Below are 121,896 nucleotides of genomic sequence, written 5' to 3' on the forward strand. Positions count from 1 at the left end.
CTGTGCTGGTAATTTAGAGGAGCAGTGCTGGTAGTAACTGATAGTAAGCTGTTAGTAAGCAATATGATAACTTTAGGACTGAGAAATAAAAGATGCCTTTCTCACTAAAACTGGACTAAATTCCATCTATAACACATGCGCCATGATATGATGCAACTTTTAAAATAGCAAAAGTATAAACATCGCACTCTGATTCACCAGAATATGCTGAATGCTGTATCACTTATGGCATTATTTTTGAATTTTTTCCACAGCACACACAGACACCACACCCACAAGTGACAGACATAGCATAACAAAGTCAGTCAATACAGCAGGCCATATATTCATTGACAAACAGACAGACTGATGTGCATGACACACATTCACAAACACACACACACACACACACACACACACACATTTATAAAAGTCAGCCTCCAAAAGCCTGCCAGAGCAAAAGCCAAGAATCCATGGGAAGAGTTAAGACAAAGCTTTCCACTCAGCAGCCAGATGGGATAAATTAATCCTCCATCTTAACACAACACTAAACGCTCAACTGAGTGTGTGTGTGTGTGTGTGTGTGTGTGTGAGTCAGAGAACGAGGGAAAGCAGAGCTCTGGGATATCCCACCACTTCTCCCCTCATGGATGAACTTGTCTATAAATCTCACATCCTCTCAGGCTCTTGTGGCCAAAGACAAAGAAGCATCCACAAACTTGTCCCTAAATCTCTCAATTTGTCTTTTCATCCATTCAACTGCACCACAGGCACCTCTAAACTTGCCTTGGACCCCCCTCCTTTTTGTATCTTAGGACCTCATTTCTAAAATTCCTTGCTCTTTTCCTTCAGACATTCCTCAGCGGTCCCCGGGAGCAGCCGTTTGGCACTGGACTCATTTTCCCAGAATCTCCAGCTGCAGTTTTGCCAATAGGCACTTGGTGTAGAATTGGGAACAGTGAGGGATCCCAGTATATGTATGGACACAGCTAAACTGGACTGGTAAAATACCGCCATAGCAGTGGTGGAGACTTTTAGAAGCGCATTATATTCAAAGAAACCTCAGCTTTACCTAACAATCTTCAAACACAAATGGGATCTAAAAATATATGTAAACTAAAGGGGCTTAGAAATCTGTATGCATACATTACTTCTATGGTTAAACTAAAGTTTTGTGAAGAAAACTAGCCTACACAAGTTTTTTTCTGGCATGTACGCATGACTCAGAGGATGAGCCATGGTTTAGTGGAAAACTCCATCCAGGAACTTTGTGTGGGCTATGTGGTGTGTGAAGAAAGGCATATACTGTATTAGTTTAAAACCTACACCTCTGCTGATTGCACACAGTGCTCTCCCACACATCCGTAATATTCACGTCTCTGTGCTATTTGTGAGCCTTGTCGTGACGTATGCCAGAACATCTTCCCTTACACACCAATAGAAGCCCACCGGGGGGCTGAGGAAGGCTGTGAATTGCAAACGTGACATTCCAGCAGGAAATTCCTTTCAACAAGGAGGCGAGGGTGGGCTGCATGTGTGAGTAAAGGGGGTGCAACTTTGGCTTCGAACACCATATCACTAATCTCTCACTCTCTTTCTCTCACTGTCTTGTTTTCCCGTAGTGGGACGTCCCGTTGTCATGAATGGCCTTGGTTACAAACACCTGGTCAGCACGTGAGCACCAGCTTTCTTTGCAACAAACACTCCCGGCAACATTCAGTACATCTCCCCAATCCACTGTATCTACAAGAGCATGCCTGCTGACCTCACAACAGAGCATGTGTTAAATGTTGCATTCATTTCCTGGTATCACTCATACAGTCCAGATAGAGCAGCTGCAGTGCTACAGTGACGGATATGAGGAAAAGAAACCAGAGTATTCTGCTGATTATGGACATTCTTCAATCATTCTTCCTACCTCTGTTTCTGAGCCAGTGAATTGATTATAATCTTCAGTGACTTTACTCCTCCTTTCTATGTATTGGTAATGCTTCTTATGCTACTTATATGCTAATTATATAAAATATACACTACCGGTCAAAAGTTTTAGAACACCCCAATTTTTCCAGTTTTTTATTGAAATTCAAGCAGTTCAAGTCAAATGAAGAGCTTGAAAGGGTACAAAGGTAAGTGGTGAACTGCCAGAGGTAAATAAAAAAAGGTAAGCTTAACCAAAACTGAAAGATAATGTACATTTCAGAATTATAAAAGTAGGCCTTTTTCAGGGAACAAGAAATGGGTTAACAACTTAACTCTATGGAGTCTTGGGCTATTTTGTCCATTTTTGAATTCTTTTCATGTCTTTGTAAGTCATTTTGTGTCTTTTTGTGTCTTTTTTGGTCATTTTGTGTCTTTTTTAAGTCATTTTGTGTCTTTTGGTGTCTTTTTTTGTCCTTTAGTCCAACATAAAATGTGATTTGGAATCTTTTTTTTTACTTTCAAAACACTATCACGCTCAATAAAGAAGTTTAAATGTTGCAAATGTGCATTAATTTCAGAGTACACTGAGACATTAAACTGCATAATTTTCAATGAAATTCTGGAAAACTTGGTGTGTTCTAAAACTTTTGACCAGTAGTGTATATTTCCAGATAAAGCTGGAAAACACTGTTAGAGAAAAGGATCTCTGGAATACCTTGCTGCCGCAGCAGATAAGCAGATAAAAACCAATGGATGGATGGATAAAACCTGTATAATTCAATATATACGATAGATCAGGAAAACTCAACAAGCCAGCCAGGAATGAACTTCAAGATAAATACATGTGTCGTCTTAATGTTACAAATGTTTCTTGTCCATAATGTGCCCCCAAAGCCAGGACTAACAGTCACAGGTGCTGTTATTCGTCATTATTTTCCCTGTGCGCACGTGTTCATCACTTGCACAAGCATGCATGGCATGCTCACAAAAAGAGTCATGAAAAATGTGCAAGCACAGGTCTGTAGTAATGACATCATTTGGAAAACAGTGAATGCCACTGCCAGTCAAACAAACTCAACATGGGAGAAACAATCCCAGACGTAATGGAGCACAGAGCTGAGCAAAGTGATCAAGCACTAACTAATGACTTTAGTCAGCAATGTTGACTTAATGGTAGTCCTTTAAATCTCTGGGAGGAGATAAGAGGGCAAAATTCTTCTTTCTGGCCTTGGCCCCACCTTTTACTGCTAAAGGGCTTGTTTCAGCTGCCAAGAGGGCAGACATGAATCACTTAAAAAAGACATGAAACAAATTAGAAAATGATTCTGTCTGCATTCCAGAGAGGAGAGAAAGAGGCCTCCTGTAGTCTGCCTAAAAAGTTCAACTATTTCATCACCACAGACCATCAATAGTGCCACCAAACAAAGACTTAGACAACTTGGCTGCACTTCTGATTAAACCACAGAAATACATAGACGCACAAAATAAATGTGTGAGAAGGATGACAAAGGGTGACAGTGTAGTCGTGTGAAATCAAAAACAAGTGGATTTATGTTGAGAACTGTGGGTGGGCAGCTCTGTTGTTCAGTGGGTTTTACAGCTGTGGCGTAATTGACAGAAGCCCCTTGTTGATGCTGGATAGTCTGAACTGTCTTACCAAAGTAGTCAGCCTTTGCATCCATCTCTTTTTCCAGTCGGTTGGTGAGGGCTTCTAACTTTATTTCGGCTGCAGAAGGCCCCTTTTCAGCAGGCTGCATGAGGACCGGCTGGCAGGGCAGTTGGACCGCCTTAGGGGAATGCAGGACCTCAGGTTCAGCACTGACCGCATGTCCACAGACAGGTTTCTGGCTCTGACCTTGACCTTGGCTGCTGCTTTTGGAGACGCTGCCAGGGATCATGGCAGCAGACGTCACCTGGGCTTTAGGTAGAGCTGTTTCAAGAGGTGCTGGTAGGAGCAATGAAGCTGCCACAGGACCATTATGGCTGGTAGAGGGTCTCGAAGGTGAAGAAGATGGTGCGTAATGGGTTGCAGAATATGTGGAGGGCTGCTGCTTGTGGAGGTCAGCTCCTGCTGTGAAGGCACTGAGTGGCAGGCCAGGGATGAGGTCCGGTTTGGGATCTCCAGCCCATCCCCTGGCCGGTCCAGCAGATGATGATGGACTCAGGTTAACAGGAGGGGGGGCAGCCTGATTCTGCTGGGGTGGAAGACTGTTGGAGGTGGGAGGTGCAGGCTGGCGCTGCTGGGGCTGCTGCTGGGATGGACTGCTGCCCCCAGAACCAGGCAAAGATGGAGAAACCTGGATCTCCCTGGATGGGGCCCAGGCAGCCGGCTGACTGACCGGGTGACGAGCATGTGTGGGCGCGCTGTAAGACGCGTTTCCTGGGCTAGGAGGAGTAGGGGTGTTGTTCTGGTATGGATGTGGTTCCTTATTATCGTAATTGTTTCCGTAGCCATATGCCCTGCCGGCTGGGAGTTCAGACTGAATGCCTGTGTTGAGTTTCTGACCGTCAAACTGTGCGTACTGAGTCCCGGCCGCGGTGCCCGGCACCGGGCCAGAGAGCATCGGGGGCTTCGCTGCTGCTTCACACGGCTGTCTGTAGCTGTTGATGGGCGGTCTGTCTTTGGTGTAATATGTGCTGTTGTGGCCCCCATTCATTTTCATAGCCTGGTTGTTTTTTGCCATCTCCTCTTGCTGTTTCTGCATGTGAATTTTAGTCATTTTCGAGGCAAAAACTTTCCTTGTCTCTTCAAAGTCGGGGTTATTTCCTGCATCCCTCCTGGTTCGAAATAAACCATCCCGGGATGCTTCATACATGTTTAAATCCTCGATAAACTTACTCGCCTCGAGTCCTAAATCCTCGTATTTATCCATTGTGAAGATACAGTGCGTATCTGCTTCAATAAAGTAAAGTAACAAGTAAAAACCAGAGCCTAACTGAATCACAAGTGAGTGATAAACGCGGGTTCGAATCCAGGGTGAAACTTTTCTCTTTATTCCAAACTTTACCGTCCCTTTTTTATCGTCCGGAGCAACGAATTAAAAGTTAAAAACCAAGAGTCCTCCTCGGTTAAAAGTGCAGGTCCGTTGAGCTCAGCTCTGTCCCGAACAAGCCGCCGTCTGTCTGGTTATAAATGGGAGCAGATCCCAGATCCGATAGCCTGGACGACCCCGCGATTTGCCCCCTCCTCCCGCTTTACAGTCCCAGCGGGGAACCTTCATTCAAAACTTTACCCTGCTCACCTCTGGCAATAAAAAACAACCCCAAAGAGCTTAAACAAGCTCCTATGTCGTATATGTATAAAAGTAGTCCTGGACCGGACCGTGGAGCTGAGAGCCGTACGTGGCCACCGGTCGCTCCTCAGTCGGGACTGAAAACAGGGAACAGTTTGTTTTAAAGGTGCAGCGCTCAGAAAGAGCCTCAAGTAACAGTTGAGTTGAGAGATCAGCGCATGTACTATTAATCACACAGTAACATTAGCTTATAATAACTAACAGTGTCTTAAAATAGCGGAACCATGGGGGCAGATCTTCATCCGCTCCCTTACATCCTGTGTTATTGATATAAATATCCAGCGCTAGTTGACTCAGTTGCTTCTCGTTGAGTCAGCAAAACCCTTCGGCATTCCCCTTTTGCTTCAGAAAAGGAAAGAAAGGGCTGAGCTGTGGACGCTGCTGGGATCTCACTAAGTTGGATACATTGATAAAGTACCAGGGCCGGTTCTAGGCTGCATATATGAGGGGGCAATCAGACATGTGAAGGGGGCACCCAGAGCCGGCCCAAGTCTCCATGGGGCCCTAAGCAAAATTCAATTTCGGGGCTTTCTATTTCTGCCAATAATATTAATTGTTGATCATTCACACACCTACTACAAACTCATTGCGGCTCTGGCAGTGTTGTTTACATTATGCTATTGTCAGCCTGATATGTCTTCACACATTTAAGGGGGTGTCCCAGTTAATTACATAAATAATACCAATGCAATAATGATACAAATAATACCAATGAATGAATGATGTCCAGGGTGTCACGTGTGTTTTTAATCTAAAAATGTATCACATTCAACTATAGAGTGACTTGGGGTTGATTTACACGACAATCTAAATGGTAAAGCATTCTTTTTACTGTAAAAGTGTCATCTGGTTTATTTTTTTTGAAAAAAATACATAAAATTGTATTTTTGTTCAATAATATATCTTTGATCATATAGAAAGTGTCACTCATGCATGCAAAATATTAAACAAAATATGTACATATTTTTTGTTAATTGCTCTTGGGGGCCCCCTAGTGGCCACGGGGCCCTAAGCAGTCGCTTAGTTCGCTTATGCCTTGGGCCGGCTCTGGGGGCACCATGTGGACACATGTTCCAGCACTGTTTTTTCTGTGTTTAAAGTAATGATGCTTTCTCCATTGAAAGGGCTCTATGTGTCCAACCTGGAGAAGTGGATTGCACTTTGTCAGGCCTCTACCTTCACACCTGTCCAGGTGTCCCACCTGAAGACTAAGCTGCTCCTGCTGGACATCAGCACATTAGTTGGTTTTCAATCTAAAATAAAATCATGGCTTAAATGCACTCAATCATGCACCCACCAACTATAAACTCAAACATTAGTTCACTATTTTGCACAGTGGCGGTTCTTCACAGGGGCCTCCAGGGGCCACTGCCCCTGTGAAGAAGCCTTTGGAGACTAAGCTCCTGCTGGACATCATAAAATCATGGCTTAAATGCAGTCAATGGGGCGTCCCAGTGGCTCACACTGGTAGAGCGTGTACCATTAAGGCTGAGTCCTTCCTGCGGCGGACCCGGGTTCGAATCTGGCCTGAGGTCCCTTTGCCGCATGTCCTCCCCTCTGTCTCCCCCTTTCTATCTATCGCTTTCAATATAAAAAAAAAGCATAAATGCCAAAAAAATAATCTTTAAAAAAAAAATGCACTCAATCATGCACCCACCAACTATAAACTCAAACATTAGTTCACTATTTTGCAATCTCTTAAGTGCTGTATTTTAACATTGTTTTGTGTTGTGTCTTAATACTGTGACTTTACTCTTGCTGTTGTCCTGTGTTGTATTCTGTTTTAAGAGTGTGAAACTTTGTTGTTGCTGTTTGAAGGCTTGTTTGTTTGTGTTAGATTTATGTTTTTCTTTTCCTGCCCAGGGACTACAGATGAAATTTAGCTCGTAGCTAATTCTGGTACGGCTGAGAGCCATGCACTGTCCCTGTTAAATAAACGAATAAATGTTCATGGTATTGAGTTTTTTCACATGTAGCCTAATTTTGGTGCTGCGAGTATCACAAGCCAAGTGTCATCTAGTTAGGAGAGAAAGCTAACACCTGTACAATCAATATCTCAGATACAAAACAAGTTAGACTGAATTGTACGACTACAGAATAACTTTTTTCATTGGGGTGGACTGTCCCTTTAAGTAAAAGGACCTGGATACTTCTTCTGGCTTTAGTTGTGGTGAGAGGGGAGGAAAAAATAAAGCAAAGCAAATGGGGGATGGGTAATTATTTTCGGATACATTCAGGAAAGCCTGCGGCAACTTTTTTTTAAGTTTCCCGCATCTCATAAACAATCTATGTAGTGGAGTAAACCCATAAAACTGCTGGCTGTGACTACTGTATGGGTGTGTTTTCTTGTGGTGGAGGGGGGCTATTTACAGTCCTGTGCCCCCTCTGTTTTGGTTGAATGACATCACACATTCCTGCTCATGAAATTCTCTCTCACACACACAGTGACCTCTCCGCATTGTGTCCTGACCCTGGCTGGAATATTTGACAGAGTTGGGGTACAATAGGATGAACTCATAATGTGTATGGGGGAAAAAAGACTCAATCTTCTACCAAAATAGGAACACATTTTATTTGTGTCCTGGATGGCGCCTGAGTGCACTGTAAAAAATGTTTGTAAAAATTACAGTAAAACACTGTCAAATTGCATCAGAAATAGGGCGTAAAATTAAAAATGTAATATCACCGTAGTAGATGCTTGTAATTACCGTAAATCAAGGAATAATGCAAAACTTTTAGACTATAGAAAACACACAGTTTTTTCATATAAAATGAATGGAGAAATACCATAATGTCACAAGGACACAATCACCCTAAAAATAAAGTCACTACTCAGTCTAAATGACAGTTTTTGCTGATTTTTACATTTAAATTTACAGTAGAAAACTCCCTGTATTTTTTACGGTGAAATTCTGGCAACCACAGCTGCCGGTATTTTACCGTAAATTAAACAGATTTTTTTTTACAGTGTGTGCATATATTTTCTGACAGACTCAGTTGATGTGAAAAGAATAAGGAGCCAGTATGTTGATGGAGCCTCTGGCTACAGCTGGCGGTGTAATTAAAACAGAAGGTTTATAAGGCTCGACCATCTGTGTGTTTGGGAAACAGTTCCATAATGCAGCATTCCCTTCAAGCAATGGGATTAACTTGCTTCAGTTCTCTCTCACTCATATTTACTAGTATTTGAGGGTATTATTGCAGGGAAAACCCCAGAGACCTAGTTCACATGTAAACTCTTGTTATTCTCATAGAAAGTGTAAGTCAGCATGTGAATGAATAGAGAAGGAGCCAGAAAAGCTGTGATATATTGGCATTAACCCATAAGAACCCAGACCTATTTATCCTTGAAGGATAGTGGACCAGTGGACCACAAAGCACACATTTCTGATGTTTTTTAAAATTTTTATTCTACCCCTAAATGTCAAAGATCTGTGATGTAACATATATGTCACATTGGGTGTTTATGGTGTTTATTTTTATTATATTTCTTATTTTTATATAAATAAACTCGACACCTTTTCTGCTTACAGAAACACAAATTTGTGTTTTTCTAAAATTGTGACATTAATAGTGTTGTTTCACAACAAATTATTTTTCAGATTTGTTTTTAAGTAAAAAAATAAAAAATCAATCAATAATAAAAATAAACAACAAACCCTAATAGGGTTAAATGCAATAAAGAACACCCTATTAACGAATTAGAATTGAATAGAATAGAAATCGGTTTAAACAAAAATCGTAACAAAAAATAAGCTTTTTGAAATTAGCTCCTTTTTTAGATTTCTGTTTCCAGTCACAGCCACATTTTGGAGAAGTCACTAAAGTGTTTGTTACACCCATGTCACCGTGGGTTCTTATGGGTTAAAAATCAAAAACAAATTTACACAAAAAGCTGGAGACATACATGACATTTATGATTATGACTGCAAAATACACTGAGCTAGTTTTCTGAATTATTCTGTTATATTTATGAGCTGAACAAATTAAATTGGACATTTTTCAGTGTTATCTTTAACATTAAAGTGCCCATGTTTATCGCAATTGCTTCCTGTAATATCTCCTGGTGTTAGCTAAAGGTTAATTCAAACATGTGGTAACAACAACAAAAGGAGTTTTGGAAAACTTGAGATCATTTGGTTTCACTTGCTTATGCTAATTGGCCTCAGTGGCAATTAGCGCCTCGTTAGAGGAGAAAAATACACAGATAGAGAGGAACTTAATTTACCAGCACTGAAAAACTGCACACGTTCATTTTCACCAACAGATCCAAGGATGTGTGCAATATAGGCAAAAACATTCACAATTGTTTTTCTGGTATTTTGATGTCAATTCAATAAATCCATTATTTAGAATAATATTTTTACTTCAGGCATGCAAAGCCTTATTTTAAGAGTTTCATACAGGCGGCAATCTCCGTGTTTGAGCATGGAGGCCAACCAGGAAGTGCCTTAAGCCTGCAATCCACCGAAAATTCCAGCAGGGGGCGCTAAGTTTGGCTGCAAAAAAAATCTGCCCATTCATTTCAGTGCAAAGTTTGAAAACTTCTCACTTGATTTATTACCTCAGACATTTTTTTCAGGATAACACTATGGTCTCAATCGGTAGTAAAAAATCATCTTCAAGACAATTTCATGTCAATAGTTCTAATAATGGCCCCATTTAGAAGAAAATAGAAGATAAAGAATCGTATGATTTGGGGCGGGGCTACCTTTGATTGACAGGTCACTGACAAGGCGAGCCGTCATCAGGAGAGAAGCAGAACAATGCGTATCCATGGCAACGTGTCAATAAAGTTATATATAACGTTATATAGATAGAAAAGAGGACGTTTACCGGTTTTGTCTCATAACTTTGACCCTTTCACTGTATTTTCACTTAATGACAATTTATTTGAACGTTTTGTTCAGTAAAAATGTCTTGTTCAGTGTTTGGTTGGACTAACAGACACTCCAAGGAGTCGCTGCTCAGTTTTCTGAGGTAAGAAAGATACATTTTGTTTTTGTTTTTTTGCTAGCCAAAACTAACATCCCAGTTAATGCTCCAGTTAATGCTAACATGAATTAGCAGCAGCTTCTCTCAGTCAGGTTGAGGTGTAGAGAGGCTGTAGTCAGTGATCAGATCCCTCTCCTCCTCCACAGTCCATATATGGTCTGCTTCCTGTATCGGAAACAAGATGGCGACGCAAGATGGCGACGAGTATAACGATGAACTTGATGCTTCCAACGGGCCACAAACCAATGGGTGACGTCACGGTGACTACGTCCATCATTTATATACAGTCTGTGATTTCATATTGGAAGGAAACAACTAATCACGTCAGTTCTATTTGCTAAATTGTATTTGCTGTATCTCAGATGGCTTGACGATCTGCACAACAACTGTTGATGAGGAGCTATAGTTTGTTATTCTGAACATTTGCATAAAAGCATATGCAAATGCACAACTGAGTCAAACACAAATAGGGCAGTAGTTGTTGACATTTACTTTCTAAAGCTTTTACTTTGAAGCAGGACTGAGTAGGATATAATCACTGTGTGCTAAATTACAACAGATGTTCTGGATGGACGGATTTAACAGCTATGGAGAGTGCATGAGATATTTTTACACACTATCGACTATATGCAGTGTGCAATAATCAGGCTTGGGTCAGATTACTTTGAAATGTATTTATTTAACGTGTACAAAATTATTTTTAATAATGATATTTAAAAAAGCCTATTATACAAACAATATTATTTTGTAATTGGAGTACAACATTTTTTTTGTCTGAATACTTTTGGATTACTTTAAAAACAAAGATTGAAAATGTTGCACCTTTTACACATTTTTCATTGTAAATAAAAATAAATAAATCCATTATTTAAAAAAAAAAAAATCAAAATATTTGATGAATCACCATTAACAAAACTGACAACCTAAAAGAGAACTGGACAAATCAAATTATCCTTAAAAATAGTGGCATCATTTAGAAAAAATATATAATCAAAGATATAATGCAGTAATCCTTGTACCGAAATTCTGGGCTAATTGTAGTTTCTTAATTTTGTAATCTGATTACATAATCCTGATTACATGCAATCTGTTATTACCCATGAATATCTACTGTACATAGATCCCTTTGATTACATAACATCACACCTGTGTGAGCGTTCTTGTGCACATCATTGGAGACATTTCACATTCAGAAAAGGCCCAAATTAACCAAAAGACTGTTACTGTGGAGACGTAAAGTAAATAAACAAAAAACTTTGGCAAGTGTGCCTTCACATACATGCCAAGAGTTAAGCTTTATCCCCAAAACAATAAAAGGACTAGTGAAAATCTGCTTATACAATGAGCTCTCTCTCACACACACACACACACACACACATTCTTGTACTTCTATCTTTGTGAGGACCCTCATTGGAACAGTTAATTCCCTTGCAAGGTTATAATAGTTTTGGATTTTTCATTAGTTTTAGTTTTAATTATGTTGTCAATTTTTGTTTTCAAATTCAGTTAGTTTCAATGAGTTTTTAGAGTGAGTTTGCTAGTTTTAGTTTAGTATTTATTTTTTTGAAATGCTTAAGTTTTAGTTTAGTTTTAATTAGTTTTAGTGTTTTGTTATGCGGTATTTGTTGGGTGGGAGATTAAAAGAGGTCACAGTAAATTTTGCCTTTATTGCCTTTGCCTTATCCATCTTCATTATGTATGAAGAAAGTTGACAAAGAAGAAAATGAAGGACATTTTTACCATAATTTTAGTTAGTTTTGTAACCACACAATACAGTTTCAGTTAATTATAATTATCATGTAACCTTTAACCCTTAAAACAAAGTCTGAAATCTCAAAAAAGCCTTTAAAGAAGTGAGGACCGGCCAAAATGTCCTCACTTTGCAAAAATGTCCTCACTCTGTTGGTGTTGTTGTGGTCCTCACTTTGTAGGAAGTACAAGAACACACACACAAAAATCCACGGATGACCAAATTACCAGCCGCGGGGTCAGCCTCGGAGATAATGAGCTGTGGCATTACTGCGTCCCCCTGTGAGAACACACAGCCCAGTCCAGGGACTCCACTGGTGCAGCAGAGGGTGACTGACTGGACTGCTGCGTGTACTCCACCCTTTCTTTTCCACCAGCTGAGTTTCTCAAGAGGGAGGGAAGTGATTTTCTTTTACTCATTAAAGAGGATTCATGCTGTACGTCTCATGTGTAAGAAAGAATAGCTCACGACTGTGGTCTGAAAAGAAAGCGAGTAATAGTTGAATACTATTCAATAATTCCAGTCGTCATGGAAACTGCAGAGCTGACGAAAAGTGTTAAATGACTCCAGGGACTGTTAGTGACGAAATTAATTATGAGATGAAATGCATGACTTCAGAGCAGACCTCATTTTGCAGAAAAACACTGTTGAGAAATATCCAACTTATCTATTTGTTCAAACATTTAGCCTGGAAAGTGTTTCCTGGGATTTCTAACCAGTCTAAAATGACTACAATGTCTCTCTTTTCAATGGCAATGCAACTTCAGCTTATTCTCCATGCCAGTTCAGGTTTAGACCGGTTCATTAGCTGGCGTTAGCAGTAAGGAGAGTGGAAGGGAAGGTGTGAAAAACTGCAGCAATAACACAAAAGCAGAAAGGGATCAGCAGTTCAAATTACCTCTCATGAATCAAAATTTTTTGATAGAAAAATACACAAAAAAGAGCTGCCCTCTGTCTTTGTCCACACACCCACTTTGTTTTGTATCTAGTTGAGATCAAATTCACAGAATCTGAGACAATACAGAGAATAACTAACAGTGTTGGCTCTCTGCTCCCCCTGCTCTTATTCCTGGTTTCTCTTCCTGTTATTCTGTGTCTCCTGTGAGGCTTTTCCTGTCACCTGATGGTCAGAGATAGAGCACAGAAATATAGGAAAAAGGTTAGGGGGATCGGTGAGGAATGTGCTGTTTTCTCTCTGTCTGCACCTTTTTTATCCATCATTTTTTACCAAAAAGAAAAACAACCCCCTTTATTATCTTACATAATGTGATACAGCATGACTTTATTAGTCACAAGCTGACCGTCTTATACTATAAAAATAAAAGCATTTCCTCAAATGGAAGCTGACCTTGCAGAACCAACACCTGCATCTCACTTTTCAAAGAGACCACATTCCTTTTTTGTTAATTCACACGCTGACGCAGACAAAATATGACACTTTTTGTTAAGCGGCTACTGAAAAATCTTGGTTTACATGCGACGTGGGCACCGCAAGTGCTTGTACGTATCAAATAAGTGCTTACTCACCAGGCCTTTAAAGATAGGGCCAGTGGGTGTACACATGGATACATTTCAGCGCTGCTGTTGCTGCTCTGCCAAGACAAGGCTGAGTCATGTTGTCCCAATGCTGAGACAGAGACACCAAGCTGATGAATAGGCACAGCGCAGCAACGGGCAAACATGATATGGTGGAAAGCTGAAAAATCCCCAACCGCAAAAGCATCTCAGTGGCCTCCAAAAGACCTTCTGATAGGGACATAAAGCTCAGTGGCACTTCCACAAGCCAAACGTTTATCCATGTATGGTGCTCAGAGGAGATCTGCGGCTAAAATCAGCAACAGAGGAAGAGAAAAACACTGATAAGGCAAATTTAGACTGTATGATTCAGCTGAGACGGCAAGCAGACAGGCATATGGCAAACGAAGAGGTGTGAAGTTGTGGTCCTTGGTGCTGAAAGTGGTGTTACGGTTGAAAGGGGGAATTTGAAGGATGACTGGAATCTAAAGTGGTGTTTAGGCTCAAGTGATTGTCAAGAGGGTCTGACTGAGGATGATCTGAAAGAGAAAGATGCTAAATCTCACATGGGGATTTGTTGAAAAAGGCTTGAAACCTCACCGCTTCTTGAATCTTTTTATTAAAAACAGGAAAATATAAATAAAATATACACTTATTTACAGTGAATAAAAAAAACTAATCCCTTCCCTTTGTTGTAATCTATGTAAAAGTCCACCTCTTTTGTTTCCCTCTCTGTGCTGAGTCACTGATTGACAGGCATTCAGAACCACGTAGCGGTTACAAAAGGAGCGGTGAATGCCCAAACATCACTCGTCAATGAGGAAGTTGATGAGGGCGGTCCTCGGGGAGAGGATGGCTCTCTTGATGCTGCGCTCGCCAAGAAGCTTCTGTCCCAGCGGGCTCGCCATGATGAGCTGCTGCACAACCTCCGGATCTTTGGACACCTGCAGAGGCACGGTCACTTTGCCACAAACCTTGTTGTTTATCTGAGGGGACAAAAATGGAGATAAATAAAAGATAAATATTTGGGATAATCTGTTCTGTTAAATGTTCCCAGTTCAACAAGCCTCCATCATTACCAAAAAAGACACAAAATTACCAAAAAAGACACAAAATTACCAAAAAAGGACACAAAATGACCCAAAAGAAAGAAACAAAATGACCACAAACCTTGTTGTTTATCTGAGAGTACAAAAATGGAGATAAATAAAAGATAAATATTTGGGATAATCTGTTCTGTTAAATGTTCCCAATTCAACAAGCCTCCATCATTACCAAAAAAAGACACAAAATTACCAAAAAAGACACAAAATTACCAAAAAAGACTACCAAAAAAGACACAAAATGACCAAAAAAAGACACAAAATGACCACAAACCTTGTTGTTTATCTGAGGGTACAAAAATGGAGATAAATAAAAGATAAATATTTGGGATAATCTGTTCTGTTAAATGTTCCCAATTCAACAAGCCTCCATCTGAAAGCAGTTCTGCCCAGCCAGACTGTATCCAAACTTTTCCTTCCTGGCATAAAGGGCCCAAAATAACAGACTCCACCTCTCCTTCCACATGTACAGTGAACCCTTAAAACACATCGTTAGTGGTAGGTATGGGGAGGGCACTCAGTCTTGTAATGTTGAGAAGCAAGTGCATGTGTGCTCATGGTGAATGTGAGCATGTCTCTGGAAGTGGTTGAAAATTAATGGTGTGGGTGTGTGTTCGTGTGTGTGTGTCTGAGGCCACTGAGCCTTGGCCTCCTTTCTGGGACAAACCCAAGTACGTGATTAGAGGACAGAGAGAGCGAGGTTGCCTCCACTGGGCTTAGGAAGGCCACAACAGAGAGCTCAGTCTAAAGTAAAAACCAACATCATCATCATCATCATCATCGAGCACTGGGAGCTCAAATATACGTACTGCATGTGTGTGTCTCTGTGTGTGTGTGTAAGAGGAGAGGGTGTCTATAGGATTCATGACTCGTGTATGAGAGACGAACAAGAATGCACGAATGAAAATGTGGAGAGGAGCGTAATTTTCACTCCCACAGAGCAAATATGATTATGGGGAGAGCACACACACACACACACACACACACACACACACACACACATACACATACACACACTTGTACTTCTATCTTTGTGGGGGCCTTCATTGGAATAGTGAATAGTGAAATTTTTCATTAGTTTTAGTTTTAAAGCTTTAAAGAAGTGAGGACCGAAATGTCCTCACTTTGCAAAAATGTCCTCACTCTGTTGGTTAAAAATGTGTTCCGGTCCTCACTACGTAGGAAGTACAAGAACACACACACACACACACACACACACACACACACACACACACACTCTTGTACTTCTATCTTTGTGAGGGCCCTCATTGGAATAGTGAATTCCCTTGCAAGGTTATAATAGTTTTGAATTTTTCATTTGTTTTAGTTTTAATTTTTATTAAATTTTAAATTTGCAAAGTGAGGACCGGGCGAAATGTCCTAACTTTGCAAAAATGCCCTCACTCTGTTGGTTAAAAACGTGTTCTGGTCCTCACTATGTTGGAAGTACACACACACACACACACACACAAACACACACACATTTTTCATTAGTTTTAGTTTTAATTTTTATTAGTTTTAGTTTTTTTGTAATGGGGTATTTGTTGGGTGGTAGATTAAAAGAGGTCACAGTGAATTTTGCCTTTATTTCCTTTGTCTTATCCATCGTCATTATGTATGAAAAAAGTTGACAAAGACGAAAACGAAGGACATTTTCACTATAATTTTAGTTCGTTTTGGAACCACACAATACAGTTTCAGTTAGTTAATTAATAATCTTTTTTTAAACATGAACCTAATTGTAACCTGAACCCCGAAAACAAAGGAAAAAAAAAACCTTTAAAGAAGTGAGGACCGGACGAAATGTCCTGACTTTGCAAAAATGTCCTCACTCTGTTGGTTAAAAACGTGTTCCGGTCCTCACTATGTAAGAAGTACAAGAACACACACACACACACAAACACAGACACACACACACACGTTTCTTTCTATTATTATTATTTCATTTCTATCTCGTGGCTTCATGTCTCTCTGTCAGAGTACAGAGGGAGAATCCAACAGGTGCCGTTAGTCAGCTGACGGTGTTTTGCTATCATCACATATGTGTGTGTGTGTGTGTGTGTGAGGGGATTAGTCGGTTCTTTCTGGGGATTCGACCCTCTAGAGAGAAAACAGTCAGATTAAAGCAGTTTCAGCTTTGATCTATTAACTGATTCGATATTAACTGTGAAGACTGACACACGTGTGTGTGTGTGTGTGTGTGTGTGTGTGTGTGTGTGTGCCAGTGTTAGCATGTGTGATGCTTGGATCTGATCCAAGTTGACGTTGTGAGCCGTCCCATCACAGCTGGATATTCTCTCTGATTGTGCTTATGCCTTTGAAATTCCCGGACATACGAACACGAAATCTCACTCACTCACACACTTTTATTCCTGATGATGTCATACGCCATCAAACCGAGGGGTTTCTCTGTTTGTGTGATTGAGCTCAGGAACAACACAGTGGCTTTGTTTTTAATCACTGATCTACTGTCTATTAAGCTTTTAGCACAACACTTGACATCCAGACACACAAACACATTTAGACACACACACACACACACACACACACACACACACAGACGGACACACACAAACACATTTAGACACACACACACACACACACACACAAACACACACACACAAACACACACACACACACACACACACACACACACACATTTAGACACACAGACACACACACAAACACATTTAGACACACAGACACACACACAGACACACACAAACACATTTAGACACAGAGACACACAGACACACACACAGACACACAAACACATATACGTGCGGACACACACAGACACACACAAACACACACAGACAAACGCATATACGTGCGGACACACACAGACAGAGACACACACACACACACACACACACACACACACACACACAGGGTAATCATAGACTCTTGAAAATTACAGACTATGAATGTAATCAAGACTTTTTAAGAGTGGAGTGTTTGAGTGAAAATGGTGTCAGAGTAAATGTGTGCATATATTGATTAATAAAGTTCTGTACAAATAATGTGTAAAAAACTGAAGAAAAGGATTAAAAAACCTTTAATGTTAAAAAGGTTTTTTTTTTTAACTTGACAACCATGTTTCTTTGATCTGGTTGAAATAGTTGCATGAGCAAAACTGTGGCAGCAACCAAAGAAAAAAGGAAATTCCTCCTTGTGGTTGTATTGCCAACCAGTCAAGTTCCAGTTCACATCCATGTCTTTTCAGACTCATAATACATTTAGTGGAGACTTCGAAGGAATTTAATAAAAGGTGTTAAGTGCATTAGTTTGCAAAATGGTACAGAGGACTGATAGAGAGGGTTTCTTGGGTTTCTTGCCGCTACCTTGCACCTTCATTTTGTTGTTATCTCATTATCCTTGTCTTTTGTCTTATTTGTGCAAAATAAAAAAACTTCAAACTTCACATGGCGTAACGACAATAACCTGAAGCTCAATATCAGCAAAACCAATGAGTCTCTGGTGGACTATGAGAGGAGTAGGACAAAACACAAAGGTGTTTTTGCAAAACATTATGTCACAGTGATGGTGACCTTTTGGATACGAAATGGTTTTATCCAATTAATCATTAGTCATAATTTGTATTCTGAATTCCTGAGGTCACAGAGACCTTTTACCACCAATGTCTAATCAGTCCAAGCTGAAGTCTGCGCCAAATAAAAATCTTGAGAAAAAAAATGTATACACTACTGGTCAAAAGTTTTAGAACACACCAACTTTTCCAGAATTTAATTGAAAATGATGCAGTTTAATGTCTCAGTGTACTCTGAAATAAATGCACATTTGCAACATTTAAAATTCTTTATTGAGCATGATAGTGTTTTGAAAGTAAAAAAAAGATTCAAAATCACATTTTATGGTGGACTAAAGGACTAAAAAAAGACACAAAATGACCAAAATAAGACACAAAATGACCAAAATAAGACACAAAGTGACAAAAAAGACACCTAAAGACACAAAATGACTAAAAAAAGACACAAAAAGACACAAAATGACTTACAAAGACATGAAAAGAATTTAAAAAATAGACAAAATAGCCCAAGACTCCATAGAGTTAAGTTGTTAACCCATTTCTTGTTCCCTGAAAAAAGGCCTACTTGTATAATTCTGAAATGTACATTATTTTTCAGTTTTGGTTAACCTTACCTTTTTTTATTTACCTCTGGCAGTTCACCACTTACCTTTGTACCCTTTCAAGCTGTTCATTTGACTTGAACTGCTTGAATTTCAATAAAAAACTGGAAAAATTGGGGTGTTCTAAAACTTTTGACCGGTAGTGTATATCATGTTCATGTGTGTGTGACTCCAAGAGATCTTACCCGTACAGAGAGCTCAACAAAGTCAGGGACCTCCAGGTACTCCGGGTCGACTGTCGGCCAGATCTGCTGCAGGACGTCTCCTCCCTGCTGGAGGACGGGGCTGAGGGGGTTTTTCACTTGGCAAAGACCTAAGAAAGACCCAGGAGAAACACAGGAGGACAACTTTAAAAACACCTGCTGCCACTGTAGAGATGGTTTATTGTGCTGATTTTCCTTCAAAGAGCCATTACACCAACTCGGCCAGGGGGTGGGAGAAAAACATTACGTAAAAATGGACCAAAGCAGAGTGAACACATTGTCTTTTATTGAGAATTTGCTGGGATTGATTTTTTTTTTTTACGAAGTTTGTTTCCCTAATGCAGTAGTTCTCAACCTTTTTGAGTCGCGACCCCCAATTTAACATGCATGTTGTCCGCGACCCCCGCTCACTGAATAGAATCTCACACGCACAGTTCAGATCACCCAAAAAAGAAACAAAATGACCACAAAAAGACACAAAATGACCAAAAAAAGACACAAATTGACCACAAAATGATAAAAAAAAAGACACAAAATGACCAGAAAAGACACAAAATTACCAAAAAAAGACACAAAATGACACAAAAAAGACACAAAATTACCAAAAAAAGACTACCAAAAAAGACACAAATTGACCAAAAAAGACAAAGAATGACCCAAAAAAGAAACAAAATGACCCAAAAAAACCCAAAATGACCAAATAAAGACACAAAATGACTAAAAAAGAAATCCCCAGAAATCATCTCGCGACCCCAATTACCAAAAAAAGACACAAAATTACCCAAAAATAAAAAAAGACTACCAAAAAAGACACAAAATTACCAAAAAAAGACACAATTGACCAAAAAATGAAACAAAATGACCAAAAAAAGACACAAAATGACCCAAAAAAGAAACAAAAGGACCAAATAAAGACACAAAATGACTAAAAAAGAAATCCCCAGAAATCATCTTGCGACCCCAATTGGGGTCGGGACCCCAAGGTTGAGAATAGCTGCCCTAATGCAGAGGAAAATCTTGATAAAGGGTCAAACAAACCCCACCCCCCCACCCCTGTCCTGAGTCTTATTTAAACCAGCAAGTGCACCTCCCCCCAGGAGGCACAAGGGAAGGATGTGGACTTCCCCAGTCCTTTACAAATAACGAGCAAGAGTGAAGAATACAACGTGAGCGAGTGCAGCGGAGGGTCACATGTTTCTCACTTGAATGTCCTGTGTCAAAAACCTTCATGTGTGAGCACAAACAAAATGCACACAGCCAGCAGTTAACAGCACACACGCCTCTTCCTCCCAGAGGTCATCGGTCAGGTTTTTCCTATCAGCTGGACAATATGTTTTTCCGGAACCCCTTTTCTCACAGCTGTGTGCAGAGAACTTGTGTACGTGTGTCATCGACAATAAGGGGATGTCCTCCAGGCCAGCGCGGGGGAAAGGTTTCAAAAAGTGACGCAAGTCTTCCCTTGTATTGCTTATCTACACTCGGGTCTCACCTCGCATCACTGCTTTCAGTTTAATTTGATGAACAGTCAATATATTTAACCCTCTATGGTACGGTGTTGCTCTCAGGCCTGTTAAATTTCTACAATGCATGTTTTTGAGTGATGCGATACTTTTAAAAAGAGGGAAGAGTATAGGGAACCAATAGCAATGCCTTAATTTGTCACATGACCTCCAGGAGGCCATATTGAAACCCTCTTTTGCAGACTTTTCCAAAGGAAACAGCTTTGCCATTTTGCACCACAAAAAATCACTCAAAACGTCATTTTCCTGGCCCTTTACAATCTGGAAACAAATATAGTCCTACTGATAGGTGAGTAATCCTTCATTTTTTATAGTTTCATACACTTAGACTGTTCAAGACATTCATTTCAATGGGTCGTTGGTTCAATGGTACAATGTTTCCTGTTGATGTTAAAATTAATTTAAAAACCTTCCTTTTTCCCTTGTGCACCGTTATGATGCTATGTTGCCTATGCACAACAAACCCCAAAAATTTCCAAAAGAAAAAGAATTATAACATTTCTTCAGATTATTTTTATTTAGTCTCATTAAGACAAAAAAACACTCCAAATTTTTTTTCCTAACTGGCATCATAATGGGTACCATAGAGGGTTAAGGTGAACTGTTGTAAGTCTGTCTGTAACGTTTATACAAAAAAAAACATGTCACTATCTCAGGGGCTGCTGATTACACTTCTGCTGGGCGTTCACTAGTATTAGATGACTTGCACGTTTATCCGAGGCAACTTCCTCTTACAGAAAAAACATAATTTTACCACATAACAACAACCTCACTTTGGTCTTTGTGCCAGTCTAAAATTTCATCCACCCTGACGTGACACCATTGATATTCATTCTAAAACAAATTAATAATTCCAATCAAATTAATGATGTAAATTAGTGCAAGATATACCACCAGGACTGAATAGTTTTTTATTTTGCAGGTATTGGATATCTCATCCTATATCTCAACAAATGCCGACTTTCAAGCATTTTAATGCCAGTAACCAAGTATGCGAGTACTGTTTTGAAGTCCTTTGGTATTGGTATATAGTGGTATTTTTTATCATTCATTTGAGATTTTTTTTCTCTTAAATTTGTAACTTTTTTCCCATTAATTTGATATTTTTTTGTCATAAATTTGTAACTTTTTTTTACCGTTAATTTGAGATTTTTTTTCTCTTAAATTTGTAACTTTTTGACCATTAATTTGAGAATTTTTTCTCTTAAATTTGTAACTTTTTTCCCATTAATTTGAGATTTTTTGTCATACATTTTTTACTCTTTTTACCGTTAATTTGAGATTTTTTTCTCTTAAATTTTTAATTTTTTTCCCATTAATTTGAGATTTCTTTGTCATAAATTTTTAACTTTTTTTACTGTTAATTTGAGATCTTTTTGTCATACATTTTTTACTTTTTTTACCGTTAATTTGAGATTTTTTTCTCATAAATATGTAACTTTTATCTCAAAATATTACCCCCCCTTCCCTGGGTCCGTATGGTTTTTTTTTTAACACATTCTGGCCGTATGTAATATCCTCCGATATTCTGTAGCGTTGAAATTTGGAATTTGCAAGTATTTCATTGAGTGTCCTATTAAGGGTTAAAGTGCACAATTGTAAACCAACCTGCCCAAAGTTCAGAAGCCAGGTGAGGGGCCATGGGCGCTGTCATCAAAACCAGCGCAGCAAGAGCTTCCTCAAACTCCACACTGTGCTGCATCATCCTGACTGTTGCACTCTAAACACACAAACACACACACACACACACACACACACATACACAGTAAGTGTTAAGTAAAAAACTTGACATTTTATATCAAGGTAGATGTGGGCACACTCACACTCAGTGTATTGGTAAGTCCCATCAGCCGAGAAATGGCAGCGTTGAAGAGGAAGTCCTCTGTGAAGTGAGATGACACCTACAAATAACAACAACAAATCAAAAAACAACAGGTGACAAAGTCAGTTAGTGAAAACGGTAACACTTTACTTGAAGGTATCGTCATAATAGTGACATGATACTGTCATAACTGTGACATGACACAGTCATAAACGTGTCATAAACATTATGTTGATGTCATAAACGTTTATGACTGCTGTCATTAAGTGTCATTCGGTTTTTGTCATGACAAGTTGACATTCCTTGGGTTGTCTTGATTATGACAACTTGTGTACTGGATTGAAGACAAGAAAAAACAGAAAACAGAAAAAAAGAAAACATTTTCATATGTAATTGTATCTGTCAGTTTATACTTCATGATATGTTAATGACGAATCAAAATGCTACCACTTTACTTGAGGTCAAAGAATATCTTCAATACACCGTCATAATGGTGTCATGACAGTCAGTTTGGGTATCTTGTCGGTATTCTGTCAAACATCTATGACCAAGTGCTAGAATTGGTCTGTAACCTTGCACATCTAATTATAATAATCATTATGCCAACTTGCCATAAACACAAATATAGAAACATATTTTGTTTATGTCAAGTTGCCATGACAAAGACATTTTGTGGTAATGTCACTTTGATTAAAGTCAAGTTGTCACAATAAGGACATCCCAAGGAATGTCAACTTGTCATGACAAAAACCGAATGACACTTAATGACAGCAGTCATAAACATTTATGACATTGACATAATGTTTATGACACGTTTATGACTGTGTCATGTCACAGTTATGAAAGTAATATGTCACTATTATGACGATACCTTCTAGTAAAGTGTTACCGTGAAAACTATAAAGTGTGAGGCTTTGTGTTCTGTTTCAGTTACTGGACACACGGATGTTTCCAGGTGGACTGGCTGCATCATGGGATATTTTTGCCTCTGAAGAATCATTAGAAAACAACGGCAGGCCCAAAAGTGAAGCCTCTTCCCGGGTATCACCATGTGAACCGACTGAAGGCACACAGCATGTTAACATTGCTCTGCTTAGCCTTCTGGGAAGAAGAGCCCATTTGGGAAGGGTCTTAGGGAGGAGGAGGTCGATCACCGAGGCTTTTTCTGAGGGACGGATCAAAGGACAGCCTTGGCTTTGGGGGCTTATGGCAAACAGCCTGAGGTCCTTTAAAAGCAGCAGCCCCGAGGGGTGGAGAGAGAGAATCAAACCTGGCAGCCAAAGGAGGCTATTTATAAAGTGTGAAAGGAGATGGAGTGGATTTAAAATCAATTTCCATCCCCTCCTTCTTTTACTCTTTACTCTGGGGGTTTCAGGTTGCACCGGATGTTCAAGATTCGATGGAAAGGCTGCAGCTCAGGACTATGTACTGTTGGTATTATATATACTGTATATGACTTTACTATATGGCATATTACCTTGCACCATGACATCATACAGCACAAACCTTTTGCTGTGTAAAACGACTAATAAAATGAATCACTTAATACTGCACATTAGAACAAAACAACCACAGATAACTGTTACTGAAAGAGAAATTAAATTAAAAACACACCAATGTGACAGAAGCAATGAGGTGATTCATCTTCCTTATGGAAAGAAGATGAACACTAACATGCTGACAAACATTGGGATGTTAAATGTGGGTCCATTACTGACTCCTACTGGTAATAATACGGTGGCCCTGAAGTGCAAAACACAACAGCAAATCAGAAAACACAACAACAAATATAAAAACACAACAACAAATCAAAAAACACAACAGTGTTTTTTGATTTTCTGTTGTGTTTTCTGATTTGTTGTTGTGTTTTCTGATTTGCTGTTGTGTTTTTTGATTTGTTGTTGTGTTTTCTGATTTGTTGTTGTGTTTTCTGATTTGTTGTTGTGTTTTTTGATTTGCTGTTGTGTTTTTTGATTTGCTGTTGTGTTTTCTGATTTGCTGTTGTGTTTTCTGATTTGTTGTTGTGTTTTTTGATTTGCTGTTGTGTTTTTTGATTTGCTGTTGTGTTTTCTGATTTGCTGTTGTGTTTTTTTATTTGCTGTTGTGTTTTTTGATTTGTTGTTGTGTTTTCTGATTTGTTGTGTTTTTTGATTTGTTGTTGTGTTTTCTGATTTGCTGTTGTGTTTTTTGATTTGCTGTTGTGTTTTTTGATTTGCTGTTGTGTTTTTTGATTTGTTGTTGTGTTTTCTGATTATTTGTTGTGTTTTCTGATTTGTTGTTGTGTTTTCTGATTTGCTGTTGTGTTTTTTGATTTGTTGTTGTGTTTTCTGATTTGCTCTTGTGTTTTTTTGATTTGCTGTTGTGTTTTTTGATTTGCTGTTGTGTTTTCTGATTTGTTGTTGTGTTTTCTGATTTGTTGTTGTGTTTTTTGATTTGTTATTGTGTTTTCTGATTTGTTGTTGTGTTTTTTGATTTGCTGTTGTGTTTTTTGATTTGCCGTTGTGATTTGCACTTAACCATCTGTTAAATCATTTCACCATGACACATTTTCAGCCATTTCTTCAACACATCAGCCAGTGTGGGGCTCTACCTCTTGAATAGCGTAGTTCTTGTTCCCCCAGAACTTCTTGGTCTCGGCCAGCTCTTTCTTCTTCAGCAGGGAGGGGTCGGGGACTTCTCCGAGATCCCGAGCCTCTCTCAGCTTGGTCACCAGCTGCCAGAGCCGAGACTGCCACCGCAGAACCCCAGGGATGGCATCCGCTGATGAACACACACAGACACACACAGAAGTAAAGCATATTGTAATATATGACATAATGTGGGAGAAACAGCCTTTACAAATTACTCCAGAATTCATTCATTTTACTTCATTTGAAAATAAATAGTTTCTTTGAGGAAACAATTCACGAAAAAATAGAGATAAATGTCACAAACTGAACATGCTCTGACATCATTCTTCATTTATAATGTGAGATAATGACTTAAAGGGACAGCTCTGATCTTTTTAAGTGGGGTTGTATTACTTACAGAGTACAGACATGAAAGCCAAGCAATGCATTGCTGTGGACAAGGGCAGCAGCTAGGGGTGTGCCATATCGTATCGTTCACGATAATATCGGTATATATTTTTTTATGGTTAAAAAAAAATGCATATCATGATATTGGCAACATTTCTACTTCTTGATGTAGTGGCGTAAGGTTGACACTTACACAGCTGAATATACCGAGCTGCCCTCCAAACACACAGCTTTCAAAATAAGAGCCCAGCGTGTTAAGAGAATCCACCACAGAACTTACAAGAAGACCATCAAAATAAGAGCCTTAAATAAAACATACAAGAACCTTTATTCTCCTTTACAAAATGTCATTAAAATATGCCCCCGGAACCCCTAAATGGTTAATTTTATTATATTAGTCAAGAGTACATTTTTTTGTATTTGGCAACTGTTGAGATTTGCACTTCACACTACATTTTAGATTTTTATTTATTTATACAGACTAAAAAAAAGTCATATTTTCTATATATTTTTAAGTATTTGGTAATATTGTCAAGAATATCGTTATCGCAAAAATAGCCTGAAATATCGTGATATTCTTTTTGGACCCCCAAAAAGAAGACCGATATTAGTTGAAGTGTACGCTGCAATTAAAATATTTTCACTGCTTTACCTTGTTGGCTGTCTGACTGCAAACAGGGTACACCATTAGCTGACAGTCTGACGGTAAAGTGAAAATATTGTGAATAAAGCATACACTTAAAGTGATATTGATTTTTTGGATGGGCTTTTATTTTGGTGGCTAAAATAAGTTTTGTTGCTGCCGTACACTGCTGTCTGTTTCTCCAAACTGGGGGCGTGACGCCATCTACACTGCAAAAAAAGGCCAACTTGTATTTTTTGCCTAAAACAGTGATTTAAGGTGGTAAAACTTGGAAATATAAATTATTGACATTTAGGGCAATAATGTAAATTAGCACAACAAAGGAAGCCAGTTGTCTGCTCAAAAACAAGTTGGTGAGTTGTTGTTACTTATATCTTTAAGTTGGGGTTCAAAACAAGGGACAATAGTTTTGCTAACTCTTATTTCTTTGTTGTGAAATGCGGGAAAGTGGTGAAATTCGGTCATAAGGCTAACTGTTGCTAGCGGCTAACTGTTGCTAGTGGCTAACTGATGCTAGCGGCTAACTGTTGCTAGCGGCTAACTGTTGCTAGCAGCTAACTGATGCTAGCAGCTAACTGTTGCTAGCGGCTAACTGATGCTAGTTACAGCTACAAGAGTAGCCATTAGCGTATCAATGCTAACTCAAAATTGAGGTCGCAACATTAGCTGACATTTCATAGCGACGTTACAATCGTGCCAATTCAGCACATTGCAGAAGTAAGAATTAAAAGTTATTACAATATAAAATTATAAGTTCAAAAATCTGAATTCAGACAACAAAACTTAAAATATTTAGTTTAATTGTCCAACTTCAAATTTTATCGAAGTTTGTTGCCTTGAAATTTTGAGTTCACCCAACTTTTCTTTTTTTGCAGTGTACTGTAAGTGATACACTGACTATGGATAAGTCCCTCATACGACTCTCTAAAGCTCTGAACCATCACTTTAAGGTTTCAGTATAATTTTTTCATCATGGCTCACTCTTGACATTCCAGAGGATGTCCTGTTCAGGTGGTGCGGCGTAAAGGATGTATAGTCGAACTGTGTCCAGTCCATACTGCTGCACCACCTCTTGGGGATCCAGACCGTTGTGTTTCGACTTGCTCATTTTCTCCCACGTCACTTCAACAGGGCCACCGCCACGCACCACCGGCTCCTCATCTAGAGGGAGGTTGTGAGTCAGAGGTCAGATTCACAATAAATAAAAGACAGAAAAATATGTAAGGCCTATTCAGTCTGAGGCTATAACACTAGTATCAGATCTCTCTTACAAATTTAAGAGAAAAAAATCTCAAATTAACGGTAAAAAAGTAAAAAATTTAAGAGAAAAAATTCTCAAATGAATGGGAAAAAAGTTACAAATTTAAGAGAAAAAAATCTCAAATTAATGGGAAAAAAGTTACAAATTTAAGAGAAAAAGATATCAAATTAACAGTAATAAAGGTAAAAAATTTATGACAAAAAAATCTCAAATTAATGGTAAAAAAGTAAAAAATTTAAGAGAAAAAAATCTCAAATTAACGGTAAAAAAAAGTAAAAAATTTATGACAAAAAAATCTCAAATTAATAGGAAAGAAGTTACAAATTTAAGAGAAAAAAATCTCAAATTAATGGTAAAAAAAAGTTACAAATTTAAGAGAAAAAAATCTCATATTAACGGTAAAAAAAGTAAAAAAAATTATGACAAAAAATTCTCAAATTAATGGGAAAAAAGTTACAAATTTAAGAGAAAAAAATCTCAAATTAAGGGTAAAAAAAGTTAAACATTTATGACAAAAAAATCTCAAATTAATGGGAAAGAAGTTACAAATTTAAGAGAAAAAAATCTCAAATTAACGGTAAAAAAGTAAAAAAAATATGAGAAAAAAATCTCAAATTAATGGGAAAGAAGTTACAAATTTAAGAGAAAAAAATCTCAAATTAACGGTAAAAAAGTAAAAAAAATATGAGAAAAAAAATCTCAAATTAATGGGAAAGAAGTTACAAATTTAAGAGAAAAAAATCTCAAATTAACGGTAAAAAAGTAAAAAATGTAAGAGAAAAAAATCTCAAATTAATGGGAAAAAAGTTACAAATTTAAGAGAAAAAAATCTCAAATTAACAGTAAAAAAAAGTAAAAAATGTATGACAAAAAAATCTCAAATTAATGGGAAAAAAGTTACAAATTTAAGAGAAAAAAATCTCAAATTAATGGTAAAAAAAGTTAAAAATTTATGACAAAAATTAATGGGAAAGAAGTTACAAATTTAAGAGAAAAAAAATCTCAAATTAATGGTAGAAAAGTAAAAAATGTAAGAGAAAAAAATCTCAAATTAATGGTAAAAAAAAGTAAAAAATGTATGACAAAAAAATCTCAAATTAATGGGAAAAAAGTTAAAAATTTAAGAGAAAAAAAATCTCAAATTAATGGTAAAAAAAGTTACAAATTTATGACAAAAAAATCTCAAATTAATGGGAAAAAAGTTACAAATTTATGAAAAAAAAAATAGCCTGAAATAACACGCCAGTATCTCCTCTTTATCCTGTTACCAAGCAGTAGAGAGAAGCTGAAGAACCTTGGACAGGAAGCCAGTTTAAGAGATTCTTACGTCTTTTCAAAAGTATTTTCTTGCTATTTGACTTTCGGCATTAGTGACTCACATAAGTAGCTGGTTAACTTGTCATTCAATAAAGAAAATACAATACAGCACAAAACAGAAAGGGCTGGCTAGTGTGTACCTGTGAAGTCTATTTCTTCTCTCTTTAGGTACTGGCCGCTGTCTGCTAGTTTGAAGGTCTGGCCTTTGATCAGACCCTGAACCAGCAGTTTCCTAAAAGGCTCCCTGAAAGAGAGAGAGAGCATTAATTAATATGCACAGCAAAAGCAGATAAAGAGCTGTATTTGCCGCACCTGTGAGCAACAAGACCCTGATCCCTGCAGAAGTGGCAGAGGAAGCGAGCGTAGTACAAGTGCATGACAGCGTGCTCCTTCCCTCCGATGTACACATCAACAGGAAGCCATTCATCCACTAGGTGGCGCTCAAACGGCCTGGAGAGGAAGAGTAAAGCAGAGTGAAGCTGTCTCGGAATTTAGGGTATTAAGAAATATGTTCATGACAAAGAAATTAAAAATACACTTAAAAGAGATGAGAAATGTTGGGTAAAAAGTACACTTTTCTTCCTAAAATTGTTATAATTTATTGTATTTTTTTTTCTTTTCCCTCTCTTTAATTTTTATTTAATTATTATAGTTCATTTTTTAACTTGCTTATTTGTTTATTTACAACAAGAAGTTGATTTTCTTGTGATGCATAATTCACTGCTTCCTGTTCTGGAGTCCCAATAAAAACAGCCCAGGATTTTAGAGACATTACATTTAAGAATTGTACTCCATTCCTTTGCTATACATGGCCAGATCTGAGCAATTTTAGAACAGTCATAAAAAACAATGCATATTAGAGGGGATCTGCTGGGGACAGATTTGTTCCAATATGAGGAATTCTAAGGAGGTTTTTACATTGTAAAGTTATCTGTAACTTATACAGGTACATCTCAAAAAATGAGAATATCATGAAAAAGTTCAATATTTATTGTCAATCATTTCAGAAAGTGAAGCTCATACATTATATAGATTCATTACACAGAGAGTGAATATTTCAAGCCTGTTTTTCTTGTCATTTTGATGATTCTGGCTTAGAGATAATGAAAACACAAAACTCAGTGTTTCAGAAAATTAGAATATTGTGAAAAAGTTCAATATTGGAGTCCACAGTAAGTGATGATTTGGGGCCATTTCCTCTGCTGGTGTTGGTTCACTGTGTTTCCTGAAGCCCACAGTCAACATAGCAGCTATCTACCAGGACATTTTAGAGCTCTTCATGCTTCCACAAGCTCTTTGGAGATGCTGATTTCATTTGGTACGACCTGGTACCTGCCCACACTGGCAAAGGTACCAAAAGCTGGTTCAATGACCATGGTGTTACTGGGCTTGACTGGCCAGAAAACTCAGCTGACCTGAACCCCATAGGAGTCTATGGGCTGTTGTCAAGAGGAAGGTGAGAGACACCAGACGCAGATAACCTGAAGGCCGATATCAGAGCAACATGGGCTTCCATTATGATCACCTCCATGCCACGCCGTATTATGCAGTAATTCATGCAAAAGGAGGCCCAAACAAGTATTGAGTGTATATACTGCAAAAAAGCCAACTTGTATTTTTTGGCCTAAAACAGTGATTTAATTTGGTAAAACTTGGAAATATAAATGATTGACATTTAGGGCAATAATGTAAGTTAGCACAACAAAGGAAGCCAGTTGCCTGCTCAAAAACAAGTTGTTGTTACTTATATCTTTAAGTTGGGGTTCAAAACAAGGGACAATAGTTCTGCTAACTCTTATTTCTTTGTTGTGAAATTCGGTCATTAGTGAAAGCTAGCAGCTAACTGATGCTAGTGGCTAACTGATGCTAGCGGCTAACTGATGCTAGCGGCGCTGCTTGTTACAGCTACAAAAGTAGCCATTAGCGTATCAATGCTAACTCAAAATTGTGGTCACAACATTAGCTGACATTTCATAGCAGCGTTACAATCGTGCCAGAGAAATTCAGAGTTGAGCAAACTCAAAAACAAAACTTAAAATATTTAATTTAATCGTCCAACTTAAAATTTTATCGAAGTTTGTTGCCTTGAAATTTTGAGTTCACCCAACTTTTCTTTTTTTTGCAGTGTAGAAATGAACATACTTTTCAGAAACCTGACATTTGTGTTGTAAATATCCTTTTTTTAAATTGATCTCATGTAATATTCTAATTTTCTGAGACACTGAGTTTTGTGTTTTCATTATCTCTAAGGCAGAATCATCAAAATTACAAGAAAAACAGGCTTGAAATATTTCACTCTGTGTAATGAATCTATATAATGAATGAGTTTCACTTTCTGAAATGATTGAAAAAAAAAATTGAACTTTTCAGCAATTGAGAGTACAGCAGTAAAGAAGCCAGAAGCCAGTAGGAGTAGTAGCCACCACAATAAGAAAAACATAAGGACTATTTAAAAACCCATACACCTCATATTTATTGTATATAAATTGTTCTTTTACTTTTTTTTACTTTGATACTGTGTGCTTTTTAACCTGTTTGCTGCTGGAAACTCAATTTCCCTGAGGGAGCCATCCCAAGGGATCAATAAAGTTTTATCTAATCTATCTAATCTAATCTAATCTCTAATTGTCTGTAAAAAAAATTACACAACATGTTCTTAGAAAACATGTTGTCACAGAGCACTAGTTGTTGTGTTTTATACACAAACACACAGACACGCCCTCTAGGGGGCAGGCTGCATCTGATACACAAGGATTCAGGGATGAAGCGAACAGCAGCATCACTAAGCCTCCTCTATCTCACTGGCTTCACACTTGCACAACAAAAACAAAAAAAAAGAAAAAATGGTCAAGTAATACATGTTTCAAATGTGTCTCTGAAGACTTCCTCTAAAGTCAGAGGTCATCTCCTGTTAACAGTTAAGTATTTGTGGAGAGAAATCTAACCAAGATGAACTGAGACTGGGCTGCTGCTTTCAGATTTGGAGCTGCATGTGGTTAGCCCGCCTGGCGTGACGGCCAGCTGAGGTAGGGATTCCACCTAATGATGCTTTTTAGGGCAGTCTGCTATCTCTGTGTGTCACCTTTCACACCAGTCATTACTCTCCTCCACTCTTCTCTGCCTCTCGCCGTCCCTCTATGGCTGATGGTGTCTCCGGATAATTGAACCAGGGAAAAAAGTTATGAACTCACAAGGCTGAAAATAATTTAGCTTGGTTTTTTGGCATCAGCCCAGGGAACTCTAATATACACACACACACACATACAAACACACACACACACACAAACACACACACACCACCCTCTTCCTATTTCCTTCCTACTTTCAACATCTCTTGCTTCTTATTTTCATCGTTTCCCCTTGTGCACATAAGGCTCAGCAGGCTAACTGAAATGCACAAATAGTGTAATTGCTTTTTCTGTTGTGCCATAATCTGTCCCGCTAAGGAAAGTGATGGGGAGAGCAGTCCCTCTCCTTTTAAAGCAGCTTTACAGCTAGGTCAGGGCACTGGGAAATTAATCTCTTTTGTTGAGCTCAGGGTATCGCCGCCATCCCAGCAGGTGACAGCCATAGCTTTATAATCTCTATTGGCAGCAACTTCTGGAGGCAAGTGTATGTGTGTCTGAGAGAGAGACTGTATGAGTGCATACAGGCTGTATATGCATGTTTGAAACGGGTAAGTGGAAGAGAGTGGGTGATCTTACAGTGAGCATAATTATGTGTTTGAGTACAACTCTCCATTAGTGCATGCAGACCAAAGTGTGGACGTGGATGTGCAATGTGTGTGGGTGAGGCAAGACAGAAAATTAAGTTTCTATTGACATAGCAGAGATTACATAGAGAAAAATGTATTTTTTCCAATATCTAAAAACAGACAGATATGCTTATCCGCCCACTGCTGGAGACTCAGCTTTCTCTTCTTTTCATTCGAACAAAGAGAGTGTAAATAAGACCTGTGCAATTTGTGCTAAAATCTGTCACAGTGGGAGAAAACGGATGCAGAAGGAGAGAAAAAAAGCGCTTGCATTGTGGTGGCTTCATTGAGTTCGGAAATGGTTGAAAAGCAGCAAAATGAAGTCTCAGGAGGAGGCTGTTCATACCTGTCTGGGTTATGAGGATCTGTGTATCTAAAGTAGTACCAGGCAGAGTCCACAAATGTGTCCATGGTGTCAGTCTCCCTCTTGGCTGGGCCCTTACATCTGACAGAGGAGAAAGAGAGACAAAGAGAGTTGGCAGAGGCAGCACAAAAATCAATATTAGGCTGACAAATTAGAACGCTAACAAATGAACGATCGCTGTTTGTATGCTTAGTGAAATGGCACATTATGTGATTTATGTGAGTGTGTGTTTGTGAGTGTAAAGCTGGCTCCATCTGGCTGTGGGGGTCATGTCCCTGCAGAGAAGCACAGCTGAAGCCAGACTGGCACCAGAGCTCTGTTCCTGCGCCCTGACTAACAGGCTGAGCTAACAGGGAACGAACTGGCAGGCCGAACACATGATCATGTGTTTGTGTTGGAAATGCCACCTCGTGCCCCGTTTCTATCCAAGCCAAACAGCACTTGGGTACGTGATGCGAATCTGCCAACATCACTTTCACAGAGGAGGAGAGGACATTTGCAAAGACATTGGAAAAGAGAGATTTTTTTTGTTCAGATTTAAAGCACTTAATGGAACAGTGAAGCGTCTGCCTTTTACTTTATAATGAGTCTCAAAAGAGTTAAAATCAGTGTCCCAGAAAGATAAACAGAAGCGAAGCTCTGAGCTTTACTATGTGCAACAGAGCAGGTAGCGTTTCCTGGACCTGATGGGATGTCTCTGTTAGTCGGCCTCTTCCTTTGCACAAAAATATATCTCACAGTCAATTTTTTTATTATTATTTTATTATCATGAAATTCGGTCATTAGCGAAAGCTAGCGGCTAACTGATGCTAGCGGCTAACTGATGCTAGCGGCACTGCTTGTTACAGCTACTAGAGTAGCCATTAGCATATTAATGCTAACTCAAAATTGTGGTCACAACATTAGCTGACATTTCATAGCGGCGTTACAATCGTGCCAGAGAAATTCAGAGTTGAGCAAACTCAAAAACAAAACTTAAAATATTTAGTTTAATTGTCCAACTTAAAATTTTATCGAAGTTTGTTGCCTTGCAATTTTGAGTTCACCCAACTTTTCTTTTTTTTTGCAGTGTAGAAATGAACATACATTCACAGAAGCCTGACATTTGTGTTTTCAATATCCTTTTTTTAAATTGATTTCATGTAATATTCCAATTTTTTTGAGACACTGAGTTTTGTGTTTTCATTATCTCTAAGGCAGAATCATCAAAATTACAAGAAAAACAGGCTTAAAATATTTCACTCTATGTGTAATGAATCTATATAATGAGCAGGTAGCGTTTCCTGGACCTGGTGGGATGTCTCTGTTAGTCGGCCTCTTCCTTTGCACAAAAGTGCATCTCACAGTCAATTTTTTTATTATCACACACATCGGGAGGCAAAACCCCTCGACCACCTACCACACTGGTCCATAATAAGGCAATGATGAGGTATGAGCTGAAGGTTGCCTAGCAACAAGGTGTAGCAAGGTTAATATTCGGAAGCCAGGTGTTATTTCATATGAGCAGCAATATATCGAACCATAACAAAAGAATGCAGAAAAAAAAACTTTACAAATTGACGAAAATTTCCATCAAATAATCTGCTCAAGCAAGCGAGCTTTGCCACCTCCTCTCTCACACCAGACTGACCAATCAGAGGCCAGATTGTGGTAATTTGACAGACAGCTGGTGGCAGGTACAGTCAGACAACTGTAGATGAGATTAGACAGCATTCTGTCTAGAGATGGCACTTCTCTAAGCCATGAAAGGAGCCTAGCAACAACAGCAGGTAGCTAAATCTGAAGCAACCTGTAAGCACGAGTGTGTACAGTGAGTGTGTGTTTGAAGGATGAGCCAGAAAGAGCCAAAAGGCTCTCAAACAGATGAGGCAAGAGAGGCAGCTGCCCACTCCACCAAGCCTCTCTTCCCTCCATCTGCTGAGCGTCTGTGAGTGTGTGTGCGCTGCGCTAACTCGGTGGTCTCTCTCTTCACCTGTGTATTCACGGAAAACAACACACTCTTGCATGAACACCTTTTCCAGCCAGGCTAAGCCGAGGCAGGGGTTCGCTTGGCAGGCCAATTTACAGTTTCTCCACCGAGGGTCGGAGACGAGATGAGCGCACAGGAAATGACTTCCTCAAGGACAAATAAAACTCCATTTCTGCCGCCAATCTCTCATCGCCCTGCTCAACTGTGTTCCACTCAAACTTTAATTGGACATGGTCGACGAGTGAAGAGAACAAATTTCCACAGACACTTTACAACGGAGGGGAGATGGGAAAAGAGGAGATAACGGTGTCTTGCCGATTATAGCCATCAATCTCCGCTGATGGGAGGAATTATAGTAGCTGTGTGGAAGTGACTGAACACAGTCTGATGACTTGTGCCATCTGCGACTGAGTGGGCCATTGTTTTAATCAACATGGTTGCCATGACGGTGATTAGTCTCATTCAGAGAGGAATTCCCATGTCAGCGAGGGACTCTGGAGACGCCTGCCGGCTGAGTAGGCATTCTCAAACAAGTTCACCACTGAGATGGCATGCTGGTGTGTGTGTAATTACCCCTATATACAAAAGGTTGGTGTATGTGATGTGCATGTACAGTGTGTGTATGTGCCTCTGGAGGCACAGCTGGCTTATGTAACCTCCATCATCATGTCATGCTGCTCTTGTCACAGATGCCACTCATTACATAACCCCCATCAGAGCAGAAGTATTAATCACACAATTTGCAGGCTCGCTCTCAGTGCTCTGTGTTCTTGTAAAGCTGTCAATCCTCTCAGCCTGCGCTGACAGCGGGCTCATTTAGTCGGGGCTGGTCTCCCGGGGAAATACAGGAAGTACGGAGGAGAGGCTCGTCACTAGAGAGGGTTTACTCATAATTCAATTCTCACTCCACAAACAACATAATGGACAGGATCATTTCCCCAATAGCTTGTGTCGCGTTAAAAAGAAACACATCCTCCACCCTTTTCTGCATCCTATTTACAACATCACAGCATGAATAGGGCCACTGATCTGTTAATCATACAGTGCTACAGGAGGTGGTTGAGGATGCTTCACTGGGGTCACTTGTTACTGTGTAAATGGTTATTATATAAGTAAGAGGGTGTGTTTCAGGGATTCCCACATTTACATGGACCAGACTTTTTTAAATCTACATCAATTGGTGTTCTGCCTTTAGAATCCAAAACTATGTACTTTGGGAATTTACCTAAGACCTGGATGAAAAAGGACAAATACTTATTGAACATTCTGTTGGTTGCAGCTAAAAAGGCTTTAACCAGGAAGTGGTTATCGCAGGAGAGCCCAACTCTAAATGGATGGATGGACATCACAATGGACATTTACAAAATGGAAAAGATAACAGCATTTGTCAATCATAAAACAGAGCAATTTACTTCATACTTTAAAAAGTGGATTCACTTTGTAATGCCCCAAAGGCCTGATTTTGTTTTCACTGATAGGTAATCATCTCACAAACAGACTACCCCCTAACTGTTTTACTGTTCTTTCTACTTTAATTTTATTTCTTTACTATATTGTGTCGATATGTGTGTATTCAAGTCATAGTGGTGAGCACACACACAGAAACTATGATGAATGATGTGGAAATGTTTGACACTAAAAACCAATAAAAAAAATAGATAAATAAAAAAAAATTAAAAATCTAGATCAATTTTGGAGAGCTTCTTGTGATGGGATCACACCAGCCAGGGGTGTATAATTTGGTAGGTCCAATGACTCTTTCCCTACTTCCTACCCCTCAACTTCTGGAGCTCTTGCTTGAACAAAACCCATCCTTAAACTTTTGACCTCAGCTACAGTACAGGCCAAAAGTTTGGACACACCTTCTCATTCAATGCGTTTTTCTTTATTTTCATGACTATTTACATTGTAGATTCTCACTGAAGGCATCAAAACTATGAATGAACACATATGGAATTATGTACTTAACAAAAAAAGTGTGAAATAACTGAAAACATGTCTTGTATTTTAGATTCCTCAAAGTAACCACCCTTTGCTTACTAGAATATAAGACATGTTTTCAGTTATTTCACACTTTTTTTGTTAAGTACATAATTCCACATGTGTTCATTAATAGTTTTGATGAATTTACAATGTCAATAGTCATGAAAATAAAGGAAACGCATTGAATGAGAAGGTGTGTCCAAACTTTTGTCCTGTACTTTACATACCTGTAAAGTTACATGGCACACACAAAAACTCAGGTAAAAACCTGTCGCGGCTAAATATGGATGTAAACTATGCAGGTTTCAAACTGTAAGACAAAGTGGCTTTGCAAATGCTTTATGAGGAATTAAATTTAGCATTTAGCATATTTTTTAGTGCTAAAAGCACACAAGCTACTGGCAGTGAGTCTTTTGTGTGTTTGATGTCCATCATTACTGCATTCATTCTATTATAAAGAGGACAACCATCTCAAGAAAACAGCATATAAGTATGATATTGAACAACAAAAATACATTGATTGGCTATTAGAAATAAAAAAGTTGGGTAACGCTTTATATTAAAGTCCTTGTAATAACCATTAATTAACAAGTAATAAGGCCCTTGTAAGTCCTTACAAGATGCTTATTAACATTATTGTGTGTTTATAAGCTTATATAAGTGTTAATAATGGGATTACAAACACCCATTATGTCTTTGCCATGCCTTTATTAATATTATTTTGTTTGCTTATTGATATTAAAATATACTTTATTGCTCATCTATTATAAGTTAACTATAAGTTAACTATGCTTTTTGCAGCTACCGGATCTAAAGCGAGAACAATGCCTTATTACTTGTTAATTAATGGTTATTAAGGACCTTATTATAAAGCGTTACCAAAAGTTGTTTTTTAAATTGCATTTTTATATGATAATCATTTCGAGGGTTTTCTTCAGAGTGTAATATGTTGATTTTAACACAAGACAGTGGATGAAACAAATGGATACACTACTGGTCAAAAGTTTTAGAACACCCCAACTTTTTAAGAATGTTATTGAAAATGATGCAGTTTAATGTCTCAGTGTACTCTGAAATTATAACAAATAAACAATTGAAGTTAAAAAATAAATCATAGAATCAATTTAGAAAGGAAAATGTATTCTAAACTGTTGACTCATCCAAGTAGCCACCTTAACAGATAGAACAGCTGAACACACTCAATGGAAATCAAATGTTCTTCAGAAAGTTCTTCCCAACTCTGTTGCAGAAGTTCCCTTAAATGTGGAGCAACTTGTAGGTTGTAAGTGATCAAGAAAAGTTGGGACACCTGTAGGAACTGGTAGCAACTTAGCAACTTTCGAGGCTTGATCAACCTCCGTTGCTGCAGAACTGCTTTAAGTTGTTAACCCATTTCTTGTTCCCTGAAAAAGGCCTTTTTGTATAATTCTGAAATGTACATTCTTTTTCAGTTTTGGTTAACCTTACCTTTTTTTATTTACCTCTGGCAGTTCAACACTTACACTACCGGTCAAAAGTTTTAGAACACCACAATTTTTCCATTTTTTATTGAAATTCAAGCAGTTCAAGTCAAATGAACAGCTTGAAAGGGTACAAAGGTAAGTGGTGAACTGCCAGAGGTAAATAAAAAAAGGTAAGCTTAACCAAAACTGAAAGATAATGTAGGCTACATTTCAGAATTATACAAGTAGGCCTTTTTTCAGGGAACAAGAAATGGGGGACTCTATGGAGTCTATTTTGTCCATTTTTTAATTCTTTTCATGTCTTTGTAAGTCCTTTTGTGTCTTTTTTCGGTCATTTTGTGTCTTTTTTTAGTCATTTTGTGTCTTTTTTTAGTCTTTTAGTCCAACATAAAATGTGATTTTGAATCTTTTTTTATTTTCAAAACACTATCATGCTCAATAAAGAATTTTAAATGTTGCAAATGTGCATTAATTTCAGAGTACACTGAGACATTAAACTGCATCATTTTCAATTAAATTCTGGAAAAGTTGGTGTGTTCTAAAACTTTTGACCAGTAGTGTACCTTTGTACCCTTTCAAGCTTTTCATTGGACTTGAACTGCTTGAATTTCAATTAAAAAATAGAAAAATTGTGGTGTTCTAAAACTTTTGACCGGTAGTGTACGTTTACATGCGATGTTCAAATGAAACAATAAATAAGACATGTCAGTGTTTTCACCTGGGACATGTGCAGTTGACCCAGTCGTGAGCAGCCTCCAGCGGAGACGCTCCCGTTCCTTTGAGAGACTGCAGCTTTGGTAACGTAACGGGTAACTCCTCCTCAGGGACAGCAACTGGACCACAGGAGCCACAGTGCACCACGGGGATTGGTGTGCCCCAGTACCGCTGTCTTGATATCAACCAGTCCCTGAGCTTGGAGCTGGTCAGGTGGCCACCGACCTTCTGCTCTCTGGCCTTCTGGGTAATGGAGTCAAATGCTTGCTCTCTGCTGAGGCCTGAGAACTGAGAAGAGGGCAAACGAGGGTCCGGTTATATTTATATAAAAGTGAAAGAAACAAGGTGAGCTATGTACAGATATAAAATATCTTTCCTGCCACATGCATGTTCTAGAGCAGCTATTCTCAACCTTGGGGTCGGGACCCCAGTTGGGGTCGCGAGATGATTTCTGGGGGTCGCCAAATCATTTTGGAAGTCAGCTCTGTCTCCACTGTGTTAAAGTGTTCATGTGTTAATGTGTTTTTGGTCACTAAATGTCTTTTTTTGGTCATTTTATGGTTTTTTTGGTCATTCTGTGTCTTTTTAGACCATTTTGTGTCTTTTTTTGATCATTTTGTGTTTTTTTTTTTTCATTTTGTGGTCAATTTGTGTCTTTTTTGGGATTCCCACATTCATATGGACCAGACTTTTTTAAATCTACATCAATTTTGGAGAGCTTCTTGTGATGGGATCACACCAGCCAGGGGTGTATAATTTGGTAGGTCCAATGACCTATATTATTGACCTGTATTGGGGGTCGCGAGATGATTTCTGGGGGTCGCCAAATCATTTTGGAAGTCAGCTCTGTCTCCACTGTGTTAAAGTGTTCATGTGTTAATGTGTTTTTGGTCACATAATGTCTTTTTTTGGTCATTTTATGTTTTTTTTGGTCATTTTGTGTTTGTTTTTTTTCATTTTGTGGTCAATTTGTGTCTTTTTTGGTCATTTTGTTCCTTTTTTGGTCATTTTCTGTCTTTTCTGGTCATTTTGTGTCTTTTTTTGTTCATTTTCTGTCTTTTTTGATTATTTTCTGTCTTTTTTAATCATTTTGCGGTCATTTTCTGTCTTTTCTGGTCATTTTCTGTCTTTTTTGGTCATTTTCTGTCTTTTTGTGGTCAATGTGTGTCTTTTTTGGTCATTTTGTTTCCTTTTTTTGGTCATTTTGTTTCTTTTTTGGGGGATCTGAAATGTGCGTGTGAGATTCATGCATGTTAAATTGGGGGTCGCGACTCAAAAAGGTTGAGAACTACTGTTCTAGAGGGAGCTTTATCTGTTATCCAGTTTAAGAGAATACATTTTCTAGCACAGAAAGTTAACATTTTGTACAATTTCTTCTCATATTTATCAACAATAAAGCCATTTGATATCCCAAGCAACATGCATAATGGGTCACATAGCAGATTCTTATATAAAATCCTATTAATCTCCCTCCCCACCATGTGCCAGAACTTTTGTAAAAAATTATGTTTTTTATAGTCAAGAGTTAATTGCAATGTATCAACGTTGAGGCCCATTATGAACAGTGCAGACCAAGGTTATAATAGTTTTGGAGTTTTCATTAGTTTTAGTTTTAATTTCGTTGTGAATTTTTGTTTTCAAATTCAGTTAGTTTTAGTTAGTTTTAAGAGTGAGTTTTCTAGTTTTAGTTTAGTTTTTATTTTTTGAAAATGCTTAGTTTTAGTTTAGTTTTTATTAGTTTTAGTGTTAGTTTTAGTTTTTTTGTAATGGGCTATGTGTTGGGTGCGAGATTCAAAGAGTTCATAATACATTTTGCCTTTATTTCCTTTGGTTTATCCATCTCAGCCCCAATAAGGTTATTAACTGTTTTGAATTTTGTTTCTAGTGTAGACATCCCAGTCTCAGTAAACATATTCACCATGTGTTGCATGTTCAAATAGAAACACTGAATTGTGAATGAAAAAAGTTGGCAAAAACGAAAACTAAGGACATTTCCACTATAATTTTAGTTAGTTTTAGTTAGTTTTGTAACCACGCAATACAGTTTCAGTTAGTTATCGTTTTTTTAAAAACTCTAGTTTTTATTTTTATTTCAGTTAACGAAAATGTTTTTTCAATTCTAGTTTTCGTTATTTCGTTAGTTTTCGTTAACTATAATAACCTTGGTGCAGACCTTATCAGAGTTGATCAGAGTTTGTGTCCCATCTTCTTCACTTTTCAGCACCGTGGTCCAACTCAAGTTCAGAGCTCTGGCCACAGTCAGATCCTCCTCACTACAGTCTGGGATACCTGTCAGACAAATGTGCAGAAAAACAGAGACATGTACACGACCAATCTCCTGGGAGAAAAATAACAACCCTCCCTGGGGTCATGTGAACATGTTGTTATGAGACTAATCGTTAACAGTCCCTGGTGTTCCACCTCCACTGTGTTAGACAAACACCCACTGGTTTTACATCATTATGGCACCCACAACACTGCATGGCAAAGACATAGAGTAAAAGGGTCCAATTTCAAAATGTGAGGAGTGTTAATTGCAAAATCAAGTCCATTAAAGTTGAACATTTTTCCTGTTTATCTTTATTGACATTTTCTCATTTGTATTTGGTACACAAGGGAAAATCAGAAAGTAGAATGATTATTCACCTCATTAGTGGAGTTTGTGAAGAGGACAAGTGTTCCTGTTTGTTCGTATATCGTTAGCCTCATAGCATAATTGCCTAAGTCATTTTTTGGCCAAATTGTAATATCTGCCTAACTTTTCTCTCCTACCACTGCTGCATCTTTCTGCCTTATTGCATATGTTCTCAGCCTATCAGAACACTTGTTAGAGTCCAAAATCACTTTCTGCCTTGGTCATCTCTGTGACTTAGGTATTTTTGCCGCTACATACAAACCAAACTACATTATTTATATGTAAGAGAAAAATTGCCTTAGTCAGGGCATATTCTGCCTAAGTCACTTTTATCTGTTATGAAATCGATGTGTTTAATTTTTTATGCAAACTTGTTCACACTTCTATTTGAACTTACTGTACAATATCAATTAAGAATACCAATGGGCTTACTAAAAATTGTGTATTTTCTTGTTTCCCGAAAACGTTCAAATATGACTTAGGCAAATATGCTATGAGGCTAACGATATATTGAGTCTCTAGTGTCAGCTCAGAGATGAATGCAAATGACTTTCTTACATACCACCTACAATTTCTGAATGATTGTGAAACCCACACGTACACACGCCAATAACTCACCGATCACAGCATCCAGAGAGCCATCGAACGCCTCCTTGTGTGAGATGACCAGGGGAACCTCGCGGCCAGTGAGCAGGTTGCAAGCGGTGACCTGTGTAAGGGAGTCTGGAGAGCAGGCTGCTCGTTATCAACAACCATTACCACTAATACAGAGAAAACCTCAAGGGAATCCCAATTAACACATACTCAGTCCACTACTCCTCCTGTATTCATACCTTGACATAACATAAACATATTTACAAAGGCAAAAATCCATACTAGTGATATGGATTATATGTAGACAGATAAAGTGCAAATGCAGGTTTAGAGGATTAAGCCTTTTTACGTGCTTTTCTTAAGTGCTGAGAGAATGAGAATGTATCTTTTCTATTTACCCATTTATTGAGATGAGATGATAAGAATGTATCTTGTTATTTACTATTTATTATGCTTTTTTTTTTATGAGTCCAGTACCTGAGTGCATTGAATTTCGTTGTATTTCTGTGCAATGACAAATACATCTAATCTAATCTAATCTAATGAATTTTACTGCTTAGAAGGAAAAATCCAAATATGTTTACTTCCTCAAAAGAAATAAAAAGCTTATTTCCTCGGCCTACGAAGAATGGAAGCCCATTTCTGCCAGTAAAACAAAAGATAAGATGAAAACTTGTGATGAAAAATCGAACCTGTTAGTTATCATAATGAGAAACTTTCTCAAAATGATGATTTATTATCACAAAATAAATTGAAACTCTCTCAAGAGATACCAACTCATTATTTGGAGATACTATGTAATTATTTCAACAGTTATTATTATGAAATAGGAAGTATCACAAAATAATGGCTTACTTATCTTGAAATAATGACTAAGCCATTATTTTTTTCTCATTATAATGACTTACAGGATCTTATTTTTTAAAATCACATTGGCAGAAATTGGCTTCTGTCAAAGCAGTTTATCATACACCTTGACAGACTCAGGTACAGACCAAGGTTATAATAGTTTTGGATTTTTCATTAGATTTAGTTTTAATTCCATTGTGAATTTTTGTTTTCAAATTCAGTTAGTTTTAATTAGTTTTTAGAGTGTGTTTTCTAGTTTTAGTTTAGTTTTTATTTTTTGAAAATGCTTAGTTTTAGTTTAGTTTTTATTTTTTGAAAATGCTTAGTTTTAGTTTAGTTTTTATTAGTTTTAGCTTTTTTGTAATGGGCTATATGTTGGGTGCCAGATTCAAAGAGGTCATAATAAATGTTTCCTTTATTTCCTTTGGTTTATCATCTCAGCCCCAATAAGGTTATTAACTCTTACAGTTCTGGGTGTTTTGAATTTTGGTTTGAGTGTAGACATCCCAGTCTCAGTAAACATATTCACCATGTGTTGCATGTTCAAATAGAAACACTGAATTATGAAAGAAAAAAGTTGACAAAAACAAAAACTAAGGACATTTTCACTATAATTTTAGTTAGTTTTAGTTAGTTTTGTAACCACAAAATACAGTTTCAGTTAGTTATCGTTTTTTTTTAAAACTCTCATTTTTATTTTTATTTCAGTTAACAAAAATGTTTTTTCAATTCTAGTTTTCAACAGCGCCGCCTTCTATCCTATGGTCTCCTCTGTGGGAAAAAACTTGTTCTCCTCCACTGGAAAAAAACGGAGACACCTACTTTCAAAGCTTGGTTAACGGCACTGACTGAAACACTGCACCTTGAAAGGATTCGTTACTCTCTTAGTGGTAGGTTAGAAGACTTCAAGAGGATGTGGCAACCAATTATTTCTTTCTTAAAACAGGATGTAGGACAAATTGAGTAGTACTGGGTGGGCGGGACGGGGTGGGTCAGGGAGGGTGTTATTATTTATTTATTTATTTATTTTAATATATGTATTTGTTTACATATTTTTGTATACTTTTTACATTTTTCTCCCATTTATTGTTTTTCATTTATTGCTTATTTGTAGGACACCTTTGTTACGTATAATGAAATTATGAAGCATTGGACAAACCAGAGATGGATGTATTTTTGATATACTGTCTGCTTCACAATAAAAATATTTGAAACAATTCTAGTTTTCGTTATTTCGTTAGTTTTCGTTAACTATAATAACCTTGGTACAGACTGGGATAAGTGCAGAGATCCCCACCTCTGCCTGGCTGAAAGGCTTCCTCCAGGGCCGGGCGCACTGAGCTGTTCCCGTGCAGCAGTCTGTGGGAGGGGAGGAGAGCCAGGTAAGCCGCTCCGAACACCGTCTCTGGGGAGGAGCTGTAGGCAGTCAGGGTTTCCCCCGTGTCTTCCCCGTTCACCTGGGAGAAACGAGAAGAAGCATGTGGGAACCTCTCAGCGACCGGCCGATTTAATGAGGAGGACCTGCTGGCTCCACAGCCGCCACACAAAGGGATTTATTCCATCTGCTGAGGAGGTTATGCTCTCGCTTCGGTTTGTTTGTTTTTCTGTTTGAATGGCTCGATTTTAATGAAACTTGGTGGGAGAATGTAGCATGTTAAATTATTTTTTTAACGTTCATTATAACATTGTGATAGGATATTTGGCCTTGGCGGTGTCTTTGCTCTCACAGCGTCATTATAGTTCTAAAATAACATGATGGTTGGGCCGAGAGGTTAGGAATCGGGCTTGTAAATGGAGAGTCGCTAGTTCGAATCCCGGTACTGTAATGCAGTAGTTCTCAACCTTTTTGAGTCGCGACCCCCAATTTAACATGCATGCTGTCCGCGACCCCCGCTCAACCAAAAAAGACACAAAATGATAGAAAAAAAACTCAAATACTTAAAAAAGAAACAAAATGACCAAAAAAGACACAGAATTACCAAAAAATGACACTAAATTACTAAAAAAGACATAAAATTATTTAAAAAAGACACAAAATTACCAAAAAGACACAAAATTACAAAAAAAAAGTAAACAAAATGTCCAAAAAAAGACACAAATTGACCACAAAATTATCAAAAGAAGACACATAATGACCAAAAAAGACACAAAATGACCAAAAAAAAGACACAAAATGACCAAAAAAGACACAAAATGACTAAAAAACCCCCACAAAATGACGCAAAAAAGACATTAAATGACCAAAGAAGACAGAGCTGACTTCCAAAATGATTTGGCGACCCCAAGAAATCGTATCGCGACCCCAATTGGGGACCCGACCCCAATCCTGGTTGTTTGTTTTTCTGTTTGAATGGCTTGATTTGAATGAAACTTGGTGGGAGAATGTAGAATATGAAAAGATTTTTTTAACGTTCATTATAACATTGTGATAGGATATTTGGCCTTGGCGGTGTCTTCGCTCTCACAGCGTCATTATAGTTCTAAAATAACATGATGGTTAGGGGCCTAAAGGTTAGGAATCGGGCTTGTAAATGGAGAGTCGCTGGTTCGAATCCCGGTACTGTAATGCAGTAGTTCTCAACCTTTTTGAGTCGCGACCCCCAATTTAACATGCATGTTGTCCGCGACCCCCGCTCAACCAAAAAAGACACAAAATGATAGAAAAAAACTAAAATACTTAGTAGTCATTTTGTGTATTTTCTGGTCATTTTGTGTCCTTTTTTTGGGTCATTTTGTGGTCAATTTGAGTCTTTTTGGTCATTTTGTTTGTTTTTTCTGGTCATTTTTTTTTTTCTTTTTTGGGTTATTTTGTTTCTTTTTTTGTCATTTGGTGTCTTTTGTTGGTCATTTTGTGTCTTTTTTTGGTCGTTTTGTGTCTTTTTTTGGTCACTTTGTGTATTTTTTGGTCAATTTGTGTATTTTTTTGGCCATTTTGTGTATTTTTTTTGGTCATTTTGTTTACTTTTTTGGGTCATTTTGTTTCTTTTTAGGGTGATCTGAACTGTGCGTGTGAGATTCTGTTCAGTGAGCGGGGGTCGCGGACAACATGCATGTTAAATTGGGGGTCGCGACTCAAAAAAGGTTGAGAACTACTGGTCTAGAGAGAGAATGGCAATAATTTCTATCTTTAATTAATAAACCTACAGATACAAAGAGCTGCTAGCTCTCGTCTTGTATTTTCCCCTCTTCTTTCTTCACCAATCCCGGTCATTGTTATAACCATAAACAGATAAATTGAGAGTTGGCACCGTAATTCAATACCTGGAATATTGTACTTATGCTAAATGAGCTGTACATAGCTCTCTGATACATAAAGAGGTTACAATGTCAATAATCCCATAATTATTTATAGATGACTGGCGTAATTAGTGTATGTCATGTTGTAGAACAGATACAGATCCGTATCTTCAGCCCCGTGGGGAGATAATTCAGTAAAGAGTTCCTGAGACAATTTGTGATGATGTAACATAAAACAAGCAGCCATCCAATTAACTTAAAGACCTTTGGTTTTCTCTTTAATTACACATCTGCCAGAGGGAAACCCTTTTATATACAAATCAAAAAAGATACAAAAGCACTCCGACATCCTCGAACGCTCCCTCCTCTATAAATATGAAGACTCTTTTAAATAATGGAACTGATTTCGGATTCTTTCTCAAGGAGAGCAGTGTAATAAAGGTTCTCAGTGGGCTTTTTGCGACCACTCAGTTTGAAATGAAAGACGTGTGAAGTGCACTGCACTGAACTGTAAATACGCCTTTTAGAAAACTCACTAGAAACTAATCTGTGACATCATCTGTTTGGGTAAATTGTCACTTCACCGCTGAACGTGAACTACAAAGTGAATATTTTCATGTTTTGGTACATGGTTTTTAATAAAAATACATAAATAAACAGAGGAATCCAAACTAAAATAAGCAATCATTGCTTGGGGAGAAAGAGATGAAAAACTGAGGATGGGGAGGGGGAGCAACAGGGAAACACTTGGTGGAAAAAGGTTGAGAGATTGAAAGGAGGCAAGAATGATGAATGAATAAAAAGGCAGGAGGGAGGGAGCTGAGATTCACCTTGAGTTTAAAATCGAAGTAGCAGCCGGTGCACTCTCCAATCCAGTGTGCCTGCATGGCTTTGACGCCATACCACTCTGGAAGATCTGCCAGGGCGTCCAGGAGAGGCTGCAGACAGAAACAACAACACAAGTTTATTAGAGGACTGGCAATCTATATGTAATAAGGCTCACACCCAATCAATCAACACTCGACTTAGACTATTGCAGTATAAGTGGTTGATGAGAACTTATATCACACCAGTTAAATTAAATAAATATAATAGGAATATCCCGGATGTGTGTACAAAATGTACTGAGGTGAAAGGGACATTATTCCATTGTGTGTGGCAATGCACTAAGATAAAATCTTTTTGGGAGGAGGTTAAAGAGGCAATAGAAAAAATTATTTCACAAAGCATTTCAATGGATCCTGCACTTTTTGTCTTAGGACTTTATCCAAAAGGTCACAAATACAACAAAAGTGAAAGAATATTAATAGATATGTGTCTGTTACACGCTAAAAGAGCCATTGCAATGTTTTGGAAAAAGACCAGCAGACCGAATGCTATGTATTGGGTGAGGCAAATGCTCACAACTTTTCCTTTGGAGAGAGTGACATACATACGAAAAAGAAGGCAGGATTTGTTTGAAAAAATATGGGAACCGTTTAAAGTGTTTGTTAACGGTATTGATCTGACAATTGACAATGAAGAAGAATAAGCAGTCAGTTAAGTAAACCTTAAATCAGGATTAATGAGTTCATGTACCTGCAATTGTATAAGGCATTGAATTATGAAATGTTTTGTGGCTGAGAAGTGGATGTTTGTGATGTGTATGTGTATAGTCCATTTGTAATCTTGTTTTGTTTTGTAAGAAAATGTCAATAAATATATTGTAAAAAAAAAAAAAAAAAAAAAAAAAAACACACAAGTTTACTACTTTTCCACTTTTCTTTTCAAGTTTTTCTCAAAATTTTTTGGAAGAGAGATCATTTTTTCAGAAGAGGGCAACCAGTTCGTCATAAATTTGCAGCTGTCTTGGATAATGCAATTGACTTCAACTCAGTGTGGCCTCTTTTGAAGCCTAGCCAATTTATTTTGACAAAGCAGCAGAGCCGACCTGGTCACATTATGCAGACAAAGGGATTTTCAAAAATCCTGACCTCCACTCGCCCTACTTTCTTTGATATCACAAAGCAATCATCTATGAAGTGCACACACACTTTCTCTCTCTCTCTGTCACATATACACACACACACACACAACAACAGTTATTCTGCATGATTAGAGGAAGCTATGCATATCAACGAGGCTCGGGCCAAAAAGCCACAGCTGGGCTAAGGCCAGAGATGTTCGAACTCTCCATTTCCTTTTCAGTCTGTCACAATCTATTACCCACAATCCCCCTCACTGTGCCGCTCAGCATGCAGTACCTCATCACGGCGATATCAATACAAACATAAACACTGGCTATAGTCATCACCAGCATGGCTGCGGAGTGTGTCAGTTATGGATTTGCTCCAGAGTGGGAGAAACAGAGACAGCGAATGTGTGTCAGCATGACGCAGAGACTCCTGGAGGAGACGCAGCAAAACAAAGATGTCAGCAGCAAAAAAGAAAAAACAGGAAAAGGCGTGAGAGACAACTAATGATGGCTTTAAAGACAGAGGCTGTGAAAGTTTTTTTATTTTCCGGGACGAGAAAAAATATAGTTTGGCACAGAAGCGGGAGCAACTGAGAGATGTACAGCAAGGGCAGGAGTCTCCATGGCAACTAAGAAAAGCTTGAGAGAAAAAGGATGGTATAGCAATAACCAAGGACTGCATGTGTGTGTGTGAAAGAGCCATCAAGTGCAGTTTTCACAATAATATTACATAATGCAGCAACACAAACGATTCAGGGTTCTGAAGCAGTCACAAGTCACAAGGTGTTCGTGGTTAATGTACCGAAATGACACAAAACACCTCCAGAAGCTCATATTCAAGCACAACAAACTGAATCATTTAGATGTCAGTGCAGTGAAACAGGCATGTGTGCCCGAGTGCAACAAGTGTGATTATGCATGAAATTGAAAACTCTGCTGCAGCCACGTGACCATGTGGAGTAATAATATGCAGTCATCTGTGTCCTGGAACAAACAATATGGTTACAATTCATGAGGAAACTGTCTCAGTACAACCTGACAGTTAAACTGATGGCTGTTGGGTAAATATTTTCTGAAGTTAATGTTGTCTAACAGATTCCGACACGTGTACAGGCAAGCGGAGAAACGCACACACGGGAAATCACAGTCCAATTACAGCGTTTCTTATTTGACACGCTGCGGTTTCACACGGTCCTCCTTTCGCTCCGTCTGTCTTTCTCACTTCTTTTCCCTAACACCTTCCTCTTCCTTCCTTCCTTCCCACTTCTCTATTCGTTGGAGAAAATTAGAAATGCAGGAACACATTGTCGCAGTGGGCCGATTCCACCTCCTCTCACACCTCTGACACGGACAAGCATGGGCGACTTCAGCGCTGCAGCTAAAAGCGGCTGAAAAAAAAAAGATTCTGGACGAGCTGATGTTTTAATCCAAATGACTAAACTGGCAAATCAACAAACTCTCAAAGGACAAATGAGTGTTTCTGCATGTTTAACCCATTTATAAGAAACCACAGGTATTTTTCATTATTTCCAACAATTTTTCACAGCAAAGAGGGAGTTCTTAGATTGATTTCACACCTCCCAGACAGGCTATGATTTCTATTTTATTTCAGTACAGTATGACAATCCACTCACACTAAAAACTTGCGTATATATGCTATACTTTACTCTGCCTCTCCTTCACTTGCCAATGACTCACTATAGTTAAATTAACAAGTAGATCGAATCAGATTAGTTGATGTTCGAGTCATCTTTCTCTGTCTTTTTCTGATTTTTTTTTCCTTTGTAGTTGTTTTTTATGTCACTTTGTAATAGATTTTGTCTTTTTGTAGCCATATTTTTTGTCTGTGATTGTTTTTCACCTAATGGTAGTTGTTTTGCATTTCTTTATAGTCATTTTGTCTCTCTTTGCAGATGTTTTATGTTTTTTTTTTTCTTCCCTTTGAGTCTGTTGCTGGTTGTGCATGTCTCTTTGAGGAGGTGAAGGCCAGGCGGCCCCTAGCCTGTGGCCCATTCAGTAATCGATCAATGGTTTTGGACTGTAGCTTGGAAAAATGAGGCATTCAAATATTTCCCCCTTGGCTTTTCTAAATTGCGATGAGCAGACCAAACTAATAAAGAAAATAGGCAGATTATTGGACAATTATTGCAGCCCCTAAAATGTGAAGAAAGAAATTCACGCAATTTTACCAAATCTCGTCTCAAAGTAGAAAATGATTAATTCCAGCTGAAATATTAATTGTCTGCAAGTCACAGGTCTGGGGAAAAAGTCAAGTGCTTTCTACATCCTGCATAAAACGAAAGACCTTTTCTCCTCCAGGAGCACCCTGTGCAGTGTGTGTGTGTAAGCGCACGCACACATCTAATAATGCACATGCATGTTCTGCATGTAAAATGCATGAGCCTGTCTTTGTGTGATTCATATCACAAGTCCACGGGCGGTAAATCTGCCCTGCAGCAGGGTTTGTGCCGAGCTTCTCATCAGCCGGCCGGCCGGCCGGGCCGCCTGGTGGCATTACTCCGACTCCACTGGTCTCTCTTCACTTGGTCGCGAGACGCCACAAATGATGGTGTCCAGGGGTCTGATTGCAGAACGAGACAGGCAGGGATGCAGCTGCTGCTACTGAAGTGTCAGCCATGATTGTTATCAGAGGGGTCCGCTGCTCATTTTGGCCTGCATGAGGCTGCTGGCCAGCCATTCAGACGCCACTTATGACGTACATACACATATAAAGGGCTCTCTCTCTCTCTTGCTCTCTCTTTTGCACCCACACACACACACACACACACACCAAAACCATACCTTGGCATAGTTTGTGGTCTTGATGAACCATTGTGTGAGCAGCTTTTGCTCCACCAGGGCGCCAGACCTCCAGGAGCGCCCATTTACATCCACCTGCTCATCAGCCAGCACCGTCTGATCAACAGGGTCCCAGTTCACCACAGCCTGGAGAACACACATGGGTGGTTGACGTGACGCTCAATTTTTGTGTTCCCAGTGACAAATATTACTAAAATTTGATAATATTTCATTAAAATTAATGTTTTAATATGCAGTTCATTCTTCTACATCTAATCCATCTGCAAACAATGAGTATCGTTCTTCAACTATGCAAATATTCTGTTTTGAACATGACATTTGTCCACCGGTGCAACTGTCCTAGGTAGCATTACTTATCTTAAAACAACTGTAATTTAATGAAAAATTAATCTAAATACATTAAAATACTTGAATGCATGTCATACGAGTGTTTACTTAATGAATCGAGAGGATATAAGTGTTAAGGTCCCTATGTAGAGTTATTATGACACATTACATTTTGTCCGCAAAACTGGTGTCCTCCTGGAGCAACGCCATTATGTCGATATATAAAACAGGCATTAATGTGACCACCCCATTACTGAGAGGGGTCCTTCCAGAATCAGGAAGGACAGAAGACATCTCTGGAGCAGGTGGACTGCACACAAGATCACTTCTGTCTCAAATATTTGCATAATATTACTATTTCCATGCAGTGTTGGAACTGGTCATCTTTGGTACAACGCAGTTTAAGTATTGATCTGAATATTTTTATCAATTTACATTGATTGATCATTGAAAATAATGTAAATTGATAAAAAATATTCATGACTAATATGCCTTGGGCTTATCTATCTTATCTGTCCAACATTCTCTGAATTAAATAATGACATTCTTTATTTTGTTGCACCGGTGGATACATTTTAGGACTACCACACCAAAAAGTTAATAATATGCTAAATATATGAAGAATTAGAAATGGACACATTCAGTTTTGAATTATTCACATATAAGGGAATATAATTGTATGTCATTTGACATGTATTTTTGAATTATTCTTTTTTTCACTTTGAATTTGAGTTCACGTTAACCACACACACACAAAAGCGGATGAGCACACACACACACACACACACACACACACACACACACACACACAATTTAAATGAAAACGCATAGCTTAAGAAGTAGCTTGGATTTAATAGACTGACCAAAGGCTTATTTCAAGGTCGTCCCATTTCATTAAACATAATCAAAGGGCTTCCACCAAGCTCTCCTCTTTTCAATTCATTCATTTTCTTCCAAGAGTAACGGGTGAGCTGCCTCAATCATTTCTGTAACTGTCAGCGACCTCCAATCTCAACCAATCATATTATTCTTTCCAAAAGAAAGTCTGAAAGACCGTTCCTACCTCTTTCTGATACGCCAGTCCTGCTTCAAAGAGCTTTACAAACAGATACTGTGTCCACCTGTAGTAGTCTGGAAGGCAAGTGGTCACTTCCTGTCAGGAAAGTCAGAGTCATGTCAACAGTGCACAAGAGAGCAACCAGACCTAAAATCTGAGCAAGCTAAAAAAACAAATAAAATCTGATCACACTCAAAAAAATAATTAAGCCAAAATCGTGGACTTTATGTAATTTAATTACATGTAAATTTTCCATGTAATTTTGTTACATACGTTGAATGTAAAAGGTCAAATTAAATGCAATGTTTTTCTTTCATTTAAAAGTAATATAGATAAATTAAATGACATAAATGCAAATTTCTACAAAAACTTAATGTGTAAATTTACTTAAAGTTTATGTATACTTTTACATAAACCTTATGAGTTTATTCAATATTACATATAAAGTTAAAGAGACATAAAGTCAATACAAAGTAAAGCTTATTAAGATCATAACTCATATACAACAACTTCCTTACTTACTACTAATAAGCAATAATTCTGAGGTTATTGAGGGAAAACTCTTAGTTAATGTCTTACTGGTTGTATAATAAGGCCATGTAGAATAAGCCAATAATAACTACTTAATAATGACTAATTAAGAGACAATATGTTACTTATTTGCTTGCTAATAAGCAACTAATTAATGTTGAATATGTGTTCCCTAAACAGTAATCTGTTGCCCCAATTTGGTGCTTAATGTTAATAAAGAAACTTTTTCATAACTGCTTGCGTATGAGATGCTTGAATAAACTCGTTTATGTAAAAGTATACATAAACTAAGTAAATTTACACATTAAGTTTATGTAGAAATTTGCATTAAAGTTATTTAATTTATCTATATTACTTTTAAATGAAAGAAAAACATTGCATTTAATTTGACCTTTTACATTCAACTTATGTAACAAAATTACATGGAAAATTTACATGTAATTAAATTACATAAAGTCCACGTTTTTGGCTTAATTATTTTTTTGAGTGCAGTTTGAACTCACCCGGTCCCAGTTAAAGCAAAGGCCGAGACTATCCAGCTGCTCCCGCATGGACTGGATGTTACTGAGGAGACGGCACACAACAGCAACATTAAGGCACAATGTATAAACAATGAGAACTCAGAAGAGCAGATGTGAGACCTCCACTACCTTTTAGTCCACTCCTCTGGGTCCAGTCCTCTCTCAATGGCTGCATTTTCTGCTGGAAGTCCAAAAGCATCCCAACCCATCGGATTCAACACCTGTGGATGCAGTTAGGAGCTCTGGATTAGTGCTGAAATAATTGGTGTAAACTGCAGTTTTGAAAATTTTCAAGTAATTTAACATGCAATAAATATGAAATATTCGTTTTTTTAAACTCTTAAATCTGGAAGATCTGCCGTTTCATTGTTTTTTTAATTATTATTATTGTAAATTAAATATGTTGACAAAAATTAACTTTATTAATTTTTTGACCTTTTATAGACTTTTTTATTTTTTATTTTATTGTATTCATGCATATTTTATTTTGTGCGGGCAGTACATTTTACATTTTATTTTATTTATTTTTATCCCATTTTTCATTTATTTTATCTTATTGCATCTTACTGTTCTATTGTTTACTACATCTCTTTATATTGTGTTATCTATTTATTGTTTGTGCAGCACTTTGGAAACCTTGTGTTTGCTAAAATTGTGCTATATAAATAAAGTGGATTGGATTGGATTGGATAAATGATCAAATAGAAAAACAGACAGATTACGCCTGTATCAATTCCATTTGAAGTTTGTTTTTACAGGAAACTCTACTTAAACTCAAAGATAATCTCTACACACGTTTCAAGACAGGAAAATACTGAATAATTAAACTGTGTCTGAAAGTTCAATCACCATCTTAAAGATTCTAAAAAACATCATCTACCGTCATTGAAAAGTCCAAAATCTATTAATACAAAACTAGAAACGTGCGAAAAAATATATATATATATTTTCAGAAGTTTATCTGCTGGAAACAGGATGTCTCCTGCTTCATTAAAAGTCAATTCTCAGAGTATATGCACAAGCTTCAAGTTGCCTACTGGACCATGACTGGCTGCCAAAACTAGTCATTAAATTATGCCCTTACATACACTTATTAACCTGGGATTTAAGGTGAGCACAGGGAAACCTTTCCAAGCTGTCTAGTGATGTTGACTGGAGAGAGAGAGAGAGATTACAAAGAATGACTTCTTTATTTCTACCTCCAACAAGGAGGTTATGTGTTTGGTTTGGAACAAGATTATTAAAAACTACTGGCCCAATATGGAAAAATTGGGTAGAGTACATAAAATCAATTAGATCTGACTTTATCTGAGATGACCATCATTAGAAGGAAAAGTACCCTGGTTCATAGCTACAGAAGTTGAAAAGTTATGCTTTTTTATTGGGGTTTTTTTTGCTTATTTTTATTTCTAAAATTTTGCTACACTGGAACAAAATGCTGTTTGATTAGTCATAATTTTTGGATGACTACTATTTCAGTTGCACAATTTTATTGGAGTGAATAAAAATGTAAAGTTAATTTATATCTGATCCAAGATGAAAGATGGCAAGTGTAATCTGAAGATGTATCATTGGAGGGGTTTGATTTAGGTAAACCAGATGTATGCAAAATGTTTGTTAAAATGTTCAATAAAAAGAAAGTTACAAAAAAAAAAAACTACTGGCCCAAATTTTATGAAACTTGGAATAAGGGTGTTGCATGGGGCAAAGAAGAACCCATTACATTTTAGAGCAGATCCAAATAACTGGTGGATACTCACTTTAATATTAATAATATTGTGAGATAGGACGTGGTCTTGGCAGAGGTACACTACTGGTCAAAAGTTTTAGAACACACCAACTTTTCCAGAATTTAATTGAAAATGATGCAGTTTAATGTCTCAGTGTACTACTAAATTAATGCACATTTGCAACATTTAAAATTCTTTATTGAGCATGATAGTGTTTTGAAAGTAAGAAAAAGATTCAAAATCACATTTTATGTTGGACTAAAGGACTAAAAAAGACACAAAATGACCAAAAAAGACACAAAATGACAAAAAAAGACACCAAAAGACACCAAAAGACACAAAATGACTAAAAAAAGACACAAAATGACCAAAAAAAGACACAAAATGACTAACAAAGACATGAAAAGAATAAAAAAAAATGGACAAAATAGCCCAAGACTCCATAGAGTTAAGTTGTTAACCCACTTCTTATTCCCTGAAAAAAGGCCTACTTGTATAATTCTGAAATGTTCATTCTTTTACAGTTTTGGTTAACCTTACCTTTTTTTATTTACCTCTGGCAGTTCACCAGTTACTTTTGTACCCTTTCAAGCTGTTCATTTGACTTGAACTGCTTGAATTTCAATAGAAAACTGGAAAAATTGGGCTGTTCTAAAAATTTTGACCGGTAGTATATGTGCTCTCCAAATGTCCTTCTAGTTAGACACGTGATGAGGATTTATGCAAACAGTAACAGTAAAAATTGTAGGAAGTAATTCATTCTGCAAAACAGCAGCAGGTTCTCCTGCTGCAGCACATGTTGACCCGCTGTATGATAATGTTCCTGCTGTGATCTCAACTCCATTACACATAGTTGTTATTAACTCAACTTGTAACGTAGTTAGATTGAATTAGTAATATTGCGTGCAATCTGTTGCCTCAATTTTATTGAGTAGCTATTATTTATCTTTTTTTACAGTGTACCTTTCCCAAAGCAGGTTTAAAATCTGATGTTTTCCCCAAATTTCTTTGCATTTCATATTTATCTGATATTTAGTTAAATATGTCCAAGGCGTTATAAATATTCCTTAGTTCACAGAGGATCATGGAATCAAATCATCGGTTTGAATGATTTTACCCAACAAGCTATAAGGATAAAGCATCTAATTAAGTCAAAACACCCATAAGGACAAAATTAGTGTCAGCTTTATCAAAAAAGAATAATGAAAAATAAGCAAACAAATAAATAATCAAGCTGCACAATTAATTCTTACTAAATCAAGGTGATTTCTGCCAATGAAGTGCACATTTATGCCAACAGTAACAGTAAAAATTGTAGGAAGTAATTAATTCTGCAAAACAGCACCAGGTTCTCCTGCTGCAGCACACGTTGACCCGCTGTATGATAATGTTCCTGCTGTGATCTCAACTCCATTACACATAGTGGTTCATGCACTGTAAACCCAGATTTTGTTTCTAATTAAACTTCCGAGTGATCATTACTTATTCTTTTATGTTTTTTAAAACCCTGCTATAATTACTAAACAACATTAGTTGCTTGTACTATTTAGCTGAAATATTCATTGCACTAATCATGTTTAGCAGAGATAACTTGGTATGTTTACTTTCATAAGAAAAGGGAGGGGTCTAATTCAAAAACGTGCCTGGTCACGTGATAAGGCCAGCGTCTTGGAACTGACTCCACGGTGCTCTACACTTGGCGGGACGAGCACAGGCATCGGCGGCAGACGGACTCTGACCAGGAAACAACTTTACCCCAAGTGGAACGGTTAGTATGTAAAATAATTGTTCACGCAGCTTTTTTTCTGTCGAATGATACTGTTTGAACGTGTGCATGGTGTTAATACATGCTTATAGCAGACTAATGCTAGCTAATGTCTACTCAAAATAGTGTCAGCTACCATGTTGAAGTTAGCTTAGTGTTAACAGTCTGAGGATTTCCACCGGGCGAGTAAAGGCTCCACCGCGGTTTTGCTCCGTCCTCTGCTCGGCGTCAATTCCCACCGGGCACGGAGCGGCCGCGGATTAAATAGAAATGCTACGGACTGAAAGCACAGCGGAGCGCCGCGGCTGGGACACTGCTGTTCCGCGGCGCCCGGTGGGCGGAGCGGCCGTTACGCGCCCGGTCGAAATCATTCGAGGTTGTATCATTTATATTTCCGTCACTTTACGTTTATTTTTACATAATTTATTTTAAAATATCTATTTTTAATATATATTTCTGTCATTTTACGCGGTAGAAGATCGGTTCAACCGCTGTCAGGGTAAAGGAGTGTAGCAGGCGCTGTGGAGGTGTTTATGTTGTGGACACTTGACCTCCTTGACCACGCTCTTTTCCCCCGCTCGCTCACTCTCACACACAGGCTTGTTTACATACTGGTTTTCCCTGTAACACTGACCTCGGTTCGGTTCTATTACCAACAGTGACATTGTTGAGCTAAAAGTTTTCTTGTTCTCTATTTTTCCAGATCCTTGTGTAAAGATGCATATGAGAAGGTGAGGTAATGACTTACAGACTGAACATTTTAAATTATATAGTGGACATTCATGGATGTTTTTCAGCACTAAGTTGCAGATGGCTTAGCTGCCTTGTATAGTTCAGTTGAGTTAGTTTTTTTGTTCTCTGTATTTTTCAGGTGTTCATGGAGTTCAGCAGGATCGTGGGCAAGAACCTCAAGCAGGAATTCTTTGAGAGCATCGATCGGCACGCTCCCCATCTCCTCGAGTTTTTTGGATCGAAGAGAGGGAATGTTGGGCAGTTGTTGATACAGAATCCACAACAGACCAGGGTTGGTCCATACACTTTATGTACTCATATCATAGTCCTACTCCATTAGTTGTGTAATTCAATGCAAACATTGCTTGGTTGGTTAAGCTTTCTCATAGATCATTATTAGCTATCTAACTTGTGTTATTGTGTTTAATTCCCAAAAGACTACAGAGCCAACTGCGATCCGGACAAAGGAGCTCAGGGGGCTTCCTATCATCCTTGGGGACGACCCCACAAACTTCTTCAAAGCAGGTTTTGTAAGTAAGCTCTTGCTTTCTTATAGTTTTCACCATGAACCTCTTATATTGATTAAAGTTGTTTTTGAAATGAGAAATCTAATGTAATGACTGTTCTTCTGTTATTCTTTGTTAAGGACTCTGATGCCGATGATTCCTTTCACGACCTTGACATTGGGATACTTCTCACTGAGCATGATGGTTCTGTGCTCACATCTTCCCAGCATCTCAGTCCAACCTCGCTGAAAATCATCATTGAGGGACAACTTGTGAAGGACAACATTCAAGATCTGCCAAAAGCAATGTGCATTCTGTTTGGACTCCATCTTAACTACCCCAAGACTATGAAGCGTACATTTCAGTTCATCCAACAGCTATTGCTCTCGTTGGGCCACACTGACCTAAAGCCAAAGCTACAGACTTTGAAAAATCAGCTTGCAATGTAAAGATATGTCAAGTTTTACCACTTTATTCTCCGGGGACATCCAGGTTTTTTTTCTTGTAAGTTTGACACATTCAACACCCACACACTCAACACACACAAACAACACAGGCACATACAGCACCCACACACACATTTAACACACAAACAACACAGGCACATACAACACCCACACAAAACTGTTTCAATTATTTGAAATGACCTTTTTCAGGTTCATCTTTTTAAGTTGAACATGTTGAGGTCATAACAAGTTTGCCTGTCTTTTGCCATTTTTCTTAAAAATAAAATGCATTGGAACATTAAGAGGTGTTTTTTTTTAATTTCCATCCAATTTAATTGAAACAATTTTTCATACGGTATTTAAAAAAAATTCAAAACTAAATGAGAGGAAAATACAGTAATTGTAATAAATGATAAGTATCAATAACTAGTCATATTAGCTAGTTTTAGCTAATGATTTTGAGTACACACTACTAATAAATATAAATAATAAACTTAAGGTTCCGTGTTAATACAACTTAACATATTTAGTTTTAGCTTGGTAAAAGGTTAGAGTTCCATGTTAATACAACTCAACATATTTAGTTTTAACTTGTGTAAAAACTAAAGTGGTATAGGGCAACGGGTTTCCACGCGATTTGCGAGTAAAGTCAACTAATCCGGGTTAACAGTGTGCATGCAGAGTAACGACAATTTTCATGTAATTGCAGCTTTTACGTAATGTAAAAAACAAGTGGAAAGCAAGGTTGCCCTTCAAATGGAATATAAGGATGTGACATCTCCATACAAATTATTTAGTAAGCTGTTTTTACACCCAATTTCCACTATAACATCACAACCCGCTGTCACTTTTTCCCTCTTTGTCTGCTTTCTCCCTGTGTCCTTCTATACTTTGAATCCACATCACCGTCTCGCATACACCCTCCTTAACATAAATCCCGACGACGTCTCTTTCACTCATCTCGTTTTCCCCTCAGCGCTTCGTCTGTGTTTTTCTGCTCGCTGAGAGAGAGAAACAAGATGAAAGCACAGGAGTGGAAGGCGTGAGTAAAGTAGAGGAGAAGCAGAGTGACAAGGAGTCGAGGACTGGAGAGGATCATTGCACGGACTCTAACGGGTCTGATGTTTCAGACGAATTGGTATCCTTGGTAACTGCATGGGCCTCATTTGTAAAGCCGAGTGCTGGATGGTATTAGGCTAAGAGCGCTCGGCTCAGCAGACCACTGTGACTGCTCAGGAGGGATACAGGCACACTGAGAGCCACAGACAGCCGATGTGAATAACAAAGCAGAGAAAACATGCGCCTCATTAGGATGGATACAGTTAGGGCTGGGCGATATGGCCCTAAAAGAATATCACGATATTGCAGGCTATATTTGCGATAACGATATTCTTGACGATATTAGGAAATACTTAAAAAGATAGAAAAATATGATTTTTTTGTAGTCTGTATAAATAATAAAAAATCTAAAATGTAGTTTGAAGTGCAAACCTTAACAGTTGCCAAATACAAAAAAATGTACTCTTGACTTAGGTGTTCTGGGGGCATATTTTAATGACATTTTGTGAAGGAGAATAAAGGTTCTTGCATGTTTTATTTAAGGCATCTTATTTTGACAGTCTTCTTGTAAATTCTGTGGTGGATTCTCTTAACACACTGTGCTCTTATTTTGAAAGCTGCATGTGTTTAGCGACAGGGAGTAAGTAGCTTTTTGTGATTAAAACAACTTTAACCACTACATCAAGAAGTAGGAACGCTGCCAATATCATGATATGCATTTCTTTTAACCACAAAAAAAATATACCGATATTATCATGAACGATACGATATGGCACACCCCTAGATACAGTACTACGCTGCTCATTCAGTGTAAATAGTCCATTAAAGTGAGACAGTATTCATGAGGGACCGGCTGTGATGGACAGGCTGCGTTAGTGAGCCGCAATTCTCAAAGTTCAAAGACAGCAGCCTCGGCAAATTATCTTTTCACTGCTGATAGCTTCAGCTCCACTTATCCTTCTGTCAACACAAAGCGTGAATGCCAGTCCGACTCTTCACCAACCTGTTATCATGGAGACTCTCAGCACATTCAGAGCCTGAGTGACAAGAGGCGGTGGAAGATGGACGTGGGAGTCAGTAAAGGCACATTTTATGGCAGTCTGTCCGCTGTAATGTGGAGCGAGCCGGTGCCAAGCTGAGACAGATACATCACTGACGACAACAGGGAGGGTCTGCAGGATGATTTTGTGAATGTGAGGCCACTCTGCTACATGCAAGTGTCCGCCCACGCAGCTCCAGCTAGAAGCCTGCCAGCTCTGACTGCAACTCCTGTTTTCTCATCACGCCAATCGATTCTTACCTAAACAACTCGGGTAATCACTTCAACTGCTATGTCTTGTTAAGTTGCACCATTTTACACAGAAGCCCATGTGAAAATGACCAAAAAAAGACACAAAATGACTAAAAAAGACACAAAATGACTAAAAAAAGACACAAAATGACTTTAAAAAAGACACAAAATTACTAAAAAAAAAAGACCAAAAAAAGACACACAATGACCAAAAAAAGACACAAAATGACTAAAAAAGACACAAAATGAGAAGACAGAATTACCAAAAAAAACCCACAGAAGACACAAAATGACCAAAAAAAGACACGAAATGACTAAAAAAGACACAAAATGACTAAAAAAAGACAAAATTACTTTAAAAAAGACACAAAATGACTAAAAAAGACCAAAAAAAGACACACAATGACCAAAAAAAGACACAAAATGACTAAAAAAGACACAAAATTACTTTAAAAAAGACACAAAATGACTAAAAAAGACCAAAAAAAGACACACAATGACCAAAAAAAGACACAAAATGACTAAAAAAGACACAAAATGAGAAGACAGAATTACCAAAAAAAAAACCCACAGAAGACACAAAATGACCAAAAAAAAGACACAAAATGACTACAGAGACTACAGAGCAAAGGATAGGAAAAGAAGAGCAATTTTCTATAATCTATATCTATAATCTAATCTATCTAGAATGATTTATTTCATATCATTTTGTACATTTTCTCATATACTGCAGCTTTAGTCGTATCTAGCCATGCAGATAGTGTTGATTTAAAGAAATAGTTTGACATTTTCGGATACATACTTCACTCACTTTGGAGGTGAATGAGTTTGCTCTTTTTCACAACATTGAAAAAAAAAATTTGTCAACAGCAAGTTGATTAATTTGAATCAAGGTAACAGTCTGTTTCAATTATTCATCTGTTGGTGGCTGGTATCGTCAGCCAGAAGCTGTTATAAATTGACTTTTTATCCAGTGTTAAGACAACATTTCTAAACTTTTTTGATCTTTTTGACTATATAACCAGATTAAGGATCTTAGACATTGATTATTTGCATCTTACATTTACATTTAGTCATTTAGCAGACGCTTTTATCCAAAGCGACTTACAGGAAGAATAAAAACAAACAATCAAGGTATAGTGCAATAAGAGCTATTAGTGCATCAATAAGTGCTAGTGACTATTCTTCTTCTGATTCTTTGAATTATCGTGTGGTGCTAGGAGAGAAGATGCTTTCTGAAGAGCTGGGTCTTAAGAATTCAGAAAAACAAGCTGAGCAAACGTGAGTAACAGCTCAGTGTTTTCATGTAAAAGTGCATTAATTCAGAATTTTTTTTTACAGATTTGGATCAGTGGGTCCATTTGTTTTGGAGAGGATGAGACCTCTGATAATTCTGCTACCGGTAAAAACCTCCTGAACGACGAACACTGAGGGAATCCTAACAGGGGAAGCTCACTGCAATAATGCCAGTGGTGGTGAAGGAAATAACTCCCATGATTCCACACTACACTGTAAAAAAGGTTTGTAGAAATAACAGTAAAACACTGTCAAATACATCAGAAATAGGGCATAAACTGAAAAATTGTATATCACTGTATTAGACGCTTTTAATTACCGTAAATCAAAGAATAGCACAAAACTTTTACTTTTTTTCTGTCATAAACTGGAAGAAACACACAGGTTTTAGGTAAAATATAAAATTTTCATGCAAAATTTGTGGAGAAATACCATGATGTATGAATTAATGACACAATTATCCTAAAAAATAACAGGATTATTCAGACTAAATCACAGTTTTTGCTGATATTTACATTTAAATTTAGAATAGAAAATCCACTCACTGTAATTTTTACGGTGAAGTTCTGGCAACCACAGCTGCCGGTATTTTTCCGTAAATTAAACAGATTATTTTTTACAGTGTACTTCCCAACATCACCAAACACTGTCTTATGTTATTGCTTTGATTAGGAGACCCTTGATAGCAGAAAATTACATATTATGCGTACTACTTCTTTGCCTTTAGCAGTGCATTTATGCTTTTACAGTCATCCAATTACAGACATGCACATTCTGCCGCAGAAGCCTTCACAAACGAGATTTTGGTCACAATCTATTGATATGATGCAGAACAATAGGAACATTGAGTTAATATAACATTGTTATATTCTATGATTAAAAAAAAAACAGAGCTTCACACATTAAATACACCTTATTATAAAGCGTTACCTGAATTTATTGTCTTTTACAGTATTAGTTTGGCTTTTAATACAGCTTTATTTATTTGCATATCTGTCTAATTATTGACTGTCTGCCTTTTTTAGTGAATTCTTTTATAAGTTTTATGATTAAAAAATATAATAATAATTATTATTATTATATTATTATTATAATTTTATCTGTTTTCCATCTGTTTTCTGCCGCAGAAGCCTTCACAAACAAGATTTTGGTCACAATCTATTGATATGCTGCAGAACAATAGGAACACTGAGTCTGGGTATAACATTGTTATATTCTATGACTTTAAAAAAAACAGAGCTTCACACATTTAATACACCTTAAAAGCAGGAAAATAGCTCCAGGGTGCGACAATCGATGGAGTGTGCCTTCCTTAATTAACTAGTGAAGAGAGTAGACTGTGTGCATACGGCGGAACAAGATTCGCTTTCTGACAGATGCTGAGAGGAAGTAAGTACACTCCTGGGCAGGACGTAGTTGCCAGTCATGTGAAACCATGTTTCTGTTTGGGGAGAGACCAAACAGAAACAGAAGAGGAAAATCCACAAGGAAAAGTAAAGGACAGATTTTGCGTATACACCTGCCTCTCGTCAGTGAAAGGACAGGGATGGAAGAAGTGAACTGGGGGTTATAATCTGAGGGGTGAGTTCAATCTAAAACATCAGCGGGCACGTACAACATTAAAAAGTTTTTGTCCTTCAGTTTGTGGAGTGAGGCTGTGGAACAGACTCAAGCAATGTCCATGCATGATCCAGTTTAAAAAGCGGTACAAACACATGGTTTTAACAAGGTACAGGGAGGAAGAAGGGCTTTAACAACCGGGTGTTTTCATAAATTATAAATTATTCATGTATTTGTTTATGTAATCTATTTATTAAAAAAAAAATATTTTTGTAAATATGTATTATTTAAATATGTATGTTTAGGGGGAAAAAAAGTGTTAATTGAGTAGTGGAGAAGGGGTAGGTTTAAATAAGCATATGCTTCATCGAACCTGGTCTCACAGAAATCCGTGAAATAGCCACGGATTTCACTTAACTCAAAATCTGTGGAATAATCACGGAAACGCTCAAATTTCCGTGAAACTGACACAGATTTCGCTACAATGCAAGTTAATGACAGTCATATCCCGTGGCTATTCCAACATACAAGGTGATTATGTACATTCACTGAGTGAAGATTTAGAAAATAAAACATATATTTCACGCTAGAAATGTGATCAAAATCCATTTTTATGCAGAAACTAAGTCAAAATATTGATTTTTTTCACTAAAAAATGCTACAATGCAAGTTACAGACAGTCATATCCCGTGGCTATTCCATGGATATTTGTTCCTATTGGTTTGTTCCAAGTCATGTGACTTTCAAGGTCCCAGCGGTCAGAACAAAAAACATGGCGGACAGTTCTCTCATTTTTAGTGAAAAATCAATATTTTGACTTAGTTTCTGCATAAAAATGGATTTTGATCACATTTCTAGCGAGAAATATATGTTTTATTTTCTAAATCTTCACTCAGTGAATGTACATAATCACTATGTGTATGTTGGAATAGCCACGGGATATGACTGTCATTAACTTGCATTGTAGCGAAATCCGTGTCAGTTTCACGGAAATTTGAGCGATTCCGTGGCTATTCCACGGATTTTGAGTTAAGCGAAATCCGTGGCTATTTCACGGATTCCTGTGAGATCATGTTGGCTTCATCCTACTCCTTTTCAGACATGTTGCGTTCACATTACAGCGTTTGTTTTGACTATTGCTATTTTTTGTTTTGTTTTGATTATTCTCATTGGATGTATTTGTTTTTGTGTTTACTTTGTTGTGTTACTCGCACATGTTCGAAATAAAAGCTGAACTGAACTGAACTCAGGTTGTCACTGTCGTGTCCGAAGGTGTGTGTGACAGCAGGAGAATGATCCGCCTGACGGAAAACAGCTCACAGCTTCATCAGCAGCAGCTGTGAAGACTCAAACTGAGTGCAGAATATCGACTGCAACACTTGATTTGAAACAGAGTGGTGTGTGGATTTTACACTGTATTAAATTATTCTGTAGTCATTTCATTTTACTTAATATATTTGTTGAACAACATGGTCTCACAGGAATCCGTGAAATAGCCACGGATTTGCTTAACTCAAAATCCGTGGAATAGCCACAGAATCACTCAAATTTCCGTGAAACTGACACGGATTTCGCTACAATGCAAGTTAATGACAGTCATATCCCGTGGCTATTCCAACATACAAAGTGATTATGTACATTCACTGAGTGAATATTTAGAAAATAAAACATATATTTCTCACTAGAAATGTGATCAAAATCTATTTTTATGCAGAAACTAAGTCAAAATATTGATTTTTTCACTAAAAATGAGAGAACTGTCCGCCATGTTTTTTGTTCTGACCGCCAGGACCTTGAAAGTCACGTGACTTGGAACAAACCAATAGGAACAAATATCCATGGAATAGCCACGGGATATGACTGTCATTAACTTGGATTGTAGCGAAATCCGTGTCAGTTTCACGGAAATTTGAGTGATTCTGTGGCTATTCCACGGATTTTGAGTTAAGCGAATCCGTGGCTATTTCACGGATTCCTGTGAGACCAGGTTCTTGTTAAAACATATTAAATATAAATGCGTCCTTGATTTTGAAGCAGTTATTTAAGTAATTTTAATATAAAAATGTTTGAGATAGAATCAACTTATTTTGATCACATTAAATATAATCTTTATGTGTATGTAATTCTAAATCAAGAGAATTTTGAATGAATCCAACACAATAGAATTAGTCCGTTTTTAATTGACAGGCACTTCCTGTTAAGTTGTTATTAACTCGACTTGTAACATAGTTAGATTTAATTAATAATATTGCGTGCAATCTGTTGCCTCAATTTTATTGAGTAGCTATTATTTATCTTTTTTTACAGTGTACCTTTCCCAAAGCAGGTTTAAAATCTGATGTTTTCCCCAATTTCTTTTGAAGAATTTCTTTGCATTTCATATTTATCTGATATTTATTTTGAGAAAGTTATTTTTAAAAATTAGTTTTAATGATTTTACCCAATAAGCTATAAGGATAAAGCATCTAATTGAGTCAAAACACCCATAAGGACAAAATTAGTGTCAGCTTTATAAAAAGAATAATGAAAAATGAGCAAAAAATTAAGTAAAATAATCAAGATGCACAATTAACAATAATTAATTTAAATAATAATAATTAATTCTTACTAAAGCAAGGTGATTTCTGCTAATAAAGTGCACATTTGCACGTCCTTGCAAATGTGCACTTTATTGGTGGAAATCAATACAACACAGTAAAAATCAATTACAGGTACGACAAGCACAGGAAAATCTAATTACATGCTCTGACGACAGTGTAAACTTTGGTCACATAATTGAAAGATAGTGGTGCCAGGAGGTATTATTACGCTGCTAATGGCACTTATGTTCTCCTCGCACAGGGTACATAATATAGTGTGTACTTACTATAACATTAATATGAGTAAGGAGATATGTAGCGTCACAGTGCAGTTAGAGTGTAAACAAAGGCTCCAGCAGGATAAACAGAGTTGATATTAATGATATTTTTCATAAACAGAGTGATGTAGAGTAGGCATAAACACATTAGATTGATGTAACAGTGCAGTAAGCCCTTTGAAGCTAAATGTCCTTGAGTATGAAAGCAGATATCAAGATACTATATTATGTTATGTACCAAAGGCAGATATTTCCATTATCTCTAAATGAAACACTGATGCGGTAGTGTGCTTTACCAGTGATATCATGGGAACAGACGAAACCTATTTTATAACCATTTAACCCATACAGGAAAGCAGATGCCTTACAATAATGGCCGTTTGCTGCAGAACAACATGATCCTCTAAGTGCCTCTGAGGGCGACAGATTATTTGTGAATTTGGGAAGAAAGTCAGTAGAGTTATCTATTTATCTGAACGAAAACGGGGGCCGTTAAGCCACAGAAAAGGACCTGTGTTGAGGGGCAGATAACGTACAATAGGGATTCCCAAAGTGTGGTGCGTGGACCCCTGGGGGTGCGCGAGATGAAAAATGTAATGGCGGTCTGATAATTACACAATTACATTTTTTCCCCCACACAATAAAGAAGTGTAAATAAACATTTCCTTTGTTTTACATTTTATTTTATTTATTTTTATCCCATTTTTAATTTATTTTATCTTATTGCATCTTGCTGAGTTCGAAAAGAAGAATTAATATAATGAATGAATGAATGAGTGTCAGTTCTTCTGCCTGTTTCTCCTGTTTACTGAAGCAGCTAAATGTCATTCGCCCATCATTCCTTTTATCAGTTACACTTGTGCTTTTCTTACTGTGACATGTCAGAAATGTCCTCCATCAGAAAGGCTTTAAACTCATGTACTTCATTTGACTTGTAATGGCAGAAAGTGTACTGACCTTGTTGCTTCAGGGAGGATAAAAGGAAACACATACCTGATGGCCTCTCATTCTCTGGAAGTGTCCCATTGTGTCACTGATGGTGTAAACTCTCACGTGGCCCATGTGCAGCCGCCCCGACGGGTACGGAAACATGGAGAGGACGTAAAACTTCTTCTTGTCAGAACTCTGCCAAAACAACAATCAAAAAAAATAATGTTCAGAGCTGTAAGAACCCAAGACCTACTTCTTTAGTCCGAGGGTTGGTGGTTCGATCCCTGACCGTCGCAGCCTACATGTCGAAGTATCCTTGAGCAAGATACTGAACCCCAAATTGCTGCGTTCATCGGTGTGTGAATGAATTCCCAATGGTGGCAGGTGGCACCGTTTAGGGTAGCCTCTGCCACCAGTATGAATGTGTGTGTAGGAGCCAATATTATGTTTAAGACAGTTTAGATTTTGTGAATTTTGTAGATTACAGCAGGTATTATATTGGTTTATTGCCTTTTATTGTGTAGTTGAAATTTACCACAGCACCTGAAGTAGGCCCTGCACATGCGCATTATTGTTCTGAAGGACTTGGTAAAAAGGTAAAAAAGGTGGATTAGCAGAGTGCTAATAGTTACAGAGAAAAAAGGTTTTTTGACCGTCATTTCAGATGTTACCGTTCTTTTTAGATGTTTCAGTTACTTCCTGATGTTTGTGGAACGTTGTGGAAAACCAAGAGAAGCTTGGATTGATGTGTATTAATGGAATACCTGGATTCTGCAACGATAAATAAACCAACAAAACTACGACCTGACTCCGGTCGTTTGTGAGTAATTAAGGAACAGTAACATACGAGTCGAGCCAGCTGTACCTGCCTACTGCTAATAAATTGAGTGGCTTTAGAATTAAGATTTACGCTTGCCACTACAGTGTGTTAAAGGACGAATGAGTCAGTCTGTAGTGTAAAGAGCTCTGAGTGGTCGCAAATCGACTAGAAAAGCGCTATATAAGTGCAGGTCCATTTACCATTTACCATTTACGTAGCTTAAGTTACATAGGTTAAGCATGTTACACACTTGACATGTTGACTTTTGGTTTCACATGGGACACGAACAATGCAGACTTTGATTACAATAAGGGGGTTCTTTTCTTCATCATCAGTCTGGCTTTTCTTGTGTAAAGGAAGCAGCATTAACCTGACGCCGCCCGGACAGAATAATTACTCATCACATACAGAGAGAGAGCACCGACTGAATTCTGGTGCGTGACTGTATGAGCCTCTAATAGTGTCTGATTACAGTGTCAGAACACAAAATGCGGCGGCGCTGATTATGGATGCTTTACGGTCACAACACCGTTACCACGGCAACACAGTAAGTACCGGTTACACCCAGCGATACATGATTACAGGAAACCTGAGCCATGAATTTTTCAATAAATTAATTAGGGAACAGGGCTGTCATGAATGCACTTAATCACTGTCAGCCTTTCCCAGACAGCCGCACCGTCAGACCATTAGGATATATAATCAGCTCCGGGACTGAAATGAGATACAAGGGCCAGAGCCAGTAATAGCTGGGAATTATGTAGAAGGACGTTTAATGACCTATTAATCAACTCATCTCAAAGAAAGGGTTAAAGGTGTTTCCAATGTACAGTACTGACTGCTATCTATACAGTACAAGTTACATCAAAGAAGAGCAGATCAAAAGGCTCAGAGGATCCATATCTGGGACGATGACATTTACATTAAACAGAAGAAACCGGCTCATTCATGTCCCTGAATGCACTGCAAAAAAAGAAAAGTTGGCTGAATTTAGATTTTTTTGTCAACTCAACTGTAAGTTGTACTAACTTATAATTTTACATTATAAGTTATAATAACTTTTAATCCTTACTTCTGCTAACTTCTGCAATGTGCTGAATTGGCACGATTGCTCTGGCTTTTAACTCAACATGAGCCTTTGCTCTGTTTTATTTTTTGTTTTTATTTGTTCTTTGTGGTTTTTTAAAAATTAAGATTCATTTTAAAATTGAGATACATTTTCATGGTTAGCAATATGCTTTGATTTGAATGTTCTCCTTGATAAATGCTCCATTTTCAACATTTTCTGCATGCACGCCGCTATGAAATGTCAGCTAATGTTGCGACCACAATTTTGAGTTAGCATTGATACGCTAATGGCTACTCTTGTAGCTGTAACAAGCAGCGCCGCTAGCATCAGTTAGCCACTAGCATCAGTTAGCCGCTAGGTTTCGCTAATGACCAAATTTCACCGCTTTCCCGAATTTCACAACAAAGAAATAAGAGTTAGCAGAACTATTGTCCCTTGTTGTGAACCCCAACTTAAAGATATAAGTAACAACAACTCACAAACTTGTTTTTGAGCAGACAACTGGCTTCCTTTGTTGTGCTATCTTACATTATTGCTCTAAATGTCAATAATTTATATTTCCAAGTTTTACCAACTAAAATCACTGTTTTAGGCCAAAAAATACAAGTTGGCTTTTTTGCAGTGTACATGATCATCACGGTATCCAGGTTTCTGATCGTCTGTGTCGAGGTGTGTCTTGATTCCTCAAAATGTTGGCCACTCATTTCTACACTGACTGAGTTATTTTAGCGGTTGAGAACCAAGACATATCTTTGTTCCTGGCTGCCAAACCTCTGCTGCCTGTAGATTAACAGAAAGTTAATCTGCAACTGTTTTGATATTCTAATAATCTTTCAAGTCATTCTTTTGGCACAAATGCCAAACATTTGAAGGTTCAAGCGTCTCATATGTGAGGATTTGCTGCTTTTTTCTGTGTTACACATCCCAGATTCAAAAACGTTGGGTTGTAGGTAGATAAAACTGAACATAAAACATAGTTTGCTCAACCTTTGGGACAAAACTGTACAGAGACTTTATATTTTTGCTTAAACTGATAAACTAATTTTCTAAGTATACACCGAATTCTAAATTTGATGCTTTCAGGATTTATTTACATTGTACACAACATCCCAACTTTTTTGGAATTGGTGTTGTGTAATTTTCAAACTGAATAACTTTTTGTTTTTTAAAAAAAAAAAAGGCATTTGAAGACTAGACCTCTCAAAAGGTGAAAAAATTTTAATTGTTCCTGACATTAATTAAAAACATAAAATTAGAAGATTTTCTTTTACTGGCAAATACCTTCATCACTTGAGTTGTGGACACACCTGTGAGCATCCAACACAATAATCATGAACCTGGACAAGGTCTTTACATGTCTTTACATATCACATAATCAGGATACCCCAAAAAACAGATCATGAGGAAGATTTATTTGGATCATCATGATCTCCTCAGGCAGAAGTTTGAAGAAAACTGTTGAAAAATGAAAGACCATTTTTATTTTTATTATTTTTTTTATTTCCTCCTCTTTCCCCTCTCTCTTTTACTATTATTTATGAATTTTATCTGTTATGTTTATGTGGTCAGTTTATTCATTTTATACAGACTACGTCTAAATATCTAAATATTGTATAGTCTATTTGGTTTCGTTTTATGTGACCGTTGTTTGTTCTTAAAATTATACAATTTAAATCTAAGGATGTGTACAACATGTTTAATGTCCACACCAATGTACCCTGTATGTCCCTTTATTTTTTTTTGTATACACATCAATAAAAATATGAAACACAGAAAAATGAAAGACCTTCTTACCTCCTGCAGCGAATCCTTCCGGCACTGTGCCATAATTCGTGGGTGCCACCATTCTTCCAGTCTGCGGCGGGTCTCTGTTTTATAGTTCTTCTCCCACTCTCCCGTCTCGCTGAGCAGGGTGCGGGTGCTGGGGGCCAGGAGGCGGACTGCTGGGCTCAGGAGAGCAGATCTGATCCGGCCAGCCCGGGCAACAGCCAGCGGATACAGAGCCAGCCTCTTCACCGACACCTGCATTCTGTCACCTACAACAGGGACAGATAGTGAAAAATGTAAAATACAGCCAGGGGTCTTAGTTACAGCCTTTTAACCCTTAATAGGACACTCATTGAAATACTTGCAATTTCACATTGCATTGATAACAGTGGATCATAGCTAAATGAAACAATATATTTTTACAGATACATATGTTGTTTATACACCTAGTAGAAAGTATCTTAGTAAATAAATAGTATACTATAAGTAAATGTATTTAACTTACAGTTCTTTAAGACAGACTTGAATCAGGGTTATATTTGACATTTTGTCAGGACTTGTCATTTCTGTTGTTTTCTACAAAAGTACATTTTTGACCCAGGACTAATTGTGATATAGATTTCTTGACCAAGCAGGCATTTATGACTTCCTGGTTTCACTTTAACACAACTAGGACAGCTTAAAAAAACAAAACAAATTTAGCCTTTAATCAGGATCCAAAAGAGCTACATTTGAGCTCTTTCGCGATATTATGGAAACAAAATCCTAGACAGTTTTTATACTGTTACCAAACCCATTTTTTTCTCCAAATCCCCCTTTTCTGTTTGTCAAAATACAATTTCTTAAAACAAACTTCTCTAATGCATTTGTGTTTAATTTTGCCTTAACCCTTTATCAGGCAAAGAACTATATTTGGTAACTTCAGGTAATATTTCGAGAAAAATGTTGCAAATTTACTAGATTTAAAGTGGCAAATCTGCGCAAAAAAAGTCGCAGATTTACGAGAAAAAAGTGGGAAAGAAGCTACTTTTTTCTCCCAGATTCACCACTTTAACCCTTAATAAAAAGTTGAAAGTCAAATTCCAAATTTCAACCCTAGAGAATATTGGAGGATATTACATACAGCCAGAATTTGTAAAAAAAACAAAAAAACATACAGATCCGGGGGAGGGGGGTAATATTTTGAGAAAAAAAGTTTACATGATTAAGGTGTCAAATCTACGAGAAAAAATGTCCAGATTTATGAGATTTAAAGTGGTGAATCTGCGAGAAAAAAGTCGCAGATTTACGAGATAAGTGGGGGAAAAACAACTTTTTGTGCGTTTTTTTCCCCACTTTTGTCTTGTAAATCTGCGTCTTTTTTGAGCAGATTTGCCACTTTAAATACGGTTTGTATTTTCATTTTTATTCATATTTGGCCTTCATATGCCGTCATAGTCAAGTTCTCCTCGTACAAGTCCATGTGGTTCTACGACCAAACAGAGAGACATGGGGACCGCATTTTGATATCCACTGAAGTTACCAAATATAGTTCTTCGCCTGATAAAGGCTTCTAGGTTTTAAGATTTCTTTTAAATGCATTTTTAATTAATTGCATGATTATATTGTCACAATACAAGAATTATATAATACTGCCTCCACCACTAAGTTACTGTTTTTCCAAGTTCTCTTTGCAATGTATCATCAGAAATCTGGGCCAGTTTGAGTCAACTTTAAACTTTATTGTGTAGTCATGCTTCAAAAACAGTCTCCACACAAAGAAAACAACACTTGTACAAAGTAGATGCTCAGGTGAGCGAACAGGCATAAACACACCATGGCAGGTTCATAGCACATCTTATCCACAGGGGTTCTAACTCATGATATCGATCACTCTCAGTGGCTTTGTACGCGATTCCCTCACGCCTCAGAAAATCAACAAGATGACACTCACACACAGATTTAGGTTTCCTGAGACGATCGGACTCAACAGAACATGCAAGTCCACTTTCTGAGAACAGACTCGAGTGAGTGATAGCTCGCCGTGTGATTTTCCCCACACAGTCTGTGTTCTTTGCACCACGTCAGTCACACAACAGCATGACTTTGTGAAATTAGAGGTTTATTCAGCGTGATGTGATTATGCTCTGCTCTGGACAGGCTGTTCTTATTACACAACAGCCAGCCTGCTCAGATGTGAGAATGACATTTTCAATCAACTGCTTTACTAATTATTCACTGATGTCTGCTTCCAATCTGCCCTGCAGCTCCATACCCTTTTCCTTCATCCAGAATATTATTGCAATTACCTGTAGTCGGAAAGGATGAAACGCTGCATTGCATGTCTCATTTCAGTCCCACGATCAATAACTCACAAATTCATTGTTGGCAACTTCAAAAAAAGTTTTCCTCTATTTTGCACGAGTGCAGCAGCGAGGCAAGACTTCCCTGTGGCTTAATGTAGGTCAGACAGTCAATTGCATGTAAGAAAAAACAATTTGACCTAAATTTGTCTTCTACGCAACACACACACAGACAGTTTCCAAGGTAACCTGAGATATCTGTACAGTCTCTGCCTCCCTGGCAGCAGAGGACAACTGCTGCTAACCTGACCTGTCAAGAGAATATCTTCACAGCAGTGACGCATCTGGATCTCAGACATCGAGACCTTTATAGCCGCTGAGTGGGATCTTCACATCCTGACACCAGACTGAGATAAAAAATGGAAATTAGCTCTATGAAAATTAAGTGTTTATCTAAACAAAAAAAGGAACAGATACAAAAAATCTTTCCTTCCACATGCCATCACACTGTACAATAACAAATAATAGTCTGGTTCATTACATACTGTCTATGCACTTTATGTGTTTTTTATGCACACTGTTCATTGCACCTTATTTGTTGCATAGCATTTTTATACTGTATATTCATATTTATTCTGCACTGGAATTCTATTCTATTCTACTCCTTAATACATACTCCTTCTTTAGACACTTTATTTTTTATTGTATTTTATTGTATTTTTTATATTTTATTGCTTGAAGTATGCCTAGGTTGTTCTTATTTAATTGTGTTGTCATTGTCTCTGTGTGTAATGCTGCTGCTACGCTGTAATTTCCCAGCTTGGGATAAATAAAGTATATCTATCTATCTATCTATCTATCTATCTAACCTAAAGTGAAAAATAGGTTAATCTATATTCTGTGATGTTAAGAAAACACAACATTAGTGCGGAGGAAGAGCTCACTGAGAGTGACGTGCAGGATTAAATCATTTTCACGAACAGATCAAAAGAGACATCATGAAAGAGGATTTCCGTAATAAAACTACAAAGAGTGTCACTCAAATGCAAGAAACTTCCAGTCTCCTCATCATTTATTAGGAATTTGATCGGCCTGAGGGATATACTGAACAGGGAGGACACGTCTTTAGGGAATAACTTGTTTTTGATCTAATGATGCTCTCTCCTCTCCTCTCCTCCATCCTTCTTATGGGAATGTGTTTTTCACTAAATTCTCTCGCGTATAAACCAAGCATCGCAGCAGCCAATGCTCCTCCCTCAGGCTGAGGCTGGGAGAGCCGAGCACTCAAGGTTGTGTGCATCTCTGAAGGTGCAAGTGAGTGGGCTGAGGCGAGAGACTGAGAAAATGTTTCTATGGTGACTGGGCTCATCCATTCGGATGTCTCCTGCAAAGGGTGACAGAAAACTTCTGCAAGCACGCTGCTTCACTATGGCAGAGGATGGAAACGCTAAACATCTGTATTCTTAGAGCCTTGTATCATACTTTTGGAAACTAACTGAAATGTGACAAAAACTGTATTTTATTCATGCAAACTCTATTATGGTTGCTTTGTTTTAAGCCTTTATCAGGCAAAGAACTATATTTGGTAACTTCAGGTAACATTTTGAGAAAAAAGTTGCAAATTTACTAGATTAAAGTGGCAAATCTACAAGAAAAAAAATGGCACATTTAAGAGATTTAAAGTGGCAAATCTGTGTGAAAAAAGTCATAGATTTAGGAGAAAAAGGAGGGGAAAAAAGCTACTTTTTTCTCCCAGATTCACCACTTTAAATCTCATAAATCTGCGCATTTTTTTCTCGTAGATTTGCCACTTTAATCTCGTATACTTTTTTCTCAAAATTGTATTTTCACATGTTGTTTTTTTTACACATTCTGGCTGTATGTAATATCCTCCAATATTCTCTAGGGTTGAAATTTGGAATTTGCAAGTATTTCAATGAGTGTCCTATTAAGGGTTAAAGTGGTGAATCTGGGAGAAAAAAGTAGCTTCTTTCCCACTTTTTTCTCGTAAATCTGCAACTTTTTTTCTTGTAGATTTGCCACTTTAATCTAGTAAATTTGAAACTTTTTTCTCGAAATATTACCTGAAGTTACCAAATATAGTTCTTTGCCTGATAAAGGGTTAAGGCAAAATTAAACACAAATGCATTAGAGAGGTTTGTTTTAAGAAATTGTATTTTGACAAACAGAAAAGGGGGATTTGGAGAAAAAAATGGTTTTGGTAACAGTATAAAAACTGTCTGGGATTTTGTTTCTATAATATCGTGAAAGAGCTCAAATGTAGCTCTTTTGGGTCCTGATTAAATTTGTTTTGTTTTTTTAAGCTGTCCTAGTTGTGTTAAATTGAAACCAGGAAGTCATAAATGCCTGCTTGGTCAAGAAATCTATATCACAATTACTCCTGGGTCAAAAATGTACTTTGAAGAAAAAACAACAGAAATGACAAAATGTCAAATATAACCCTGATTCAAGTCTGTCTTCAAGAACTGTAAGTTAAATACATTTACTTATATTATACTATTTATTTACTAAGATACTTTCTACTAGGTGTATAAACAACATATGCATCTGTAAAGATATATTGTTTCATTGAGCTATGATCCACTGTTATCAATGCAATGTGAAATTATCAATACATATTATTGTCTTTAAGGTATGCCTTTATTTTGAAATTTAAGAGACTTAAGATAGCTTTTCATTCAAGGAAGAGCTCAATGAAATTATCAAGTCATTTAAATTGGTATATGATATTGTTTCATATCGACTGCATGCCCCTGAATTAAATCAATTTAAAATCGTATTGTGGAAAGTTCAATATCAGCAAATATCATATTGTTGTCCAAAACGAACCCAAAAAAACCCAATAGTGTGCCATAATGAAACTTTTGATTTATACACCTACTTTCTACTTTTTTCTGACATTTTCAAGACCAAATGATTACATGATAAATAATACATAATCAGGAAAGGATTATAATGAAATAAGTGTAAGTTGCAGCCCTCATGAATACCAATTGTAAGCATCAATCGCATCAATAATGACATTGCATTTCTATATATATATATATATCTATATATATACATATATATATATATATATATACATATGTAAATTGCTTTTCTCAAGATAGCCCTGCTCCTCCTCCATAACCTACACTCAAGACTGGGCATTATATCATGAAATTGTTAACAATGAATCCATTTATTTCACAATATGATAACTAATACTGCAAATGTGGTAACTTTTACTGAATTATACAGGTGCATCTCAATAAATTAGAATACCATGGAAAAATCCATTTCCAGTAGTTCCAAGTCAAACCAAGTGTGTTGAGTTGAGTGCATATAGATGGACATACTTTTCAGAGGACAAAATTTCCATATTAAACATACTTAAAATTGATCTTTTGTAATTATTTTTTTTAAAAATGACACACTGAATTTTAAGTCTTCATTAAATGTAAGCCAGAATCATTATAATTAGAAGAAATTCAATAAATTAAGACATGAAATGTTTCATTCTGTGTGTAATGGAAATATATAATGTGTTATCTCCACTTTTTGAATTGAATTACTGACATAAATAAACTTTTCTATGATATTTATGTTTATTGAGATGCACCTGTATATTAAATGAGGTGTCAGGTATTGAAGGTGAAATCACTTCTTCACATTTTATCCGTCAAACAGTACAAGAACCCACCAGACTTTCAATTGCATGCAACTCATATTTAGCTTCTAGACACATGACTTTGCACAAAGTCAGGCCTCACCACTCCGATATACATATAGCTATATATATTGCATATATCGATATAGTTAAAAAAAAAGTCTTTATATATAAATGCAGGGTTTGTCATATTTAGTTCTTTTGAAATGTTCATTATTCTTTTCTCATATAAAAATACTTATTTCAAAAAAACATTGGCCTATTTTATTTCACGGGCTATTTTTATTTAAGATATTTCTTTATTTAAATGTGCACTTTATGGAGCTTTGATTTATGTTTACTTAAATAAACAGTTTCAATAACTTATTGTGATATGTCATATTTGGCTTTGGTTTTGACTGAACATTTGCTCTCATTTTGCGATAAAAATATTAGGATATATATCGTATATCCCCCTAAATATTTCGGGATATGACTTTTGGTCCATATCGCCCAGCCCTAGGATATAAAGCATTTTATATAATATGTTTTTAATAATATCCTTTATGCTAACATGACTAGCATGAAACTGGTTCACATGATAAAAGTCTCCTCCTTGACAAACACATAATTAGACGTATTCCTGCAGGTTTAGGTACACAGACTGTATATAAAGGAAATGAACTGTTTTCTTTATATACAGTCTCTGTAATTGCTGTCGTTGTATTTGTATCTGTTGTTTCCTGCTGTCAGTTCAGTCTGTCTGCTGGCTGCTCTCACAGCAGAAACATTTCAGAAAAACATCAGTTGAAAGCTTCTCACCGTTATGTTTCCGGGTCCTTTATTTCAGCGTTATGATCCTAATGGCATAAATCCAACAGTTCATGTTACGAATGTCGCACTCAGCTTAAAAACGCGATGTAAATGACCTGTTTCTCTGGATCACGACTTCACCATAGGCGCTGCCATCTTGGATTGAAAAAAACTTTATCAACACGGTGTACGTCGACAAGGACAAACCCAACAAGCCCGTTTATACCATCATATATTTATTTTACTTTAGCCACCATGCAATCTCCTCTTGTTACTATTATCATTTGTTATATGTTATATTTTAAAAAAAGAAAAAAATTATTCTGTTGAAATGATTGTCTTCAAATTACATATTTATTTATTTATTTGTTTATTTTTTACAGTTTAAATAACCTTAATATGCAAATTTGATGGAACAAATTACGTTCATTGTCAAGAGTCTTATTTTAAAAAAAATGTTTTAACTATATCGATATATGCGATATGGTCTTATTCCATATTTATTTTACTTTAGCCACCATGCAATCTCCTCTTGTTACTATTATCATTTGTAATTTTATATTTTAAAAAAAGAAAAAAATTATTCTGTTGAAATGATTGTCCTCAAATTACATATTTATTTATTTATTTATTTATTTATTTATTTTTTACAGTTTAGATAACCTGAATATGCAAATTTGATGGAACAAATTACGTTCATTGACAAGAGTCTTATTTTTACTTTTAATTCTGTTTCATGGTGCCACTTTAAAGTTAATAGGTATTGACTATTGCCTTTATTCTTTTTTTTATGAAATTATTATTTTATTTTAGTATTTTTTGCAGATGGTGAGTGGTTAAACAGCACATTATAAGCATTTTCCTAATTACAAAAGGTGTTTTTCACAACCTGAGAGCCAAAACGTTGTTTTTATAACAAACTTTAGTAAAATATTTATTTACCATTAATATTACACTTACAACCTCTTTATAAAGCGTGCCCTATAAGAAACAGTATTCAAAATGCATACACGCTTGTGTCACTGCAGTTTTCTTATTTGTTTTTATTGAGACTCTTGCTTTGTTGTTCATCAAGGACAACTGTGAAAATAGATTTTAAAAAATGTTTGTAAGTGTAGCTTTCTTGTTTAAACTTCAGTTTGATGTTTAAAGGTTTCTTTCATCTTCTGGGGTCAAATGTACAACATTTATTTTTGTATTTACCAAAGAATATGAACTTAAATCAAAGTCCTACATCAGGATAATTACCATAAAACACGACTGAAATAATTCCATGACACACATTTACTTGCAGCAGCATCACAAGTACTTTCATTATATGTGATTTCTGGGAGGAGGACTTTTTCTTTGATGCCAACTTGCAGCATAAAGTGATTGCTGACTGACTGAGAGAGCACCTCCACTCACTCTCATGTTCGTCACATAGCAAAGGGGCTCTGATGAGGAGGATGAGGAGGAGAACGCTGTGTCTCATCAGTGCCTCTTTTCTACCAGCTCTCCCTGTGGCTCTCACCTTTGATCTGATGTGCAGACAGAAGCCGTGAAGGAGGGAAGAGGCCAGAGCTGGTGAGGAAAGAGAAAAAGGAGGGCGGGATATCATTAGAAGGAGATAGAGTTCCTCAGCCTGACGTCAGAGAGCTAAACCTGGGGCTCTGCTCCGGCCTGCTGTCGTATATCAGAGTTAAGTGGGCGCCTCTGCTCAGGGCACAACAGGATGTGGCTGAAGAGGAGGAATGAGAGAGGGAAATGGGTTTTTGACACAGTTGAGACACCAACTCTCCACACACAGCCAAAGACCTGTCTGCAGATACACGGGGAGGCTCCCTGATGAATGAACCTGGTACTCATTGTTACTGTATTTCACAGGTGCTGCTGAATGGCCTTTTATCATTAGTTCAAAATTGAAATTCCTGCTGAAATCTAGCCTGGGTATACCCAGACTGCCTTGCACGCTCGATTTAATTTCGAACTGCCAAGGGGTCTGGAAACCAGGAAGCTTTCTTAGCCCTGTTTTAGGGATCCAATCACAGAACGGGGAGGGACGGCAAGACGATGACGCGTACTAGCCGGCAGACGGATGCTTGTATTTTTCTTACGGATCCAACATGGCTGCAGCAGACGCGAAACTCTCTTTAGCTGTAGATGGTGTTTTAAATAGTTTAGAGCGAAAGTTGAAAGGCGAAAGGTCTATCGGCGGCTCCGCTGTCCCCCGGCTCGTAGCCAGATCACCGGCGTTACGGTAGCTGGGCTAATAGCTGTAGCGTTACGCTACCATTATGGCGTTAGCGGTAGCTATTAGCCCCGCTATTGTAACGCCGGTGATCTCGCTACGAGCCGGGGGACAGCGGAGCCGCCAAGAGACCCGCAGCAGCTTGTTTATTGCCCATAAAATCAGTGGATGTGTGTGGCTGAATGACATGAGGGGGAATAAAGCGTGAAAATAAATAATCTTGCAGAAAGCGAGGCCACAGCCTGCCCATTATATTCTGATATCCATGAGTACAGAATTCATCCAGCCTATTTTTGAACAAGGACTTCTTTTGTGTGAGATCATGGACAAAAAGGCTGCACAACAAAAAGTTAATTGGTTAAGGACAAATATTGGGAATTCAAGCCCCTGAAAGCTTGGTTTGAATATAAAATTGTTGTTTTTTATATGGGAACTTAGGATAATAGGAACATAGAACACTAGGAATATAGAACACTATGAACAAAGGACACTAGGAGCATAAGACACTAAGAACATTGGAATGGCCTTTTATCATTAGTTCAAAATTGAAATTCCTGCTGAAATCTTGAACAAATTTGGAAAATATGCTCCTCCAGCTGTTTCTTTCGGCTGCTCTGTTCTAAAATGTATTAATTCTGTTTTACAAAGCAAGTGTATCCACATGATGGATGAAAAAAAAGTGCACTAAAGGCAAAAAAGGTTAGCGAGAAGGTCACTTTTTCTAGTTGGCTCCATTGAAGTGCTTTCATGTTTAGAGTCAATATAAGTGTTTGAACTGCACCAGATCTAAAGCAATGGATGATACTGTGAGTATAAGAGATGGCTCCTTTATGTATTTGTTAACACAGACACATTTACAAGTTTACAGTTGTGTGATTTATGGATTATATTCTGAGTACAGAATTCCTCCAGTCTCTTTTTGAACAAGGACTTCTTTTGTGTGAGATCATGGACAAAAAGTTAACTGGTTAAAGATAAATATTGGGAATTCAAGCCCCTGAAAGCTTGGTTTAAATATAAAATGGTTGTTTTTTTCAATAAGATTAAATATGTATGACATCATAGGGGACAATAAAAGCATATGACCCTGGGAACATAGGACCATGGGAACATAGGACACTATGAACATAGTACCCTGCGGACATAGGACCTGAAGAACATATGATCCTGGGAACATAGAACCATGGGAACGTAGGACAATAGGAACATAGAACACTAGGAATATAGAACACTAAGAACATAGAACACTAGGAATATAGAACACTAAGAACATAGGACACAAGAAACATAAGATCATGGGAACGGAGGAATATAGGACCCTGGGAACATAGTACCCTGGGAACATAGGACCTGAAGAACATATGATCCTGGGAACATAGAACCATGGGAACTTAGGACAATAGCAACATAGAACACTAGGAATATAGAACACTAAGAACATAGGACACTAGGAACATAAGATCATGGGAACATAGGACCCTAGGAACATAGGACACTATGAACATAGGACACTAGGAACATAAGACACTAAGAACATTGGACCCTGTGAATATTGGACACTCAGAACATTGGACCCTGGGAACATAGGACACAAGGAACATAGGACTCGAGGAACATAGGTCAGTAGGAACATAGGACACTAGGAACACAAGACACTAAGAGCATTGGACCCTGGGAACAAAGGACACAAGGAACATAAGACTCTAGGAACATAGGGCAGTAGGAACATAGGACAGTAACATACGGCACTAAGAACATAGGACACTAGGAGCATAAGAAACTAAGAACATTGGACCCTGGGAACATAGGACACTATGAACATGGGACACTATGAACATAGGACAGTAGGAACATAGGACAGTAGGAACATTGGACAGTAGGAACATAGGACAATTGGAACATAGGGCACTAGGAGCATAAGACACTAAGAACATTGGACCCTGGGAACATAGGACACAAGGAACATAGGACTCGAGGAACATAGGGCAGTAGGAACACAGGACACTGGGAACACAAGGAACGTAGGACATTAGGAACATAGAGCAGTAGGAACACAGGACACTAGGAACATAGGAAACTAGGAACACAATATACTAGGAACATAGGAAGCTAGGAACACAAGACACTAAGAACATTGGACCCTGGGAACATAGGACAGTAGGAACATAGGACTCTAGCAACATAGAGCAGTAAGAACATAGGACACTGGGAACATAGGACTATGTATTGAATTTAGGACTATAGGAATGGCCCATGTCGCACCCTCTCTCTCCCTGCCGTTCACTATCAAATAAAAAATAAAGCAGCATGACAAAGAAAATATAACATGAAAAAAAATGTTTGGTGCACAGAAGTATGTCAAATCACCTGTTTCCACATGGGCCCACTTAAATTCAGTGACAAGAAAAAATGTCACATAGATTCATCTCTCTTGTTGTGAAGCTGATTAAATAAGAAATATTTCACGGTAATCAACATAAACATAAAAACAAAAGTTCTTTCCTCGTCAGATGCTGTGAGGTCAGAGAAATATGCCTGCTCCAGGTCAATACTCTTTTCAAAATAATGGTCCTCTAACAACGTGACGTATAAGTAAAAATGATAGGTATCATATAACTGGAGCAGATGGAGGCAGGATGTCCTCAGGGAGTGTCTGAGTGAGCAAAGCCAATTTATTGCTGGAAATCTGTGGGGAAAGAACAAACTGAAATAAAACATGGAATCACTTCTGTGAACGTCTCATTCTCTTTCCATTTGCCAGCTTTGTCTCAGTGTTCCACTTATTATATTTCACTGTAATTAACATTAAAAAAAAACCCTGCATGGCAACATTCCTCAGTTAAAAACAGGCAAACTCTTTTAATCATTTATTTTTGGTTGCATTTTTGGACCGCTACCTTGCCTTTGAGTCTCAGGTACAAGCAGCCTGTGTTGTTTTTCAAACAAATCACTTTTGAAAGCAACCAATCATCCTCCTTCTCCACCTGCAGCCGCCTTCCTGTTCCCACCATGACAAACAACCCATGGTAATCACCCGTTCTCTCCCTGTTTCGGAGGACGATTGCATTTCACTAGCAGAGAACCAGATGATAAACGACCACACAGAGCGGCCGGAGCAGCAATGCGTTAGCTAGAAAGCAGATGAAGGGAGAGGGTGGGGGCTGACTTGTCTTCACCTGTCCGACATAACCTTTCGTGGACGGGTGTGTGATTCACAATCCACATCCGTTTCAATGAGAAGTAGGCCGCTGGTGCCACGGAGAAGCAATCTCACACCATCTGAGCTCCTGGAGGCTGGCGAGGAGCGGGCTGATGGGCCTCTGCATGCTGGTTCAGAGAGCCTGATGAGTGTGATGTTATTCCACATTGCTTGTTTCACACTGACAGCCCCTTGTGTCCTTCACTTATCTGCTCTCATGAAGGACAAAGGCCCCAGAGAGAAACATGGCGGAACCAACCTGGTCTCACAGAAATCCGTGAAATAGCCACGGATTTCGCTAAACTCAAAATCCGTGGAATAGCCACGGAATCGCTCAAATTTCCGTGAAACTGACACGGATTTCGCTACAATGCAAGTTAATGACAGTCATATCCCGTGGCTATTGGTGTTCCAAGTCACGTGACTTTCAAGGTCCCGTCGGTCAGAACAAAAAACATGGCGGACAGTTCTCTCATTTTTAGTGAAAAAATTAATATTTTGACTTTGTTTCTGCATAAAAATGGATTTTGATCACATTTCTAGCGAGAAATATATGTTTTATTTTCTAAATATTCACTCAGTGAATGTTCATAATCATTTTGTGGTGAAGATCTCGCCAGAAAAATATGACTGTCATTAACTTGCATTGTAGCGAAATCTGTGTCAGTTTCACGGAAATTTGAGTGATTCCGTGGCTATTCCACAGATTTTGAGTTAAGCGAAATCCGTGGCTATTTCACGGATTTCTGTGAGACCATGTTGGGTGGAACAGAGGAGGCGAGGAGGTTTCTGGATCTGGAACAAGATCTTAAAGAATCTGTTACTGGCAGCATCATCTTTCCTCTTCTGATTTTCTTCCACTGCTGCATGACTCTCACTCACTGAAGATGAAAAACGTCTTTTTTGGTCAATTTGTGTCTTTTTTGGTAATTTTGTGTCTTTTTTTGGTAATTTTGTGTCTTCTCTGGTAATTTTGTGTCTTTTTTGATTATTTTGTGGTCATTTTGTGTCTTTTTTGGTCATTTTATGTCTTTTTCTGATCATTTTGTGGTCAATTTGTGTCTTTTTTGGTCATTTTGTTTCCTTTTTTTGGTCATTTTGTGTCTTTTTTTGTAATTTTGTGTCTTTTTTTTGGTCATTTTGTTTCTTTATTGGGTCATTTTGTGTCTTTTTGGTCAATTTGTGTCTTTTTTGGTAATTTTGTGTCTTTTTTTTGGTCATTTTGTGTCTTTTCTGGTCATTTTGTGTCTTTTTTGCTCATTTTGTGTCTTTTTTGATTATTATGTGGTCAATTTGTGTCTTTTTTGGTCATTTTGTTTCCTTTTTTTGGTCATTTTATTTCCTTTTTTTGGTCATTTTGTTTCCTTTTTTTGATCATTATGTGTCTTTTTTTAGTCATTTTGTGTCTTTTTTTTGGGTCATTTTGTTTCTTTATTGGGTCATTTTGTTTCTTTATTGGGTCATTTTGTGTCTTTTTTTTTGGTAATTTTGTGTCTTTTCTGGTAATTTTGTGTCTTTTTTGATTCTTTTTTGGTCATTTTGTGTCTTTGTTGGTCATTTTATGTCTTTTTTTAATCATTTTGTGGTCAATTTGTGTCTTTTTTGGTCATTTTGTTTCCTTTTTTTGGTCATTTTGTGTCTTTTTTTGTAATTTTGTGTCTTTTTTTTTGGTCATTTTGTTTCTTTATTGGGTCATTTTGTGTCTTTTTGGTCAATTTGTGTCTTTTTTGGTAATTTTGTGTCTTTTTTTTGGTAATTTTGTGTCTTTTCTGGTCATTTTGTGTCTTTTTTGCTCATTTTGTGTCTTTTTTGATTATTTTGTGGTCAATTTGTGTCTTTTTTGGTGATTTTGTTTCCTTTTTTTCCATCCATCCATCCATCCATTCTCGTCCGCTTATCCGGGGCCGGGTCGCGGGGGCAGCAGGCTAAGCAGGGCATTCCAGGCGCCCCTCTCCCCAGCCACAACGTCCAGCTCCTCCTGGGGGACCCCGAGGCGTTCCCAGGCCAGGCGAGAGATATAATCCCTCCACCGTGTTCTGGGTCTTCCCCGGGGCCTCCTACCAGTTGGACGTGCCCGGAACACCTCTAACGGGAGGCGCCCGGGAGGCATCCTTACCAGATGCCCAAACCACCTCAACTGGCTCCTTTCGACGCGAAGGAGCAGCGGCTCTACTCCGAGCTCCCTCCGGATGTCTGAGCTCCTCACCCTATCTCTAAGGCTGAGCCCAGCCACCCTACGGAGGAAGCTCATTTCGGCCGCTTGTACCCGCGATCTCATTCTTTCGGTCACTACCCAAAGCTCATGACCATAGGTGAGGGTTGGAACGTAGATGGACCGGTAAATCGAGAGCTTTGCCTTCAGGCTCAGCTCCTTCTTCACCACGACGGTCCGGTACAACGCCCGCATCACTGCTGACGCTGCACCAAACCGCCTGTCCATCTCACGCTCCATTCTACCCTCACTCGTGAACAAGACCCCGAGATACTTGAACTCCTTCGCTTGAGGCAGTACCTCTCTCCCCACCCAGAGGGGGCAGTCCACCGTTTTCCGGCAGAGAACCATGGCCTCAGACTTGGAGGTGCTGACTCTCATCCCAACCGCTTCACACTCGGCTGCAAACCGCCCCAGTGAGTGCTGCAGGTCCCGGCTTGATGAAGCCAAAAGAACCACATCATCTGCAAAAAGCAGAGATGCAATTCTGAGGTCACCAAACCGGATCCCTTCCTCCCCCCGGCTGCGCCTTGAGATCCTGTCCATGAAGACCACGAACAGAATCGGAGACAAGGGGATACCCTGGCGGAGGCCAACACCCACCGGGAACGTGTTTGACGTTGTGCCGAGTATGCGGACACTGCACTCACTTTGGTTATATAGGGACCGGATAGCTCGTAGCAACGAGCCCGGTACCCCATACTCCCGCAGTACCCCCCACAAGACTCCCCGAGGGACACGGTCATAAGCCTTCTCCAAATCCACAAAACACATGTAGACTGGATGGGCAAACTCCCATGCCCCCTCCAGAAGCCTCGCAAGGGTAAAGAGCTGGTCCGCTGTTCCACGGCCAGGACGAAAGCCGCATTGTTCCTCCTGAATCTGCGGTTTCCTTTTTTTGGTCATTTTATTTCCTTTTTTTGGTCATTTTGTTTCCTTTTTTTGGTCATTTTGTTTGAACTGTGTGTGTGAGATTCTGTTCAGTGAGCGGGGGTCACGGACAACATACATGTTAAATTGGGGGTCGCGAATCAAAAAGGTTGAGAACCACACTGACAGCCCCTTGTGTCCGTCACTTATCTGCTCTCATGAAGGACACAGGCCCCAGAGAGAAACATGGCTCTGGTTCTCAAGGTTCTGGATCTGGAACAAGATCTTAAAGAATCTGTTACTGGCAGCATCATCTTTCCTCTTCTGATTTTCTTCCACTGCTGCATGACTCTCACTCACTGAAGATGAAAAATGCAGATACTAAGCTGTTCTACAAAACATTTGTTACGTCTCCCCTCTGACTCCTCATCCACTTTGCCTGATTTCCAAGCAGCTCCTTGGCAATTAATGTAGCTAATTAGTGTACAACTCCTCAGATCCCTCTGCTCTCTCCTAGTTGTACTCAAAATCGCCTGTAATGGAGGCTTGGGTGGCAATCTTATTAAGATACGAATACACTGAGATTTAGTGTTCATGAGTATTTTTATGCACTCATTCAAATGTTGATGATCAGACAGAGAGGCTCAGAGTTGTCTGGATATATTAAATCATATGAGGATGAATACTGTTGAAGCAGTGGCTGAAAGTAACTTTGCAAATTTACTCTTTACTCCAGTACATTAGTATACTAATGGACATTTATAAGGTACTACACTGTAATAAATTATTCTATAGTCATTTAATTTTACTTAATATATTTGATAAAATGTATTAAATGTAAAGGTGACCTTGATTTTGAGGCAGTTGTTTAAGTAACTTTAATATAAAAGTGTGATGAGATGGAATCTACTTATTCTGATCACATTAAATATAATCTTTATGTGTATGTAATTCTAAATCAAGAGAATTTTGAATGAATCCAACACAATAGAATTAGTCCATTTTTAATTGTGAGACACTTCCTGTTAAGTTATTAACTCAACTTGTAACATAGTTAGATTTAATTAATAATATTGCGTGCAATCTGTTGCCTCAATTTTATTGAGTAGCTATTGTTTACCTTTTTTTTACAGTGTACACTGAAAAAAGAAAATAGTTGAACCAACTTAATTGAATTGTTTCATTTGGTAACACCTAAATGAATTAAGTTCTTTCAAATTAATTTAATAAATTGGATTAACACAACTGATTTTAAATCAATTTCAAGAACTTTATTCATTTAGGTGTTACCAAATGAAACAATTCTATTAATTGGTTCTTTTTTCATTGTAGAGCACTTTCAGTTTGTGCTTTACTTTATATTTCTTCTTCCCTATATTTAAGAGTTAACTGTGTCAATCCACTACATATATCTGATGATTTCACACAGTTCCCAAGAATAATTCACATATATCATTATGACTTGAAAAACACTTTCAATATTTAAGAATATTGCACTGATATGTATTCATGTTTTAACTCATGTATGCTATATTTTAGGCCTTTTGCCTTTATTAGATAGTAGATAGATAAACAGAAAAGGGTTATATACACACTCTAAATCCATTCATGTGTTTCAAGTTGCTAATCAGACTTTAAACAATGACCGGAGCATAAAAGAGGAAGTCTTGGCACAAATATCTGTTATCTAGACAGGGTTTTGAGATTAGGGTCCAAAAATCCTACATCTCCCAGACACAGTATCCTTTAATGTTAGACCATCAATGTCTTCAAAATGGCTACAATTGCCAAATCTGTAACGCCAGTTTTGTGTAAACTGCATGTCATAAAATAGATTAACTTAAGGAGACCCGTTTGGTACATTTAGCATCAAGGCCTGAATTTAACCACATCCACTTCTGTGTTTTATGATCACTTCATGGTTTGTCTCTGACTCTTTGCCAGCTGAGTGGGTCGAACTCTGACTTGTATTGTTTCTCTTTGGGAGACAAACGAGAAAGGCGGAAACTCCCTCCTCTAACACAGCTATTCTCAACCTTGGGGTCAGGACCCCAATTGTGGTCGCAAGATGGTTTCTAGGGGTCGTCAAATCATTTTGGAAGTCAGCTCTATCTCCACTGTGTTAAAGTGTTCATGGGTTAATGTGTTTTTGGTCACTTAATGTCTTTTTTTGGTCATTTTGTGGTCAATTTCTGTCCTTTTTTGGTCATTTTGTGTCTCTTTTTAGTTATTTTGTGTCTTTTTTTGGTCATTTTGTTTCTTTATTGGGTCATTTTGTGTCTTTTTTGGTCAATTTGTGTCTTTTTTGGTAATTTTGTCTTTTTTTGGTAATTTTGTGTCTTTTCTGGTCATTTTGTGGGGTTTTTTTTGCTCATTTTGTGTCTTTTTTATTATTTTGTGGTCAATTTGTGTCTTTTTTGGTCATTTTATGTCCTTTTTAAATCATTTTGTGGTCAATTTGTGTCTTTTTTGGTCATTTTGTTTCCTTTTTTTGGTCATTTTGTGTCTTTTTTTAGTCATTTTGTGTCTTTTTTTGGTCATTTTGTTTCTTTAATGGGTCATTTTGTGTCTTTTCTGGTCATTTTGTGTCTTTTTTGCTCATTTTGTGTCTTTTTTGATTATTTTGTGGTTATTATTTTGGTCATTTTATTTCCTTTTTTTGGTAATTTTGTGTCTTTTTTTAGTCATTTTGCTTGAACTGTGTGTGTGAGATTGTGTTCAGTGAGCGGGTGTCGCGGACAACATGCATGTTAAATTGGCGGTCGTGACTTAAAAAGGTTGAGAACTGCTGCTCTAACAGACTGAGTCGGATGCCCCGTGGAGTTTTATTTCTTTATTTTGACAGACTCCACCTGAACACAACACTGTTATGAACATTTGCGCCTGCAATATTCTCAGCCCTGGCACCAAACATGACATTAACAAGATGATGATGTTATTAGTTTTATTATTGTTATTGACTAAACAGGAATATTTCCTCCACACCCCACTGCTCCTCCGCTTCGAGGGAAACTGCCTGTTTCGTTGCCGTGGTGATGAGTCCTGGCAGTGATTGGTGGCATGACAGGACTACTGGAGACAGACAGGGGATTCACCAGGCTCAGATGTAAAAAGAGGAGCTTGTACATTGTGTCTACGAGGATAACCGAAACCCTCAACCCGTAATGAAGTCAGTTGTCTGTGTGAGCCGGTGGGTCAGACTAATGGTGTCTGATCCAGCACAGAGTCAGCCAGGAGCCACTAACAGGTCCTCCTATTGGTTTCCTGAATAAAGAGCCCCATTTTGAGAAAATGAATCTTTCATACATTCTCCTTTGGCACAAGAGACTTTTATCTTAGTCCCATTTGCATTTTTGTCACCAAAGTAATTTACATTTTTATAGCATAATTAATGAACAAGAAAGTCATTTACATGTTCTTCCTCTGCACACCAGTACGTAGTCTAGACTCGAGCATATCTGATGCGAAGGGACCAGCATTTGGAAACGTGTGGGAGTGTTTGTGAGCACCAGAGAGATGTCTCAGAGTGCAGAAAGAGAACGAAACAACTACATGATTGTTTTATAGCAAAAAATGTTGAGCAGAATACGCTGTCATAATCAAAGGGGGCAAGGGGCTTTCAGGTGCAAATTGACACCAAAGCATCTTTCAATTCAGCTGGCCCTCACATCAAATACACAGAGGGAGGCCTCTGGAGCAAATTACACCATTTACACAGCAAAGAAGAAAGCAATTCATGCAATCGGCATTCATTTTTCCCAGCCTGCAAAGATGAAAGAGAATATTCATCATGATTTTGCCTCTGGTCAATGACCTAATTCTGTTAATAGCTTATTATCTTTCCTGATGCATTATGTATACATTGTTAGGAAGAGTGTACTGGTAAAAGCCACAACTGTTTCCACGTTAAAAGCCTTATCAGCCTTTAAAAAGTGGTTACTAAAAGCAAGAAGCAAAGACAGTTAAGTGGTTGACATCTTTAGTGAGAGGAGGGAATCGTGTCTTCAGGAGGGAGCAACACTTGTATAAAATACTTCCACTTAGGGCTGTGACAATATCAGATTTTCATTACATGATTATCAAGGCTAAAATAATTCATGATAACAGTATAATTGCAATACCTAGAGAAATTTTGAAAAAACAATGGTATCAGACAAATTCATATTTAACTTTAATGTGTGTTTTTTGGGACAAAAAAAACTGAATTAGCCTCAAAATACAAATGTAATGTGGTGGAGAGTGTCTAACAATAACTACACAAAGCAAAAACTGAAAAAAATTGAAATAATTATTTACATGATATAATATCATCATGTGTATTATTAACATGATATCAGTATTTCATATTTTATTCACAGTTATCATCAATACCTTGTTGCATCACCTCTAATTCCAATAAATACTTGTCAGAGACTGTTGATATAAATTTTCTAAAATCTAATTTGCATTGTTGCTGTTTTGAATTGTACTATATGTTATAAGTCATACTTAATATTTTGCAAATGGTGAGGTCAGGAGTACATTTTGTACAGAAATTGCTAAAATTTGCATGATAAAGGCAGTAAATTATGTATATAGGACAAACAACAACAACACTAATTACAGCAAAGATACCATATATTATGCACCTGCACTCAAAAAAAGCAAACTGGGTGTCTGTTACCTTCTCCTTAGTCTAACATGTAGCTTCTACTAAATAAAATGATGTTTTGTGGTTTAACAGTTTTAAAACATGTAGTTTTAGCATAAAATGCAACACTTTAAAATTTACTAGAATACTTTCTGTTAAAACAACCTAATTCAATTGCTGAATATAATATTTATTTCCTGAATAATTACTATTACGTTCATTTTCATATGATAAAGGTAATCTTTTAGGCTAAAACCACTTCAACCTAACTGTTTTGTTGGCTCAGCACCATTAATTAATGTACTTCACTATTTTAAAAAGTAGTTGTAACTAACCTATTAAATAAAGTGACTCTTAATAATGTCATACACGTTTAAATGGCCCAAGAAAATTACATTAGTATGTTATAATTACCCTTACAAATCTAGTTGGACTGACCTGGTAATTAAGTAACAGTAACACAAATACATCATGTTAACCCAACATATTTACATTTTGTTCACTCAACAAAACTGTTTCTCGCTAAATTAAAGCATTTTATTTAGGTGGAAATTATTTCCATAATTTTATTTCGTTCTGGGAACAAGTTATTTTTTTGAGTGTGGATGTATTTAAAGAGGGCATCGCTTTTTAAAGCTGACACTGTGTGCAGTCCTGTCAGAGTAAAAAGATGCATTTTCCAATCATCAGGATCTGTCTAGTTTAACTCTGAGCTGCATAAATGTATTTTTTTTAGGAGACGAGGTCGACAAATTGGCTCACACGCTGACCGCAGCTTGAAACTCTGCTTGCCAAAATGGACCAGGTGTTCAACCACTAGCCCTAATATTTAAACTTTTATTACAACTCTACAGATTAACTGCAGCTGTGTCCCCAGCTGTAAACGTAATCAGATTTACTGTTTGTGATAAAGTGTTGGCTCCAAAAGCACAAAGAGGGTGTGGGTATAGGGATGGCAGGGTGGTGAGTGTGTCCTCTTCAGCATCAGATGCAGCAGCAGCCAGGTGATACACACTGTGTACAAACCTCCTGCTGTTGCAGCACAGAGAAAGCACATGTTTATTGATGTGTCTGACTGCCCCTGAGTGCACAATATGGCTGAGAGAAACAAACAGCAACGTACAGACAGCTCTCAGAGCAGAGAACAGATGAACAAACAAGCAAACAGATTACAGACTGTTGGGTTTACCTCTCAGAGATCTTTTCATTTATACCAGCTACGCACAAAACACAAGCTTTATTGTATTATTAGTATTGTATTTATCTCCTTATATAAGTGATATATAAGCAGCAATGATATGAGCAATAATACCCAGTATCCATGAAAACCACTCAACACAATGGCTGCTTTGATCCTGTGTGAAGTATTGTGTTGGTGCTATTGACTCACGCTGGCTCTCTCTTTACCGCGGCCATTTTTAGTGCCGAGAGAAATAATAAGTGCTTTTAGCTGACAATCACAAATTTAACTTTTTGAATTCATTTCAAAAGGAGTGACGCTTTTTGGACCTTGAGTGTGCTGAATTGGCTCTAATGATGCTAACAGTCAAAGAACAAACCTGACGCAGCCTGTTTATCTGATAACCATAGTAACTAGTTCTGTTTGCAGCACAGAGAAGAGTTGATTTCATGACTGAATAAAAATGATGCATACAGTGTTTCTGGTTTCCAATGGGAATATTTGTATTAAATGTGTCCTGAAATGTTTTTTTCTTGCATTACTGTAGTCTCATCATTAAATACACATGGGCAGAGAGTTGAAGAGAGTTCAGGAGAGAGTAAATTGCCTTCTGACCTCAGTACAAGAGGACCTCAGGTGCTGAGGTCCTCTTGAATAAAGCATTTAAATCCCTACTGGGGTCAGCAGCCACCATTCATGCTGTCAGTGGCGGACTCAGAGGGGGGGCAGGAGGGGCGGCCGCCCCCCCTCATGCCTCCATGGTTAAAAAAGCGCGCTAAAGTGCCTCTAGAGTGGTGAAAACGAGAGGAAGTGCCTCATTGGCTGCCCTTTACACATGCAGAAAAATGATTGGGTGCCCTCTAGGGCAGTGGTTCTCAACCTTTTTGAGTCGCGACCCCCAATTTAACATGCATGTTGTCCGTGACCCCGCTCACTGAACACAATCTCACACGGACAGTTCAGATCACCCAAAAAAGAAACAAAATGAACAAAAAAAGGAAACAAAATGACCAAAAAAGACATAAATTGACCACAAAATGATCAAAAAAGATACAAAACGACCAAAAAGAAAACACAAAATGGCCAGAAAAGAAACAAAATGACCAAAAATGACACAAAATGACCCAAAAAAGAAACAAAATAACCCAAAAAACCCCCACAAAATGACTAGAAAAAAGACACAAAATGACCAAAAAAGACACAAATTGACGACAAAATGATCAAAAAAAGAGTTTGCTCAACTCTGAATTTCTTTGGCACGATTGTAACGCCGCTATGAAATGTCAGCTAATGTTGCGACCACAATTTTGAGTTAGCATTGATACGCTAATGGCTACTCTTGTAGCTGTAACAAGCAGCGCCGCTAGCATCAGTTAGCCGCTAGCATCAGTTAGCTCATCACTAAATACACATGGGCAATGAGTTAAACAGAGTTCAGGAGAGAGTAAATTGCCTTCGCCGTGTCACCTGAGGTGCTGAGGTCCTCTTGAACAAAGCATTTAAATCCCTACTGGGGTCAGCGGTGATTTTCGCCCCTGCCCTTCAAACAGTCTGAGTCCGCCACTGCATGCTGTGCTCAGTGAGCACATTCTGGTTACATGAAGGTTAAAGTTAATCTTTCCTGCGTGGAAAGTAGATTAAATTCTGATCTTTTAGCTCAATCCAACAGTTAAACTCACTGAGGTGATCTTTCTTAGTTGAGCACGTTTCTTAGTTTACACTGTAAAAAAAAAGATAAACAATAGCTACTCAATAAAATTGAGGCAACAGATTGCATGCAATATTATTAATTAAATCTAACTACGTTACAAGTTGAGTTAATAACAACTTAACAGGAAGTGCCTGTCAATTAAAAACGGACTAATTCTATTGTGTTGGATTCATTCAAAATTCTCCTGATTTAGAATTACATACACATAAAGATTATATTTAATGTGATCAAAATAAGTAGATTCTATCTCAAACATTTTTATATTAAAGTTACTTAAACAACTGCCTCAAAATCAAGAACGCATTTATATTTAATACATTTTATCAAATATATTACATAAAATGAAATGACTACATAATAATTTACTACAGTGTATTGTGGCCTTTAGGAGCCAATTACATATAATTTACTCAGGATAAATTGCAGCACCATCACTTTCTGCCTTATTTATATTATGTTATTTTGTGTATTATAGTGTTTATTTTCAGTATTGTTGTATAGTATTCTTTTTATCTTTTTTTTTTACCTTGCACACATAGCATTTTCTAAATATTTTTCATACTATTCATCTATAAGTGAGCTCCTATGACATTTCATTGGACTTGTACATATCTTATCTTAGAAAAATATATAAATAGAATATTAGAAATACAAAAATGTGTTCAGCATCAAAGCTAATATCCAAGGCTGTAGCACTCACTGTGGACACTGATCTCATGTCCTCTGGAGAAGCTTGGGGATTATAGCAACCTGATCTGTTTTATTACACCTAGTGAGTGGGAATTTAATTCCAATATTTTTTGTGTTTGAAAATTTTAATTTGACTCATTTTAAGCCAACCAAATAAACACATGAATAAAGCATTCAGTTCTTTCCCACCAGACTCCCTGGCAGAACAGAGAGGGGTTTTAAATAGCTTTTAAACCTTTATGAGGCTAGAATTCATTTACAAAAAATAAAGGCCTATTATAATACATAAATATGAAAACAGAGGTGGAAGAAATACTTACTTACCTAAGTAAAAGTAGCAATATTACAGTTTTTAAATTATTTGCTCCAGTTGTACAAGTAAAAGTCCTGCATTTAAAATCTGACTAAAATAAAAGTTAAAAATGATTTAAATCAAAATATACTTAAAGTACCAATAGTAAAACTACTAATTATGCCGAATGGCCCATTTCAGAATAATGTATATATCATTTTATTGGATTATAATTATTATGTGGAGCTGATAAATTTTATATCCGGTCGGGTATATTAACCTTTAATAATATATCAAAATGTATTCCTTGTTTTTGATGTAGTTTTGTTGTTGTTGTTGTTGGGGGGGGCGAAATGTGCAAAAGTAGCTAATTTCAAAAAGCTTATTTTTTGTTACGAGGCTAAATTTAAACCCATTTAACAATTCTAATCCATTAATAGGGTGTCCTTTATTGCATTTAACTTGTTTTGACCAGATTTCTTGAACAAATTAAAGTCACAAATTTGATATATGTTATGGAGATGCAAAAGAAAATAACAATAAGAAATGTTAAAATAAGAAATATCATAAACATAAATACCATAAACGCTCAAAGTAACATATATGTCACATCACAGATCTTTGACATTTAGGGCTAGTATTTTTTTTTTTTTTTAAACATCAGAAATGTGTTCTATGTGGTCCACTTATACACATCCTTTAAGGATAACTGGCTCTGGGTTTTTATGGGTTAAACATGACATGGAAATACTCAAGTATGACTTCCACATTTCACCACTATATTGAAAAACACTGCTACAGGTTAATCCCTGCAGGCTGAATGATCAAACTGTATTTCCCTTGTCCACTGTCTCGGATCTGTAAGACTGTAAGAAAAGGACTGGACTGTGTTTCTTTCATTGATGAAGTTACATTGAGCATATGTGTGTGTGAGGATTGCTGACTGGAGATGTGTGTTGAACTTGGCGTTTTCTGTCCCTGCGCACTGGAGGCTCTCCCTCCTCACCACTCCCCTGTGCTTTCGTGCTCAGCGCTCACACCTGAAGTGACAGAGGAGGAGTGAAGCTAAGAGGAGCAGGGAGCTGTGATGAAGGCAGTGCACGCTGCTGCCCAGCCTGCCTGCCTCTCCTGTGAAGCGACAGCAGGGCACATTTGGAGAACAGGTCAGAAGGAAAATATCCAAAGGGAGGGAGGGAGGGGGGGACGCGCGCATGTGACAGGCTTTGGACGTTTCCATTTATACCAGTAAGGCAGGGGATTGAATCTCTCCATCGGGAGCTGCGTTATTAAAAATCACCGGCGGCTGGCGTTTCCAAACATTGCTCTCCTCAGCTCGTCCGTCGCCTGCGGATCGTCACAGCACCATGCGAGCAGGAGAGACGCGCCCTGTGCCATGCTGAACGACTCTCCGACTCTCCTGCTGGCTCTGACAGCTGTGGCCGGACTGCTCCAGCGATGCCAGGGCTGGAGCGACGAAGACCTCCTCCTGCCGCCCATCAACTCCTCCAACAGGTTCCTGGCCAACCTGGAGGTGGACGTGCGCTTCTCCAAGAGGTCCGTGGAGGAGAGCGACGCCTCGCCCGACGCCTCCTCCCTGCAGACTCTGTCCCAGTGCAACGTGAGCGTGCAGAGACTCCTGCCCACCTCGCTGGTGGCTCGCTGGGACAGCAGCTTCGGCTTCCAGTGTGATGTGCTCATCTACACCACCAACAACCACGGAAGGGCTTTTTTCTCCGCGGCGTTCAACAGGGCGATCTCGCCTGTCGTCATCGAGCACCTCGGGGTCACCGGGGGTCAGCAGGAGCTGCGGCTGTGCGTGGGCTGCGGGATGTCCCGGTACCGGAGGTTTGGTCAGGGCAGATCGAGGGGCCAGCAGACCGGGGATCAGGTCACTTTCTGCTGCGTGGATTTCAGCCTCGACGAGCTGAAGGGGGACAAAAGTTGGAGGCTGAACAGAAAACCAATCGAGTCGACACTTGTGGCTTGTTTCATGACTTTGGTCATCATTGTGTGGAGTGTTGCTGCTCTCATATGGCCAGTCCCGATCATTGCAGGATTTCTGCCCAATGGGATGGAGCAAAGGAGACCCAGATAATTGAAATAATCTTTATTATAATTAGCCTGTGCTGCCTATACTATAACTGTAGCCATTCAACTGCTCACCTGAATGAATGAATGAATGATTGAGGAGCTTTGGAGAACTTTTTGATCAAATGCTTTAGTTTTGGGTGTTCTTGTTAGAGCTCCTCCTCATTAGGACAAACAAGGTAAAGTATGATGGAATTATACTAGCCAATAGTAATCTATACTGGGACCAATGTGTTTTGTATACCCTTGTAGGCCTTCCTATAGATTATGTCAACGTAAACTGTGCAAACTTTTCTCTTTAAACAGTGTTTGTATAGTTTTTAATCTTTCTAGAAAGTTTTTTGCCTTATCCCTCCCATGTGTAGGACTTTTGCACTGACAACTGAACTTTAAAGTGTACCTGCCGTATATAACCAGTTAATAGTCATGTTCAAAGTAAATGTAATAGTTTTTTTTCCAATACGTTCTGAAAAATAGATGTTGTTTATGATTGACCTGGAGAGGGTTTCAATAATTATTATATTGTTAGATTTATAATGTCAAGTTCAATATACGTGCTTATTTGTATTCATGTTCCGAAGGTTTCAATGAAAATAAAATTGATTATAGGCTATATCTCAGATTCTGTCTGACCTGTTCTCTGTAGCCTAAATCAATTTACTTGAGACTTATTTCAAATGGGCGCAGCATGTGATCCAAAGTTAAAAAAGGCTTTGTGTCACATTAAATTGTCAGTTTATTAGGAACAACAAGATAAAACTAATGCAATCTAATGCAACAGTTCTGCGATAAAATTAACCTAAATGATGGTTATAAGATAAAAATAATAGAAACACCAGCTGTCCCTATAAATCAGTACAATCCTTCAGCACCATAGACTGAAGCCTCCATAAAGATCATAATGTTGAGTGTATTTTAACATGATTGAGGTGATACATGCATAAATAGAGAGATCTATTCACACTGTTAGTTTTTTCACATACATTGTATAAATGCCTTACTATATGGCTCAATACTTGAGCAGATTGTTTTTTTAGCTAAAAAATATGGACTTATTGTCAGCACTTAAATATCACTCTTTTTGGCAATGCTTCTAGTGTTACATTTTTGATACATAATGAGCAGCATTTTAAAATAGCCAGCTCTGTTAATAATACGTATGTTATATACTGTTCATTAGTTTAAAGTCCAGCAAAATGTGTCAATACTGTATCAGCAAAATCCTGTCCAGCTCTCTCTATTTCATGTTCAGTGCAGATAGGAATTTGCAGAATTAGTCCTCATCTGTTATAAATTGCTGTTTTCTTATTGTTAACAAAACTAAAGAAAGTTTTACCATACAACCCTTTTGAAATGTTAAAAGTAGGACATACCAAAATTGTTTTTCAACTCAGAATCAGTGTATGTTATGTCGCTTTTCCAGTTGAGAGCAGAATATCAGCCTGATCTATAAACAAAGCTGTTTGTATCCTGCTGAGCTGACGGATCAGTTTGTAACCATTACAATTTCAGAGTAGATGTTTATCTGTAAACATGAGCTTTTAATAGGCCAATACAGTCCATTAATCATTTAATTCATATTTAAAAAAAATACACTCAGTGGTCTGATTATTAGGTGCTTAATCTGGCAAGCAGATTGTATAATCTCAATTAAGAAAAATACCATTAAAAATATCTAAAATCTATTCAGCTAAGTGTTCATATTGAGAGCTGTGATACTGTAATATATCACATGGCTATTTATACATTATAATTATATGTACAGTCATGGAAAAAAATAGTAGACCACCCTTGTTTTCTTCAGTTTCTCTGCTAATTTTAATACCTGGTACAAATAAAGTTACATTTGTTTGGACAAATATAATGATAACAACAAAAATAGCTCATAAGAGTTAAAGTTAAGATAGATATAATAGATATATAGATATAAGCTGATATCTAGCCATTTTCCATGATTTTCTTGATAATTTGCTTTTGGTTATTATCAAGAAAACCATGGAAAATAGGCAGATATCAGCTTATATCTGTCCAAACAAATGTACCTTTAGTTGTACCAGGCATTAAAATGAACAAGATATTGGAGAAAACAATGGTCTGATATTTTTTTTCCATGACTGTCGTTAAAATATTGGTATATATTTTGTTTGGCCAAACTGTTTTGTCAAACTGTAGTCTTGTTTTTATTTTATTTTTTTTAATACAAAATATAAAAATCCATCTGAAACCTTTAATAACTGACTATTAACTTGTCTAAATAATTTTTTTAAATTACTTTTTTTTTAAATAATTTTGCAGAAATAACTTTTTTTAAATCGCGGACGTTATAACGCATTAAAAAAACTCCGCACCTGCCAAGATGGCCGACGCGGCCACGCCTTTCCATTACCTGGTGCTCTTCCACTCCCTTGGCTGCTGACACACTCACTCATACAGGAAGTGGAGGAGTTGTATTTCTCAATAACTGCGTGCTGTAACTTCACGTAAACGACAAGAAAATGTGGCGCAGGAAGGTCGCAGGTGTGGACGAGACTGAAATATGAAAAATGCGCAGATTTCCCTCCGGATCAAAATAGAAGTTCACTGTCCGAAAGCATGTCCTTCTCAAGAGTCTCGTTTCGGCTTTTACTCCTTACACTCGCCGTCTTCACTGTGTCAGGTAAGTTAAAGATTAATTAATAACCAGCGGGTCAGAAATGCTGATAAGGTGTAATATCTACTGTTTAAATATGGACACTGATTATTCCTCAGAATACAAGAGAGTGATTGTAGGGAAACATGGAGAGAAACATGGAGATCTCATCATACATTATTATTATTATTGTTATTATGTATCTCTTCGCTGTTATTATTGTGCTGATTACTGCTAATATCGCTGCTGATGAATTGTTGGGACCTGAATAGCTTTAATAGTCGCATTGATTAGTTGGCAAATTAACTTGTAAAGCAGGATCAAAAATGAAAGAGAGAAAAAAGGCCCTGTAATCTTTTTGTTTTTGAGTGAAGTGAGCAGCTTTTTTGTTGTCTGTTCAGCTGAAACCTCATCACCATGTGTCATGTGTCAGATGATAGGTTGTGTCTGTTTTGTCCACTCCAGAAACATATGCAGACATGTATATATAGAAAGAGAAATAATAGAGTGTAAAGCAGGATATGTGAGACAATAGAGAGTTGATTGGAGCAGCACATAGGGAGCTGTTGTGTGTGAACATGGCTGTGTTTGCTCAGCTCAGGCCTGGTTAGTCATAGAGGGAGTGAGCCAAGCTGTCGGCTCAACGCAGTTAGTCATTATGACTTTAACTGTGAATAAAAGCGTGTGTTTAATACTAAGCATGCGTCTTTATATTCTGATACTCAGTGACATCTTAGTGGTGATTTCATCTTGATATTTAGGATATTCAGGACTGGACATCTGGTAGTTGTTTTTTTTTTTTTTACATTTCTGTCTAGGGGTGGGCGATATGGCCCTAAAAGAATATCACGATATTTCAGGCTATTTTTGCGATAACGATATTCTTGGAGATATTACCAGATACTTAAAAATATATAGAAAATGTGTTTTTTTTTCTGTATGAATAAAAAATGTAGTGTGAAGTGCAAAATCTCAACAGTTGCCAAATACAAAAAAGTTTACTCTTGACTCGAGAGCAGTAGTTCTCAACCTTTTTGAGTCGCGACCCCCAATTTAACATGCATGTTGTCCGCGACCCCCACTCACTGAGCACAATCTCACACGCACAGTTAGAAAAAGACACAAAATGACTAAAAATAGACACAAAATGACCAAAAAAAGGAAACAAAATGACCAAAAAATACACAAATTGACCACAAAATGCTAAAAAAAAGACACAAAATGACTAAAAAAACACAAAATGACCAAAAAAAAGACACAAAATGACCAAAAAAGACACAAAATGACCAAAAAAGACACAAAATGACAAAAAAAAAACACAAAATCACCAAAAAAGACATTAAATGGCCAAAAAGACTAAAACACATGAACACTTTAACACAGTGGAGACAGAGCTGACTTCCAAAATGATTTGGCGACCCCCAGAAATCATCTCGCGACCCCATTTGGGGTCGGGACCCCAAGGTTGAGAATAGCTGCTCTAGAGTATGAGAAAATAATAAAAATAACCATTTAGGGGTTCCGGGGGAAAATTTTAATGACATTTTGTAAAGGAGAATAAAGGTTCTTGTATGTTTTATTTAAGGCTCTTATTTTGACAGTCTTCTTGCAAGTTCTGTGGTGGATTCTGTTAACACACTGTGCTCTTATTTTGAAAGTTGCATGTGTTTAGCGACAGAGAGTAAGTAGCTTTTTGTGATTAAAACAACTTTAATTGTTAGCTAATGTTAGCTCGTGGCTAACGAAATGCATAATGCGGCAGTGTTTGGAGGGCAGCTCTGCATTTTTTTTAACCATAAAAAAAATATACTGATATTATCGTGAACGATACGATATGGCACACCCCTATTTCTTCTCTTTTTATCATATTTTAACATTTTTTTCAGGGTTGCCGCAGATCCTCGCCCCTGACCAAGGCTCCACCATCCGCTTCAGCAGCAGTCAGGTCAAAGGTTGCCGGGTGTGCTCCGGGGCAGGATCTTCAAAAAAATGTAGTCCATCATTCCTTGAGGTTAAAGCATCTGTATTGTTGGATTTTGAATGCTCCAAACCTCAAGATGTGTTCAGTGTGGAAATTGAGCGAAATATAGGTGAATATTGTACTGAAAGAAAAATGAATTTTTACCTTAACCCATAAGAACCCATGGTGACAAACACTTTAAATCTTCTATAATCTCCCATATTCAGCTTTATGCTTCACCTTAACTCATTAAATCCCAAAGCGACACATACTCAACACCCTGGTGTGACTGGAAACAGAAATCTAAAAAAGTAGTTTAAACCCGTTTAACAATTCTAATCTGTTAGAGTGTCCTTTATTGCATTTAACACTATTAGGGTTTGTTATTTGTTTTTATTTATTATTGATTTATTATTATTTTGTTACTTAAAACCAAATCTGAAAAATAATTTGTTGTTACACGATTGCACTATTAATGTCACAATTTAAATATATGTTGTGGAGATGCAGAGAAAAAGGCAAATTTGTGTTTCTGTAAGCAGAAAAGGTGTTGAGTTTATTTATATTAAAATAAGAAACATCATAAAAAAATAATACCATAAACACCCAATGTGACATATATGTCACATCGCAGATCTTTGACATTTAGGGGTAGTATTTTAAAAAAACAACATCAGAAATGTCCACTTGGTCCGTGGTATATCCCCCATAATTTTGGTTCAAGGATAAATAGGTCTGGGTTCTTATGGGTTAAAAATGTCTTAAATTATTGTGCAACTGTTTGTTGTAACATTTTAAAATCTCCTCTCAGAATGTTCCACAAAGTCATGCAGTGGCCACATCATCCAGTCTCACTCCGACTCACTTCGTTTGTTGGATTTTAACCGTAAATTCACCTGGAAGCTGAAGGCGTCTGCACCCAAAGCGGTCAAAATAGACTTCACCAACACGGGTCTAAGACAGATTAATCCGTCCGAGAGATGTCCAGACAGACACAGCTACACCCTTCAGGCCTTCGAGACTTCAGGAAAAGTGGCCGTGGGGAAATACTGCAGAACGGGACCTGTCACTAACGCTCAAATATTGAATCAAAGTAGCTTTTCAGTGGACGTACCAGCAAGGCTGAAACTGCAGAACGGCCGGTTTGATGTCTCTGTCGGGGAGGAAATTAAAAGTGAGTTTAAATTTCATGGTCTGAATAACCTCTTGTGTCTTATGTGTCAGACATAACATTATTTGACTGTTGTATTTGTTAGAGCCATTTTGTACATTGTGGAGAAGCTGCTAAATAATTCAGATTTGTATTTCATAAGTTTATAGTTCTTTATTGAGGTTGTAGGAATGCCTATTAGTTCGTAGGAATTGCACTCTTCTTATTGGCTGAGATGTGTGTAACGTCATAATTGCTTACTTTGCTTTTAATTAGGATTATGGAGACGAGGAGAGCACACTAGTTTTTGACCGTGCTTATAATTATTATTATCAGTTTATTGTTTGTAATGCTCAAACGAAAGGTTTTCAATAAACCATAAGAAAGAAACTGTGGGATTTTTTCCGCTTAAGACATGCGTCAGCTACATCCTCACGCTCCATAATTGAAGTGTGCGTTTTAAAGGAACACTCCACCGTTTTTTCATATTAAAACATGTTATTCGGTCAAGTAAGACGAGTTGATACAGACCTCTTGCGTCTCAATGCGTGCACTCAATCGCCCTGGCGCGCGGCGCCACTTGGCTAGCACTTAGCTTAGCCCAGTTCATTCATTAGGATCCAAACAGATGGACAGTTAGAAGCGACCAAACTCCTCCACGTTTTCCCTATTTAAATACAGCTACACGAGTAGTTAAACGACCAAGTATGGCGACACAAAATAAAACGTGGCGCTTTTCTAAGCGGATAAAAAGTAATATCATCACTCCTGAAAAATATTCTCCCCTCAGGAGTGATGATATTACTGCGCCGAGTCGAAGTGCTCCCAAGTGCTATTCCGCCATACATTATAGTTCTCCTTTTTATCCGCTTAGAAAAGCGCCACGTTTTATTTTTATGTCGCCATACTTGGTCGTTTAACTACTCGTGTAGCTGTATTTAAATAGGGAAAACGTGGAGGAGTTTAGTCGCTTCTAACTGTCGATTGAGGGGATTGTCAGGGCGATTGAGTGCACGCATTGAGACGCAAGAGGTCTGTATCAACTCGTCTTACTTGACCGAATAACATGTTTTAATATGAAAAAACGGTGGAGTGTTCCTTTAAGTAAAACTAGACAGAGCCACACTAACAGTATTTTTCTTTTTTCTCTCACAGCCCTCGCCAAAATTACACTGACGCTACCAAAAGGGATGTCGTCCTCAGAGTTGCTCTCTCCAAACTACCCGGACAGTTTTCCTGACGATGACGTGATGGAGTGGTACTTTCAGGTCCCGGACAAACACAAGACAGTGGTTCAGTTCTTTAATCTCACACAGCCAAAGTGTCTGAAGAAGGAGCCAGCAGTGGAGTACCAGGGCAAAGGGAGAGGGGCGTTGGTGCTGAAACTGACAGACCCACAGGAGACCCAGTATCAGGGAGACTTCTCCCTGCTGCTGAGGAACTGTGAGATGGACAGAAGACGTGCTGGTTCATCTGGACTGTCACTGAACCTCAAGGTGTCTTCTTCAAGTTCAAGTCAACCAGGTCAGTGCATCAGCTTTTAGCTCTGCCAAGATGTTAAAGATGTTAATATGTCTGTGGAAAAAAACTGGGGTAACGCTTTATAATAAGGTCCTTAATTTATTTATTTATTACTATATTTCTATAGCACCTTTCAAAACCAGGGTTACAAGGTGCTTTACAAAGTACATTATCATGGGGGCAAATTTTAATGACATTTTGTAAAGGAGAATAGAGGTTCCCGTATGTTTAATTTAAGGCTCTTATTTTGACGGTCTTCTTGCAAGTTCTGTGGTGGATTCTGTTAACACACTGTGCTCTTATTTTGAAAGCTGCATGTGTTTAGCGACAGAGAGTAAGTAGCTTTTTGTGATTAAAACAACTTTAATTGTTAGCTAATGTTAGCTCGTGGCTAACATTAGCTAACATTAACATGGTTCATCTGGACTGTCACTTAACCTCAAGGTGTCTTCTTCAAGTTCAAGTCTACCAGGTCTGTGCATCAGCTTTTAGCTCTGCCAAGATGTTAAAGATGTTAATATGTCTGTGGAAAAAAATGGGGTAACGCTTTATAATAAGGTCCTTTATTTATTTATTTATTACTATATTTCTATAGCACCTTTCAAATCCAGGGTTACAAGGTGCTTTACAAAGTACATTATCATGGAGGCAATACAACAGTTAAAACAAAAATAACAGAACATCATCAAAAACAGTGAACAAGCAAAAATAATAGGATACAAAATTAAAATATGTGTAAGAACGTTAGAAATCATTGCACAAATGCCATAATAACCATTAATCAACAAGTAATAAGGCATTGTTCTCGCTTTAGATCCGGTAGTTGCAAAAAGCATAGTTAACTTATAGTTAACTTATAATAGATGAGCAATAAAGTATATTTTAATATCAATAAGCAAACAAAATAAGATTAATAAAGGCATGGCAAAGACATAATGGGTGGGTCATGGGTGTTTGTAATGCCATTATTAACACTTATATAAGCTTATAAACACACAATAATGTTAATAAGCATCTTGTAAGGACTTACAAGGGCCTTATTACTTGTTAATTAATGGTTATTACAAGGACCTTAATATAAAGCATTACCAAAACTGGTAGATGGATCTTAAGCCAGACGAAAGTTTTGTTTTTGCTCTCATTTTGTCATTTTTGGTGACAGCAGGCAGCTGTTTTTATGCAAAAAGCTGTAAAAAGCCCGCAGTCCACGACCGCACTCAGACTAGTGACCATATAGAGCATCTAGCAGCTAAAGAGCCGGATGTTTCCCACTGTAGACAGTGATTATTGGACTTAGATCAATTTTGTGGCCAGAAACTCGACTCCGAATGGATTCTCATGTTGCTTCCTGTCTGCTGGATACATCAACAGGCAATTGTTTACTAACATATTCGCCATATTCAATAAATAAGGTAACAAATTAGATGCTTTTACTTCAAATAGTCTGTCAGTGTCAATTATTTGAGGTAAAATAAAAAAATAATAAAACAAATCTTAGAATGTTTGAAGCTGAAAATGTATCATGTTTCAGATAGTTTCGTAAAATAGGTTAAAAAAATGTGTCAATTCACTTTTAAATCAGCAAATTAAACATGAAAGAAGGTTTTTTGGGCATGTGGAGTTCAGTATATGTTCAGAAAATAATTCAAGGATGAATGCTATCTCTACATGTTGCAGCAGGTAGTGATTACTAATTATAAATAATGTGGGTTTTTTTCACCGTCTTATCATGTTACAACAAGGCTGCAGTTTCATCAGTCAGGAGTTTGATAGAATTGTTTTTTTGAGACGGCTTCAGTGTGGATGAGTAATGAAGCGGTGACGTGGAGAGGGGCCCCGTGGCCTTTATCTGAGCCCTCAGGTCTCAGGTTCGGGGAGCTCTGAGATTGCCTCATGGCCGAGTCATCACTGACTCCGCTGGATCATTATTAGGAAATACTTCCTTCGAAGAGCGGGGGAATCCCCTTCAGCTCTATCAGACAAATCAAAACTCCTGTTGGTTGTGATTAGAAATGCAACATGCCCGCTCATTTACATAGAAAAAGGCAACAGAGGTGCTCCACAACCTGAAACTTGAGAAACTTAGGTTTACACTAAGAAGCTCCCTGAAATTGTTTCATGTCACATGGGATCCCTTTATGAACTATATAGACTCTTTAGACTTCTCCTCTGAGCTGGAAGACTAATATCTGCTACTGTATTTTATTTATTCATCTATTTATTGTTTATTATTGTTGGTTTTCTTTTTTTTTGTGTGTTTTTATTTTATTCGATTGTTGTTATTCGTCTGGTTATCTGTTTGTTTTGTTTGACTTCTCTTCCCTTCTGTTTCTTCCCTTTTGGTTAGACTTGGGGTTGGCCTGCTAGTGGGTGGGGGGTGGGGGTATGGGGAGGGAATGGACATTCAGCTGTAATATTGGATACCTGTTTTGTAACCTTGTGGCATTACACTGTCTGTCTAAAATGTTCAAAACTTTATAAATAAAGTTGGGAAAAAAAAGGAAAATAAAGAAAAGAAAAAGGCAACAGAAGAAATGCTTATATCTTCTTGTTCTGTCTTCCATAGTGATGTGTAAAGTGGATGTCAGCAGAATGGAGGGCCTTTCTCTGCACATTGAGAAGCTGAAACATTCCTCCGACTGTGAGATGAAAATAAAGTCTCTGCCGAAGGAGAAGATCGCAGTCACGTCCAAGACTGAGCTGATGTTCAAGGGCTGCCTTCCTGAAGACGTACAGATCACCGCCACCAGAGTCATAGGTATATATATACAAATACTACAAAACGACGTATCCGCTTTCCAGGCTTCAATGGGTTAATGCTGTATCTGCAGTGGAAATGAAATAGAGAAATGGGTTTGGTACTAGAGTGAGTGAGTCCAGTCTTGCCGAAGCATGCACTGGAAATAAAGCAATACAAACAGTTTCTTTGATATAATTTATTTCGATCGTTGAATAAAAAGCTTTTTTTGTGTTATTTTGGCAAACTGACACTTTTGTTTTGTTCCTAAATGAAGAATTGATGAACTCCTCTTGATGCTAACTACCTGTGTTTGATGTCAGAGTGTCGTCGCTTCAGAGACTGCCCAAAGACTCCGGTCCGTCTGTCCATGCCGGTGCTGCAGAGCTGCCTCCCCGCCCCTCTGACCAGCGTGACCTGGACGCTCCGTCCTCCTGACCACGGCACCGTGGAGCTGACCTCGGCCTCCGGGCCCCTCAAGCAGTCGCTGCCTGGGCAGGAGTGCAACGACAGCATCATTATCAAAATGGCCGAAGACGACGACACTCCCATCGGCACCTTCTGTCCTCAGGGAGCCATACAGAAGCTCCAAATCCACACTAATGTGACCGTCACTGCGTCCGGCATGAAGGGTCAAATAATGAGGACGGCTATGAAGCATGTGCTGAGCGCCATCATGAAAGAGGAGATATCAGGTAATGAGCAGCTGCAATAGAATGAAATAAATGTGTGTTTTTCAGTGATACTTAACCCATAAGAACCCAGACTTATTTATCCTTGAAGGAACATTAACCCATAAGAACCCACGGTGACACCCGTGTAACAAACACTTTAAATCTTCTTGAACAGGGGTCTCAAACTCAAATTATCTGGGGGCTGCTGGAGGCAGTATCAAAATTACTAAAAAAAAAGACACAAAATGACAGAAAAAACTAAATTACTTAAAAAAGACACACAATTACTAAAAAAAGACACAAAATTACTGAAAAAAACACTAAATTACTTAAAAAAGACACAAAAAAAGACACAAAATCACAAAAAAAGACACAAAATCACAAAAAAGACACAAAATGAGAAGACCGAATAACCAAAAAAAACCCGCAGAAGGCACAAAATGACAAAAAAGACACAAAATGACCAACAAAAGACACAAAATAACAAAAAAAAATACACAACAACAGACACAAAATGACACAAAAAGACACAAATGACCAAAAAAGACACAAAATGACTTACAAAGACACGAAAATTATTCAAAAATGCACAAAATAGCCCAAGACTCCATAGAGTTAATGAGTTAAGGTGAAGCATAAAGCTGAATATGGGAGATTCTAGAAAATTGAAAGTGTTTGTTACATGGGTGTCACCATGGGTTCTTATGGGTTAAGGGGGATCTACCACAGAACAAGTGGACCACATAGAACACATTTATGATGTTTTTTCAAAATAATTCTACCCCTAAATGTCAAAGATCTGTGATGTGACATAAACGTTACATCGGGCGTTTATGGAATTTATGTTTATGATATTTCTTATTTCAAAATAAATAAACTAGACACCTTTACTGCTTTCAGAGACACAAATTTGCCTTTTTCTGACGTATATGTCACATCGATATTTTTGTTACTTGTTTTATAATAATTTGTTCAGGAAATATGGTCAAAACAGGTTAAATGCAATACAGGACATAACAGATTAGTTAATTAGTTAAATGGGTTTAAACTTGAAATTAATTTCCAGTCACAGCCATATTTTGGAGAAGTCACTTCTTGTCGCATTAATTAAGGGAATTAACGGGTTAAGGTGAAGCATAGCTGAATATGGGAGATTATAGAACATTTTAAGTTTTTGTTACATGCGTGTCACAATGGGTTCTTATGGGTTAATATTCTTTTCTTTCTAATCATATTCAGAACAATACATATTCACTGTAGCACCAAAGAAAGACTCTCCTGTCCTTTTACATTTACATTCAGTCATTTAGCAGACGCTTTTGTCCAAATCGACTTACAGGAGCAATAAAAACAAACAATGAAGATATATTGCAATAAGAGCTATTAGTGCATTAATAAGTGCTAGTTACAATTCTTTGAGGAGTAGAATTATGGTGTGGTGCTAGGAGAGAAGATGCTCTCTGAATCAGGGCGTTTAGCTACAGTACAGGCCAAAAGTTTGGACACACCTTCTCATTCAATGCGTTTTTCTTTATTTTCATGACTATTTACTGATCATCTGAAGTGGTTTTATTGTGCAGGCTGGCAGGAGGCGTTACAGTAGTCAAGTTTTGAGATGACAGCAGCTTGTGTCAAGAGTTGAGTGGCATGTTGAGTTAGGTAAGGTTGGATTTTTCTGATGTTGTAAAGTGCAAAGCGGCATGAGCGGGTAAACTGAGGAGACATGACTGGAAAAGGTGAGAAAGAGGAGATATCAGGTGTTACGACCCGGCTCTATTTTGTGAGCTGAGGTGGAGCGCAACACTGGGAGGTTCTGGTTAAATCAGGTGTTTATTAACCAGTAAGAGAAAACTTTTATACAACAAAAAGAGACTGTATGGGGCTGACAATAGACAATACAATATACAAATAAAATAAATTACCAAACTCTTGGCTTAAACAAAACTAAGAGACAAAAGGAGGTTAGCACCCATAAGCTTTCACCAAACAAACTAAGATTTAAACAATGTCCAAACTCTTGGTATTCTTTAACTAACAAATTGATAAACTACAGAATCAAGCAATACTGCTACCACACACAACAATACAATACTCCTATTTTCCACAAATTGATATGACCAACAGCAAAGGCAGACTGCTCACTGTCTCACAGCCGCCATGAACTGTGGACACATGACCCTTTTATAAGGTGCAGCCCGTTGATTGTAATGAGCAGCTTCAATAAAATGAAATAAATGTGTGTTTTTCAGTGATACTTAATATTCTTTTCTTTCTAATCATATTCAGAACAATACATATTCACCGTAGCGCCAAAGAAAGACGCTCCTGTCCTGTTGGGTACTCCTGGTTGGCCGAAGGGGATGAAACCTTCGTCCACCGTCTCCTGGATCGTCTCTGTGCCCCCGAAGATGGAGGCTCACCTGATGTTCCCCCAAGTCAACCAGCCCAAGTGCAGCACGCACCACACAGGCATCAAAGTCCAGAGAGTGGGCTGCCCCGAGGAGGAGTACAGCCGCAGAGAGGACGAGGAGAGGGAGAGTGAGCTCACCGTCTCCGATAACTTCTACCTCAACATGTCCAACTGTGTCCCTGAAAGAGATGACTTCAGCGTCATCGCCAAGATCACCCTGCAGAAGAGCAAGAGTAAGAGGACATTTCTGCTAAAATCAACCTCACACCGACACTTCACAGACAATATTGGTTAATATTCATTCTGGGGACAAGGAATTACAGTCCTTTCAACACTGATGCTGCCCAGTCTGTTAGAATCACCTTGTATATAATGTTACTTCTGTTGACTTTGTCCTGTTAATTTATACTCAGTTGATAATATATTAGGGCTGGGCGATATGGCCCTAAAAGAATATCACGATATTTCAGGCTATTTTTTGCGATAACGATATTCTTGACGATATTACCAAATACTTTTTTTAGTCTGTATGAATAAATAAAAATCTAAAATGTAGTGTGAAGTGCAAATCTCAACAGTTGCCAAATACAAAAAAATGTACTCTTGACTCTAGAGTATGAGAAAATAATAAAAATAACCATTTAGGGGATCCGGGGGCAAATTTTTATGACATTTTGTAAAGGAGAATAAAGGTTCTCGTATGTTTAATTTAAGGCTCTTATTTTGACAGTCTTTTTGTATGTTCTGTGGTGGATTCTGTTAACACACTGGGCTCTTATTTTGAAAGCTGCATGTGTTTAGCGACAGAGAGTAAGTAGCTTTTTGGGATTAAAACAACTTTAATTGTTAGCTAATGTTAGCTCGTGGCTAACGAAATGCATAATGCCACTACATCAAGAAGTAGGAAAGTCATGATATGCATTTTTTTTAACCATAAAAAAATATACCGATATTATCGTGAACGATACGATATGGCGCAGCCCTATAATATATGTGGCTTAAAACAATTTAAATGAAAAACAACGATGTTTCCCTCTTTTGATACAAGACTTAATCCACATTTTTTGGGGGAATTATATTACTTTCTGACTGAAACAAACTCATGGATGGGCTTAGCTAAGCTAGGATGAATACCTTTTTTTTTTTAAATAAACGTTATATAAATCAGATTTATTATATTGTTATTATTATAAGTATCGCTAGAGATGACCAACACTTTGATCCAGGTTTAAATGCTCTAACAACATGTACGCACGTTAATGTTAATTTGTCCAATACTTTGTTTTATGACCAAACAAACATTTCACAAGGACAAAGCACTGCAGTCACATTTTCTTGCATCGTTGTAGACTTTCAGTGCTGTGTTGTGACCAAGGTTATAATAGTTTTGGATTTTTCATTAGTTTTAGTTTTAATTTCGTTGTGAATTTTTGTTTTCAAATTCAGTTAGTTTTAGTTCGTTTTTAGAGTGAGTTTGCTAGTTTTAGTTTAGTTTGTATTAGTTTTAGTGTTAGTTTTAGTTTTTTTGTAATGGGTATGTGCTTTCATTTCCTTTGGTTTATTCATCTCAGCCCCAATAAGGTTTTTAACTCTTACAGTTCTGGGTGTTTTGTATTTTGGTTGAAGTGTAGACATCCCAGTCTCAGTAAACATATTTACCATGTGTTCCTGCATGTTGAAATAGAAACACTGAATTATGTATGAAAAAAGTTGACAAAGACGAAAACTTAGGACATTTTCACTATAATTTTAGTTAGTTTTAGTTAGTTTTGTAACCACACAATACAGTTTCAGTTAGTTATGGTTTTTAAAAAAACTCTTGTTTTTATTTTTATTTCAGTTAACGAAAATGTTTTTTCAATTTTAGTTTTCGTTATTTTGTTAGTTTTCGTTAACTATAATAACCGTGGTTGTGACTCTGCCCAAATATTCCCAAGAAACAAAACTATCATTTTTTCTCTATATTTTTTGAGAACCTTACATTTTGGTATTTGTTAACTTTTATTTTATTTTATTTAACCTTTATTTAACCAGGAAAGTCTTATTGAGATTAAAAATCTCTTTTACAAAAGAGTCCTGGCCAAGACAGGCAGCAACTAACTTAACCTCCAGGCTTTCATTACAAAGATTGCACATTTAATTTAGTGTATAATAGAAAATATTAATAAAAGATTGAATCTGTTACTGTTTCCTCTCATTCAGACGTTCTGCTGACGACCATCCTGAGTGTGGTGGCTTCTCTGCTGGTTATATTTGTCATCGTGCTGGTGGTGGTCTGTGTGGTGATCAGGTAAGTGCTTCAGGTTTTATTCTTTAACTTATAACTAGGTATATTTATCTTTTGAATTGATAACTTGTAGAAAGAATACCACAAATTATTGTTTTAGTAACCTATGTAATTAGGGGTAAAGTGCAAGAATTTGAAGAGGTGTGGACACCCTTAATGGACTTTCTCAAGCAACAGTAGATTATATTTATCTGTAAGCATAATGAGTGTAACAATCTTTTTATTTAAAAAAAAAAAAATTATTATTTGTTGTATTTGTTATTTTATATTCACACACTTTTTTATTTTATTTTAATTTTTATTCATTTTATTTAATTTATTTTTTTGTGTATGTGTGTTCAGCGGGGTCTGCCTGCTTTTCATTATGTGGCTAGTGTGGTGAGTGTATGTTCTTATTGAAAATTAATAAAAACATTGTTCAAAAAAAATTATTGTTTTAGTAAATATAGTAGAGATACAGTGTCTTACCAGACATCATGTCTTTCTTAACTGGTCCAATAGTTTGATGCTGTATATAACACTCAATCTCTAATCGTCCTGTCTCTCTGTGTTAGAAAAATAGCTTGAGGAAACCTTGAAAAATTAATAATCTGACTCCAACACCAAAAATCTCACTTCACCTATTTTCCTCTGCGCAGTCGTTGATGGGGAATGATGAGCAGGAGACGTCTCAATATAACATATTTTTATTACAATATGTCAAAAAATGTGCAATACAGAGATCTCCGGGTCTAAAAACTCATGTCCCTGTTACACACAGACAGGTTTCAGTTTGTGAAGTCTGAACCTCGTCTCTCTCCCTTCGAACCCATTAAATACTAACAATGTTTACTAAACATGAAAGTAGATTTCTTCCAGGAAGTCCCGCCTTCTTGATCCGTTCAATCTTGCTGCCCGGAAAAAAAAAGGCCGGCACATCAAGTCCTGACCTGGCCTCTTCTCCAGAACATTCAACAAAACCTCCTGCCTTGTTATGTCTTACAGAGATATAACAGGAGCCAAAGGGTTTTCACTGTCTTACATGGATTCTGAAGTCTAAAAAATATACAACAGACCAAGGTTATTATAGTTAACTAAAACTAACGAAATAACGAAAACTAGAATTGAAAAAACATTTTCGTTAACTGAAATAAAAATAAAAACTAGAGTTTTTAAAAAAACGATAACTAACTTAAACTGTATTTTGTGGTTACAAAACTAACTAAAACTAACTAAAATTAGAGTGAATATGTCCTTAGTTTTCGTCTTTGTCAACTTTTTTCATTCATAATTCAGTGTTTCTATTTGAACATGCAACACATGGTGAATATGTTTACTGAGACTGGGATGTCTACACTAGAACCAAAATTCAAAACACCCAGAACTGTAAGAGTTAATAACCTTATTGGGGGCTGAGATGGATAAACCAAAGGAAATAAAGGCAAAATTTATTATGACCTCTTTCAATCTGGCATCCAAAACATAGCCCATTACAAAAAAACTAAAGCTAACACTAAAACTAATAAAAACTAAACTAAAACTAAGCATTTTCAAAAAATAAAAACTAAACAAAAACTAGAAAACTCACTGTAAAAACTAACTAAAACTAACTGAATTTGAAGACAAAAATTCACAACGAAATTAAAACTAAAACTAATGAAAAATCCAAAACTATTATAACCTTGCAACAGACAATAATATTCTTTGTGATTATAGAATCTTAATCAGTTTAAGCAAATGAAATATATGTAATTAAAGTAATCACAGTTTCTAAACCAACATTAACACACAAACATAATCATTGTATCAAAATCATATTGTCTGATTAATAGCACCAAGGTTGACCTTTGATAGTGACCTGTGTCAAGCACAGAGTCGGACAAAAGAAACCGTGTAGTCAAATCATTTAAACAACGTAGAACAGGGGTCTCAAACTCGCGGCCCGCGGGACAATTGCAACCCTCGTGTTTTTCAGTCATTTTGTGTCTTTTTTGGGTCATTTTGTGTCTTTTTTTAAATAATTTTGTGTCTTTTATGGTAATTCTGTGTCTTTTTTTGTTCATTTTGATACTGCCTCCAGCGGCCCCCAGGTAATTTGAGTTTGAGACCCCTGACGTAGAATAATCAAATGATTCTAACATCCGTCCAAACAGGAAGAAGAAGAAGAAGCTGAATCATGAAGTGTCCATCTACAATCCAAACGGCACCGTCTTCCTGCCGGGACAAAACGGTTTCCCAAAAGCACGTGAGGACGATGACGCCCACGTGTACGAGTCCATCGAGGACACGCTGGTCTACACGCACCTGCTGAGGAAAGGAGCAGAGATGGGCGTCTACGGAGAGTTTGACACACACCAGCCCTTCCACGGACACACAGACTCCCAGAAGCCTCTGGTCTCTAGAAACACCGGAGCAGACGACATGCCCGTCGGAGCGTACCAGGACTTTCAGCACGCGGCTCAACAAGCTCCTCCGCTCCCCAACAGGCCTCCCAGCCACCATGTCCAGCCCATGGTGGACAATGAGATTTACCAGAGCGAGGAGGAACAGTCTCCGAATCTGGGGCTGCGGCTGGAGCCAGAGGGAGGGAACTGAGGAGGAGATTGGATTCAGCTTTCTGCTTTTCGTCTTGACCTACTTGAACTTTGAGATATTCATTCCCTGGCATCTCTGTGATTACCTGCCTTGCAAGAAGCCTTTATCTTTTTTTTTTCCTCTTGAGCATAGTTTTGCAGCAAAGCCAGACACACACAAAATAACCCTTTTCAAACCTCCCTGCAGCTGTTACCTTGTTTTTATCTCAGATGAAGGCGTTACATAATAATTCTCTTTTACCTTTTACTGTTAGTGGCACTATGAAAAGATCTTATGTTGATTTTGGACACTTATTGAGACATTTTGTACATACAGTACAGGCCAAAAGTTTGGACACACACCTACTCATTCAATGCGTTTTTCTTTATTTTCATGACTATTTACATTGTAGATTCTCACTGAAGGCATCAAAACTATGAATGAACACATATGGAATTATGTACTTAACAAAAAAGTGTGAAATAACTGAAAACATGTCTTGTATTTTAGATTCCTCAAAGTAACCACCCTTTGCTTACTAGAATATAAGACATGTTTTCAGTTATTTCACACTTTTTTGTTAAGTACATAATTCCACATGTGTTCATTAACAGTTTTGATGAATCACAATGTCAATAGTCATGAAAATAAAGGAAACGCATTGAATGAGAAGGCGTGTCTAAACTTTTGGCCTGTACTGTATAATGGTTGTTTATACAGGAGCAAACGTGTGTGCTGTTTACATGCTGAGTTTTTTATGCTTTTAACATTAAATCGGTGGAAACAGAGGACACTGCTGCTGCAGTACGCTCCAGTTTTATGGCGTGAAAACAACATGATGCTGGGCTGTATTGCAGGAGATTGCAACACCAGTGTATGTGCATGCAGCAGTAACTGTCTGTCATTTATCACTGCTTGTGCACCTGCTAGGGACGTCTAGTAGCATTACACCATACATGTGCCTTACAGAGGCAAAACTGCTAATACAGTTTAGGATCTTGGAGTTGTTTTCACACTTTTATAAAAAAAAATAGTGCCTTTGTTCTCTTTTTGGACCCTTTTGGGAAAAATCTCAAGACAGATCTGCTGCTGGCTACGTGATCTGTTTCTCTGTTCAACAGAGACTGTTTTGTTTTCTATTTTTGTATTAAGATGAATGAGAATCACTATCATTTTTTATGAGGACCTACAGATTGCTTTCTAATGCACAACTCAAATCATTACACGTAATTTCAGTCCGTGAGCAACAAGTTACGCAAAGATGTATCTTTATCGGTTGATTCAATTGTGTTTATTAATAGCAGGTAGCTTTTAGAAGAGAGCCTGTGTGAGGCGTATAATTTAGCATAAGTGTGATGAGTGCTCGTGTTGTTGTGAAGACGGAGTCAGTAGTTCAGTGTGGGACAACAAGCCGATTTAAAAGGTCATGGTACAAACCAAGTCCTCACTAAGTTACAGTCAAGAACAGGTTTTTCATTTTTCAAAGCAGTTTTTACATGAACTGAGATACAAAACAATGCACACAGTACATTAAAATATTTATTTAGGGTATGGATTTGAATATTTCCTGATTAACTCATTTGAGGAGGAATGAGGTTCCAGTTTTTTTACAATCAAACAAGTGAAAAGACTGAATAATACAATTTATGTTGTTTGTTTTGTAAAGTCATGTCCCCTTCTGTAGTTCAGAAAATGAACTGCAGAGGGGGACAAAAATCTGTTCTCACCTCTGAGGAAATAAAGTGTTTGCTGTCAAGAACTCTGTGAATATGAAGCTACTTTGGTTAGGAGCCATGTAAAACATCACCATGAATACTTTTATGTCAGATTATATGACTCTGAGTATTAAAGGGTTGAAAAGAGTACATATATGGAGGACAAAAAAAGTATCAATAAATAACCACGTTTGGCATACATGGATAAATAATTACAGGAATAAATAAATACAGATGTGTAGAAATACATACAGGAATAAATAAGGAAATACTAAAACACATTTAAAAAATAATAGATACATGCTGAAATAAATATATATAAATAAATGCATAAATTATTATTGAAATAAATATATAAATATTTAAACTCAGAACATAAAGTAAAAAAATGTTTTTAATTATATCTCTATTTTTGTACAACTTCATTTATTTCTGGGTCTGTATGTTAATTAGTTAGAGGGCCTAACCTCAGCATTTATTTATTTATTATTATTATTATTTACTTTTTATATTTTATTATATTGTTTTATATATATAAATATGAATATATATGTATGTGTATATATATGTATGTGTATGTATATATATATATATATATTATTTAGTTCAATATTTTTAGGAATTTGTTTTTATCTATTCTTGGGTTCATCTATTTCCATATTTATTTAATCCTGTATTTATTTAAATATTTATTTTGTGACTGACTGACACTTAAGGAATTTTTAATTTTATTTTTTTTTAGTATTAACACCCTGCTGCTGTCATCACTGGATGTCCATGGAAACATCCAAACATGTTGATCTGATGCAACTTTCCTTTGGTTGAGTAAACTATTGTGTGTCAGAACAGAAACAAAGTTTTTATGATGGAAAATGTGGATGTGGGCAGGGTGGAGATACATTAAGTCATTGTGCTCAAGTAGGGACTCTCCAGCACAGATGGGTTTTTTTTTTTTTTGAAAAGTAGGACCAGGAAACCTCATGAGGACACATGTGTTTATTAACATTATATAATGAGGAAAAAAAAGCAGCATAACTTGACATTCGGAGTAGAAACAAAGAAAGTGCCTCAGAGATGGCACTGAAGTAATTAAATTGGTTAATGCTTTATAAATACAAATACATAAACAAAGACAAGCCATACAGTGGTGTTTACCTGAATGAATATCTAACATGCTATGAAATGGTGGAGAATGTGTAAGTTTATTGAACATGTGCAAAACGTTTAGCTTATGCAATGACATACACTGTAAAAAAAAAAAATCTGTTTAATTTACGGTAAAATACTGGCAGCTGTGGTTGCCAGAACATCACCGTAAAAAATACAGTGAGCGTATGTAAATGTAAATATCAGCAAAAACTGTAATTTATACTGAATAATCCCATTACTTTTAGGATAATTGTGTCATCGTGGTATTTCTCCATTAACTTTACATGAAAAATGTATATTTTTGCAGCAAAACTGTGTGTTTTCTACAGTTTATGGCGGTAGAATTTAAAGTTTTTTACTATTCTTTGATTGACAGTAATTAAAAGTATCTGCTACGGTGATGTACAATGTTTAATTTTATGACCTATTTCTGATGCAAATTGACAGTGTTTTACTGTTATTTCTACAAACATTTTTCACAGTGTGCTGTATTGCAGGTGTGAAGTCGGTGCACATCTGAACGGCTTGGCCAAGAAAATGTGAGCTAAAGAAAAGATGCAGCATTTCCCCATGCTTTGCATAAATGTACCTGATACTCTCCATGTTTCTTTCTATTCTGCAAGCAGCATTGGATGTTCACCTAAGTGTTTATCTGCACAGAGTGACGACAATGTCAGACAGCAGCCCCTCCAACATGGTCTCACAGAAATCCGTGAAATAGCCACGGATTTCGCTTAACTCAAAATCCGTGGAATAGCCACGGAATCGCTCAAATTTCCGTGAAACTGACACGGATTTCGCTACAATGCAAGTTAATGACAGTCATATCCCGTGGCTATTCCAACATACAAAGTGATTATGTACATTCACTGAGTGAATATTTAGAAAATAAAACATATATTTCTCGCTAGAAATGTGATCAAAATCCATTTTTATGCAGAAACAAAGTCAAAATATTGATTTTTCACTAAAAATTAGAGAACTGTCCGCCATGTTTTTTGTTCTGACCGCCGGAACCTTGAAAGTCACGTGACTTGGAACAAACCAATAGCCACGGGATATGACTGTCATTAACTTGCATTGTAGCGAAATCCTTGTCAGTTTCACTGAAATTTGAGTGATTCTGTGGCTATTCCACGGATTTTGAGTTAAGCGAAATCCGTGGCTATTTCACGGATTTCTGTGAGATCAGGTTGGCCCCTCAGACAATGTTGAACTCACACACAGAAGCCTTTTCAGCTCGGCAGCTCTCATCAAACCACTTCCCGTTTGCGGTGGTGGAGAGGATGGCACAGTTCTGGCTGCGCCCTCCGTCCGGCTGCAGGGTGATCTCCGTCTCCCAGTTCTTGAAGCGAACGTTGGAGCCCGACTGGTCGACCCACTGGCCGTCGGTCACCATGTCGTTGATGCCCAGCCAGATGTGCTCCTCTGGGCCGATGCTCTGCCGTACGTAGCTGTAGAGCTGGTCGTTCTCGTCTCCTGTCAGAGGAGTGCTCAGGCTGCCACCCTTGGCGATGCAGTCATCGCTGGCTGCGTGGAAGTTCTTCTTCACTGGGTCGGCCAGGAAACACTTGCCGATGATCTTGGTGCCTCGTAGACAAACTGAGGAGGAAATAGGAGAAAGTCAGTGGGGCTCAGGTGTTACTGTTGTCTGTGTGGCATCACTAGAAAACAGTTAAATTATTCTCTATGGTACTTACAGCATGTTGTGAAATATACTTTAGTGTATTATTGAGCCATAGGAATACATTCCTTTTACTGTGATCCATAAAGTGAGCTATACAGAAGTCCTGAGACTCTCAGGAAGTCTCAGAAGTCCTGAGACTCTCAGGACTTCTGTATAGCTCACTTTATTAACAGCCTCTCAGGCTGAGAGGCAAGAGAAAAAGACTTCTGGTGATCCATTTCTTGTTTTCTCTCCTGTGTTTATGACTCTAGAACAGGTGGAAAAGTAGATTTTGCCAGGACAATCTGTATAAGTTCCTTGTGTTTAGAGTGCATGGATAAATTAAAACTTTCATGGAAGAAAACATAAATCAAAAGTGGCAACCTCTAACTCTAAAAAGTGAGACCAATGCTGAAGTGCCTTAAACCTGTATTCTTTTTAATGGACCAGCAGGGGGCGACTCCACTGGCTGCTGATTGTAAAAACTCTACAAGAAAAAGGCAGTATTTCTTTTTTTTTATTTTTATAATTAAAGTATTTATTTAATTTTTCAACATATAATACAAACACTTACAAACAGCCAAGACAGACACCAAAAACATACAGAAAAAATAAATAAATAAAAAAAAGAAGAAAAAAAACACCCCAGGCAGTCAACCCAAAAAGGCAGTATTTCTGACTTGATTTATTTCCTGAGAAAACATTTCCATGAGTTGATGTTCTCAGTTGTCTTCTTAGATACAGTATAATGTTCAATTTGTAAATTATGGTCCCATTTAGAGTAAAATAGATGATAAGGCAGGGTATGCTTCAGGGCGGTGCTACCTTGTAATTGACAGGTTGCTGTGTGACCTTTGACACTTTCACAGTAACTTAGAAGTAATTCCACATGTTTGGCAGATGAAAAAAACTGAGGAACTTAAAAAGATCCTGGAAATCCTTTCACTTGTTGTTATGTCACAAACTCATAAAAGAAAACACTTTAGATCAGACTGAGAAAATGGAACAACAGAATTTTTTTCTCATTAAAAAAAAAGAAAGAATTATGCAGTGTTTATAACACTCTTTTTAGGACACATACCTGTCTGCAAGGCTTGCTGTTCTTTCATTAAATTCAGCTCTTGAACAATGTCATCAATCTGTTTCTTCATCTCCTCTATCGCAGCACTGTTTGCAGAGTCTGTGGAAGCCAAAAATGACAGATTTGTTTTTGAAACATAATGCATTCAGTCAGCATTACTGATGAATTCTCAGTGTTGTTTTTCTGTAAAAGCTATTTATGGATTTAACAAGTAAGGTCACTGTTTTCATCTCCAATGTCAAGATAATATCCTACCTTTTTTGCCATTTCTTTTCTTTGAGGAGGTCTGCTGGAGCGTGCAGTGTGCCAGCAGGAGAAGGCAAAACATCAACCGAACCCTTCGAGCATCCATAATACTCAGAGAAATACTTTAAATCCACAGTAGAGAAACTGTTTTGACGCAGCAGCTGTAAAAAGCTCCTCACAGCTCTGAGCGCTCGCCAGACACAGGCTGTTGTGTTTTACACGCCCGGGGTGGCGGCGCAGAGTTGAATGAGGAAATCTTATCTGAGAGGGAACAAATGTTTTACAGATGTTTTACAGATGTTTTACAGACCTTTGTGTTGCTTTTGGGACTGTGCAGAGTTTACCAGCGTTCAGACCAGCGTGACTCAGGCTCCATATGTCTGCAGGTTACCTACACTACTGGTAAAAAGTTTTAGAACACACCAACTTTTCCAGAATTTAATTGAAAATGATGCAGTTTAATGTCTCAGTGTACTCTGAAATTAATGCACATTTGCAACATTTAAAATTCTTTATTGAGCATGATAGTGTTTTGAAAGTAAAAAAAAGATTCAAAATCACATTTTATGTTGGACTAAAGGACTAAAAAAAGACACAAATTGACCAAAAAAAGACACAAAATGCCAAAAAAAGACACCAAAAGACACAAAATGACCAAAAAAAGACACAAAATTACTTACAAAGACATGAAAATAATTCAAAAATGGACAAAATAGCAAAAGACTCCATAGAGTTAAGTTGTTAACCCATTTCTTGTTCCCTGAAAAAGGCCTACCGTACTTGTATAATTCTGAAATGTACATTATTTTTCAGTTTTGGTTAACCTTACCTTTTTTTATTTACCTCTGGCAGTTCACCACTTACCTTTGTACCCTTTCAAGCTGTTCATTTGACTTGAACTGCGTGAATTTCAATAAAAAACTGGAAAAATTGGGGTGTTCTAAAACTTTTGACCGGTAGTGTATAAATTGTGTCGGTCGGTTTGTGTGTGGTATCACGCGTCTCACATTAACAACATTTGAGTAATTTATATCTGTATCAGTTATCTGCATCTGTCAGTGCCACTTAAAAACAACAAGCATGAAGCCACAAACAGTTTTGCTCTCTGCTTGCTAGTTGAACTGTGGATGTTTTCTTTCTTTCTTGTTTCTGCAGAGGGCTCCAGCAGGCCAGAGGTTGGAT

The 121,896-nt window shown here is 37.6% G+C and overlaps 5 protein-coding genes across 5 annotated transcripts in view; 2 read left to right on the forward strand and 3 right to left on the reverse strand.

The window, feature by feature from the left end:
• Positions 1-5,550, reverse strand: part of LOC131975665 (Wilms tumor protein 1-interacting protein-like) — a 29,763-nt gene extending 24,213 nt beyond the window's left edge. The window contains exon 1 of the mRNA XM_059338385.1: positions 3,557-5,550. Within this exon, the coding sequence (XP_059194368.1) occupies positions 3,557-4,772 (1,216 nt within the window). The 5' untranslated portion in view covers positions 4,773-5,550. The remainder of the gene's footprint in view (positions 1-3,556) is intronic.
• Positions 5,551-13,898: 8,348 nt separating this feature from the next.
• Positions 13,899-78,005, reverse strand: lars2 (leucyl-tRNA synthetase 2, mitochondrial). The gene is made up of 21 exons (XM_059338408.1): positions 77,844-78,005; positions 71,118-71,359; positions 67,498-67,629; positions 53,392-53,483; positions 53,245-53,305; positions 52,217-52,306; positions 50,809-50,952; positions 46,883-46,990; positions 44,113-44,272; positions 41,991-42,095; positions 40,911-41,026; positions 38,742-39,025; positions 32,591-32,689; positions 28,803-28,940; positions 28,631-28,734; positions 26,894-27,073; positions 24,843-25,012; positions 22,254-22,331; positions 22,039-22,150; positions 18,893-19,020; positions 13,899-14,438 (listed from the first exon to the last, which is right to left on the reverse strand). The coding sequence occupies exons 2-21, from the start codon at positions 71,349-71,351 to the stop codon at positions 14,259-14,261; spliced, it is 2,715 nt and encodes a 904-aa protein (XP_059194391.1). The 5' UTR covers positions 71,352-71,359; positions 77,844-78,005; the 3' UTR covers positions 13,899-14,258.
• An 18,040-nt stretch (positions 78,006-96,045) lies between these two features.
• On the forward strand, positions 96,046-97,600 carry LOC131975679 (transmembrane protein 158). The gene has a single exon (XM_059338405.1). It carries the CDS (start codon positions 96,242-96,244, stop codon positions 96,941-96,943), a length of 702 nt encoding a protein of 233 aa, XP_059194388.1. The 5' UTR covers positions 96,046-96,241; the 3' UTR covers positions 96,944-97,600.
• A 1,643-nt stretch (positions 97,601-99,243) lies between these two features.
• cdcp1a (CUB domain containing protein 1a) lies at positions 99,244-115,263 on the forward strand. Its single transcript, XM_059338369.1, has 9 exons — positions 99,244-99,592; positions 101,452-101,655; positions 102,337-102,699; positions 103,831-104,199; positions 106,763-106,954; positions 107,257-107,628; positions 109,894-110,250; positions 112,220-112,307; positions 114,437-115,263. The coding sequence occupies exons 1-9, from the start codon at positions 99,529-99,531 to the stop codon at positions 114,876-114,878; spliced, it is 2,451 nt and encodes an 816-aa protein (XP_059194352.1). The 5' UTR covers positions 99,244-99,528; the 3' UTR covers positions 114,879-115,263.
• A 3,659-nt stretch (positions 115,264-118,922) lies between these two features.
• Positions 118,923-121,652, reverse strand: clec3ba (C-type lectin domain family 3, member Ba). The gene is made up of 3 exons (XM_059338406.1): positions 120,724-121,652; positions 120,469-120,567; positions 118,923-119,323 (listed from the first exon to the last, which is right to left on the reverse strand). The coding sequence occupies exons 1-3, from the start codon at positions 120,818-120,820 to the stop codon at positions 118,923-118,925; spliced, it is 597 nt and encodes a 198-aa protein (XP_059194389.1). The 5' UTR covers positions 120,821-121,652.
• Positions 121,653-121,896: the final 244 nt, after the last annotated feature.

Source organism: Centropristis striata, chromosome 8, assembly GCF_030273125.1.
Source record: "Centropristis striata isolate RG_2023a ecotype Rhode Island chromosome 8, C.striata_1.0, whole genome shotgun sequence".
In the NCBI taxonomy this organism is placed as follows: Eukaryota; Metazoa; Chordata; class Actinopteri; order Perciformes; family Serranidae; genus Centropristis; species Centropristis striata.

Coding starts and splice junctions, on each gene's coding strand:
- cdcp1a (XM_059338369.1), top strand. CDS start 99,529: ATGTCCTTCTCAAGAGTCTCGTTTCGGCTTTTACTCCTTACACTCGCC. Junction 101,656..102,336: donor GGAAATTGAGCGAAATATAG/GTGAATATTGTA, acceptor ATCTCCTCTCAG/AATGTTCCACAAAGTCATGC. Junction 106,955..107,256: donor CACCGCCACCAGAGTCATAG/GTATATATATAC, acceptor GTTTGATGTCAG/AGTGTCGTCGCTTCAGAGAC.
- LOC131975679 (XM_059338405.1), top strand. CDS start 96,242: ATGCTGAACGACTCTCCGACTCTCCTGCTGGCTCTGACAGCTGTGGCC.
- lars2 (XM_059338408.1), bottom strand. CDS start 71,351: ATGCAGGTGTCGGTGAAGAGGCTGGCTCTGTATCCGCTGGCTGTTGCC. Junction 53,306..53,391: donor CCAGAGGAGTGGACTAAAAG/GTAGTGGAGGTC, acceptor CCGTCTCCTCAG/TAACATCCAGTCCATGCGGG. Junction 28,735..28,802: donor CAGGGTCTTGTTGCTCACAG/GTGCGGCAAATA, acceptor TCTCTCTTTCAG/GGAGCCTTTTAGGAAACTGC.
- clec3ba (XM_059338406.1), bottom strand. CDS start 120,820: ATGGATGCTCGAAGGGTTCGGTTGATGTTTTGCCTTCTCCTGCTGGCA. Junction 120,568..120,723: donor GAAAAGAAATGGCAAAAAAG/GTAGGATATTAT, acceptor TGGCTTCCACAG/ACTCTGCAAACAGTGCTGCG. Junction 119,324..120,468: donor ACAGCAAGCCTTGCAGACAG/GTATGTGTCCTA, acceptor TTTCCTCCTCAG/TTTGTCTACGAGGCACCAAG.